Source organism: Phodopus roborovskii, unplaced genomic scaffold (genome assembly GCF_943737965.1).
Source record: "Phodopus roborovskii unplaced genomic scaffold, PHOROB, whole genome shotgun sequence".
Lineage (NCBI taxonomy): Eukaryota > Metazoa > Chordata > Mammalia > Rodentia > Cricetidae > Phodopus > Phodopus roborovskii.
The window spans coordinates 25,244,751-25,388,929 of NW_026126460.1; the positions used below are offsets into that span (position 1 = coordinate 25,244,751).

The following is a 144,179-nucleotide window of genomic DNA, read 5'->3' on the forward strand; positions in this document are numbered from 1 at the left end:
ATTGGGGGAACGAGAAAGTATTAGAGAGAAAAAGGTGCTTTTGTTGAGTTAGAACTCAGACAGCAGCCCCAGCTGGAACCGTCTGCACGCAACTGTGTGGTAATGAGAATGAGAAAAGTTTGTGCAGGAAGTGGGTAGTGTAGCAGATAGTGTGTAGTGTGAGCAACTGAGACAAGAGAGGGATTTGGGGGGGGGGTCTATAAATTCATTAAGGGTTTAGGTTATTCTTCACACTTCTTTTTCCTGTGTGGGTGCACTGAGATCTTGACTAAGAGCACAAGACGCTCCATTCAGCAGCTGTGTGCTGTTATCCGGGACAACAGTGATCAACATGGGCAGTGTGAGATGACATCAGGTGCCATGATGTCTGTGTCTGGCAATATGATTTCTGTGTAGGGAACCACAATATCTACAGTGTGAACTGTAAGCTGAATGGGGGGAGGGGGAGGGTGTTATAAGTACTTACAGTGGTTATGAATGCACACAGTGCTTCGTGAAGCCTATTCTGGGTACACTACTTACCACCTAATGAAAACCATAGGATGTCAGCATAGTTTGTATTATGAGATGTATAATAATGCAGGAAGGCCATGATGCACCTGAACACAAGCATAATATGAGATGAATTGATGATACCACTGTTTCCATAGAGGGAATTATATGTCTCATTCTGATGATAAATGGTCAAATATTAGGCTCTAGACAAGTGTGCTATCAATACTTGAGTGCACTATAGACTCTATGCAGGGCAATGTGAGCCTAATATACTATAATATGACACCTATGCAGAGCATAACCTCTAGAGCAGGCAAAATGAATTATGTACAGCAACGAATGGCTTATACTGTGTCAATTAGGAATTGCGTGTAGGGCATCACATGTATTAGACAAGACAACCTGACATCATACAGAGAAGCATGAAGAATGCATATTGGGAATTATGATTGCTACAAAACGTGCTGCATGAGCACTATGCAAGACATCATGAGCTCAATAAATTTGCACTGTGGTATTCTCTACTCAAGAGCACTATGATCTCCATAAAGGGTATTATGAACTCTACATTGTACTGTAAGCTATAAGCAAGGCAATACAAGCTCTAACCAGGTCACCAAAGCCAATATACATGGCATTATGAGCTCAATAAATGGCTTTATGACCTCTATAAAGGACACTACGAGATGAATAAAAGTGTAGTATGAGACCTCTGTGGCCACAGTGAGCTGTTGTTACAACTGCTCTATGAGATGTACAGAGGCGTCTGTGAGGTCTGTAGTTATCCTATCACACAATGATTATATATTACTGCAGTATGTTAGTTCCCACATGCACTGTGAACTATACATAGCCTGGTGAGCTCCGATGCTTATACTGTGAGTTCTGTGCAGGGCACTTGGGCTCTCTAGAGGCCACTATGAGTTCATAGACATGGTGTCCTCTGATAGTGAACACTGTGAGCCACACGGAGGTGCATAATGACATATATAAATTGCAAATTATTCAGTGCACTATGAGCTCAACACAGAATTCAAATGTGTGTGCAAGGAGCATCATAAGTTGTAGCCATGGCATTCTGAGCTCGACACAGGTATACTATGACCTCCATGCAAGTGAAGTAGGCATTCAAAACAGGGCATTATGGCATCAATGGGGATGCAGTATGAGATCAAAGTAGACCTCTCTGAGCCTAATGCATGACTGTATGTGAGCAACACAGGTTCACTGTGAGGTCTATATAAGGCATCACAAGGTCTTTGCAGGGCTATATGAGGTACACTACATAGGGTGTACTCTGTCTATGAGTGGCTATAAAAGGTGCAGATAACTATGCATACACACAATGGTCTCTGAAGAGATGTGTTGTAAACAAACTATTTAGGAGGACTATTGCCTACACCCAGGGGTTCTGGAGCTCTGAGCATCACAGCACACACACCCTGCACTCCATGCAAGTGTGACATGATCTCAATGCAGGGCATCAGCCCAATGGAGTTCCATTGTGGGTCCTAATATAACATAATGAGCTCTAAATCGGCCACTTTCAACTTGCTGAGTTCATTGTGAATGCCACATAAGTGCAGTTTGAGCTACAGGTGGAATTGGGCTGTTCCTACTAGAATCTTCATAGTGGTCTTTTTGGTCTGGGTTCGTAAACGCTATTTTAATTTTGTTTCTTCTTATTTGTAGTCAATCAACCCTTAGATCATCAATTAGCAATCTCTGGGTTCCATTGAGTATCCTGAGAACTAGAAGTCAAGTATGAAGACCTTAAACCCTTCTATACTTCATTTCAGCTTTAAGTGGCCAGATCCATTCAGCATCTGTGGTGGTTTGAATAAGAATGGCCCTCCAGGCTCATGTATTTCCATGTTTGGTCCCCAGGCAGAGAAAGTCTTTGGGAAGAATTAGGGGGTGTAGCTTTGTGTCACTGGAGGTGGGCTTTGAGTTTCAAAAGCCCATGCCATTCCCTATTCGCTCTCTCTCTGCATTGTGGTTGTTTGGAGATGTAAGCTCTAAGCGACTGTGAGAGCTTACTGCCTGCTACTACCATGCTCACTACTGTGATCATCCTGGACTCACCCTCTGAAACTGTGAGCCCCCAATAAACTCTTCTATAAGTTGCCTTGAGCTTGGTGCCTCTTCACAGTAATAGAAAAGTAACTAAGAGCTATCCCTTACATGTTTTAGGGTCTCACCTTTTGAATGGGAGTCGCTAGGTCAGTTATTAGAAGGCTTGACTATCATTGAGGATATGTTCCTCCTCACTAGTAGCTTGTAAAACTAGCACCTGAAACTGCAGGGCTTCAGTAACCTGTCAAAGGATAGATTTCATCATTGGCCCTAGTAAAGATATGACATTCTAAACTTCCCCAAAGATCACAAGGTTACTGGGAACTTTCTGGTAAAGAATGAAGACATACCATTGTCCCCTCCTTTTAAGAGTTAGTCCAAGTAGACTGATGGGTGAAGTGGATAGGAAAACACTCCTCCCAAGCTGCCTTTTCATGTGTAGATTGACACAACAGTCTCTATCTATTGTCTACTCTTCCCCAGGACAGTGTTTCCCTCTGCTATGGACCCTTTAGCTACTACTGTCTGCTCTGTTGCCATGAGTGCATCCCATTTACTCTGAAATAACTCTCAGTCTTCTACACCACATTCTGTGTCTCATCTGAACACTTTTGATGAAGGTTGCAAGGACAGGGGAAGGACTGGGAATCCAGTAACAATTTTCCTGCTGTGTTTGATAACTTCATAGGCCTGTTTTGGAGACATGGTTCTTATATATCCATGTGTTCATAGATGATAATATTTCATTTGTCGAAATAAGCCATTTGTCAGTCTTTGCTTTGTGATTCGTGCTGGACAGATGGCAGTTGTTTGATTACACAAACAAGAGATACAGTCATCCTCCCTCAACATTTGCACTCAAAATGGAGTTGTCATGAGCATACTGTCAGAACCACTGATGACACATGTGTGTCTTTCCTCAGTGTCAGAATGTATTGAATAACAATGAATTCAGAAGCTACATTAGTTTCATTGGCAGCAATTTGCCAAGTAGTCTTGCTTTCTCTTGATAGCTGGGAAAGGAAAATACAAAATCTTTTATTCCAATGCTGACTGCTAATATTAACTCCTACACACAGTAAATACACACACACACGCACATGCACACACAGGTTAAGGCTGACTAAATGGGACCGCAGCAGAGTACAAGGAGTTTCCAAGGCAAAAGCTGTAGGTGATAGCAAAGTGAAATGAATGTCTGCTGGGGACAGATAACGAACCCTGCCGGGGCCACTGCTGCAGAGTGAAGGTTCGGGGTCAGAGTTTAGTCAGGTTTAGGGTTAATTGGAACTGCAGAATCAAGGTGTGGGATCCTGGAAGCCATGGAGGTGAAGCTCCAGACTAGGTCTAGACAGATAAATGAGAGGAGAGAGGCTTCCAATGGACAACACAACAACACATGGGTGAGTGACAATTCTAGTAGGTCACATCGCCCTTGGAGACTGAGCCCATCTGATGTCCTGGGGGAGTTCTCTGTCTGTCAGTGTCTTGACTCACCCTGGATGGCCAGATTACAGGTTGGTGGCAACTGTTACCACCACAGTTGTTAGGTTCATGGGGTCCAGGGGAGGGTGCTATGTCCTTTCCCCAATCTGGTATGTAAGATATGTTCTTAGCCTGGTTTTCCTGATAGGATTGCACTATGTCCACGTGCTGCTCAAGCTGCCATTTCACTATCATAAGTTATAGTGTAGCACCCTTTCTATTTTTACAAGTTAAGTCATCTATCAGGCTGTGACCCATGGGTAGCGCTAGATAGATGGTATTGTTTATATGTCCACCAGGTGCAGAAACATCAAGGCACAGCCCAAGAAAGCATTGTTTCTTGCTTTCAAGAAGTACGATGAGAGATCTTCGTATCCAGTACAGCTTTCAAGAGGCAGCTGCTCTGTAAATGTGAATCCAGGGGTAAGGCACAATTGAGACACTATTCTGCACACTATGAAGTCACTTAGAGCCACGTCTGACCTCTTCACTGCCCCCACTCACCTCCCACACGGGAAATTCTTGAGCAGCCTTAGGAACCTCACTGAATTTCTTCTGAAGCATGTCATTGTTTTCCTCATTTGACCCTTACATCACACTAAAATTCCTGTCTGGGCCTTTAAGGCCCTTCCTTTTGTAGCAGCAGCCAGTTTGGTCTCCAGCCTGACCTCTTCAGTGTAACTAAGTGGGCCACCCTCTTTGGACCAATGATTGGGATCTTCTACGTTCCACACCACCATTGGGACATCATACTAATGACCATGTTCATGGCTCTCACTTTCATCTGGGCCAAATTTTATCCATGCAGCCCACTGGGCTGGACCCTACTGCACCTCGCTACCAAGTCTTTTGAGCTGTATTCCAAATGGTACACATCACCTACTGTATCCATGTTCTTTCATTCTCCTGTAGAATTGGAAAACCATGTAAATAGTGTTTAGTGAGTCCAGGCAATTCTTTGCTGGCCTTTACCTAAGAGGATTTAGTTACAAAATGCCTAAAAGACTCCTTTATAATGTAAATGCAACCTTTGTCATGGAAATCACATCCTGAGGTCCCTGAGAACCGAATGGAAGTGTCACTGTTTAATTAGTCTTCCATTCTCCCTCTTCTGCTCATGATTTAAGGATTCCTGAGACAGGAAACAAAATTCCTACATTTCTCCACACAGTCAACAGCACCTTTGCAACCTAGGAAGGACAGATGTCCTTGAGAATGGTACAATAAACTGGAACCCGTCAAGACATCTGAATGGATTACATCTAGTCTTCTGAGCAGTCCTATGGAAGGGTCCACTCACAGACATTTGCCCTAATTCATGTTTGATTACTGAATTACAACCATAGTTTGCAAACTTATTTTTAAAAGTACGATTGGGATTGAACCTAAAACATGCTAGGCAAGCACTCTATCAAGTAGCTTACATCTTCAGCCCTCTGTACTCTTTGACACTGGAGTCTTTCTAAATTGCCTAGGCTGGCCTTGAACTTGCCGTTCTCTTCCTTGTCCTGAAGAGCTGGAGTTAAATGCCTGTGACAGAAGACCCACCTTTATTGTTTTTAGTTAGAACAAATTATAATTAAGAAAAGGTTAGGGGGGGATGAAAGCAAATAACAGCCAGTTGTGATGGTACATTCGTTTAATACCAGCCACTGGGAGGCAAAAGCAGATGGATCTCTGTGAATTTGAGACCAGCCTAATCTACATAGTGAGTTCAGTCTACAGAGCAAGTTCTAGGACAGCCAGGGCTATGTAGAGAGACCCTGTTTCAAAAAATAAAAAAGAAGGAAGAAAAGAAGGAAGGAAGGAAGGAAGGAAGGAAGGAAGGAAGGAAGGAAGGAAGGAAGGAAGGAAGGGTCAAGATCTCAGCTGGGAATTACTGTCTTTTAGACAAAACAAGAAGGGCATGACTAGCTATAATACTTAGTACTACTTTTTGCTTGCCTGCTTGTTTGTTTTGTGGTTTTTCTAGACAGTATTTCTCTATGTAGACCTGGCTATCCTGGAACTTGTTCTGTAGACCAGGCTAGCCTTGAACTCACAGAGATCAGCCTGCCTCTGCCTCCTGAACTTAGTAGCTGTTTAGTTACTTTTCTGTTGCTATGATTTAAAAACAAACAAACAAACAAAAAGGTGGCAACTTATAGAAGAGTTTATTTTGATTTACCTCTCCAGAGGGAGATGAGTCCACTGTGATAGGGAAACATGGTGCAAGGCTGTACACATGGCAACAGAGACAGGATGCTGAGAGCTCACATCCCTGATCTTAAACACAGGCACAAAAGATAACCTGGGAGCCACACAAGGCTCTTAACACCAAAGCCAGCTTCCAATGGCATAATGTCCTCCAGCAAGGCTGTACCACCTACACTCCCCAAACAGCACCACCAATGAGAGACTATGAGGGACATTTCTCCATTGAACCACTACAAGTTTCTCTCTATTACCAATGTTTACTGAGTAGCTATTAAATCATAGCATGATTTCTTAAGAAAAGAAAAGAGCTTACTGCTATGAGATTTTTCTGTGCGAGTAGCTCCTGCCAGGTGTGACAGGCACTTAAGATCATTTAATTTTCACCTCAGTCTGGCTTAGCAGACAGAAGCAGAGTTCCAGGGACCCAAAACCTGCTTCCTGAGGAATTACACAGCTGTACATTACTCAAGAAATAACTCCTTTCTTTGACCCTAACTTCTATGTTCTCCAAGAAAGGCATGTTTTAAAGGAGAGAGACAGAAAAAAATGTGAGGTGAACTATCTTCAGTTTACCTAACTCTTTATATGGTTCACTGTTGACATTATATATATTTCCCAACTTTGGCTTGTAAGTAACTTTCAAACTCATTAAAACAATCATTTCATTTTTAAATTTGGCTTATGCATGTATTCACTTCTTAGTTCAATATAATGATATATATAATTCCCCCCCCCATTTCCCCAATATTCTCCAGCTTGGAGCTGTAAGGCAGTGCCTGCTGTATTGTGTTTGCTTGTCGCTGCCTGTTTCTGCACTGTGTAACATTTCTCACCTCCTCGCCTACCCACTCACTTGAACTGGAGTCCCTCTTGACTGGCAGCTCCCATAGTTCACACCCAAGGTGTTGAGGGTACTGAGGCAGGTGCTCTCCGACTTGAGTCATTTTTCCCTGAAGTATTGGTTCTAACCAATGGCGAGTCAACCAGTTGAACCTTCCTTCTCACCAGGTCTGTGTTATAGACATTATCTACAACACCACAGCCTTCGTAAGTCAAAACTTATTGTAGCCAGATGAGAACCAGGAAGGGAGATGCATCCTGAGTACACATTTACCCCACATCCTATTCTGCTATTCTAGCCCAGGTTCAGCTTGGTTGCATCAGCATGCTCCTGAGGTACCTGTGACTTCCTTGGAGACAGCCACTCGGGCCTCTTCCACACATTCTCAGCCTTATCAAGAGTACAGACATCATTTCCCCCTCCCCTAAACTTTGTAGTCTAAAGACAAAAGACACAAAGCAAACAAACAAAGGAAGACAACATTTCAGGGTTCAGGACAAAGCATAAGGAGTAAGACAAGCCCAGAATGGATTTCCCAAACCCAGCCAAAGGAGCCAATTCCATTAGATGTAGCTGTCGGCGGCTGCCAGTTGTGTACTACCTGCGAGCCGGTGTTGCCTAGCTCCTGGGTCTGTTCACGGTCCAGCATAGGAGCAGGGGTCAGGCCGTGGTGGCCACGAGTCAAAAGTTTAGTTTCCATCCTTCTGTGTTCGTGCAGAGCGGCCACTGTGTACCCTGGAAGATGAAGGGAGGCGCCTTGAGCGCAGAGTAGATGGATTGGAGAAAGCTGAAGATGTTCAAAGCCTAAGGGGGTCACACCAAGGTGTTAGGAACACAAGCAAAGAAGTGAGAGGAAGGTCCAAACTGTTGGGCAAAGCTGACATTGTTAAGCCTGGCCTGGAGGTCCTGCCCACCCCAGTCCTATGGTACCCCTGTGCCCACACTCGGCCCAAATAGCGAATCCCAGATTCACTGCAAATGGCTGTTGCCTTCGTTCTGTCTTTTTGGAGACCAAGAGCTGCTCCACTGCCCCATTCCCCGGCCCCCCACATCACCTCTACCATTCTGATCGCTGTGTCCAACACTGCAGTAACCTATTGAGGCTTCTAAGCCCTGACCAGACTGCAGGAGCCACATTAGGTCTGTGTGACCCTTAGAACAGGACCAAGGGTCAAAAAAGCTGATCCAAGGGCTCATCGAAGTCCTGATTTCATAATCTTTCTGACAGCACGAAGCACGCTCTTTGCCATCTCATTGAGCAATGCCTCTTTGAGACTTTCCTGCTCTAGAATAGTGCGCGTGCGCGCGCGCACACACACACACACACACACACACACACACACACACCCACCAAGTCCAGAAGGCTAGGGCTGTACACAGATGCCCTGTCTGTCACACCCTTCCACCTGTTCAGAGAACTATGTGTGGATGGGTCCCATTGCTCTCCCGGTGTTCCGCTGCCCTTCTAGCTAGACACTCTCCCAGATGAGCTAGCTGTTCTGCAATTGGCTGCAGCTCTATCCCCACTACAAAACAAAAACAGACACACTTAGGAAGTCCCTTTTCATTTTTTTTTTTTTTTTTCCGTCCTTTCCTCTCCAACACCGATAACTTGCAAGGTCATTGCGGCTTGCGCGCTAGAACGTACGCTGCAGAGTCTCAAGGATGGGCAGACTGTCCTAGAGTGTGGTCCTGTTGGGTTAGAATGGCCCCTATTTATCTCTAATCTTGACCCTTCCCTAGGGTTTCTGGCCAGCAGATCACACCCAGCCGGGACAAGGGACCGCAAAAGAGGATTCCCCATCTGCGAATTGGAATGATGTATGCTGACTCCAAAATTCTATCTAAGAAAAAGATCTTAGAGGCTGAGGTTTTCAGTTTTTTTTTTTTTTTTTTTTTTTTTTTTTCTCCCATCTCTCTGACCCAAGGAGCGCTGTCTTTCTCATTTCCAAGGTCATCTCCGGAATCCTGGGGGGGGGGGGGGTGGTGGTGAGGGGTGAGCAGCCAGAGCTCTGTGGTTCTAGAATCTCGAGCCAAGTGTGCACCGAACTGAAGACAACTGGCTTTATGAGTTACTTGTTTCTTGAGGCTAAGCTTCAACGCATAAAAGTTCCAGCCGGGCTTAGTGGAGTGGCACCATGTGGAGGGCCACCCGGTTGGTTCTCTCAAAGTGCCCATACATTTTGAACATGCAAGGGAAGGGGGCTGTGCTCTGCTGGGGAGGGGGCGGCCACAGAACCCAAAGGCATGAAAGGAATTAGGAATTGTGACATTTTGAAATTGAAAGGGACTTACCCTCCCACACAGATCTGAAGCCCATGGAAGGCTTCTCCCAGCCCTGGCCGGGAAGTTGTGTCTAACAAAGAATGCTCTACCTTCCAAAAATAGGAGCCCTCCACTCAGAAAGGGCAGCCAGACCACTAGTGATAGGACCTTTAGATCTCCAGAAGCAAATCATATGTCGGGTGACATATCTAATCTTTGCCAAGTTCCAGGGGGAAAATGGCTTCACAAGGGTTCGCCGAGCTTAAGATGCTGTGAACACTTTTAAAACTCCCTTCAACTGAAGACTAAAATCAACACTTTCACTGTGCAACCAGGGAATCAATAGTGTTACTCAAATCCAAGGGTTCCATGCTAAAACAGAACTAAAAAAACAAAAACAAAAACAAAAAAATACTGGACTTAAAATAAATGAACAGAAGGGCCCCCTATGGTATTAAAGCAGCCCTGTGTATAGTAGTGTCAATGTCAAGGTCCTGGTTGGAATATTGTGTTATCTATATACATAGGCAATATGCTAGTACAGAAGGAAACTGGGTAATTGGACCTGTGATTATCTCTTAAATTATGTATATGTGTGTGTGTACATATACACACACTCAACACACTTATCACACACACATATGCAAAATGAAATGGTTATGTTAACAATGTTAAGGATTTAGGGACTAGGATGTAACTCAGTTGGTAGACTGCTCACAGGAAGCCCTGTGTAAACTCAGCATAATGATGGTATATTCCTATAATCCTAGCTCTCAGGAGATGGAGGCAGTAATTATTTAGGCCAGGCTATCCGGGGCTACATGAGACTTGTCAGAAAACCAACAAACAAAAACAATAGCACACATTGTAAGTCATAATTTTTAGACAATCTAATGAAATATATGTGCTTTTAATTTCTACAAGATGGCCCAGCCTGATCCTAGTTTTTTAGGGCCATAGGCAAGTTCTATGCTGAATCAGGGCTATTTGTGTGAACCATCAAAACAGCTACGTATGACTTTGAAGCCAGATCCAAAAAGGCATTCAAATCTTCACAAGGCCTCCTACACATACATTGTTCTGAGTTCTACTTGCTAGTATTTTACTTCAGATATTTGCACGTAAACTATTTGTAATTTGCCTACAGCCTTCTCTTCCTATCTCCCACCTGAGTACTAAGGTTGTATTAGCCTTATAGAAGTAGCTGGCAACTTCCCCTTTTTCTCGGTGAGGTCGTTTGAAATAGATAAACACTCTAAGTTAAATTATCTGATGCAGTTTCTTTTTGAGGGGTGAGAGAAGGCCAATGGGACCCTCTGATTACTGATTTTGTTTCTGTCACGACCGTCCTTTTTCTGAGAATCTTTGTCTTTTTTATGTCTTTGTGGTTTGTGGTTTATTATTTTTAGGAAGATAATTCTTTCAGCAAAGTTTTAGGCGTTCACATGTGGTTTTATAATTCTCCACCAAGCCAAGTGGGTTGGCTCACATCTGTAATCCCAGCACTCCATAAGTTGAGGAAGAGAATTTCTGCTTGTTTGAGGCCAGCCTGAGCTTCAGAGTGAAGCCCTTCTTCAACCCATAAACACATACATATACAGTATTATTTGTGTCTTTTTTATTTTATTCAATTTATTAAAAAACAACCTAAAAAAAGCCTTTTATTTTAATTCCCAGTTTCTATTATATGGAACACAGAGGTCCTTATTCTCACTGACAAGTACTAGGGAAACCAAGAATGTTAAACATGCAGGACTATCTCTTCAGAGAAAGAGATGTGTAACCTGTTTTCCACCCGGAAGGCTAGGAATGGATGTGGTTAATAGTCTGGTGACCTCTGCACCAAGTGTATGACAAAGACACCATACCGTAGCCTCCCTCAGACCTTTAAGATGTCACATGCAGTCAATAGATGACGCCTTTCTTTATGGAAGAGGTCACATGTACTTTGCAAAGAGTTCCACTACAGTCACACATGAGATGGCGTTAATGATTCCTGGGAAACACTTTTCCAAACTGTGCTGTACTTAAATACGTTAAAGTAAATTGCCTGGTATCAGGCTCTAGAAGTTTGTACCAACGCTGGCTACTGAGTCCTGTTGAACTGGACTTCCTTCTTGCCTCATGGGATCGATGCTCTGCTGGCCGTGGTGTTTGCAGAGAACACCCACAGTATTTTATTTTTCTGCTCCTTTTTGCTTCAGTTCCTATGTTTTATGTGCATGGGTGTTTTGCCTGCATGCATGTCTATGCACCATGTGTATGCTTGGTTCCCAGAGGAATACAGAAGAAGGCATTGGATCCTCTGGAACTGGAGTTAGACAGGTGTGAGCAACCGAGTGGGTACTGGGGATTGACACTAGATCCTAGCTAGCCCAAAGGTAACTTTTAGATGCATATGTATTCACACATTACTGTGATAGTGTTAGGAAAAGGGGCCTTTGGAGGTGATGAGATCCTGAAGCTACAACTCCTGTCCTAATAGGAACCATCCATCTTCCCCCATCACCCGAGGCACAGCCAGGAGACTCCATTTATGAGTCAGAAAGAGAACCGCTACCAAACGCAACTCCATTGGTGCCCTGACCAGGGGACTTCCCAGCCTCCAGAACCATGAAAAACAAATGCTGTCATTTGTAAGCCACCCAGGTTATGACATCTGGTTATTCTAAGCTGAATGCACCAAATCACCATGCCAAGATTGAAAAACATTTTCTTATCCTGTAGTCTCTTACTTTTTGCTTTATAGTGAACTATGTCTTAAAGTGTGGGTTACTGATTGATTTACATGACTCTCTCCCTTGTTGTGACCAGCCGATGATCTTTTGTTTTCTTAGATTCTCCTTGTTTGTATCTCCTACAGTCTGCCCAGTTGTAAAACTTTCTGTGTTTTCCCTTTCTGTTACTGACACTTCTGATGACGTTTTCATTTGTGAACTGCTTATCTTTGCTTACTTAACATACCTATTAGACCACACATTAGAATGACTCTAAAACGATGCTGCTTCATTTTAGAGTTAGTTTCAAACTTACTGAAGCAGTAAAAAACTGGGGGAAAATTTTTGCTGCTGTTTTATAGTTTATAAGAGTTGACTTAGATTTTAGCAGTTTTTGGGCTTTCACTCGTTCTGGGCTCTGCTTCTTTTCCTAGTGAGGGACACACTTTAATCACTTCAGTATAGGTCTTTCTTGGACACTGCATTTAATGGTGTTGCATTTCTGGTCCACAAAGTCATTTATTTTGCTTTTGAATTGTCTCTTCACAGTTCTCTCTCTCTCTCTCTCTCTCTCTCTCTCTCTCTCTCTCTCTCTCTCTGTGTGTGTGTGTGTGTGTGTGTGTGTGTGTTAGCCTGTCTTAGCTGGGGCTTTATAATTTAATAGAAAGAACTGGTGGGGTCACTTGGGACCCAAAATCAGAGTTAGTGACTTTTGAGTCTCTGGCCATTGGAGGAGGAAGGACCAAACCACCAGTGTCAAGCAAACTTACTTGAAAGGGGCAAATATTTTTCTAGTTATATGTATACTACAGCTTTAAAGTGTATCTGGGTTCTGTGTTTTTTTTTCCTTGGTTCAGTTCATAGGAATGCTGTGATCACACTGGGTGTGCTGACCCCTGGTGGACTCTTCACATGCTTATTTATGGCAATTTCTGGAGTCAAACTTTAATGCTTCCAGAGGCCAGACAGGTTACGTAAATGGACCAGACAATCCTGTATATGACCATAGGTTGTGGTGTCATCCAGCAAAACTGGATAAAGCTGTTTCTACCAACAACACAGACAATCCGTGTTTTTCAAAAGTTGGCAAAGCACACACAGGTGAAACCCAGAGTAATTAGGTCAGTCGTGCTGGTCCAAATTCCACCCTTCAGTTGCACACAGACAGGTTATGTTTTGATGATGAGGTCACATGCAGAGCTGGGCTGTGGGTTAATGATCAATGTTCTTTCAAGGATATATTCTGTCTTGCAAAATGTACCAAAACTCATCAATAAGTGCTGATGAGACCCAGTGGGGGAAATATCCTTAAAGTGAATTAATGCATTATTTCCGTGTTTTAAGAAAAATTGCATTTCCGTTCTATATTGTTTGGGGTGCTATGCAGCAGAATTATTACTCTAAAAGCCCAGTGCTGTGATAATTACACTTTTTCTACTTTTTGTCGTGTCTGTGGTAGTTTTTCATTTTTGTTGTTGTTATTTTGCAATAGAGTCTCATTATGTAGCCCTAATTGCCTGATATTTTGAAGCCCAGGCCAGCCTCAGACTCATGGCAGTCCTTCTATCTTGATCTCCTAAGTGTTAAAATTTGAAGTGTGAGCCATGATCCTCAAGCTTTTTTCGTGTGTGTGTATGTATGTTTGTGCGTTTATCTAAGTACATATGTGTTTATATGTATACACACACACACACATATATAGGTATATATAATAATTAGGGTGTCAAACCCCAATCCTGATATGAATTTTTTTTCAGTTTTTCGAGGCAGGGCTTCTCTGTGTAGCTTTGGAGCCTGCCCTGGAACTTGCTCTGCAGACCAGGCTGGCCTCAGACTCAGAGATCTGTCTGTCTCTGCCTCCCGAGTGCTGGGGTTAAAGGTGTGCACCACCACCACCTGGCTCTGGTAGGATGTTTTTATATGGATAACAGAATAAGAGTAGACCACATTAAAAACAGAAAACGAAGAGGTATTATGGAAGAAAGATATATATTTTACCGAGGTTTAAAAAAGATACAAGTTACACTTTAAGTATAATTGTCACAGAACACTTAGTCTCCTAGCAGCAGTATTATCTAGATCTCTCTTTAGGACCTGTATGATGTCTAACCACTATTTAGTTTAGTGACTCTTGGTAACTGGCATGCCTGGAAAGAATGAGAATATTCCAGAAACACTTTGCCCCTCACTTGGGCTATCAGACTATTAAAACAAAGAACCCCAAGAAATTGGAATGTCCTAAGAATCTCATGCTAGTAAAAGAAAAAGGCTGAAAACTGGACCAGTGGCCTGGAAAGAGATTTACAACTCATCAGAGCATCTTGTAGAAAATACAGGATTCCAGACAATGATGGGAGATGGACAGTGGGCACATAACCTGACTAAGGCCACTTAGCTATGCATAACTCTGTCCCCCTGCTTAAACATAAATCTCATTCCAGGACCATGCAGGTGACTTAGGGGGTGAGTATTATTTGACTTCTTTGTTCCTTTTCCCAACGTGGCCACACCGAGTAAATCTTTTTGCTATTGTTTGTTTAACTAGCCTAGTGACTACAAGCAAAGGAAGCTGGCTCTCAGAGATCCATGTTGGGACCCAGAATTTCCCTTCCAGCTCCACCTCTATGCATTTTGAGCACAGTATTCTCACCCTACTCTGTGCTCTGAAACTCTTCCAAGTGGTTTGAAATTCTGTTTCACCACAATAATGCTATTTTGGACCTGTTCTGAGTAGGTTCACTCTGAAAACCCACATTGTTCTGTCCTAGTGAGAAGAAAAAGGAGGAGCGGATGAAGAGAGGGGGAGAGAGAAGGGGGAAAGGAGAAGAAAAAGAAGAAGAAGGAGAAGGAGAAGGAGGAGAAGAATAGGAAGAAGAGGAAGAAGAAGAAGAAGAAGAAGAAGAAGAAGAAGAAGAAGAAGAAGAAGAAGAAGAAGAAAGAAGAAGAGGAAGAAGAAGGAGAAGAAGGGGAAGAAGAAGAGGAGGAGGAAGGAGGAGGAGAAGGAGATTTTCTTTGATGTTAGTTTCCCCCTTATCCCTCAAGAGGCTGAGGGGAATTGGGAGTTTGAAGCCAAAATTAATGTAGGCATTCAATATCTTAGACCAACTGTTACAGTAGGTTTTCCCCACCACTGGTAGGTCCCATAGCCGCGCCACCCCAAATAACACACAGAGACTCTGTATTAGATATAATGCTGTTGTCCAGGTACTAGTTTCTTATAGGCTAGCTCTGTCTTAATTATTAACCCACTTCTATTACTCTAAGTATTTCCACGTGGTCTCATCTTACCAGAGAGTGGGGCAGAGACCTCTGTTTTCTTAGGTCTCTACATGCTGACTCCTCCCTACTACTTCCTCTTTCCTCCTTGTCTCCTAGTCCCACCTATCTTGCTTTCCTATTGGCCAACAGTGCTTTATTCATTAACCAGTAAGAGAAACATATTTACAGAATGACATCTCCCATCATCTCCTCTTTTCTGTCTAAAATAAAAAGAAGGGTTTTAACCTTAGCATAGCAAAACATATCACACAACAGTTAAATAAGAATCACAGTTAACAATATTTAGTCCATTAACATTTAGTAAGATTTAAAGAAAATATTTCATCATGTATTCTATCTTTGTGAGTCTAAAGTTCTATATGTAACTTATCTTTAATCCTAACTAAGGAAAACTATAACCATAACTATCTGTCTTCAACTCCTTCAAAGACCATAGGCCATAATGTGTCTGGCAGACTCTTCAGCAAAGCAGGAAACTTTTTTTTTAAATTTATTATTTTACATGTCGATTCCTGTTTCCTCTCCTTCCCTCCCTCCCTTTTACCCTCTCTGCCCCCTCACATGCACCCCAAAGCAGAAAACTTTAAACTGTCTTCTTGTATTGGAAGTCTGTCAACCAACTCTCAATTTTTGTTATTTTTTCTTACTAGTTTGTTTCCTTGACTTTATCCTCAGAATCTTTTGTTGAGTCTTTCTTTTCTATGATGGTATTTTTTATTCTGAAAGTGTGTCTACTCTCTAGTGCTTTGGGGAAGGGGCTATTGTGCTGTGTGTGTGTGTGTGTGTGTGTGTGTGTGTGTGGTGTGTGTGTGTGTGTGTTTAGCATGCCTTCTTGTTCCTTCATTTATATTGTATGTTTTCTTTTTAAGATTTTTAGTAGATTTATTAGCTTGTGTATGTATGTTATGTATGGCATGCATGTGAAGATCAAAGGACAACTTATTTGAGTTATTTGAAAGTTATTTATTTATTACTTTTAGAGAAAGCAGATAAAAGTTTAAATTAGAGCAAATCAACTGTTCTTTGTCTTGGTTTCTTGTGTGAAAATTGTTAGGATCAAAATGGAGTCACTTGTGTCAACTCTAACTAAAAGAAGCAGTAATGTCCGATGACTATAATGGAAGAGACATTACATATAATTCTCTAAGAACAGCAGCTAACACAAAAGACTTTGCTAGATCTACACCCTGGCACCGAAGTCTCCACAACCTTACATAAAAGTAATTCTGGCTGGGTGGTGACTCATGCCTGTGATGTCCGCTCCTTAGGAGGCTGAGGCAGGAGAATTGGGAATTTGAAGCCAGAATGAGCAGCTTAGTAAGAGCCTGCCTCAAAATTTGAAAAAAGCACCCCGTTAGCACCTGCAAGGTACTGCTTTTGATCCCCATCCATTACAAAAACAAGCGACAACAAACCATCTCAGGAATGGAATGCCCCCAAGCATCTGTTTAAAAGTGGATAGATATGACCCTTATAATTGATCCTTGAAGCCAGAAAATACTGTGTGCTTATGCAGTCATTTTTATCCTTAAAACTTCCCTCTTGCTTCACCCTCCTTGAAGATGAACATAGTTCTACAACACATGCATGTGTTCCCATTGCAGTGCTATACTGTTCCCAGATAGTATTCTAAAAATTCTTTTCTTTACATTATTTAAGTTTATGTGCATATTTACCTGTAAACACAGAGACCCAACAGCAGATTGGAAGCCCTGATCATGACCTTCATTTTCAGGGCTCTGGTTGGGCCATGGCCTTTGGGTGCCTCGATGTCAAAATTGTGCTTCCCATATTGAAGGAAACCCATTCCTCTCACCCTTCTAGAGGGTGTTCACTGCCTGCCTGGATTCTGGGAGGGAGATCTGTTGGGGAACATGTTGCAAGCTTCATAGTGTCTCAATTTCTGTTTACACCATTTCCCAGCAAAATGGTCTTTTCTCAACTTGTGCTGGGCTGTTTCCCTCAGACCGTGGTTGAAAGTAACTCTGGAACCCTGGAGGTGGGGAAAACCATTTAAAAGGTCCTGGCATGCTTTTCAAAATGAGTATCAGCCTGTACCCTGACTTGTGGCTTAACCTTTTCTTCCATATTCATAGGTTCCTGATGTAACTTAAGACACCAGAGATGGGAAGGTGCTATAGAGTAAGTCAATTGACACCTGATTTTCTCCACTGCCAGCAGGAGAAAAACACCATAACCTGCCTGGCAGATGCTAACCGTGATCAGAGCTCCCATCTGCTTGCTTTTTTGTCTCGTAGTCTTGTTTCAACAGGGAGCAAACAGCAACTCCTTTATTCCTCACATGTTTAAGGAACCTCGGGAGGGAAGAAATTTTAAAGCATGTGTCTGATCAGTTGAAGTGTAAACAAGGCTCTCAGTTCATTCTCTCAGATGAGCTTGAAGGCTTTGCTGCACTGCATCTCACATTGATTCAACTTCCTCCAAAAGCAAAACCTTTACGTTGGCTGTTTTTATGGGGGTGGTCAACCTGACACAAGCTAGAGCCATCAGAGAGGAAGGTGCCTCAATTAAGGAAACACCTTCATGAGACCCAGCTGTAAGGCATTTCCTCAACTAGTGATCAACAGGGGAGGGCCTAGTCCTTGGTAGATGGTGCCACCCCTGGACTGGTGGTCCTGGATTCTATAAGAAAGCAGACTGAGCAAACCAGAGGATACAAGCCATTAAGCAGCATCCCCCTATGGCTTCTGAATCCTATGGCCTCCAGGATCCTGCCCTGTTGTTTCTGTCCTGTCTCCCTTCAGTGATGAACAGCAATGTGGAAGTGTAAGCCAAATAAACTCTTTCCTCCTCATCTTGCTTTTTGGTCATGGTGTTTTGTCACAGCAATACAAATCCTAGCTAAGATAGTTTATAATTCTTTATCTATTCATTTCTACTTTCATATTTATTATATGATTTTCCTGTCTTTTGATTCATTTTCTGGTTATTTTATTACAGATTATTTTATTGAGTGCTTAATCTGTTTCCTACTTAGAAATAAAAACATTGAATCCAGAACTTTCTTCACTGGATAGATATGGCCAATTCCATAGTTATTAATTGCTAACAAGTCTATTGCTATAGAATTCTAAGGAGCTTGTATCTTCAGTTCTATTTTCTGACCCTTTTGTGTGTGTGTGTGTGTGTGTTTAGAAGAGCAATGACATCTTTCTATGCATAATTAATTCTTGCTACCCTTTTTATTTGTTATTGTGTATCCTAGCTTCACAGCCTGCCCAAAAGTAAACCTGGGACCATTTTACTCAAACATTATTTTATATTACATCACTCTTACATTAAAAATAGTTTATGCTTTCTGTCAACTTCATAACTATCTTAGGAAAATTATTTTTGACTCTACTATAAATTTTGAGTGGCATGAAACAATACTAAAAAACTGTACACTTTTCTATTCTGCCTACCCATATATATATATGAGTCCAAGTTGTTCATCTATCACCAAGAAGAAAAGTCAGGAAATAGGAATTATTAAGATTCCTTTGTAGAAATGAAATACAATGATGACAGTTTTTCAGTTTCTGACATTTAAATGCGATTTTGCAGTAAGACAACAAGCAAATATGTGGGAAAGTTAGTTGAAGACAAAGGTCCTTTTGCATCTGTTTAATGCATCAAATGCTAGGCCTGGTCCAGTAGCTTGCAGGAATTCTTCTAGATCTCATAGAAAAAGCATAGTGCTTGTAAGGAGAGATGAACCAGGAAGGCTTGAGTCCAGACGGGCAGAGGAGATTAAGTAGAACCAGTCTGTAAAAAGCCCGCCTTCCCTTCCTGGTCCTAGGAAGATCAAGACAAGAGACTGGGGCATGAGACTAAGGAGGAGAAGGTCAAAGAGGTATTGCAGTTCCTCTTCTTGGAGCCCCATCTCAGTGAGGGAATCCTGAGAAATGTTGGTGAGGACTCTGTTCCCAGGTGCAGACACGTGGTTAATAAAGGAGGCATTCATGAAGTCAAGACAGGTAGGGTAGTGACATAAGTAGGATAGTGGTCTCAGCCTTCATCAAAGCCAAGAGGACCCTGAACTTCACTGGACTGGCAAGGAGCAGGTAAAGTCAAGACTGTAGTGTGAGAAGTGTGACCTTCAGCCAGCTTCAGTGACAACTGAGAAGCAGGAAGGGAACTAGGACCCCATAGAGTCTATAAAAACAAATTGTGGGGTTTCCTCTTCCGGAAGCCAGAAGCAGATATCGGCCACACATCCAGAGGAACACGGGACTGCCACTGTGTACCAGGTTCCGGTCAGTGGCATCCAAGGTCCAACTTGAGGACAAATGAGTCTCTGAGGATCGTATATTATCTAGACTCCTGCTCTGGATAGCATGGCAGGCAGTGGAGAGCATGGCGGGCGGTGGAGAGCATGGCAGGCGGTGGAGAGCATTGCAGGCAGGCAGTGGAGAGCATTGCAGGCAGGCAGTGGAGAGCATTGCAGGCAGGCAGTGGAGAGTATTGCAGGCAGGCAGTGGAGAGCATTGCAGGCAGGCAGTGGAGAGTATTGCAGGCAATGGAGAGCATGGCAGGCAGTGGAGAGCATGGCCGGCAGAAAAGGGAGGTTGCATGAACCCACTGCCGGCAAACTCATGACCCCGACACCAGGTTAAGCCTAGTTAGTGTGTAAATGATTGTTTCAAACCAAATTGGCTTAAAATCGGTTGAACTAAAATTTACAAGTGTTCCTAGGCTTACTTATTAGAGAGCTTCTTCTCACATATGAATCTGTCAAATTCCACACCCTGACTTAGTCCTCCTGGGTGGGCCGTGACCTTCTTTGCTCTTTGTCATTGAGAGTCCATGCTCAAGTTTTTCAAATTGAAGTTCAGATTCACACTTACTTTAGGCTGGAGGACTTCAAAGGAATTCATTTCAGAACGCTGTATGCTCTTTGGCCTCAGTGAGGACCCTTGGATTTTACGGTATGAAATTCTGAGAACCGCCCCCCTCAGTCCCTAACCCCCATCCCTCCAACCCCGCAGCAAGCAATTCTTTATTTGCTTAGTTTGCAGAACATGTACTTTGTTGGTGGGGGCAAGTGAGTGACTTCTAATTTGTTTCAACTTTTAAAACAACCCTACTGAGCATGTATGAAGTGTTTGGTGCTAGAATTCATTGGTTCTTAAACTTGGGGAATTCTTTTAGTGTCTACTGCTTGCTTCCTAGTGTTTTTTATTTCAGGAACATGGAGGCTTTTCTAAATTCTTCCTCCTCTCTAGTGTCTGCCCTTTCCCTCCCTCCTTGCTTCTCTCTCCCTTTCTGTTGTTTTGGACTCCTGGAGTTCTTTACTAGTCAAACCATTATTTCATTTTAGGGAATACATATTCCTTTCAGTGACTTTAGTAAATTGAGAATATTTTGACATTTTTTTTAAAATTTTCAACGAGTCTTTGCTTTTGTAGTCAAAGCCTTTTCCCTGACAATATTGGTTTACCGTTCAAATATCTTTGAATCAGTGAGTCTGAAACACAGTTTTAAAATAGTGTGCCATTGTTCTCTGGTTTCCATGTTAATTCTATCCTGGAGCCATGTGCTGATATTCAGTTTGCCATCATTTCCACGTGGCCAGTTCTGTGCATAGGATTCCCCATCATCACCTAGGGTGGTAGAACATGGGCTTTGCAATGTCCATGGTGGTCAGCCTACAGCAACCCCAGCTTACATCTTATGCTGGGTCAGGAAATGTGTCTCCCCCTTCTGAGCCCGTAGCGGTCCATTGTAGGCTTAGGAAGGTAGTATGTTTCTTCTTTTCCCATGATGGAGGGAAGTCACCTAATAAGGGGTCTTTCCTCTACAAAATGACCTGTGGGAAATACATCAGCTCTATTTGTCTCAAGTAGATGCTTATGACTGCTGGTTAGAACTGGAACCTAGTTTTCATTTTTCAAGATTGAGAGAGAACTTTCTTTCCACACTGGCTAATATATGTGGCTGAAGGCACAGGAGAGCAGGGGGAGCCCCGATAGCCGATCCATCCTTAGACTGAATCTGTGTGTAATATTATGATAAATATATATTTATATATAGCATTATTCATTTAATACATTCTGATCACCATTTCCCTTCCTCCAACTTCTCCCAGATCCTCCCCACCTCCTCACCCCCCAACTCCACAGTTTTAGTCTTCATGGCTGCTTGAGAATTAATGGGAGTGGGATCCACTTAGTCTTGTTTTGCTATTTCATGCAAACAAACACAGATTAGAGAGAAAGAGGACCTTCTGGGTTTCCTACTTTATCATGAAATGCAGCAAGATGACAAATTCACTATGTACAAAAAATAGTAATAATTTCAAGAGGGAACTACATCTAAATAAGTCACTTGCTGAAAACCTCATGATTAAATTGCAGGCCTGATGCCCCTGCCTTCAAAACTGGTTATAAACTGCTAACAGCAAAGATGACAGAGAATAGACAGATAGATCAATGGAGGAAAGGTAAGGGCCAAGTAAGACATTCAGTCAAATCAATTCAAATGAAGGAGAAAAGGCAATTCAACAGGAAAGGACAGACTTTCCAACAACGGGCACTTTGACATAAACCTCTATGTGGGAAGCAAATGAGCAAGGAAGAAAGCAGGCAGGAAAAAAAGACTCTTGCACCTTTCACAGAAAGGAACTCAAGTGGGTTATATGCCTAAATTTAAACAAAAAAAAAAAAAAAAAAAAAAAAAAAAAACCTATATATAAAGTCTTTAGAGAGTTGTCTGGAAGAGAGAAGAAGCCCTTTGACCTTGGACTTGGCAATGAGCTTTTCTGCTGAATACAAAAATGCACTCCATGAAGGACAGGAAAGTTGGACTTTGCTAACATTTAAAATTCATACAATGCTAAAACAATAAAAAGATAAGCCACATGCATGGGATCATGAACATATCTAAAATAAAGGAAGAAATCTTAAAACAACAAAAAGGAAATAAGTCTAATTTTAAATTTAAATTTACTTCATTGTTAGTGTGTGTGTAAGTCAGAGAATAACTTTCAGGAGCTGGCTGACTCCATTTGCCATGGGCTCCAAGTGTAGGTCCTGGTGACTGAACTCAGATCATCAGGCAGGGTGGTAAGCATCCTTGCCCTTTGAGCCATCTTGCTGGTCCACGGATGGTCTTTCAATAGGTCATAGATAATACTCCAGCATTTGCAACAAAAAACTAATCAATGTGAAAGGAAAGAACAGGATCTATATATCTCTTGATGTCATGCTAATTAACACATATCACATTATTAAGCAGAAGCTGTTAAATCCCTCAGGTTCCCATTTGAAACAAACAAACAAACAAAATAAACATACAAAGAAAGAAATAAATAAGTCAAACGATTTGCCTTATTTTAATGTTGACTTATCACAAAAAGCAAAAGTAATTAATTTACTTGGTATAATATACTACATAATGGCTTCCCTGAGATGCTTATATGCTAATCCCCAGAGCACACAACAGCTCAGGTTAATTTAAATAATCTTGAGCAGGAAGACTATCCAGAATTCCCCAGTTAGGGCTGACGTAACATCTCAGAGCTCTTCAAAGAGGGCACAGGAAGGGTTAGAGCCAGAAAGGTACAGCAGAAGGAGAGCTATGGAGATACGGACGCTACATGATGGCCAGAGGAGTCTAAGGCAGTACAAAAGCCAGTGAAGGAAAAGGCATGACTTCTCCCCCTCGTGCCTCCAAATGGACAATGAAGCAAAGACAATCCCCGGGGTAGTAACTTTCTTGTGCACCACACTGAAAATTAGGAAACACAGTAACAAAAGGGCTTGTGTGGGTCTGCTCCATCCAGGGACTCGGGAGACTACCTAGGAGACTTGTGTTCTGCACAGGGTGGGAACAACTCATACTTAAGTGTAGTAATTAAATAAAGTAATCAAACTAATTATAAATCCATATATGCACATATTTTTATAATCAATGTCATAAAAAAGATTTCTGCTAAAACTAAGACGTGCAAATATTCGTGAGTAGTTACATGTCAGCGTTTTTAGCAGGAAACACTAATTAGTGGATAAACTAAAGTGACAGGAGGCTGCATTTGGGAGCAGCACCCTTTAGACTTCCAAGTTCTTTTCTTTATGATGAGAGTATGCTTTAGTTTATTCCAGTTACCGTGACAAACTGCCATAAACTGGGACATTGATAAACAACAGAAATGCTGAGGTTCTCCAGGGCAGGGAGACCAAGGTCCTGGTTCAGGCAGGTGTGGTATCTAGAGAGAACTTGCAGAGGCTCCATACAGGCCCCTGTCTTGCTGTGTGCTTACAGGTTCTGCCCTCATTACTTAACCCCCATTCAAAGGCCTCAGCAATGCAAACATGGTGGAGAGAAGAATTTCTAGAGAAGACAAACATGGCAAGATAGACACATTCTGTGGGCACACGTTTTCTGAAGAACTACCACCCTTAAGATGCTGCTTCCGCTTAGCTGGACACAAGAACACACATGACTGGAGGTAAAACAGGAAGAATGAGGGGACAAGCGCTGAGATATTCTTTAAGTGTGAGAGGAAATGCTCATAGGAGAGTAAAAGCCAAATGTGTTGGGAGTTGGAGGTTATGAAGGTCTCAAAACACGAGCCACATAGGGTTAAGCTTCCTGTTAAGGCACTGGGGATCACTTCTATATTGACATCACTCTACCTTCTCCTCCTGTCTTATGTGTCTTCTACCCACTACTAATTCAGTTGTCTTCTTTGTCAACTCTTTTATTTGCTATACATTCTAACAAAGATGCTCTTAGCCCAGAGATTTGTTTACCTGTGTCCCCATTTAGGTTCAGCCTATATACCACCTTCCAAAAGGACTTCCTAACCATAGATGCCATTTGAATCTATTCCTGCCACTCTTTCATGTACTTACAATTCCTTCAGAAAACATACTTGTTTATGCACTTCTTTCCATGTTTACTGTGCGTTTCTCATCATAATGGGCATTTTTGTGACAGTGAGCTCTTCCCGGTTCTACTCACTGAACCCTCCAGTTCTTACAACAGTAACACACTAAAGACATACAAAGCAACATCAGTAGACATCCTGATCTTATGCTTTCTTTATTTACAATAGCCGATGATTCTAGTAATTTGAAAACCACACAAACTCCAAAGTTTACAAGACTTAGTTAGTGATACTCCAAACAAAGTTGTCTGTTCCTGCACATAGTGGGAAGTTTATCCCTGGGGACCTGGAAGGCAGCATGGCTTTGGATTGCAAGTTGGTTGACTATCCCAACTTCCTACCAATTAAGCATCTTAGAGGCCTTCCCCTAACCCTTCTCTCTATTCTCAATTCCTTTGTTAGTCTGGGTATACTAGGAGACAGATTGCAAACAGAAAATTATCCACAGCTAGTTTTAACACAGAGAATCACTAAATGATTTAGTATAAGGAGTATGTCAGCTACTATTGGGAGAATAACCATGAAACCAGAATTCTGCTGGGTACTCCAGGGCTTAGGCAGAGTACTTAAGGACAAACTAACAAGCATGTTGGGGTTTAGACCTCTCAATGAAGAGGGTGAGAGAAGCATCTGCTTATTTCTGCTCACAGACAAATAAGAGCAAGCCTCTGGTGAGCCAAGGGCTGTGGGGAAGTATAAAGAGGTATGTGCCACGGTATGATCAATGTCTGAACAGATGCTGTCTGTGCTGGGAAGACCTTGGTGAACGAAGTACCAGGTTTTGGACCAGTGGAGTAGGTGGTGAGCTGACAGAAGGAACTGGGCTGTAGAAGGGGTTGAGGTATCTCTGCAGACATTGCTGGAATCAGATACTAGAGGCAGCATCCTGCTAATTTAATGAGCTTCCACATGTGACCTCAAACAGGTTGCTCTAAAAGTTATAAGGGACAAAAGTCAAGCAGTTATTTTACTGGAGCTGCTTAAAATGCATTTGTGTGTGTGCGTGCATGCATGCATGCATGTGGTATGTCAAGAAAAGGGTGGAACAGCAGCAATTTTTGGCTAGGGTGCAAGCCAACAAAGGCAGTATCTGATAAGCTACTAAAGCAACATTAAGGGCTTAATACCAGAACTGGAGAGATGGCTCAGCAGCTAAGAGCACTGGCTGCTCTACCGAAGGATCTGGGTTCAGCTCCCAGTAACTACAGTGTGAGGCAACCACCTGTAACTCTAGTTCCTGAGGATCTGACTCCTTCTGGCCTCTGGTGGCATTGCACACACATAGTGCGCAGACACAGAAATAAATCTTTCAAAGAAAAAAAGAAACCCATCACCAGAGAAAGCAGTATTTTGCTGGCACCTACTGCTGGAGGAACTGCCTGACTGTAGTGCAGTTTGTGAGCCAGTAGAGCTGCAACATGACCAGAAATTCTTGCTTCCCTGTGGCGACTTGTGTCATCCACTAACAAAGCTGAATGTCCGGTTATCAGGTAAGAGGCCATCCTCAAGAACACAGATGGCCAGTATCCTTGGAGAAAGGCAATGCATCATGGGTATGCATTTGGGCTTTAAATGACACCCACAGCGATGATTCCTTTAACTGCGCTTCCAGCCCATTCCCTTTCCCCAGGCCCCAGGTGTACAGTACATTGTTCATTGGTCTCTGGCCACAGAAACAGCAAGGCTCCACACTGACTTCTCGATTCCCCTCTCTCAAAATGATCAATTTTCCCATGCATTTAAAATGACTCCAAAAGAAAGTCTGTTAAAAATAAACAAGCTGGGGCTGGAGAGATGGCTCAGTGGTTAAGAGCACTGATTGCTCTTCTAGAGAACCTGGGTTCAATTTCCAGTACCCACATGACAGGTTACAACTGTCTGTAACTCCAGTTCCAGGAAACTCAACGCCCTCACACAGGCAGGCATTCATACAAGCAGAACACCAATACATGAAAAATAAAAATACATTATGTTTAAAAATCAATAGTAATTAGGCAAGTGCAAAAAGAAAAATAAAACCACTTTAAAGCTCCTAATGGTAATGGCAAAATTGTTCACAGCCTCTCACACCGAAAGCCTTTAAGTGACATATTTTTCTCCCACATCCCAGGTAATGTTGGGCAGAGTCCACGTTCTTACAATGGCCACTTCTTAACCTGATCCCAGCATTGATTTGCTGGACATTGATTCAGATGGGCAAAATGGCAATAGCCATGCCCTGGCAAACACTGGTCTGTGCCACTGATTATAACCCTTGCAATGGAGTAAAAGCTGCAGTTCCTCCTGTAGACTTTAGAGCCTTGTACTTTGGAGTCTTTCCTTCTTGTGTGCCCATTCCACCCTCTTCTTGTATTCTGCACCTGGGATGCCAACCTCCCTAGTCATCTCCAGATGAGGTATTGATTGGTCTTCTCTCTCTGCCAGAACTTTCATACTGACATGGTTTACTCAAGACCCACCTTGAAGCATCTCCTTTTCATTAAGATTTACTCTTGTCATCTTGTCTAAAGGGACAATTTACCCTTTCCACCATGCAGTTACTCCTCACCCCTGAATACTTCATATGCTGTCACAGCATATCCACAAAATTCTGTCTACAGTTGTTATTCTCAGTATGCATTTCTTCAAGTTTTTTTTTTTTTTTTTTTTTGCCTATTTTGCTCCTTGTTGAGTCTCCAGTACCTAAATTCTAACACCAAAATTCAAAATTTCCAAAATGACAAATAGGGTAAAGTAGATACTATAGAAAAACAAAATGTTAGTGTAATTTATAATTCATTGCACTCACATCCTTTAAAACTAGGCTATGTACAACACACATATCAAATAACAGGTTGGAGATGTTCCTTTTACAACAGCCCAGTTACACCTGGGAATTCATACCACCAACAGAGGTAACTTCCAAAAATAGTTGTGTGCACCATGCATTGAGCAAGAATGAGCTAGAACTTGATGAGAGTCACCTGTGCTCTACGTCCTCTTTTCCTCTTTTGACTTCACTTTTTTTTCGAGCCACTTTTTTGATTGAACTTTATTGAATTAAAGAATTAGAGTTCACAGCTGACCTGAGCTAGTGAGACTCAGGTCTGACAAACGGGGAACCTGCATAAGACCGAACTACACTCCCTTAATACAGGTGACAATGGTGTGACTGGAACAATATAAGAGGCCACTGGCAGTGGGTCCAAGATCTAACTCTAATGCATAAACTGACTTAGTGGAGCCCATTCTATATGGAGAGATACCTTGCTCAGTCTAGACACAGGGGTGTGGGAGCTGGAGAGGTGCCACTAGGTGATTGGACAGATTTAGTAGACTTCCTAGAGAAGCCTTACCCTCTCTAAGGAGCAGATGGAGTGGGGTGGGGGAGCGGAAGGAGAGGAAGGAGGGGAAACTAGAATTGGAATGTAAAAAATAAGTTAATAAAAACATTTAAAACATTTTAATATTTTGAGGATGGTGCACACCTTAAAAAAAGAATTAAGAGTTCAATCTAGAGAAACAACTTTAAATTAGTTACACACAGTTGTCTAAAACCAATACAGAAATTACAACAGGAATATAAATCATATCAACCTCTGGTTGCAATGGAAAAAAATGGGACTTTTTGTCAAAATGGAGACATCTTTTTATATTCATGCATTTATAGTACACTTTTTTTTTTAAAAAAAAAAAAAGCAAAGTATGAAATTTGATACAACTAGCAATGGGAAATTAACACAATTCCTTAGTAAGTAAATTTATTGTAAAGTTCCGGGTATGTGGGTGTGGGTTATGTGTGTGTGTGTGTGTGTGTGTGTATATATATATATTCCTAGTAGAATTTGTTGGTATTTCATAATGATTTCTTATCAAATACCAACTAGGGCTTCATTTTATTATGGTCTGATATTCAACTTACTGTATATATAATAAGACATAGAGCAAAAAAAAAAAAAATCTTTTCCCCATCAGTTATTTACTAATCTTTAAGATCTATTCTCTAACCAGGCAGTGGTGGTGCATGCTTTTAACCACAGCACTTGGGAGGCAGAGACAGATGGATCTCTGTGAATTCGAGACCAGCCTGTCCACAGAGTGAGTGCCAGGACAGTGTCCAAAGCTACACAGAGAAACCCTGTCTCAAAACAAAACAATCAATCAATCAAACAAACAAAAAACCCCAAAACTAATTATTCACTAATCAAGCATATACAAATATACCCAGACCCTTGTGTCCCAACATATAGACATACATGTTCAAAAGAACTGACATGAAACTGGATTTCAGTATAATTGCTTTATAATTATTTTAATACTTTGTATTTTGACCTTGATTGTAAAAAGCAGGGGAAATGGGACTTTAGGTATACTTTTGGAAGTTAAAATTGAAAGCATACCTTAATCTAGTTTATATAGATGATAAGGCTAGTTGATCAGAGTATTATATAGGAAAGCTAAAAGGCAGCTTAGGCTCAGATGCAGGGTTACTTTTATCGAAGTGGAGGCACCCAACCTGTATAATGTTTCATAAATGACTGCTGCTCTCATCAATGGGTAGGAAATGAGCTGTTACTGCAAACTGACAAGCAAGTTCTGTACTAAGAGCTGTTTCCTTAGTAACCAGGGTTCCTTAGTAAAGCAAAGCTTCACTCTTATAGAACCCAGATAGAAAATAACCTTCCATGAGGGCTGCAATGCCACCTGCATCTTGACATCAGTAGAGGCTGGAAGGTGGTGTTAGAGCCAGAGGGAGTTTCTGATTCATTAACCTTAAAAACTGAAGTCGGATTTTAAGAGCTTGTGGGTTTTATATACTTATACGTAATATGTGAGCCAAGCTGACACCTATCTAACTTTTTTACTGGATAATTCTATGAATGCTCATTACTGAATAATAACCCAAAAATTAAAACTGGGGAACTAGGAAATCAAGAATATTACATTCTTCTGGAAGTTACCTTAATATTCAAGCATATAAACTCTCTTCAAACCAATGGCTAAAAATAGAACCCCATCAAACCATCATGATTGACAACTGATAGATCAGTGGCCTATACTTAACGGTTATAATTTGCTAAGTCGGCTATACAAATTTCAATTTCTGCTATCCCAAGTCACTTCATAACCCATGGTTCTAGTGGAACAAATTCCAAACTCAATCAGTGGGCACTTGCTTTTTTACTTGGTTATCTAATACTGCTAACTAAATTTGGACTAGTATAAGTCACTCAATTAGGTTTCTAAGCTCACTTTCTCTTAGTGACAATACTTAATTCAGACACCATAGTTTGCCTTTCTACTGTAGAGATGTCATGACTGACACTACTCTCCCAATGAAGATTAACAATAGCTTCGCTGAGACAAATGTAACCTCTGACTATGAGCCCATTTTGTTAAATAACCTAGGTAATTGTTCCCAAGCATAGCAGTCCTAGAGCCTCACCTTGCTCTACAAAAGCATAAACTTCAGATGGGGCAACTCTCTACTCCAAGCTTTTCTTAAGAGCAATTAGGGTAGGGTCACTCCCCTTCTTGAACTGCCTTTTAGTTTGTAGTACTCTTCTCTAACCTTTGTGACAACAAACCTTCACTCCCTTGAAATAAACTGTTCTTTTAATGGGCTCAAGCCAGCTGAATATAGATGGATGCCTTCTAACAGGAATACATATCTTTGCTTAAAAAAAAAAAAAAAAAAAAAAAAAAAAGCTTTTCTTAGGAATGATGCAAAAATGAATTTCTGAATTCTGAAATTGAATCTTCTTCAGTTTCTCTCCCACCCATTTCATTTAAACATCATAGTCTCGATGTCTTCTTGCTGTTACACACGCTGTATTGTACCTCTTCTAGAGCTGCATTGGAACACACTGAATTTTATCTCACTCCACATTTTGTTCTTTAGCTAAGCTTCTCACTACTGTTTTGTCTATGATTCTACCTTTAAAACATTAGGCTAACAGAGAACTATTAACTCCATAGATGTTGATACCTGATATTTTTGTGCAAACAGTAAAGAATATGTACATAACATATACACCAATATACATGTTACTTTTCTGTACATGCTGTTTCAGTAACAAGGACACTATAAGCCAATACAAACTTTCACCAAAATGACAAGAAAAATCAAGATCCAAATTCAACTTGCAAAGTTATGCCCACTCTGTACACACCATTGGAGATGGTACATGAAGTCATTAAAAACACAGGCAATAGTCTATCAGTGGGACTTTGCATACATTTGTTTTTCCAGGCCTTTTCTTATTTTCCTTGTTTTTTAATCAGTAAAAGAAACTGGGTCCTAGAAGCTGCATTTGTCTTTTAATACATTTAAGTCACTGCTGGCACATTTGATTTGCATGAAATTCTGTACCACATAAATTAATTGTAGTAATTTACACTCCCTGCTTTCCCGGGGGGGGGGGGGGGGTACTACTTTAGGAGATAATTTTCAGTGAAACATAATCAAACTTCATTAGGTAGATTGCGACAAGATTATATGATATGAAAATAACATGTTAACATTTGACTATCAACTTAAAACCATTTGCTATATAAATTTTTGCAATTTTTAAAAAAATACATTCTCTGCTTCATATGGTCCTCAGAATTAAAACATAATGAACAGGAAATAAAAGAATGTGGCTCAGAGCTAGAATGAAGATAAAACATATACTGAATAAAGTGCAGAATCTCAGAGCCAACAAGGTATCTATACTTTCACTTACACTGGTGAAGTGGATTTTGCAATTATCATCAGTTGTATTAAATGCACCCAATAAAGCCCCTAAATTGGTACTCTAAGGCACCACCTCAAGTTTTCCAGGTGAATTATCTACACACTTTTGTTTGATGCCCGAGTTTAGTTTTGTTCCACAAATTTTAACTTAGGAAACTCAATGTTTCTAAGACCTGAAGCATCAGGGCTTAAGAGTGCCTCACACACCACAGTAGATCTTGGTAAAGACTCATTGAGAAATCAACAACAGCAAAAGGATCTGGAGACTCAGGGTTTCAACTTTTCACATTGTAAGATCTGTGCACGTTAAAGTTTCATGCTATATGAGCTGTAAACTTAATTAGAATGTTGAACTTGATTTCATTAACTAGCAACACAGCATACACTCCTCGGAGCTTCTTGTGTACTTGAAAGTCTAACACTTCAAGTCATTTCAGTATGGCACACTCAGGATCAAGTTAGACCCAAACATCAGGGATTAAATTACTTATATCAAGTTTACAAATGTGCCATTTCTAAGAGTTATTAAATGTTTTAAGTTCTCCCAAGAGTTAGCTTCATGACCAATCATTACATTCACTGTCATTCTGTGTCTGTCCTACACCTTCTGTACAAATGATTTGGCATAGGAAACTGGTGATCAACTATTTAATAAAGCCACTGCAGATCAAAATGCAAAGCTAGCCACAGCCACAGTGCCAGACAGTGGTGATACACATCTTTAATCCAAGCATCCATACTAGCCATAGAGGCCAGGTGTTAGTGGTACATACCTTTAATCCAGGACTTGGGAGACAGAGGCAGACGGATCTGTTAGTTCAAGGTCACACTGAGGCTACACAAAATTGATCCAGTCTATAAGAGAAACAGCTCAAAGGTGATCTCAGCACTTGGGATTACACTTTTAATACCAGCATTAAGGAGATGGAGACAGTAGTAGTGATATGGTTGGAGTGGCATAGAAGGAAGAAGCGAAGTCAGTCTTAGGCAGTTATTCTCCAGCCGTGTTGAGGACAGCACAGCCCTTTCAGCCTAAGGTAGAGGTAAGAGCTAGTGACTAGCTTCTCTGCTTCTCTCATCTTCAGTTTGACCCCAGTATCTGTCTCTGGGTCTCTTATTAGTCATGTTACAGAAAACCATCCAATAAGGAAAGGATTTTTAAGTGCAGAATTTAATAACTTACCTTGAGCAACCTACATACTAGGCATTTTAGAGTATATTTTCCTTTAAATGGACATATTCAAAAATAAAAGCCATCATTATCCTTGCTTCCTACCTGAGGTTGGTATCATTAAATATGGGCCAATAAAAACACGCAGAATTCCAGACTAAGATACATTTCCACATTACAACCATTGCTTCATGCAAATGAAGTACAGTGACAGATTTAAATGGAAAATCATATCCATTTGCATGGGTCATAGACAAGCTCTAGAGTCCTAACTTAGAATTAAACCAAGGTCCAACTCTTGGCTTGGCTATTTTTTAGCAGTTATCCTGAATAACACTGATACAATGGTTATGTTAGACGATTTGACAACAAAATGCTCACACAAGTGTCACCTGTGACTTTACTTCTGCTAACTTATAATTTCACTTATACTTCCCCCCCCCCGTTTACATCTTTCATTCTTATCAATAGACTATGAAGTACTTACTAAATGAAGTACTACCATATAGTGTTAACACATTACAAAAGATACCCAGAGAGGCTTTCCTTCTAAGACTGAGGGAACCTTATGGTGTGTAAAAACTTAACATGAATAAAATTAGGCTACTATCAAGGACAGCAGACAGACAAGGGTAAAATCTTGTATTATTTGTTTAAAGTGTATATCCAAAATTAAACCCCCAAAAGCATTGTTTGGACTTAAGCATAAAACATTAAAAAGCAAATAGAGCAATTAGATATTCATAAGCCTAAGGTACTAGTTTCTGGAAATGGACACACTGTAAGAGGCACTGTTTCTTACCTAAGCCTTTCTGTCTGTCCAGCATACTTAGAAAACAAAAGTCAACAGTGCTTCACTGTTCAAGATTCTCACTACAAAGTATTTTCCAGGTCTCAAAATGGTGCCTTCCTGCCTTGTACTTACAATGCCCCATACATGCATCTCTTCAAGTCTCTGGTTAAATGCACTAACATAAAGAATCCTTGTAATCACAACCATGTTTTGTTTTGTTTTGTTTTTTTTATTTTGTGAGGCTGTTTACTAATTGTAATAAACTTTCAACTTTTAAATGACAATTTAAAAATAAATGCTGCCCCCATGAAAAACGACAGCAAAGAATTACAACATTAACAAGTAATGAACAGGTGACATAATTTTTGTAGCTGGAAAAATTATCAATTTTCCCTAAAATTCAAGTCACAAAATTTTTAGTCACATTATTCTTTTCAAAACATTAAAAGGGGATAAAAATGTCAACGAACTATTGCTGAGGAAAAACACCAAAATGCATCACATGGATTTTGTAAGATAGCAGAACTAGCATTCCTCAGCAAATCTACTTTTACCCCGAAGCAAGCATCTAAAAGCACAAATATCAAATCTTTATGTCCTACGTATATGCTAGACCTGATCTGTGCAAGTCACACTGAAGATGACATAAATGGAATGTTAATGGTTTGATCTACTACTTCATTGTTTTTAATGTCTGACTTAGAAGACTTCATAACTGAAGCTTTCATAGCTTTTCTGATTGCCGACAACCAGAACTGTCCTTACTTTCCAAGTGTTAAACAGCAGTTTCCTTAGTGAAAATTGAACTATACCATAAAGCAATTCTTTAGTTCTGCGGTACCTGTGCAAGTACAGCAAAGTGTACTGAGAACACTGTCCATATTGGTCACACCTTCACTGTCTCATGTGAATGTGGAACACATGTAGAAACAAGATCATAAGGTTTAAACTGTACATTACAGATAAAAGGATTTAAATCCAATAAAAGCATATTTGCAGGCCTAAAAGGAAAATTATAATTCAAGACGCATGGGGAAAATATTTATGTGGAGTTTTTAATCCATATCAGAATTCAGTTATTGTAACTTCACCATAAATTTAAACAGAAACCATCTTCTGAAATATACATTCTGGTAAGTGTATCAACAGTATTGATATTCAATGGAGAGTTGGTTACTTGAACTCAGTAACATTTAATTTTTCTGACAGAAATCTATAGTGGTTTCCCCCAATTACATATCTAAAACATTATAAGAGAAAAAAAAAAAAAAGGAATAAAATTAAATAAAAGATAAAAATACTCTGAAGTTAAAGCAAACTATAATCCTTGGCAGATCAACTGGGTAGAAACCAACTTTAGAAATGGTTGGAAGCACAGAGTAACGAACACAATTCTCCAGCACAAAGCACAGCTCAGAAAACATGAAAATGACTCCTCAAAGGACAACGAAGAGCTAAATACCAAGAATCATCACATTTGAAAAATATTGCTTAATCACTTTCCAAAACACAGCTGTAAGAACTGAAGACTTCCTTCAAACTATCAAGGTAATCTATTTATTGCATCTTTAGATTGTATTTTGAAACAGACAATGGTGTACCATAGCTTTACCAAAGTAGTATTTAAAGTATTTAAACTGTGTGTTTGTGTGGGATGGGGGCTAACATATTTATAAACAAAGAGTAGAATGTATGTGCTTTTCAAAGGGACTGAATTAAATATAACCAGCTGCCACCTTTGTGCTCTGACATACTTGAGTTAGTGTGTATGTGAATACTAAATTCATTTTTTGTCTACAATAAATGAAATAAAAACACCACCCTATACAATCCACTATTAGCAGTAAGTACAACAGCAAAAAATTATTGTACAATTTATACATACTAAAATATTTTCTTTCTCTAGAAATAACTCAGAGCAGAACCTAGTCATCTTAGAACTGAATTTGGAAAACCTCAAATTACAATAGGGAAAAACAACCCAGGTTATGTATTCATGTCCAAACAAAGGTTCTTGGTCATAAGGCTGTAAGATCAGTAAGTGCAAATGGTTAGGATAAAGCATGCGCCAATTGTATGCCTGGGTCTTTGTATGTTTATCAAACCTTTAAACAATACCAGCTAAGGAAATGTCACAAGCAGAGCAAGATAACTGAGAATTTTGCATTTCTTTTGCCACGTTTGCTACCCAACTTACACAATGCGCAAAGTGCTAAATAAGCAACACTACAGAAACACATTTACATCAACACTGAAGACCTGGGGAAATGAAATCCAACAATTTTATTTTAATGAGCTGTGTTTTCTAAATTGGTTTTTATTTATTTTTTTTTCTGTTTTCATACAATATTGAAAACAAAACGCGGCACATTCACATTTTCCCGAGGAACTGTAAAGATGGTCTCTACAGGGATAACGTTGGAAAGCCTGAAGCTCAATCAACTGATGTTGAAAACTCTCAGAGGGAGGAGAGGCTTGATCTGAGTGGTCTATAACATGTACTGCAATTTAACAGAAGAGATGGTCGTCTTAATAGTAATGATTTAAAAGAACTTCCCAGTCCATGCGAAGAGTACAGTCCAAGAATAAATCAAATTTCTGAATGCATTTTATGCTACGTATGTGTATACTTTGCGATCCTCAGGTGTTCGTGCCAAATATTCTCTCTCAATAAGTCCTTCAATACGTTTCTTAATAACAACTGGACTTGGTAAGAATCGAGCCTTCAATTGTTGAGTTACCTAAAAAGAGAAGGTACAAGTCTAATTTTAACTAAAACACTTCCACATAAACACACAAAATTCCCTCTTTTTTTAAAAAAACTGGAGTAGACATGCCATTTTAAAGCCAAGAAGACCAAAATTTAGTGACTGTACAACTAAATTAGGTGGCTAAAGTCTATAATCTCAGCACTTGGGAACCTGAGGCTGAAAGAGCACTCTGCCTCAACATAACAGATAAATTAACTAAAACAAAAAGAGTACAGGAAAAACCTTTAAAGCCTTTACTTGTAAATGTTATGGATGGTCAGAACACATTTCCATGTGTCAAAATGTGAACAATAAAAAGGAACAGTTGGATTTCACTAGTCCCATAGCAGCATACAGTTTAATCATACTTCTGGGTTATTTCCCAGTTCACAGAACCTGCGCAGCACAGCATGTTGTGTTTACAAGCACAAGCTCTGACCCAGATTACATAGGTTCAAATTTCTGATTTCTGATCCCAGCTCTGGTATCTCAGAGATAAGTTAACAGATAAAATGACTTATAACAATGTCACCCAATATTGCCATCAATTCTTTGCTCCAGCTTCAGTGATTCTAAGTATGGTGCTTCTAGTAACTAGCAGCCACGATCTATGGCTATCAATCACTGGTTGTGTGTTGTGTGAATGTATATTTACTTGTTTAATGCTTTTAAGTGCAATGTAGGCTGTTTAATTTTATAAAGGAAAATAAGTCGGTATTAACAATTAGTACCAGAACAAGAGAGACTCTAAACCTTGTTGTCCTCAAAGCTCATGAACATTTCAATAATCCACCCCACTTAACCATGTACCCATAAACCAGGTTTTCTTTTACTCTTGTTGATCAAGGTTGTCTTCAGCATTCTACTCTACAACTACAATCTACCATCCTTCCACAATTACCATTCTAGTCTTGCTAGACTTGACAGGTAGTTCCCCTTTTCCAACTTTAGTCTCTCTGCATTCTCACAGTGCACTTAATAAACCTACTATTTAAAAAAAATCTTCTTACCACTCATTTGAAATTGCCAATGTTTAACTCTATTTTCCAGACTGTAATAGCTATTTCAGACATAGTCTCCTTCCTTATAGAGCCTAGACTGCATTCAAGATGACTTCAACTCTCAAAAGCACCTTCAACTCTGGATTTTTTAGCCCTATTTTATAAGAATTATTTGATGAAATTGCTATCAGTATAAACTAGGAGTCATCAGCTGCACTAATAGGCCAAAATATCCCCTAATACTTGCTTTTATAAAATCATTTATATCTAGTCACAGTTGTATGTGCTGCTTACAGTTATCCTCAGGCTAAAACTGGCTTTCTATAAAGGTTTGATAACCCCTGGGAAATCCCAACACAACTTTATAATTAAAATCACCACTCTGCTGTAGACACAATCTCTAATTCTGATGGGCTCCTAGTGTTTTCCAACCAACATGCAGAACCCCTACCCTGTTTTTACACCAGGATAAAAAGCTATCTCATTTCACTTTGATATTCCTACCTTACATAGTATTTACCTATTTTTATCAATTCTTTATCAGCACAGACTGTGTGCCCTAGTGTGTTCTCAGGAAAATGCACATTTTGTTAGTGCCCACTATTTCTACTCCTACCCACCAACATTCAGTCTTCCTTTCCCAGACTTCACTATTTTCTTATCCTGATCACCTAGCATCTCTTTACCACAATATAAGCATCTTCAACAATCTCCCATTTAGAAGAAAAAGCCAAATCCCACCAGTCTTCTAGAGCTCTTCTTTCTGCCCGTTACCAGGACCCACTGCCTCAAGTACAAACTCTTGGTGGTTTCCACATGCACTTATTTCCCAGGGGCTCCATCAACTATTCTTACTAGGCCAGTGAAAATGTATGGCAAAGCTAAATGGCCACTTTTGCTGGTATAGTCACTTACCTCAGCTTTATCGTTTTCACTATTACTGATCACCCACTCCTAATCACTCCTTTGCTGTGTATAACTGTACTTGATTTTTTTTCCCCCCTCATTGGAAGGATATCTAATTTCAACAGGCTTCACAACCACCTATGAAAAACCTGTTAAAGGCCAGACTGTTGACCAGAGATGTCTGAGTCAGTAGGTTCTGGTGCCTGAGAACCTCTATTTATTAGACTACTTCAGAAAGCATCCCTTTAGAACCAGTGCTCACTGGTGGCAGTGGTGCATGCACACCTTTAATCCCAGCCCTCAGGAGGCCGATGCTGGCAGATCTCTGTGAGTTCCAGGCCAGCCTGGTCTATAGAAAGTTCTAAGACAGGCAGGATTGTTACACAGAGAAACCCTGTCTGCGGGAGGGGGGGGGGTGTGTGGGGATGACACGGGGGGGGGGGGGGGCGCCCACGGGGACCGACGACATGACACGAAAAAAACAAAACCAGTGCTCAGAAGCTTCTTCTCAGTGTTACTGGGTATTCTCGTTGCCCTGAATGTGGTACTGTAGGGCTTTTGCTTACAGTGTTACACTTGAGCAATTTAGTATGAACCCAGTTTTGACTATCTTCCTATGTAATGTGAATTTCCAATTTAACATTTGACCTTCAATGCTCCAATGGACTCCCAAGCCCACATTATGCCAGTGTACAATAAAGACAACTGTGCAAACCATTATGATATGGGGCCCAACCTCTGTCCATTCATGCAGAAACCTAGGAGGCTAAACCCTTCCTTGCCATTTCTCAGGTAATAAACTGTCAGCAGTACTTCTCAATTCTTAAATAAGGCTTTTGTTACCCTACTATGTTAATGGCCCCTCATGGGTGTTCTTAATTTGTAAAGAGGCCCTCAAAACACTGGTAACCATTATTCATATTCAGAAACACAGGTGATTTGTTTAAAAAGGTATATGGATGTACAGGTGTTCAATTATGTATATATAGTATCTTGCTCTTGTGAGCAGTATTGTGTAATAATGATGTGGACCAGGCTTCAAGCATCCTTACCTCTGCTACTAAAACATTGTGCTGCATCTTCTTCCTAGACTTCATTATTCGCACTATAGCGGCTTCTATCTCATGTTTTCTGTCATCATCTACTTTCTGTCTTGTTTCTTTCCTTTCTGGGTCAGATTCACCTTGTTTGGCTGCAACTAAAATAAAAGCAAAGGCATTTAGCAGAAATACAATTAAAATTCTGGTTTATAAAAATGTAATATAAATTATATTATTCAGAGAAAACTCCATCTCAACTAGAATACACACAAGTTAACACACAACAAGCAAACATTCATACTCACCTCAATTATAAATTACTGTCTTCTACAAATTATAAGGTAGTTTTAAAGGGAAAAATAAAAGCAAAAAAACACATTTTTTAAAGGGTCTCACTATGTAGCCCTGGTTTGGCTAGAACTCACTATTTAGACTAGGTTGCCCTCAAACTCACAGACATTCACCTGCTTTGGCCTCCTAAATTCTGGTATTAAAACCATATTCCACACATGTCTGACTGAAAGTTAATTATTCATAGATTAGAATAATTACTCTTCTGGAAGAGAAATGGTTGGTAGTGGACATCTCCAGTAGCAAAATTAGCAGTATATAATTTGCAAATTGTCCATGGCTTTCAGACCTCAACTTTTACTTTTCTGTCATGGCTTCATGGTTTATTTCAACAAATTTTTTTCATCAAGTACCTGCTATCTCTAACTGACAACACACTGTAGGAAAGGTAAGAGCAGGTACTGTCAAGAGTCTTATCAGTTAAACAATTAAAAAACAGTACAAAGGTACCAGTAAAAGGAATTCTATAGCAATGAAACGTTTCTGTGTAGGTCTTACCAACTCCTTGGATTCTATTACTTAACAAAATGCTTTTCTAATCTCATCATATCTACTGTGTATCCCAACCTTTAAGAGAATCTTACTCTGTCCTTCCTATAGTGTTCAAAGTAACCAGCAAAGGGGCAAAATAAAGAATTAATGTACAACTATGCTGTAACAAATGAAGCAAAAAACAAAACCATTTATTATTTATTGTATTATTTGCCCTTAAAAGGAGATAAGCACGAAACTTTTGGAATCAAACTAGAAAACTCAAAGAAACAAAGGCTGACTTATGCACAGACATAGACATGATACAACAAATCTATAATTTATATTATTATTCTGGTACACAAACATTTAGCTACTTGTAGAAAAAGTTCCTTGATAAGAATACCACTTTCTGCTGGGGACATGGCTCAGTGTTAGAAAGCATGCAGACTAGCATATGTGAGGCCCTGGATTATAGCCTGGTATTTTACCTAATCTCACCTATCCATCAATCTGGTCTAATCAATTCAAATTAAATCAAATCAAATCAAAACCCTATTTTTCACTCAAACACTCTCAGGGAGACACATGCATTCAGTATCATTTGCTAAGAAAAAAAAAAAAAAGGGTAAAAGCAAATAAAAATAATCTATACAAAGAATTAAGCCTCCTCCATTAGGGGAGATATGGGTTTGGATTAAGAGAGAGAAAAAAAATATAATAAACTGTAATATAGAAATCCTGAAATAATCCTAGATCTAAAAGGGAAGACATAAAGGGAACTTTTGAGGCAACTGAGAATATACAATAGACACTATAATATGAAATTATTTTTCCCGAGTATGATACCATATTTAGAATGATGGAGGAAAATCTCTTACTTCAAGGAGATGTCTGTGCTGTCGTAGGTCTGTCTGTACTAGTATTACCCTTGAAACCAGGTAGCTTTAATTCTAAAAACTTTTGCCATTTACAAAGAAAAAATAAAAACCTTACACAGATAATATATACTGAATGATATTTTCATTATCAACATAGAAGGCAGTAGTAAAAATTGTTCATAACCATGTCATTTATACATTTAAATTAAATACTGGCTTTATAATTTCAAAACTTAGAAAATATCTAAAAATCAATACTTTGTAGGTAACACCCAATTTTGAAAAATCTGTAAAAACAGCTTTGAAAGCTTCCTGACTACCAGTTAGGAACAATTACTCTGTCGGTGCAAAGAAGTCTGTAGAACTATATCTTGTTTGCACGTGGGTTCAGCTGCATTTTGTTATTCCCAGGTATCCGCACACTTGCTTCTCTTCTCAGGATCGAGCACAGGCATACTTTATGCATTACTTTTGTTAACAATGAAACTATTACTTCTTAAAAGGAAGAAATCCAGCAGACAAGGATTTTTTTTTTTTTTAAATAAAATATACATAATTTTTAAGAGGAAAATTTTAATGCAAGGTACCTGTTTGAATCTTGACTCTGTGTAGTTTGGATGTGAACTGATCGTTAACTGTAAATATGTGGCCACTTTCTATCTCCTTTGACTTGGGTTCTTTTGTGAGGACCCGCTGTGTTGGTTTACCACAGGCGAGGGACTGCAGGGCTCTAACAAGTTCTCTTTCAGGGATATCTGTCTCTTGTTGAATTTCCTGAAATTTCATTAGATTTGACATAATTAGATTTCCCCCCAAAGATTAAAAGTACATTAGTTAATCAGCAATAAATAGACCAAGCAGTGGCTAGAGAAAGTTAATTTTATTAAAGAATTAATTTACAATAAGAAAATCTCCTGAATATTAAGATTTGCTACTTAAAAATCTCATTATTTCAATAAACTATAAACTCTTAAATGCAAGGGCATTTCTGCTTCAGGAAGTACAATGTGTTCTCTAAAATGCCATCTGCAGGCATCACCAGGAACTTGACTGTATTCAGCTACAATAGTCAGTCTCAGGAACAATTACTATGCTCCTTCCAAGACTACTCTGTTCAAGATTTCATTACGAAAACAAACATCAGAACCTGGATTTGACCATATTTACTGCCTCTGGGATCAATTTAAGACTTGACTACTGGAAATTAGCATTAAACACAAAAAAAAATCAGTAAGCCACCTAACTATCCTGGGGTCTAGGTGATTATGACATGAATACAATGTTATACCGAGAAAAATAAAAACACCAGGGGAAAGTGTTGTAATTTTTAAGACACTGTTCTCAAGTCAATAGGATAAGTAAGAGATATGTACACTCACATGACTTAGTACACATATATCTATGGAAACATGAATTATGTAAGAGTCAAGATTCTGTGAAATGCTATTTTACACATCTTTTTCAAATAATTACATTTATTTCTATTGTAGACATTACAAATACTATGAATTACTAGAAAGCTAAATAGGTCTTATTAGACTACAGATATTTATTTCCTTAGGTAGTACCTTATTTATACTTTATGTATCAACTTTTAAATTTATGCATTAACCTAGAATCTATTTTTTGTATATGATGTGATAGAATGATACTGAAGTACATCTACTGTCCTCTAACACCTCCAAAAAATTTAGACTGATTTAAAATGACAAATTTACCATATCCCAAGTATCGAAAGCTATAAACCAATTTGCTTCTGGGTATTATTTGTTCAAACAAGTTCTTCATCTATGACTTTTATTATAATACCAGCACTTGGGGGACAAGTGCAGGAGGATCATGAATTTAGGCACTAGCCTGGGCTACATGATAACTCATCTTGAAGGAATACATTTAAAACGAAAATAATTTTATGCTGTTACCACCACATCAAGACCCATTTCCTGTGAGGTTTGAGTTTTAGTTGCGTTTCTTTTACGAATGAGGGTGCTTTTATATTTGGGGCATAGATGTTTATTAAAAACACACACACACACACACACACACAGAAAACCTCAACAGCTTTATTACTATGGATTAAATGTGATACCACAAAATTATCTCTCTTTTAAGACAGTTTTCAAGACAGCTCATAACAATTAAACATCTTAATTACATTTATGCATTTGTTGGGTCTGTGTGTGCACATGTGTGTCAGCTGACTTTTGGAAATTAAGTTAGTTCTTAACTTATACCATGTGGGTCCTGGGATCAAAATCAGGTCAGCTGGCATGGTGGCAAGCATATTTACCTGCAAACACTTTTTTTTGCACTCTGTGACCAATCTAACCAGTCGAGACAGACTTGGGTGACCAAACAAGTAAGGGAGGGAACAATATGTGAGTTCCAAGGTTCTATAAAAACAGTAAAGTTTCTTTTTGGGGCTCTCAGAGTACTCACTCACTCTAGGGCAACTGAGGCACTAAAATGTAAAGACAACCAAAAGATCAACTATAAAGGCCTACATGGAAAGAAAGTACAAACTACAGATTTACCAATACCCCAAACAAATCTGCCTACCATGCAAAACACCTGGGAAGTATATTCCTTAAGCCCATTGAAACCATTGGATTAATTTTCTAAGACCCGACATCTAAATGCAACCTTGCCAAGGACCTTAAACCAAAAGGTCCTCAAGCCACAGCTACCCAAGTGAGTTCCAGCTAAAATACTCAATTCAGAGAAACCAAGAGATAGCAGATTGTTAGTGCATGTTTTAAGTCATGTCGATTTGGGATTTTGTATGTTGTATGTTGCTATACAACCATCTTCCTGAACTCACAGTTATTTATATATAAAATCAGCTTCCTTTAACATTAAATTTCTATGAAAGACATGCTAATAGAATTTAAGCAAGATTATAACACAGTGTAAAACACAAGTTAAGTTGCCATGTATCTTCTCACAACATCTTAGATTTGAAGTATAGGGAACAAAATGGTTTTTGAGGCCCATTATACTTTCTACACAGAAAACCCATTGTGTATGAATTAGCTAAAACTGGCAATGTTAGAGCAATATTCCACTTAACTTCCAACCTCAAACTTGCTAATTTAGCATCAATGGATCCCAAGTTTTTTGGAAAAGGGAAGGTGCCTTCCATCACTACAGTTAATACAACAATTCTATAGTAGTAGCTTTGGAAAATATATTTATACTGTAATTATCCCATCATATTTGAGTCCTTTTATAAATTAGAGCTCTCAAAAAAAAAATCAACCTTAATATGTATTATGTAGATATACTCTTCACAAAATATTCATGGGAACCCTCAATTAAAAGAATGTCTATTGGAGCTAGGTGACAGTGAGGCACACCTTTAATACCAGCACTCAGGAGGCAGAGGCAGAACTGAATTCTAAAATTCTAGGGTAGCCAGAGCCACATAAGAGAGTAATCTTGTCTCAACCTAGTCCCCCGAAACGAACAAAAACCAAAAGAAACACCTATTGGAACTGGTGATATAGTTCAGCTGGCAGAACACTTGCCTAATATGCAGAATACACTAGATTTGATTCCCCAGCACCACATAAAACTCTATGTAGTAACCTATACCTGCAATCCCAGAATATCTAAGAATGACAATTGATTTCCTCCTCTGCAAAAGGCACTATGTGTATGGTTTGACTAAGGTATATTCCATATTTGCCTCATCAATATTATTAGGACTCAATTCCACATAATTTGTGCATGAAAATTAGTATTATTCTTAGGTAAAATGTGTTTGTTAAATATAAAGAAAAACACTTCTTGACTTGGCCACTAAACTAAAACATAAAAGTTTATAAGCTTTCTTGTAATATATCATATAAAAATGGCACTCTCTAAATGTTTGCCAGAAAACAAAAGCATGGCTGTTACCTATAGCTAAAAACTGTCAATAAATATGAAGGTGTTAATTTTAAAGCCTTTAAAAACACTTAATACCATACTTCAAAAATTAAAAAGACATCCATTTCAATACCAAGTAACATTTTACAGGTATAGAAAACTAGTTAAATTTAATGTTACTGGGCTTTGAAATGGCTTAACAGTAAAGGTGCTTGCAGCCAAGCCTAATGACTGGAATTCTGTGAGAGAGACGATCCTAACATGTATATACACACACATATCACACACACCCATACATACACAAAATAAATAAAAATGTGTAATTTTAAAAAGTTAATGCAACCAAATCATCAATTTGGTGAGAAAAGAAAAAACGAAGAATGCGCATTATAATAATAATAAAGGTGCCAAAGGGGGAAAAATGACCACTTTTAATAAATGATGCTTGAATGAACTATATGAAGAGAAACTATTCAAAATTATTTTAATATTTTGTGTTTGCATATACATCTTTGCACAAATGTATGTCTAGTGCTGGCAGAGGCCAAAAGAGGGTGTTAAATCCCTGGAACTGAAGTTACAAACTGTTATGAGCTGCCATGTGGGTGCTAGGAATTTCTGAAGAATTCCTAATGCTTTTAAACAGCTGAGCCATCTCTTCAGCTCCAGATCAATTTTAATTCTCATATCATACCATATAAATATTAACCTGAAAATTACCATATTTAAATATAAAAACTAAAATTAGAAACTACTTAAAAGCGCTAAAATCTCTATAAATCTCATGCTAGGATACCATTTCTTAGAATATTAGTATAATAAACCACAAAGAGCCAGGCAAAGCATTTGTATATATGCAGTGTGTGTGTGTGTGTGTGTGTGTACGCTCATGTGTGTATCCTTAAGACAATATACCTAGGTAGCTTATAAACACATAAAAGATATGCACCACCATTAGTCATTGAAGATTAAATCCATGATACAACTGAATATATATTAAACTGGACAAAACTACTGATTACAGACGATATGGAGCAAAAGGAGCTCTTGCTTTAGGGCATAGTTTGGGCAGTTTATTAAAAAGTTAAACACATGGGTGTGTATATATTTGTGCAGGTGAGAGTATATGTAGAAGACAACCTTATGTGTAGTTTCCTAGGAGGTAGTCACCTTTCTCTCTTGACCTCTCTGGTCTTTCGCAGGCCTGGGGATCAGCTCCCCAATTCTGGGATTATATGTAAGTGTCACCATGACTGGCTTTTTAACATGGTGGTGGTTCAGGTGATCAAACCGAGGCAGTTCAATGCCAACTGAGTTATCTTTCTAGCTTCATGGATGTATTCTTAACAAACCAAATCTGGTACTAACCCAAAAGCTTATCATATCAACAAGTAAACAGATAAAGAAAACGTAGCAATTCTTCATGCAATAAGAGGAAGTACTGATACTATACATCAAAAATCAATCTAAAAAACCACTAAGCCATGAATCCTCAACACAAACAATACACATGATAATTATATAAAATTCTATAAAAGGCAAAACAACCCATAAAAAACATTAATCTTAAGTTACTTGGCACCAAGAGTGGTTGTAGGGAACTGACTATAGATCGATACATAGAAATACAGTCCTATAACAATGAATACATAAGTACCTACTTTTAAAGCTTAGGCAAGCTATGTACTCACACAATATGAAAACTATACCTAAACAACGTCAAGTTAAAACAAACAAAACAAAGCAAAAATAAATAAGACATGCCCCAGTTGTTGTTCTTTGCCTGAATTATATGCAGTTTCTCCTACGGGTATTCAAGGAGTGTCTCTTAAAGTTTGCTCTATTAAGACAGACTTAAGCAAAAAATAAGAGTTAGAAACTGGACACAAGATTTATTATTATAAGCCATACCTCAAATGTGTACTTCCCTCTATTATTAAAGAGCATTAATATGGTCATCTGGAAAGTGGAGACTTGCAATATGTGCTTCCGGGTATTAGAACCTGTTACTTGTGCACCGCCAACACCAACCTCAGATCCGTCTTCCTGATGTATTTAAAAAAAAAAAAAAAAAAGACGTTATCTCCTACCAACTTCAATCATATTTTCAGAAATAAATCCTATAATCTCCTCCCCACCAATAAAAAAGCCTACTTAACACATGCATGCATGCACACCCCTTTACTAAGGAATTGTCCTCATTTCCCTACACAGTGAACACTTCAATTCAGCCAAGAAAGTATTTACAAATTTAGAGATAATAGTGCCAAATATTTTTCAACTAAATACATTATAAAGTTCTTCATCTATGTTAATTACATATGAAAATATCAATGTTTATATACACACATTACTAAAAATGCTCTGGTGTCACACAGCAACTCATCACATTAAGTTGCTAGATTAAGACTTTTTGCTGCATAAATTGATTAATTTTCAACCTTGAGGCAAATAACGTTGGCTTGATTCAAACCAAGTAGAATATTTTCTTAAAAAATTACTTATACATCGTTTTAAAAATGATTCTAAAAGTATCTGCATGTCTTATTAAGTATCAAGTGCCAATCTCCTGGTTTTGATTTCAGAAGAACTAAAAGAATTTTGAAAAGGGGTACTTTGCTTTGTATGCCCTCAAATCAACTTACATTATGCTATATTTGGTAACAGGGTCTCTAGCTTAATCTTTTAAATAAAATCCATAATCTATTAGTTGTAGTGTTTAAAGACATGACCTTCATATTTTCAAATGCAGTTAGCAAATAATAGACATAATAAAAGCAGAGGTTTTTAAGTTTTCCAACTTATGACATGAAAGTCACAGCTATATTCAGGTTGACCTAAATCACACACGGGTTTTGTACATGGATCCTAAGTTACTCTGTATATGTGAAGAATCAATAATTACCTTTTTAACTGGACCATAAAAGGTGGCATTGAGATCTGCAGAACCCATGTGATGCTGGAGTGTGAGCTGTCGACCACTGTGTTTGGCTAAGTAGAACCTATAGCAAAGTAAACCAAGTTTTAAGAAATCATAAAATTTACACTTTTGAAATTAACAATTTTAAGATGACAACAAACCTGAGCAAACATATAGATAAGAGACAGTAAAAGATGAAGGAAGCCCTTTGGTTTTTTGTTTGTTTTTTAGCATATGAGGAAAGTGAGGGTAGTGTATGGAGGTGTTGATGTAAGATAGGTGAACTTAACTAGGTACCAACACACTAAATGATTTCTCTTGCATACTTGGAGCAGCTCTTCAGCAGATTTTCTCCAGAGCCTATCCTAAGTCAGTGACTGACACTAACAATGCAAAACACAACTGTACTAACATGCACCAATGACAAAGGACACTGACATTTAAGTTTTACTTAATCCGTTTTTACATCATGCTAAAAATTACTCATATAAAGTCTTCTGAATATGAGGTCTAAAATGGAATATATTTACCATCTGTAAGGAATTTAATTAATGTGAAAATAAAATTAAAATTTGGTTATTTATATTCAGAAAGTCTTATTGAGATGTTACCTTCTGAATATCTCAAAAGCATGTCTTGGTGCTGGTGGGATGTTGCACTTTGGTGTGGCTGACTGAGTGGGCCAATATCCCGTTGTGAGAACCCGGACTGTGAGATCAACACCACCTAAAGATACCTATACAAATAGAAAGAGATGAACTATAACAGACTAGATTTATTACCGACCCAGACCCATACAGTCTCTATTACAATTGGCAAAGTCATTGTAAAGTGGGTATCTTCATGTCTAGAATCTAATAAAGAAAAGAGTTCTTAATAATTGGATCTGTTTAATGTTTTCCAAGTCATTGTAATTATTGCCTAAAAATTAAAAATAATGAACATAACAAAATTCTTACATGTGAGTAGAATCATTTTAAACAAAACTATCTTCTCTGCTTTTAGCATTTTTACATTAGATAACTAACATTAGCTGTAGGTCCAGTGTTATGTATCTATTTTCTATAAACATTTATCTATATGATGGATGACAACTTCAATAAAATACACACTAGCATTGCTCTCACCATTGGCTTCTGCCCTCTTAAAAAGGAAAAGAGGAAAAAAAAAAAAAAGAGAACAACACTTGTAATTTCTTATAAAACTATAAATAATCACATGTATTACATTTTAAAGCAAAATATTTGTTGTATTGCCCCTGAAAGTAAATACAAGAAAGCAATGTGCTGAGTAGATCCTTAGGAGTTGTGTTCACCTTGAAGATTTTTAATAGAATTCAATAGAATTTAATAGAATTCAAAGAGGAAGGTCACGGTTTTCTCAGTCCATCAACTGTTTCCAACACAGGGAAAAGCTTAGGAGATTTAAAGCTTAAAGTCTATAGCATAAACAGTCACTTTTAAATATTTCTTAAATTGTTAGTTTTAATTGTTTATATGTGCATTTATATGAGTTTGTGCACATGAGTGCAGTTGCCTTCATGATACAGAGAGGATATTAGAGCCCTTACAGGCAGTTGTAAGCCGTCTAACAGGCTGGGAACCAATAAAAGCTCTTTTAACCACCGAGCCAACTGTCGTCCAGCCTCAACTACTACTTTTAACTGCATGTACAGAGTGGACTCAAAAGTATATGGAACAACCAAAGATATTAGTAAAACTGAAGAAATAGACTTCCTAAATATAAAAGCGAAGATCCAACATTTGAGATGAGAAATTAATGAAGTCTCGTACCCCTGTTGCCTGTAGATGTTGCCTGAACTCATCCATAGTTGTGTTTGAGATGCTCATGTCCCTAAACATTCCTTCCAGTTTTGATGTGAATTGACATCCACACTCCGTCTATGGAGAAAGAACACAAATACATATAAATAAATATGAAAAGGTGTACAAACAAAATCATTTTATCGTCATCCCAGATTATCTCCTGTGAAAGTCTTCCCACTGATTGCTGTATATATGTGTATAGGGAAAGTGGGGCCTCAACTCTGACATTTCCTACACCATTTCGTGTGATTCTTGTACAGGTTAGTTTAGAAAGCACACTATACAACAGAACTTGGGAGACCTTTAAACAAGTGGAAGTAAAGCCCCCTGCTCAAAACAACACTACCTTGAGAAAGTCTGGAAGTAAACATTTAAAATCAATTATTGATGTTGCTGGTGTTCAACCACACAATCAACATCAGTTAGGCATAATACATTCATTTTAAAATAAAGCTTACCTTTAACTTAGAAATCATATTTTTTTCAGAATCATCAGAAACACTTTTATTCGTGAGCAGTCTCCTTGCCAGGTGTTGTTTATAATAACGTTCAAATACATCTTTTTCTTGCATAAACCTAAAAAGGACCATTGCCTTATCCAATATCGTTTCTACTTCTTGTTCTGTTAGCTGCAAAAGTAAGCAAAAGACAAGCCTGTTGAAAAACAACCATTAACACTTGGCTAATGGAAAGGATGTTATCTGAGAATGGGTCCCTACCTCATACATTCCTACACTCTCTAATGCATTGAAAAAGTGGAGGACTACTACTCAGAGGAGACATTAATTATTACAGGGCTGGACTAAGAACAGATGAAATTTCATTAGCAAAGGATTGTGCAGATATTTACACAGCTATAACTATTTAAAAGCTCATTAAAAATTGCCTCAAAATTGGCAAACAAATGGGTAAATTTTTGTTAAATCCAAAGGATAAAAAGGCTTCTTTACCTTGTCTTTTAAATAAGGGAAAGAAAACAATGTAATGGGTTATATTATGATTGTGATTTTAGAAATAAGAGATTAAATTGAGTAAGATTCTTTGCAGTCAGTGATTTTGTTTTTTTATTCAGCTAATGCCTCTGTAATCTGCAGCTATTTGTTGTTTTTCTCCTTTGTCTCAACATTTCTAAGAGGCTTTAAAAGACCACTTGTGGTCAAAATAGCTTAATTTGTTTTTCTATGGTTCCAAGTGAGCTCCCAAGGTCCCTGAGATGAAACTTAAAAATTCAACTCTTCTTCCAAGTACACCTTCAAATTCCTCAAAATCCAAGCCCCACATGATGCCCTATACCCAGACCCAGACAAAAGCAAGTTAACATCACCAATCCAAATCTTCTGGTTTTGTTATCCCTCACACAACTAATTCTTAGCTACAAAGGCAATCACATACATACATACATACATACATATATGTGCATGTGTGCGCATAAAAATAAATAAATAAATAAATAAATACCTGCAAGCATGTTTTGTGTCTTTTCTTTTAGGAGGTTATTTTTTAAAATGAAAATTACACAAGAAATGTATACGTGAAATGTCAAACAATTTTTGAGCAGGTCTAAGACTTTTTTTTTAAATAATAATAATAAAAAAAGAACAGTCTAGGAGACCATAGTATATAAGCACAGTAAAGAGCCCTACTTCATTTTTACCTGTAAAACTTCTTAATTTATTTCCAAACTTTAGACAAGTAAAACCTAATATAATTTCCAATATATCACTACTTACCCCTTTGACTCCCTTTTTCAGCTTATCATCAATAAATAATGAGAGGTATTCAGGAGACCTGGAGTTGAGGTTTAGGAAATACTCAAAGTCCCCAGCAATAGTTTGTTTAAAGAGCCGGTCATTATTGAAGGATTCTTGGAGGAAGCGATCAAACCTACTCTTCAGATCCAATAAGCCCTTAGATATAAAAAAGAAATTTAGGAAACATAAAAATGTCACAAGTAAAATACCTTAGTTAACTTTGTAGGTAATTATGTGCTCAAGGTTAATTTTATAGACTATTATTATTTTCCAGTTTGTATACAAGTTCAAATTTTACTGATGGTAAGCATTCTATCATTTACATATGTGTAATATATCAAAAAATTAAGCAGGGCACCAAGGTGGATCAGCAGACAAATGTACTTGTTGGGCCCACAGGATGGAAATGACTCTGCCCTGACTTCTACAAGGCATATGTGTGCATATGCCCTCCATAAATGAAATATAAACATTTAAAACAAAGAAAGAAACCCTGTTACTGCTTCTCATCACTCTCTTGTCTGGACCATACAGGGAAGCCAAAGAGAACATAAAGTTTAAAAAAAACACAAAACACTGATTATCCCTATTAAAAAAAAATTAGAATACAATTAAAAGTATTCTGAGATTTAAGCATTTAAAACAAAAGTTGGTTTTTACTGTATTTAAACACCAACACACGACAAAATACAGCTCATTTTTTTAAATTATTTATTTTGAACAAATCTTGAGTAGGTTAATTAAAAAAAAATATGATCAACAAAAAACAGCAGCTGATTTGGCTCCCTGACACATATAATGAACATATTAAAACATTCTAAAATATTTAGCTCAGGCATATAATATACACTTAAAAGTGATCCATAAAGTACTTGCAAAATGCTTACTATGAATGTAAAACTTTATCTACCTGGATATAGTCAACAGGATTCTTCCCTTCTCCTTCCTCAGAAACAAGGGCTTTTCCTTGTTCCCTCAAATAAGAACTCATACATTCACACATTGTCTTCAAACCATTTGGCACACGACTAAATAATTTGTACATGCAAGCAAGGTCTGGAATTAGAAAACAGACTGGTTACAATAAAGACTAAGGTAAAATGTGACTCTGTTCAAGAGAGGTTATTTATCAATTGTTACCATTTCCTGCCAACATGACTAATAAAACAGGGGTTGGATGGAAGCTACAATTTGTGAGCTATAGTGCTTGACTAGATGTGATGAAAGTACCAATAAAATATCTAAGCATATTCTCACTTATACAAAGAGAAGGACCTCAAACAGCACACTAAACATCACCAAAGTGACAAATATTTGAACGTGTCCTCATTCATCCTGTTACTCAAATGTAGAAACAATAGATACTAAAAGGTTGCAAGGAAGAAATTTAAAACCAATTAATATCTTACAACTGAATTGACAACAATTACAATAAATGGAACATATTAAAACAGGATTTATTACTTCACTGTACCTCATGATAAATTTTTGCATAAAATTTACAACCTAAATACCCATTTTAAAATGTTTACTCTGAGTAATTCTGGGCAATTACTAGTTATTTCCCAGTGGCACTGTCTAGACCTCTATTTTAAATGTTGGTCCACCACACCACACTGTTTCAATTTAGAATCTGGTCTTAACCCATTTTTCATAATTTTATTTTCAACACTACCACAATGTGGACCTGAAGTAACTTTCTTCCATATGCCCAGTATTTCTCCAAAGAGTTGTTTACAGGGAGATGGTAATGTCAGAACTTTATGATAGGAAAATTTTTACTGTAACTTTTGAAAATGGCATTAGAACAACAATTTTTTTAGGTCAAGGTCAGCTAAAGTTTTCTATTCAGCACTAGTCAAGACATATTTTAGGCTGGTAGGTCATAAGAAATCGGACACAAAATCAGTTTTGTCATCATCGTAAGCAACTATTCAAAGAGAAAGCATGATCGACTGTGATTGTTCAATTAAAACTTTATGAATATTGAAAATTTATATAAATCTTCACATACTATTCTCATTCTGTTATTTATTTTTAAAAAAGCTGTTAAGAGGCCAGACTTGAGAAACAAACCATAATTTTCAACCTTGGACCTTATTTATAAGAGCAAATTAGTACCTAAAACTAAAGTTGGTGTGTTTTAAAAATGAGCACAGCTTACATAAAGTCATTAACATTTGATTCACAGACTTAATCTCAAGTTCATTAACACATGTTCTTATCTGCAATACATTCCCAAGGTAACCTATACATGACAAATCATGTTTGTTTAATAAGATAACCAAAATTTTCCATATTAAAGTCATAAATATAAAGTACAATAGCAATTTACAAACAAGTTCTGCGTGCCAAATACCTGTAGCAAACTCTTCCTACATTTTAAACTTTACTAATTTGCACATTTGTGTATTAATCAATATAATCTTACTGTATTGCCTGATTCACTGTAGTTAAATATATGCAATAGTAAAAAAAAAAAAAAAAAAAAATGTGAACAAGTTAACCGAAAAATGTCTGGCATTCAAAAATTATGATTTCTCTATACTTAATTAAAAATTAAGCCAATAAAGCAACACCATTTGAACTTATTAGTTCATTCTGCTGTATGTATCTAATGATTAATGAACATTTTTTTCCACTCACATTAAGCTAACTGTTCTTTCACTTCCTGATTATTAGAATTAACAGTGATGAAATTGTGTCTGACAACAACTACTCATGAGCAAGGTCCCATCACAATTACACATTCTTCGATTAAGTTCCTACTGGGAGGGGAGGGAAGTTAAAGACAATTTAAAAATCTAATTTAGAAAAACAAACAAACAAAAATTCTAATTTAAAAGCTGACTACCTGTTAACAATATTAAGAACTAAATGGAGCAAAACCATGGTAAGTAGCTATTCTGCTATTTAGAGTGCTTGTCATATTGGGTAGTCCTAACATACTCACAAGACAGGTCTCCATGAAGCTGACAGAAATGTCATTCAAACATGTCCAGTGATTTCAAACAGTTCCCAGACCCTAAGCTCAATTTCCATAAAAGTAGTTTATTCAAACAGCCAGGCTCTTTCCTTTGGCATCACTGGTAGTTATTACTTTTTCAAAGTAGCAGGTATCTGTTAATCTATTCCTTTGCAAGATGCTTGTTAGAAGCCTGTGAGATGGCTCAGGGTTAGAAGCACCTGCTGCTAAGCCTGATGACATGAATTCAACTCCCAGGGCTCACAAGATGGCATAATGGAAAGAGAACCAACTTCCATGCATGTCTATTTACTCACAAATAAATGTTAGTAAGGCTGTTTTTGAAAAATGTCAGCATCTGACTTAGACAAGTATCTAAGAGTACTGTACTTTAGAAGACACAGCAAATAACTATAAGTTTTCTCAAAAAAAGATTTACAAGAACAGTTCCTTTTTTAAGAGGAAAAAAAAAAGCACCCTTGTTAAAAAACGGTAACTTTGCATAGTTTTTCTTTTTTTTTTTTAATCTACCACAAATTTAAAACTGTAACTAAAAACATAAGCCAAGGAAGGACTTTGTTTTTCATCAAGGAAGTAGAAAAACAATAATGGCTACTGAAAACAAACCACCCCCACTGTCATGTAAAATGAAAGCTTCAAAGCAATGGACCAGAAATCAAGAATTTCTTTCAGAATACCAATCATTTTCACAACCCTTTCAGGCAAATATGGTAAAGTTAACAATGACTACTATAGTTATTGGATTATCTCAAAAAAAAAAAAAAACAAACAAACAAACTTTTTTTTTTTAAACTTGTCTACAAACAGACACAGGCAGGCAGCCAGACACAAACACAAACACACACACACCCAACACCTTGTAAGCATGGATGTGAGACTACAGAGCACTCAAATTGGTATTTAAGAAAGTATAGAAATGCAAGAGGAAGTCACTGGCCTGTGGTTAAACATTAAACTTCCTAATCTTTTTCACTAGTGAAAATGAAATGAGGAAACAAATATAAAAAGCATGGGAAAATGCCACTGAATTCACTAGAAATACCTAATTTTTCATGCATAATACAATTATTAACCCCACCTTCATGGTCACTCACTGAGGTAAAGTATTGGATTTAAACATAAGCTTTGTGAAAACTGACATTCATAAGTTAGAAATAAAAGTGACTAGCAGGGCAGAATAAAGGTTGATTTTTAACTGGTAACACTTTACCTTCTGTCTTTCCGTTTTTCAACATATGTACTAGCCCAGAATTCTCCATTTCTACAATAGTCTTCATGTGCTTGGAAATGAGTTCCCTCTCAACCACCTTCACAATGGGCTCTTCTGTGGATTTGTCAAGGCAGTGCATCACCCGCTCTATTTCCTCATTAATTCTAGCTTCTACTTTCTTTATATATACTGAAGCACTGTTTTCTGCTAAAAATTTCTGGCTTTCCATCTGCAATTAAGAATTTTAAAAAGCATAATAAAAATGTGTTGTGTCTACTCCAACAGGGTTTCTGTAACATTTACAATGAAACATACCAATAAGTATAACAGCTAAAGACATTTCATACAGTTTCTTACTACAGATTCATTTATTCTAAATTAGCCTTTAAAGCACTTAATTACACAAAACTAAATTAACACATTATCTATAAGCAGTGTTTTAAAGACCTGCTAATGTACTACTTTCAAATTTAAGCATCTGACCAAAGTCAGCAGGGGAACTTTTTTCCTTATTGTATACCACAAGTAGAAAGATTCAGTGTCTGTCATATGCTTTGCTCACACACCACTGTTACTAAAGTTCTCCTGCCACTACACTCCCAAGCTTAAAGAACACATAGATGCATTTTGAAATTAAGAAAAAAAAAAAAAAAGGGGGGGGGGGTTAACTATTAATCTTGCCTATCAAACACTATACTTACTAGTGCCTTCGCAGTAAGATTTTAATGAACCCAATAGTGACATTAACCAATACATTATATAATAAAACACATTGATATATATTATATAAAAAATTAGCATTCTCTACCTAGCAAAAGTAGTTTTAGTCTTTAAAATCAAACTCCTAATAACAGACTTTAATATACTAACAAACTTGGCAAGACCATCTCCACTCATAATAAATAGTATAGGCGTTTCTAAGTAAGCACTAAAACCAGTTGATAATATTATTTAAAAATAAGCATTGCTTCTAAGATTATAAAAACCCATAAAGCATGATCCAGCCTCTTCAATGTGGCCACAAAAATTTTCCTAATGGACAGGTACAAACCAATTTGGAAGAAGGAAGCAACTCCATTTTTATTTGTTTGTAAATAAATTATCAAACTGTTTTTTTTTTTTTTTCTTTTTGGATTTGGTTTTCCAAGACAGGGTTTCTCTGTATTGCTTTGGGGCCTGTCCTGGAACTAGACTGGAATTGAACTCACAGAGATTCACCTGCCTCCCATTTGCTGGGATTAAAGGTGTGTGCTACCAACGCCCTGCCTATCAAACTCTATTTTAATACATGTCTAAGGCATTTATGAATTATTAAACTTTTCTAAGTGAATAGCAATTTTCTTATTTATTTATTTTTAACCAATATTTTCAGAGTGAAACTTGGTACTGTAATAAGACATCTTCTTGGACACCACTACATTTCCTCTGTAAAACAAAGTTACTGTTTAAGGAAGGGTATCTGGTTACTGGTATCTTACAGCTCTTTTTACATTTGTCAGTACTCGGTATTACTACAACACTTCATCATTAATTTGTTCCAATATAGCCTCCCTTTTAGAATTTAATTGGTGTGGGGTGGCATGTGATTTCTAACAATTTTACTTGCTTGAGGTCAGCTTTTACTTTCCTAATCAGTTAGACAAATATGCCATATGGAGTCACATATATTGTTAATATTTATTGTATTAGTAACTGACAGAAAAAAGCCTGTAAAGAGATTTCATTAATGATACAGTATCTATGAATTTATAGTAATTAAGTAAATAAAATAAAATCTTAAGGGTACTTCTAAGTTTAGGGTTTTTTTTTTAACCGTACAATTTTAAAGTAGAAATTTTTCTATTATCAATAAGCAGCTCATTGGTGTGTAAGGAACATGAAGTAGGGATTCTGAAAAGGTTTTTTAATTTTCATCCCCTCTCCAATAGGTTTTAGCCAAAATAGGTAAAAATGTTCAGATTAATTAACTATGTTGAATAATGTATGATTACCATAAAAGAGCATTTATCTCTATAATCATTGATTACCTGAAAAAATTCTGCAGACATTTCCAAAAAAGGAGCCTCAAAATCTTCCTCATAGACTGATCTTCCTTCGAGACCTAAAATCATTAACATCTGGCAAGCATTTCTTATTGCTCCTCTGTCAAAAGAAGTTTAATTAGTTGGTAATCAAATATATTAAAGACATGTAAAATATACAAAAGTTGAGAGAAATAACTTTGTAACATTAAGCTTTTATCAAAGTGCCCAGTTTCCATAGGAAACTCATTTATTAAGTATGGATATAGAATAATTTTAATCAAAAAGCACATCTTGACTATGCAGCTTTTTATCAAGTTACCCTTGTCATACAAAAATTTTAAAGAAAATATGCTTAAAATTTTTATTTACTTAAAAATACAGATGTAGTTCAATGGGATACAACTGGAAAGGAAAAGGTAAACAGGTAATTTAGTAAGTCAGACAGTAGGACAACCTATACCTAAAACCAAGGCAATACAGGATTAAAAAAAAAAAAAAAAAAAAAAAAAAAAAAAAATGGCTTTTGGGCAATCCTGATTAACACCAAGTTCAATCAGTAAGAATGTTGGCAGCATACTGATCCTCTGAAACCAGAGAAGGAAACTTATGTTTCAAGTGGTACTGCCATGTCAAGAAAAGCATAAGGTAAGACGTAGAAGTGGTTCTGGGTATTTTAGGCTACATTCAATAGACTCAAAAGTTAGACAAAAGCTCACCAAAGCACAATGGCATATGCCTATGATTCAGGCTTTTTGGGAGACTGGAGAGGAAATACCTGAGTTCAGAAGTCCAACATTGGTCTGTAAACATATTGAGACCCTGCTACTAAAATATGATGTTGTAGGCTACAGATGCAGCACCAGCGAGACCCTAGATTCAATTCTCAGGAATGCAAAGAAAACAAAATATTAAAAAAAAAAAAACAACAAAAATAAAAGGAGAAAAAACTTAAAAAAGAGTCCTTAAAGTGGGAGAAAAAAAATCTAAGAGACTAAAAGTTCATTACACACCAAAAAGAATCAAATGATAGTTTTGTTTCTCCCAAAATGGAAAACCAACTTATTTTTAAAAATAGAAAAGCTTAAGATGGTGTCCTTAAATTCTGGGTAACTAAAAACAGTGAAAGCCTTTGAAGATTTTAGTGAGTATTAACCATTGAAGTTTTTTAATTATGTTAATGTAATTATGATATATCAGTCAGTTCTTAACAAAAGTAAGTATAAATGGCATACCTGTCTACAACTTCTCCTTTCCGCTCTCTGGCAATCATATCCAATAAAGTTTGCCGAAGATGATCCCTAATACACCCATAACGTACAACTTGATCTCGAAAAATTATTAATCCCAAATTGTAGACATTTTCTACATTATTTTGTTGTACATATACACGGTCCTGCAGTTAAAACAAAATAATGTTAAGCAAAATTGATGTAAATATAAAATAATCACCACAACCTACAATACACATTATCTTAAGCACTTAAGAATTTCTAGAACCTCATAAATTATATAAAATTAAATCTTTACAATTTACCATGGTTACTAAACAAATTAAAAGAAAAATTGTCTACTATACAGCTACAAGTGGGTAAAATGGCAAGTTCTGGTAACTGTAACAAGTCCTGTTTCAACTACATCATAAGCCTATGGAGCATTATAAAATTATTATAAGGAGACATATACCAGAGAGCCAAAAAGTATAAAGAACACCCCAGAAACTTAAATGTAGCTATATAAAAGTAGTAATACTCATCTTTAACAAATGCTTGACATGTATGGCATCAAGTAAGACAAAGGCTGAAATTTGCAGCATGTGTTAAACTAGTTCACAAGATCTTCAAGTAAGAGTGGACAATAAGGTAAGACATACTGAAATATTTGTTGGGTGGGAATGCCAAGTGTTTTGGTTACTGCTTATTAGCACTGAGAAGGAATTCAGCCTGGAGGTAGGACAAGAGCATTTTCACAATTTACTCCAATAGGAACCTCCTTGTTACTATATTGTTGATTTTATATAATACAGTAATAATGTAGTTCTAACCATTTAAAATCCTTGTAAGATTTCTATGTTTTTGCAGATGTTTCCATGTTAATATAAAAAGACCCTTTATTAATCTTAAAAAGGGCCAGGACTTAAAAAGCCATCCCCAAAAGGCAGAATACATTAAGGACTAATTTTTCATGTTGTAATCTCAAAGTGCAGTTATGTTATGGCCAACATTAGTAACTACTGACTGCAAAAGTGCAAACAAACTGCTATCTTGTAACTTGCCTTTCAAATCCAAAATTCAGACATTTTAAATGTGAAATATTCTGAAAAGTATCTGTAAGTTCTATAAGTGAATATCCATTTCATCAGCATAAAGATAAACCATATTTTAAATCTATTTATAGTTCTCTCCTAGGAGTTATCCCTTGGCCAAGCATTTAACAGTAAACATGAACCTCCCCAGGCTTGTGAGGCAGACGGTGGGGTAAGAGTGGGAATCAAAAACATGGCTACCATCTCATGCTATCCTTTCACAGAACTGGGTAGGGAGTCACATCCTACTACTGACTTTGCTCATAGTTCACTTTACAAACCAACTTGCCAACACACCACCTATAATACAGTATCTGAGAAAGAATGGTTTTTCCATTCAGGCTATAAAGACTGGGTACATTAAAAAAAAAAAAAAAAGTACTACTTGTTTAAAAATACCAATTATGATGAAGAGATCTGTAAGAGTTGGGTAAAGAGATGCAGTCTATCTATACCTTTAATCAAGTGTTCTTAAGCCAAATGCCTTCCTCTAATAACTAATTAAGGCCTAGGGCTCCCTATTATTTCCAACAGATAAAAACGTTAAGGAATACTTGGCTCTACCTACAGACATTAAAGCTTCTACCATTTTAGCAAAATGCATCCTTTTCCCCCTCCCTGATGGCTCAATGCACCAAGACACCTGTTTACTAGGATCAAATTCAGAATACAAAATCATGTCTAAAGGCGCCAAAACACACTATGCCAAAGTATAGTTTTTGAAAAAGCTAACCTAAAAAAGAGTCAAGGAATACCTCCAAAAGTGGAACATATGATTTTATTACTCAAGAAATGGTATTAAAGTCATGCTACAGAAAAGCAAGTCAGGGTTAAGTGGCTATAGGCTCATAAAGTAATCAGTGTGCAAAATGAGGGAGAGTTCAGTTCTACTATCCCTATCTATTGTTCATTATAAACAATGTTTGCTTTCAAATTTAAACAGGTGTTGGGGGTGGAGTGAGGTTGACATACACCCATAAATCCAACACTCAGTAGGCTAAAGAAGGAGAATCCCAAGTTGTAGGTCAATTTGTGCTCTACAAAGAGAAACAGGTCATCTTTAAAAAGCAAACAAGCAAGCAAAAGGTGGGTTCCTGGAGATAGCCCACTGGGAAAGGGTACTCAAAACCAAGTCTAATCAATGACCCAAATTCCACTTCCAGGACAATACAGGTAGGAGAGAACCCACCTCTCCAAGTTTTCCTCTGACCTCCATACATATACAAAGTAAATGTAATAAAAAATTAAAAGCCCCAGAGGAAAGAAAAACAAGTAGAGTATTTAGGCACAAATTCTAAGATCAACCTTTGGATTATATACATGTAAGTCTGAAAACTTAGTTCTGTACAAAAGAATACTTGACTTCTTAAAAGATCAATAGTTCCACACTTTTAACAACTTACCAATACATTATTGAACCAGAGTAGTCATGTGTTAACTCACCTACACTTTCCTGGCTGACCTCACTATGGCTCAAGTTATAATGCTCTAAATATCTGTGAAAGTTGGTGGTTTAAGCTGTCAAGAGAGTTAATTAAACTCAATTTCTCACATGAGTATCTATAATGATGTTTTCATTCATTTCTTACAATAGGAATAAAAAACAAAAACATTTAAAAGATCTTTACAAATATTAAACAATTATCCTACTGTAAGCAAGAAATGAACGTTAAAAACTTAAACTCACGCTTTTATTAAAAAGCCCCCAACAACAATATATCCATAAACTAAGCACTCAGTAACTATCAGAACATGTTTGGACAGAACTCAAATAAGCCTAATCACAAGGTAATCGTCTTACCAAAAAGCAAATTTTCAAACAAGGTTCCTTTCAAGCCATGAAACAGACGTTTAAAAAGGCCTAAAACAATGGAGGCAGAAACAACAGTAAAAAGCCAGAGCACAAAAAAAGGTTCCACAGAAGCAGAAAAGAACTCTAATTAGCTTATAGTTTACAAAACGAACCAGGTATTTCATTTTGTACAAAGGGCACCAGGTAAGATATAAAGTAGTAAGCTGTATACTTAACCATGTGAATACACAGCACTACCTCCTGATAAACTTAGTAGGAAAGCATAGGATATATTACTAAAAAAAAGCTGGTGTGGAGACTTGGATACCTTAAACTCAATCATGGTTTCAACCACTGTAAAATGGGCTCCAATCTTTCACAAGGATGTAGAAAATTTTAAATAGCGTTCTAGGTGTTGAGAGGAGGAAAAAACCAAAACAAAATAAAACTTCATTCTAGCTGTTGAGGGGGGAGAAAATATCTTATAAATTGTCAACCAAAATACAAGATGAATGAAAACTGTATTTGTGTAGTTATATAAATTGTATCAAATCATACTAATACATACCATTCTCCACTGTAAAATTTTATAGTAAAAATGATACTAGGAAATAACCTCCATTAGACCCACGTGAGTTCAGAAGCCATGTATTCAAGTAATGTAATTCAGTGGTTAGGAATGCTGGGTCAGTGGCTGGAGAAATATTTGGCTTGGTGGTTAAGAGCACTCACTGGCTGCTCTTCCAGAGGATCCAAGTCAATTCCCAGAACCCACCCCATGGTGGCTCACAAGGGTCTGTAACTCCACTCCTGGGGATGTGATGCCCTCTTCTGCCCTTGGTAGGCACTGCACAAATTTGAGAAAGGGACATCCAAGGCAAAAAAAGAGCACTGATTCAAAGAGCTCAAAGCATTTCTTTTAATCAGTCCTATTTCTGTCACTTAATAAATATGACCTTCATATCTGTTTCCTTATTCATAAATAACATCTCCCTCCAATGGCAACAATTTGCACTATTTGACAATAGAAAGAACTGCCAAAGCTACCACTTACCCTTCAAATTTAAAAATAAAAACCCACTATTAAAATAAAAATTAAAGCTGGGTGTGGTGGTATATACCTTGAATCCCAACACTCATGAGGCAGAGGCAGGCCAGCCTTGGAGTTCTAGGACAGTCAGGGCTACACAAAGAAATTCAGCCTCTAAAAAACCCCAAATAAATAAAAACACAAAAAAAACTCAGAACAAAACAAAAGCAACAAGTAAGTAACAAACAGTAAGTGATGGTCAGGATGCAAAAGAAAACAGCATCAACATCTGTCAAAAAATTAAAACCAGAGGCTATGAATGAGCAGTTGTACTAGGTACACACCCAAAATATAGACTGCCGCGTCCTAGAGGGTATGTGCATTCCAATAGTTACAGCAGAAATTTCCACAAACTCTAAAAGTCACAATTAAAATGACCACTGGTGAGTGAATAGAACGACAAAATGTTTATCTATAAAACAAAGTATTATTCAGACTTTAAAAAACAAAGAAACATATTCCATAGCACAGAGGGGCTGGTGCTAAGTGAAAAAGAACAAATACTAAACTCCTCTACTTACACATGGTACCCACAGCAATCAGATTCACTGATGCAAGCAAAACTGGAGGAGAGGTTAGTAACAGGTAAGTAAACAGTTCCAGTTTTCTAAGAAGAATTCTACAGGATGTTGTTTGCCATAATCTTAAAGATCCAAACCACCACCACATCTCAGTGTTTAAAAACAACATGGCAATTTGGATCAAGAAAAGCAGGTACAATTAGCACTACATACTAGCACTAATACACTTACTGTCACTTAGTACCCCGAGAGATCAGACATAATATCACAGATTAGTATATCGGGGCTGGCTATCAAATACACAAAGGTTCTGAAGAAGAAGAAAAGAAACACACTCAGTCTGTCACAAGATGGCTACTTGAATGAATGTTGTTGACTGAGCACATCCATGTCAAGAACCCCAATCATGGGTCTCATGGGAACTGGCAAAGCTGCCTCTGCTTCAAGCGTGAAAGATGATAGTTTAACTATCAGCCACAGTTTCCTGCTCTGTGTGGGACAACTACAGCCTGAGACTTCTCCCCTACGAAGCAAGCTGAGATTAGCTAAACCACCACCTGCCTCCTCATTCAGCTGTGTACTATATACCCAGCTTCTCCATTCAATTTATACACAATGAAAGTGCTGAGTTTCTAGATGGCTGTTAGTGTGGGTCTCCATTAGCAAGCACAAACCTATTCCATTTCAGCTTTCTACAACTGTGTCGGTGTCCTTTCTGCATTCCCTTTTTGCCCTTAGGTTTCCAAAACTAAGCCATGTAGGATTTGGGCAGTTACTGACAGACAAAACAAAACCAAAATAAAACATCCCAAACACAATAGAACAAAGAGAACACAACACTGAGAGGCTAACTGGCAGACTTGTCAGTCTAAGAGTCAGGCATGGCAATATGCAAAATAGCGTGGCTAATACCTCAGGCTTTCAGCTGCTGAGATCTCAGAGGGGCTAGAGCCACCATGTAGAGAGCTATAGCCTAGAAAGAAGAAAAAGGACAAACTAAAAGTAGGTTATCACCAATAATTCTTCAAGTAGTTTCCACTACAACATGTTCCCCTATTTTGTCAGCCTACTAAAACAAAATTAAATTTTCTTTAGAAGGCATCATCTTGGCCTTCAGTTTTTCATATACAGTAACACCAGCATTCAATCTACAGCTATTAACGTTGCCCTCCCCCAACACAAAACAAGTAAGTCAGACTCCAATGTCTGAATACTACAATGGGGGGGGGGGGGGAGAGAAGAGGAGGCCTGAACACAGGAAGCCAGTGTTCAAAGACCCTTGCCTTACTCAGAAAATGGCTTTTTAAAAAACTTTGGGCTGGAGAGATGGCTCAGTGGTTAAGAGCACTGGCTGCTTTCCCAGAGGTCCTGAGTTCAATTTCCAGCAACCACATGGTGGCTCACAACCTGTAATGAGATCTGGTGCCCTCTTCTGGCATGCAGGCAGAAAATTGTATGTAAAAAAATAACAACAACAACAACAATAATAATACTTTAAGCCTGGCAAGGATGCTCACTGTAACAACAACAATAATAATAATACTTTAAGCCTGGCAAGGATGCTCACTGTAACTGCTATAGTAACCACTAAATTAACAATTGACTATATAAATCTTTAGCCAATGGGTTTAAAACAAAACCTAAAAGAGCAAATATAAAATTTGAAATATATTAATAATTACATTAAATGCAAATGAATATTCAGTATTTAAATGAAAATACTGTCTTATAACTGTGGTGTTAGTGCTGTCAACTGGGAAGTAGGCCGAGCCGGACCTGTTGGGGGGGGGGGGTGTAAGTTCACTGTGGGTCCTGGACTATGTGAACAAAGGAAGGAAACTAAGCAGACATACCCACTACCCACACAGCTCTATCTGCATCCAGACTGTGGATGTTAAGTAAGCAGCTGCTTCAAGCTCCTGCTACCTTGACTTCCTGCCACAGTGTACCTTGAACTGTGAGCTAAAGTAAACCTTCTTTTTTAAAATTAATTATGTATTGTGTATTGGTTTTTGCCTGTATAAGGGTTTCGGGTCCCCTGGAACTGTAGTTACAGGCAGTTATGAGCTGCCATGTATGTCCTGGGAATTAAACCCGGGTCCTCTAGGAGAACAGTCAGTGCTCTTAACTGCTAAGCCGTCTCTCCAGCCCCCAAGTAAACATTCTTGAAGCTGCTTTTGCCAGAGTATTTTATCACATCAATGGGAAAATAAACTAAGAGGGATGGGGTTATAAAGTATGCTACTACATTGGTACAAATGATAGACTTTAAAACAGAAAGATAGAAAGTGTAAGTTTGCCTCACAGAAGCACTAACATAAGAGCTAACAGCAGTATCAGAAAACGCAGGCTTATGATGTGGCAATGGACAGGACAGCCTATCTGCCAGGGTGTTTCAGAACTGAAGTGTTCCCATGATGGTTTTAAGAACTGCTCATAACTGATCTTAGAAAGTGACTTCTTCAGTGAGACTTTTATAATCACTTTCAACATGAAAACAATTTTCAATGTTTCCATAGCTTTAATCATTGTTCCCAAGTTAGGTATGGGAAAGAAGGGTTGACTGTTTAAAAGGATTTCTACATTAAGACATTGCCTAATTAAAGAGCAGGAACTTGAAAACAGGGCCAATCATTACTGAATCACAACACAAGTAAAACACTAGTTCAACTCTGGGTTTACCACCACTTCTATTAGAGACGATTTGTATGACTTACTAACATTCTAAGGTGAGACAGCGAAGTAGTGAAGACCACAGGCACAGAACGAAAAAGACTGGGAAGCAGCTCACTACTCTGGTTGTAGAGAAACTGAATGATCTTGCTAAATCAACCTAACCCCAATTAATTACTATGCCTTAAATTTCTTTATCCATAAAATGGAGAAAACAATATTCAAGTTATGAGCTAGGTATATAAAGTAAAGGCTAGAGAGAACTATATATAAGAGATATTTATTGTCATATACTCAGGGAAGTATTTTATTTTTATTGCTTAACTACTTTTAATGCTATAACTACTTAAAAACAACGACAAAACATATTTCATGAAGACTAAATCATGAAGTGCTTAAAAGAGTGCCTGGCCCACACTATGGACTATGAAAGTATAGTCAGCTATCCTTAACTGAGTAGATGTGTTGTTAGACAAGGTTGTTATCAATTTACTTTTAAGAGTTCCCACAGAAACTGTGATCCACTTAATACCAATCCAGCCACACTCCATTCTTCCTTTTCCCCATTCTGCAGATATAGTATATTGCTATTCACTTTCAGTATTAAATAGTTTAAAGCCTTAGTGCTTAAAGAACCCTGGAAATTTAGTGATCTAACCAACACATTCTTACCAGATTCTACATATGGCTTCATGCCCCTGCCATGAAAATAAAAGCAAGTCTTGTGTGGTACATAAACACACACATGCCTATTTCTAGGAGAGGATCCAGGAATTCCAACCATGCACTAAGAATTCTCTGGCTCCCAGAAAGTACCAGAGCTCTTATAGGATAATCTAGTTCATAGATTTGGAAAAACAGGCTCACCCAGAGGGTTAAATAAGTAATGAATGAATGACAAAACATGAACTAAAGCCAAGACTCTCTTAAATCATTATTAAGCATTTTTCTCACTGCTTCAAACTTCTCACATAAATTGGCAACACTCCACTCCAAAGTGAGCTTTATTCTATATGTGTGCTGTAAGCACAAGCCCTGCACAGTTTCAAACCAGACAAAAATCTCAGTACTGAACTGAGAAGGGCACACAAGTACCACTCTCAGCAAGACTATTTGCAATAACTATCTGCTAGGAAAAGGAAAATGAGTTTTCTTCAATGGAGTGTCACTTAGTTATACCAACCACACTCCAAGGGAAGACCCATGCCCAAGAGTAGATGGCCAACACAAAATATACTCCAGGATTTTATGTGCATTTTGCTTTGTTATTTTTTATCTTATTGGGTTTTTGTTTGTTTTGATTTGGTTTTCTTCTTTTAAGTGAAAAAGAATCTATGGGAGAACATGAAGTCAGGTGAGTAGATCTGGAAGGAATAAAAATATGATCAAAATGTATACAAAATAATAAAAAGGTTATAAATATAATACAAAATCCAGTTCTGAATACTCTAGTGAGATTCAGACAAAGCGGAAAGGGAAGTTACTGTGATCCATATGAGCCAAGCCCCTTCTGTTACTTGGAGGACCACAACAAAGTCACCTGGAAGAGTCTATCAATACTTCTTTCAAAGATCAACACAGAATGCATTTCTTGGGATTACTGGTCATGGTTTCTGAGCACATTTATGTATTTTTGTCTTCCTATTAATTCCTTTATCTACTCCCTAATCCCTTATGGTTTTTTTTTCATCCTCACCTATGCCTGTGTAAGAGGTCATGTTAAAAATGTTATATAGTGCATGATATTCTGCTTATAGGAGGAATGTAAAGATAGATTTCAGAATATTGTGGGTGGGGGGGAAGAAACCTGTGCTCTAGCCAATCATTTAGTTCTTCCCCCACAAAGATAGAAATGGTTTTCTATTCCTTTGACATTAATTCTAGTTGCAACATTTATAAATAAAATTCTCCCTATTTATTTCCATAGCATAAAGAAAAAAAAAAAAAACAGATGTTAATAGTTTACCATTAACACAAATAACTAAAACTATTAATATAACATTACTCTGGGAAACACTTAAATATGGCTAGGAATGTAGCTCAGTGGATAGAGTGACTATGATGCATTAAATCTTAGATTCCCTCCTCACTATCATAGGCATGATGACATACTCTTGCAACTCCGGAACCCAGGAAGTGGAGATAAGAGGATCAGAACTTCCCCATCATCTTCTGTCACACAATGAGTTTCAGGCTAATCTAAACTACATGAGATTTTGAACCAAATAAAAATTTCAAATCTTTTCCCAGTCATTAGTTTTCTGGATAATTCAAACTGAAAATGACCCCTCCATCAGCCCCAAACTACCTTAAATGCTACACATAAGGAAACAATGAATGTGGAGCTGCAGCCAAAGATCAAGCACTTAAGTATACTTACTCACAACACAAGACCTAGGTCCCAGCACCCATATAGTGAAGCACAAGAAACTGTAACTCCAGTTACAGGTGACCTGATAGATACTCTCTTTCGATCTCCAAGGGTAGCAGACAGGCACAAATATAGGCAAACTCACACATAAAAATAAATCTAAAACAAAAAAACCAACAAAACTAAAAAGTGAAAGAAAAACAGTGAATTTAACTAAAGCAGTTATAAACTCTAATACCTTCACCGAGGTAATACAAATAAATCCCACTCCTCCCAGTGAAGGCTGAAGGGTCTATGTGAAAGAGGGAGTGAAAAGATTTTATGAGCTAGATGACTTCAAGGGAACTTGCTTCCAGATACATGAAAGATGCATATCAAATGACAGTATGACAAGACCTGAATAAGCTCTAACCAGAAAAATAATCCCAACTCAGAAGAGAGGATGTAAGCATTAAGTCCCATCCCAAACTGGGGAGCTACTAGTATTTGATGGCTGCTAAGAGAGGAAAACTAAAGTCATCTTTAATGGTATATATGGATACACCAAATCATGGCATAGCCACAACTACTCACACCCAGGAATACTTGGCCAACACAGACTAGACTTTATACACACAGAACATGAAGTTGAGTGGATAAGGGAGGCGAGGGAGGATCTGCAAGAGTTGAGAAAGGGAATGACTATGATCAAAATATACTGTATAAAATTCTCAAAGAATAAAAATATAAAATAATATCTATTAATACTTCAAAAATTATTTCATATCAACCTATACACATTTTTTACTTTTAAAGTGTCATTTCTGATATGTTTTAATTAGAACGAGAACAGTATATATATTTAAAAAGTGTAAAACAGGAAAATGAAGGACATAAAGATAAAAATAGCTATGGAATAAAGATATTCTTTCTGAATCTAAAATAAGACTTTAATACGCATTTTGAAAAGGCAGTCAATTAAAAAAGATAATGTAATATACTGCTTGTATGTGCCTAGTTTGCACAAGGAGCTGCACTAGGTTTTATAATACACAATGGTTGTACAGGCATTCATTGTTCCTGTCCTCAGTTCAGGCTAGTAGATAAACCACACAATACAGTTAGGACAATAGTCCACCTTTTCTGAAGGTTTGCTTTCAGTGGCTCCAAATAATAAATGTAAAATTTTGGAAATAAATAATTCCTAAGTTTAAAACCATACAATGTTTCAAGGACAAGAAACCTCACCTTCTTACTCTGACCAGATTGAATCAATGCTCTGTCTAGAATTTCCATGCTGCACTAGCCAGCACCCTACCCCCAACCTCAAAGTAATTCTTTTATTCAAATAATTGTTATACAACATAATAGCTCCAAATTTCAGTAAGTAGTGGGATAGAGGTATACACCATAGTGATGGCTATAAATGTTGTCAAAGAACAGTTCTGAGTACAAACACAGCATATTTTTAACCAACAGGGCAAAACCCATCAGAGACCACTAATACAAACTGGCCATTTTCCTTCAGACAGGGTCTCATGTAGCCTAGGCTGGACTCTAACTCACTCTGTGACTGAAGATGATCTTCAACTCCTGATCCTCTTGACTTTGCCTTCCATGCAGGGATCATAGGTGGGTCACCACTAATTCCACCCCAGCTTTGACAAGAAATTTAAAAACATTAAGTCGGAACAAGGTCAGACTTTTTCAAAACAGAGGATATAAGAATTCTCAGAGAATTAAAGTGATATTTTTTGTACTCAGGAGGAAACAAACAAACAAACAAAACCTACAAATGAACAAACAAAAAAAATTCAAAGGAACACCTGTGAAAGATATGAAAAACAGAACAGAGTAATTCCTAGTAGATACTTTAAGACTAGTACATACATAAACATTTACTTCTACGATAGTTACATTAATTTCAAGAAAGAAATGCAAGAGGATTGGTTTTGGCTAATAGATAGAAACAGAAGAGGAAATCAGATTCTAGCAATGAAAGATGCAGGACAGAGAAATTAAGGAAATGTCAGGTTTCTGTATGGGCAACCAGAATGACAATTGTGAATTTACTTGGAGATGCCAAGTTTGAGTGCCTTTCAGACAATGAAGGGTGACAGCAACTAAACAGACAAATAAGCCCAACCTCTAAGAATACTGTTTTATATACAATTTTGGAACCATGTACAGAAGCACACAGAGCTGTAAAGAGTGAGTGGTGCAGTATGAGAAGAAAAACCAAAAGTCCAAGATGCCTTCATTTACAGAGGAGTAAAAGGAGGGTGTGGAGGAGGAGCAGCAGCTGAAAAGGAAACAGCAGAAGTAGGTGATACACAGTGCTGTGTCACAGTAACCAGGGCCCAACCTATTAAAAGAAAAGTGCAGCCAGCTGTGACAAATGCTGCTAAAAAGTAACAAAAAGGAGGATTTGTAGGGCTCTCTGTATTCAGAGATGTATAGCTCTTCCCTCCATGGTGATCCCAGTAAAGAAAAAATAGATCAAAAACTGAGGTAGAAACTTTACTGGGATGTATTTAAAGAGTAAATATAAAAGAGAGAGAGCAATTGTCTACATTTGCTAATGAGACACTTAGCTAATTTACCTGAGAGGCACATTAAGAACCCTGGGAGATGGTGGTCCATCAGAAAAACCTAGTTTAATTTTATTCTGAGCATGAGTGGCTTGAACATGCCCAACACTGATGAGATCATTTAAAAACTTAAGGGTACTGGCCAGTTAGTACGGTTTATGGTCCCTAATACAAACAAAACAAAAACAAGAAAAACAAAACAAAACAAAAAAACTGGCCTATAACAGAAGTAAATTCCTTCCAGGTGGGAAAAAAGAAAAGAAGTGCACACTGTACTATCAGGTCCTACCTGATACTTCATTTTCTGAGGGAGACACCAAAGTCTTTTACTAGGAAGGAAGCCAGAGGGTGGACTAGAAGAATGGAGAACAGCCAGGAGAACACTTTCACCATACAAAAGGAGTCTAAAACTTGGACAATGAAGAGGGCTACCAGGAGGCCTGTGACAGTGCACAAATCCTGGCTGACACTGCCCCATCTAGTATGTTTCCTCCAGCAGAGCACAGGTAAGTGTAGGATAAGTCACCAGATCTATCCAGCATTGTGCCACCTACCATATGGCTTGGCAAAAAATTAAAGGATTAGAAGAAATATTTATACTAGCTAATTTTTGCTGAGTTCATTACTATGGCCATGCTTTATATAAATGGTTCATATAAGCCTAATCACTACCCAACTGGTACCTTATTCATTTTAGAAAACACGTGACAGGAATTAATACACTGTTTGACATGGTCATGTAAGAAGCAGAGCCATATACAAACCTTGAGATTTTACTAATTTGAAAACAGAAATGAAGCAACTTTTAAAAATGAGTACACATAATTTAAAGATAGTTCATTAATAGATAATGAATGATAAAATTCCACCTCCAAGTGGCTTTATAACCGTTAGCCACTGGTACTGAATTTAAAGGTTCACTCCTGTTAAAACTGCAAAGAGAAAAGAGTAGCAAGCTTCCCTCACACTTGTGTCAGACATTTTGTTTTTATGTGCTATCTCATTTATCCTAAACACAAGGTGGATCCATAACCTCACAAAGAAAACAACACTAAGAAAGTGGTTACTTTGGTAGATCTCTTATTTCATCCTAGAAAAATACAGTGACTCTCCCTCACCCTTTTGCCACGAAGCCCTCACAAAATTAGAGGTAAAGGCTTGCTTGAAAAAATTCTAGTTGCTTGTTCTCACTGGAAATACTTTCCGAACATTGCTTTCTTCTATTAAATGAAGGAAACTAGGACAAGCCTTTGTTGTCACATTGCAGCTAAAGAACTGAAAATAAAACCCTTGAAGGGACTAAAGAGTTGAACTAAAATCCCTATGTGCAATTTTCTAACAACACTGACAGCAAGGGCTGGAGAGAGAGCTCACTGGTTAAGAGCACTGGCTGCTCTTCAGGACCTAGGCTCAATTCCCAGCACCCACACTGTGATTTTCAACTATATAACTCCTGCTCACAGAATTCAGTGCTCTTTCTCTGGCTTCCACAGGTACTGCACATACATGATATATAAACACACATGAAGGCAAAACACTCATGCATATAAGCAAAGAATAAAAAAAAAAACAGGAATAACAGGTTATCAGAACTTACTAATTCTGCAGTGATTCATCCTATAAACTTGCCAGTATTTTTTAACTGAGAGTAAAATCTGAGGCTAGGTGCATGCCTTTAAATTGAGTACTGAAGCAGACTCTGAGGTCAGCCTGGTCTACAGAATGAGTTCCAAGACAGCCAAGACTACAAAGAGAAGCCCTGCCTCAGAACTAAATATAAACAAGCAAACCAAAAAATGAAGGGGGGGGGGAGCGTGACGGCAAGAGAGTAAAACCCAAGGTTTCTCAAGCCATCTCACTAAACATTATTTTTTTTCTTGACTGACCAAAACTGAAAAACACCAATAAAGTGAATCTGGTTATATTTATGTATCTAATGAAGCTCATATCCTAAAACAAGAACAACTGTAGCAATACACTGCCCATAATTTACAAAAGAGATGGATGGCAGGCTATGAAGACTATAACTAAGAGAAATTGTATTAATAAGGCATCTTTGTTGCTGAAAATATTTATAATTAGGTTTCATACACGTAGAACATTCAGCTTTTAACTCATGCTGAAATTTAACTACCTTTATTTACCTCAAGGAAGAGATATTAAATAAAGCCTTTTAATACCTTTTATTTTGAAGCACAAGTATTAAATATTTTGGTTTATTTTTTCTTTTCTTCCTTTCATATGCATGCTGCCACCTTTGTATGCAGGTGCATGTAGCTGTCCAATTCTTCCTCCTCATTCTTCTGGAGACAGAGTCTCTCAACCAAACCCAGAATTTGCCAATATAGGCAGTATAGCTACTCTAGCTAGCCAGGATTTCTCTGGGGACCCTTAACTCCATCTTTCAAGGCTAGATATACAGATGAGTCACTGTATCTATTCAGCACTAGTATGTGTTCTGGGGATCCAAACCCCAGCCATATTACTTGCTTGGCAAGTGTTTAACCACTAAGCTGCCTCATCTCTCCAGCCGAATAAAACAATTTTTAAAGTCATGCCTTTTCAGTGTTTTACTCTGATATTAAATGAATGTGAATGATTAACACTTCATTTACATAGGCTGAGGGTGGCCTTTACAAAAGAAATATTTTTACTTAAGAAACAAAACCTGGGCCTGGAGAGATAGCTTAGTTATAAAGAGCACTTGTTCTGGCAGATGACCTGAGTTCAGTTCATATTACCCACATGATGACACACAACTACCTGTAACTCTAGTTCCTGAGGTGACAACGTCCTCTGACCTCTAAGGTCACTGCAGCAAGTGCTGCACATACATGCGTGTAGGCAAAATACTCATACATAAAAACAGTCTTTAAAAAAAAAAAAAGAAACAAAAACAAAAATCACCTTCTACAAAGATGTAGCCAGTATCCAATTATAACTGACAGAAAGACACTATTGTGGTATGTCTTTTTTTTTTTTTTTTAGAGAAAGAGAGTAAGAAAAGCTGCACTTACCATATACATTAGTATGTCTCTAATCATCACCATGGCTGTTTGATGATCATTCCAAGCTTGATTTAATGTTTGAAGAAAGTTGTTATTCAATGAATTTAGTACATCTTCTCGCACCTATTAACAGAACAATTCATTAGTTTATGCATACAAGCACTCAAATATATATATATGTATATATGTGTGTATTATTTTTTTCAATAAAGTAATCAAATAGAATCCTTAGCTTCAAATCAAAGTAGTATGTTATAGGCCAATCAGAAGTTAATATAACCTACACATAGCAGACTCACAAATGTGCTCATAAAAATCCAGAGTTCTCTCTTGAATTCTAGAATCAAAAGCAACTCCTACATATTCCAAACTACCCAGTGGCTTAGTATCATAAAATAAAATCCCAAACACTTATAGCGAACAAGATTTTATTCCTGGCCCCAGGCTACCAGGCCCAATATCCTCCTTGTACACTTCCCAGAGTATGAACCTGAAAAGTGCCTGCCAATGCCAGGTCTATGAGGAGCTCTGTGATTTTGAAAAAGTTATTTCGCCTACGGAACTTGATTTCCTGACATAAAAAACAGCATCCTTTTGCAGGATTGAAATGAGAATAATATACTAAGGTACAGAAAACAATGCTGTTAATTCTCTAAGCACAATAAATATAAAACCTCCAGCAGCAACAATGATTGGCCATTGTCCTGCTCACTCAAATCACATGGTCTCACTTCACTTTCTCCTAATGAAATTTCACCCCCAGTCTTCCCCAACCTCTTCCTCCTCCCTTCTCCCTACCTACACTATTTCAAAATCTCTCTTTCTACACACACACACACACACACACACACACACACACTATTTATACATTCTATTTCTAGCTCTCTACTTCTTCACCTTCTGCTTTATTTTCCTTCCTACTACTCACTGCTACCTGACTGTATTACATATTTATTCATTGCTTCTTCCACTAAAATCTGAATGCTTCCGTGGAGGCAGAATGCCTCTCTTTTTAGCTGTTACTCTTTCACAAATAGTACAGTGCCAGATACCCAGAAGATCATATCAACTGTCACTTTCAACAAGTTAAACATTTTCATAAAGTGTCCTTGTATCTGATATGCCTTCTTAATTCAATCCCAATTTTAAAAAAACTCAACCTTAGAAGTCTTTCCTAATCTATAAGCTTGCTACTACCTACTCTTAAATTTCCTGCTGTGTTTTCAGCCCAATGGAAAGATTATTTACCTAGAAAACAGACTTTCTTCTTTGCTTTAAGTTTAAAATGAAGAAGTAATGTGGCTGTGTCCCAAGGTCATATAAGTCTTAGAAACTACAGTTGGACCTCCATATCTATGCGGCTCAAATCCACATATTCAAGCAACAATCAAAAATATTTGGGAGAAATATTTGAAACAGACTAATCAAGTTACACATATCTATAAATATGAGTTGTAAATGCATGTAAATAAAATGTCATTCTCTAAGAAATCAATTATAAAGTGGATAGATTAAAAAATAGAATGCCTTCAACATACAACAGAATAAATAAAAACCAAAAAAATTGCGTCAGAATTTTAAATTCTAAAAAACTAACATTTATTTATTGTGTGTGTGTGGTGCACGCACGTGCATGCATAGATGTGTATCTGTGTATGGGAGTGTTAAGTCCATGTGAAGGTCACAGAATAACCTGTGGGAATTGGTTCTATTAATTAGGTCCTATTTGCTAGCTTGACAAAAAGTACTATTTCACTTTTTCTTATTATATGCTGGAGAAAAGTAGTTTAAATTAGATTTTAATGTAGCATGAAAAACTACTAGCCTATATCATAAACCCAGAATATGATATATTTTAGCTTTTCAGACTGAGCACCTTAATTTTAAGGTATAGCCCCAGGATATAAGCACACTGACTATTTCAAAAGAAATTTAAAAATATATGTTAGTTGATAGTTATGTTAATCAAATACTTTCACATGCATAATTTCACACAGAATACATAGTTTCAATCTATATGTCAGATGTAAATATCAAGATACATAACACCAGAAAGAAAAAAAAAAAAACAAGTTGTTAAAACATGCCCATTTACAAATGTGTTCATCAAGCTCCATATACTTTACTGGACCACTAAGCTCTGAGACCTAATTAAGTGAGAACATGACAATGTAGGCAGGTGTGGTAGTAAACAGCTGGGACCCAACCACTTGTTAGTGACAGAGGTAGAGGATTCTAAGTTCCAAAGACAGCTCTGGGTTACATAGCAAAACTCTGTCAAAAACAAAAACCTTAGACAATCTGCACATGAAAAGTCATGTGTTCCAAATACTAAAACATCTGCCAATTATTATTAAGAACTGAATTTACACAACAATTACAAAATTGTGTTAAATGTAAACTGTGTTAAATCATTCCAGTTTGGGAACACATTCAAATCAGGAAATTATTTCTAAATGTACCTGACACTGCTGAATGAATTAAACAACTGACCAAATAAGTTTGTTCTCTAAAATGTACTGACTTACACACTTTAATATATCAACAAATATTTCATGTAATGTAATGTTTACAATTTATATCAGTGTGATGGTTTGATTGAGATGACCTCCATAATTCTTGGGCACTGTCCCTAGCTGGTGGCTGTAAGATTAGGAGGCATGTCCTTGCTTGGAGGGAGTATGTTGCTGGGGCTGCCTGTGACAAAAGAAGTGTTGTTTCTAGTGAGCTCTTTCAAAGCTTCCAGTTTGGGGTTTGAGATATGAGCTCTCAGTTATCCCAGACTCTATGTTTGCTGTCTCTTGCCATACTGTCTCATCAGTATTTACCCTGAACCTCTGGAGCCGTAAGCCCCAAATAAACTATCCCTTTTATTATGTTGCTTTGGTCATGGTGTTTTATTTATTACAGTAACAGAAAACTATGACAAAATTAAACTATGGGCAAAATTAAAAAGACATCAATCAGCACACACCTCAAATGATGCTATCTGCATCATTTTTCAAAGAACTATGCTATTAGTCAATAGTGAGCTTTTACCAGGTAGAAAAATCTGACTAAAAGTTGTTTTATGATTGTTAAAGACTTATTTATATGACTGGTTGTCTGCATGTATGTATATGCATTATGTACATGCAGTCTTCACAGGAGCAGGAGAGGGTGTTTAAAGCCCTAGAAGCATTGTGAGTCTCCTGTTGTGAGTGCTGAGAAACAAACTCTGCAGGAGCAGCAAGTGCTCTGAACTCCTATTTATTCTATTCAGATTTATTCAAGACTACACCACGAAATAATTCTTTTAACAATTTCCTACAGAAATCTTTCTACCCGTAAGTAATAAAAGTGAAGCTATGTATTCAAACACACGATAAAATGTAAAAACAAGATGAAAATTCAATCTTTAAAAATTAACACTTTTCTTAAAGAGGGTAAGTTGGCACAGAAACTAAAATGTACATAAATTAATAATAACTTTTTAAAAATTAACACGAAAGTCAAGACTGGCAAAACTATGTGTACTTGTGTAGTAACACTATTAATATCACCCATTAACATCAACATTTTTTTTTATCAGCAGGGCAAATGACCAGAACCTGCTGTGGAGGCAGTACCAGAATAAAGGTACTACAGACACCAAGTACTAAAAGAAAACTTACATTAAGTTCATCCAGGTGAAAAGCTGGCATTTGAAAAGCAACACAAGAAGAAACAGGGAAGTAACACTGTCACAAGTGAGAGTAAGATGGAACCAACTGTGATGAGAAGGTTAAGATAAGCAGTGGAAAACTAATGGCTGTGTGTGGTACCTGGGCTTGCAAAAGACCGAGAAAGTCTTAAAAAACAATACAACAGTCTACACAAAACTAAAACCACTTGAAAACTAAAAAAAAAAAAAAAAAAGAAAAAATTACTGTCAGGAGAATGAAAAGACCACCACCAACTAGAACATATTTACAAAGACCTATCCGATAAAAGACTACAATCCAAAGCATACAAGAAAAAAATTTAAACTTAATGAAAAACTAAGTAACCCTATTTTTAAAATAGGCAACAAAAGGTACCTAACTAAAGATATACTGACAACAAATAACTATATGAGAAAATGTTCAACACAATGCCACTAGAGACCTGAAAATTGAGAGAATGTGGTAATACAACATACCTATTAAGGTGACCAAAATAACAGACAAAACCAAATGTTGAAAAGTATGTGTAACAGGGAGCCTCTTATTCATTGCTTACAGGAATGTACACAGTTTTTGTTATTGTTTTGTTTTGATTTTTTTGAGACAGGGTTCTCTGTGTTAATTTGGTAGACCAGACCAGCCTTCAACTCAGCCTGCCTCTGCCTCCAGAGTGCTGGGATTAAATGCATATGCACCACCACCCAACTTGCAAACCAGTTCTTATTAAAAATAAACAAACAGAAACAACAACAAACCTCTTCCCCTTCACTATGAAAATCAACAGACTCTGGCACTAAAAGGAAATATGGGACCAAGGAGACTTTTTAAATGCATCATTCAGGCAAACATTGTCAATGTGAGCAGGCTAGGAAAGGTAAAACTAAGAAATCAGTGACTATTGGGTTGTCGGTTAGTGGAAAGGATGAATAGGCAGAACACAGGAGGACTTTTAGGACAGTCAAAGTACTCAGCAGACGGCAATAGTTACATACATGCCCAAAATTATACCTTTAATGCCACAGAATCAACTCACTAAAGACATATGTAAGCTATGGGTTCTGGGTGGTAATAATGTATCAATTAGTGTAGGTTAACAAACAAACTCTGTAAGGGATATTGGTTGAAGAGAAAGCAATGAGAGCCAGGTCATGGGAAATCATTGTACCACCTTCCATTCCATTTCTGCTAGAAATCTAAAATTTCCCTGGAAAAATCTGAAGACAGAGAACCCAGATAAAAGTAAAATGCCACCTAGGCAATTCTGCTATAAGGCCCTGGTGCAGGCTTAAAGGGCCACACTAGCCTTTCTGGCTTTTACACCACTTCAATACCCCCATTCTTATACTGCTGTAACAATGTTTACATAATTCTGACACCTGATAGTTAAAACACCCTTACTATCTTACATTAACCTTCACTTTAGAAGAAGAGCAATATGTGGTTGTATTTGCAAATATCAAAGAAGGACTTTATTATAATAAAAATGTATCATTTGAGAATTTGAAGTTAAAGTGTCACCCTGACTGGTAATGGCATGGCTTAAAAAAAGGAAATAAATAGATATAAACTGGACTCCATCAGAAAATTCTGAACTTCTGTTCTATAAATGCTAAAATGAGAAAAAGCTAGAGTAGCAGGAAAAAAAAAAACAGAAAACAAAATATAAACAAGAAAAGCATACAACTCAGTAAAGAAAGCAAAGAATTCAATTTTAAAAAAGGGTGTCTTAAACAGACACTTCACAAAAGAAAAGCAAAAGGCGTATTTTCAAGAATGTAGACTAAAACTTAAGAATGTAGACTAAAACCAGGATGAGAAATTAACTATGCTAGAATTGCTAAGGTAAGCTGACAGGATCAAATACTGACAAAGACTTGTAGCAATTGGAAGCAAAGAAGAACAGCCATATAGGAAGTTAGCGTATAATATAGTTATACACATATACAGCTATCATATGCCCCAGTAATCTCACTTCTAAATATTGATCTCAGGGAAATTAAAATTTATCCACATAAAGTTTGTAAACATATATTTATTTATAAGCATTCTATGCAATCTCAAAAAGCTGCATATGAGAATCATATTTCATAAGCAAATGGTTGACACTCTTGAAACAACAGAGTCCGAGTTGATCATCAACAAAAGGAACCAACTACTATTGCTTCCAACCTGAATCAGAACAAGCCAGAATCAAAGAAGCCAGTCACCAAAAAGGTAATAATATGTGACTCCAGTTACAGGACAGTTTTAAAAATACAAAACTATAGTGATGAGTGCTGACAGTAGTTGCTAGAGATGAGAAGACAAGGAGGGCATAACTATGAAGAGGGTATCACAGAGTTTTCAGGAGTAAAGGAACTTTTCCACACTTAAGGTAGTGGTGATTACATCAATATGAATATATGCCAACAATCAAAGAAGTTTGTGTGGAAATAAAGGTCCATTTTTTTATATTCACTAAAAAGTTGGCAATAAATTTCTCAAGTTGGACCATCTATCATAAACTACAATTACACAAGTGTTGTTAAAAGAACTAAAATGCCAAAAAAAAAAAGCTAGAGTTGTTAAATAACTTCAACATATTCAACTAACATTTCAACAAACCAAGTTTGTATACTATTTCTGTAAATCCAGCTTTTTGTTCTTACATTAAAAAAAAAAATCAACTTCAGCTAAAATTAAAGTAGAATTGATACAAAACAAATCTCTATTTTTCAGTAATAAAATCTGTTGATGCATAATTATGTTTATAACTCACTGAAACTATTGACAAAGAAAAGCTGATAAACAGCTGACAAAAGAATAACCAATTCTTTGTCCTTGAATTTACAAAAGTTCCTGCAGATGGACAAGAAGGCTGACACTGGACCACAGTTCCTATGATGGAAGACAATCTGCCAGAATATTCCACCCTCCAACACACACTTTTAACCACTAATAAAAGTCTCACCTTTTAAATTTTAACATCTAAGGCAAAAATCCAAAGAGCTGATTCAAATGTCTAGGTAAGAAAAGAAATCATTACCTAAATCCAAATGGTAAGTTTATAATTCTAAAGTTTCCCAAAACTGTAACAAAGCCATATAATCAGGAAAAAAAAAAAGGAAGTGAAAACTGAGGAATTCCTTAAGACTCAAAATTCAAGACAATATAATAGTCTAAATAAATAAATCTCTTTAATATCTATCTATTCATGAAAGTTACTGTAAGCTTTTCAAAACTCCCCAAGTGAGCTTCCTGAATGCAATAAAACTGATTATTAGCTAGGTTACCATATTATTCTAATTACTATTCATTAATAGTTTAAGAATAAAGGTAGGAATAGAATCAAAGATATGATGATTTTCCCCCCCTGGTTTTTTTCAAGGCAGGATTTCTCTGTATTGCTTTGGAGCCTGTCCAGGAACTCGCTCTATAGACCAAGCTGGCCTCAAACTCACAGAGATGTGGCTGCCTCTGCCTGGGAGTAAAGGCGTACACTACCAACCCTGGTACAAAGATATACCAATATTTTTAAAGCACTTCTTACTACAAAAATTTTCTTCCTGATTAATGCTGTATTTTTCAAGAAGTAATTTTACTAACATATATAGTTAGTAATACAACTTTAAGGCCTCCACAAAGACCACACAAACTTTGAATTTCAAATATATTCCCAATCCCAGTTGTCTAAAAGCTTCCAAAGAAAAGATGTCATTATATCAGATATCAAGTGCCATTCAAAAGATATACCAAAACCCCTCGCTTCCACTGACAAGACTTCTGATGGCTTCCATCAGGCAAAGCCAAGATGCTACTCAATCACTTTTAATTCCAGCCAAGGAATAGGAGGACTCTAATATTAGGACAAAATTGAGATTCAAAGTAGAGATGAAAAAGGTTTTGGATACTGTATTTTCATAATTTCACATATTAAGACAATCTATTACATATGAGGGCAAAGAGAAAACCACGTAAACTTGGTATTTCTTTAGAAGCATTCTTTTTGAGGAGGGAAAAAAAAAAAAACATTTATTGTGTGCACGGCTTGCTCTCCTTCCACCCTATGGGTCTCATTGACTGAATTTGGGCTCTCAGGCTTGGCAGCTGAATGACTTTACCAGAAAAGCCTTCTTGTCCTCCTAAATAGCATTCTTTTTAATTTTTCATTTTCTTCATTGTTTGTGTATATAATACAGTTGTTCTGCCTGCATATGTTTGTGCATCATGTGTGCAGTGCAAACAAAAGCCAGAAGAGAGTCAGTTGCCCTGGGAACTGGAGCTATAGTTGTGAGCCACACATGGGTGCTGGGGATCAAATGTAGGTCCCCTAGAAGACCAGTTAGTGTTCTTAACACTGAACCAATCTCTCTAGCCTCTGTCTTAAGTATTAACCCATTTGTGTTAATCTATGTATTTCCATGTGGTCTTCTTACCCGGAGCCGGCTGCCGCGTACTGCTCTCTCCAGACTCTCCATCTTGGCTCCTCCTTACTACTTCCTATTTCCTCCTTGTCTCTCCTATCTTCCTTTCCTATTGGCCAACAGTGCTTTATTATTACCCAGTATGAGAAACATATAGAATGACATCTCCCATCACATTCTTATTTTCAAATATTCTTTCATCTCTGGGAATACAACTCAGTGGTGGAGCATTTGCCTAGCACATGTAAGAGACACTACAGCTTCAATCCCCAGCACTACAAAATGCTCTTTTAAATCTGTGTTAAACCCACATTATAGGATCATGACTTTGGTGTGCATTACAGTACCATGAAAAAAAAAGGATGCTTTATGGTTGGAGAGGGAGGGGGTGTATGAAAAGAGATACACAAGGCCTGCAAGATAGGTCCATGGGTAAAGGCTCCTAATACCAAGCTGATGTAAGTTCAATCCCAGGGACCCACAGGGAACCACATGATGAAAGAAAAAGAACTGACTGATGTCATTCTGTATGCTGCGAATACAAGTTTCTCTTATCGGTTGATGAAAAAAGCTTTTCCCACCAATGGACAAGCAGGATTTAGCCAGGCGGGAGATAAAAACAGGGATAGAGAAAGGTAGAAGGCACAATCTCTGTAGTAGGTGGAGTCGGAGAGATGCCATGTAGCTGCCAAAAACAAAAACAAAAAAAACCCAAGGGACCCAGGCAGATACACAAATTAATAATTAAGAGATCCAGCCAATAAAAAGGCTGAGCCATCAGCCAAACAGTTTGTAATTAATATAAATCAGTGTTTTTATTTGGGACTAAACAGCTACAGGGCCTGGTGGGACAGAAACTTCTATATACAACTCCCAGAAGTTGATCTCTGACTTCCACATGCATGCCTTCAAACACATGCATGCCATAGACATACCCCTCACACACATAAAAATTTCTTTTCAAAAGGATAAAGTCTTAAAAAAAAAAAAAATCTCCCACAGAGGAATTCCACTAAGAGCTAACATTTGAAAAGCAATCATTTCCAATGGCTAAGATGTCAAGAGAGATGCTAAAAGCTATCATGATCATCACAAGTACTCAATGAAATTATGAGCACTGATAATTGTCAGGTAACAATCTGGCTCCTAGAAGGTACATTCAAATCTCAGAATAAAAATAACCGAAAAGCTGAGGGACACAATGCCTCCAAATCACATGATGCACTTAAATGGTTATTTAATAATAATCTGAGTAGATAAGCACAATCATGTAAGGAATTTGTGGCTATAAAAACAAGGTTGTTTCTACTTTGCCGATTCCTTTCAACAAATCACTGAAGGGAGGGGGTAATCAGAGATGAACAAAGGGTCTTAAAGTATCTATTATTATTCATTCAAAAGGTCACTCACTCACTTATCTACTTTTATTGAAGGACCACCACCACAAACTGTAACAGAAATGAGAGAAAGGTGTTAACTGACTGTGTAGACCACTTAACAAGCTATGCTACAGCTAATGGGTACAACAGAGGAAATGTTAAACACCATTTTAAACCTGGCTCTTCTGACAGCTCTTTTCAGACTACTTCAAAGCAGTAGTTATTCAACTTCCTAGGTGTCTCATATCCAACGTTACTCCACTCTAGTCTATAATAATCCATTTCCTTACCCTAGCTCCAATCATCACCTTTCTGTGCTTAGGTTACTAGCACCATGCAATGTATCAAGAGATTTTACTGCCTAGCTGGCAGCCTTTTCTCTGATTCCTATTACCACCCTAAGCAACTCCAATATCAAACAAAATAGATTCTCCAAAGTCCACCCCACATCGTCATTGCTACATATAACTCTGAAGACCTCTTCTACTCCAGCCCACCTATACACTAAGCAAATGCAGATCTGGCTTCTTTCATATATAATATTTTCCTACTGCGAGTGTTATTTTATCTTTGCTCTCATGATAAATCTTTAATAATCCTTTATTTTTTGTATCTTGCCTTGAATTCCCCAGGCAAAGTAATTTAATTTTTCCTTCTTTTTGGAAGGTATCCTGAGAAAGAAAAAGAGGGGGGGGGGGACCTACTGAAATTGAGGTAATGAACCTACAGATCAGCTACCGGAAAGTTTTCCCTCACTTTCCTACCAACAGTCCTAAGAGTTGCTATCACTGGATTTTAATCATGAATGTAATTTAAATTTCTTTCTACACTGCTTTACATTTGCCTAATACCAGGAGGAAGCCTCAAAGTTTTAACAAGAGTCTTCTCAACTGACCTACAAAACAATTCAAAGCTTAACTTCATTTCCACTAGTGCCCTCACATAACAATACTATAGATTTAATACAATAGTTCTTTTCTCAAAAATGTGAGAAAAATCAAGACATTGAGAAAGTGGTTTACACAGATACAATTTTTTATTACACAGGGTAACAAATTAAAAAAAATGGAAACAAGGTATTTGTTCTACAAGCAAGACTTTGCATTTCCAACGCAATTCCAAATAACTATGGCCTCTTCCCCATTCCAATTTCCATATCTGTAAAGTAAAGCATCAAGGAGGGCAGACCTACAGCCCATGGATTCAATTATATGAGCTAGAACCTTTAATGCACACAAAAGGAAGCGTTGCTTGACAGACTGCAACTGCCTAAACCAGGGCCTGAAATATACGAGATCCCCAATGATGAAAAATGAGCAGAATGAATCTCCTCTTATATTCTCTCTTCTTCCCATTCAATCAAAGTAAAATAGCATTCAAAGAACAAGATGCTTGGATAAAAGGACCCTGAAACCCCACTGGAGTGCTCCATATAGCAGTAAAGAACCTAGATTTTAAAAGTTAACACTTTTTTCTTTAGCTTTAACCAATCCAAAGCTTTCATACGTTCATTCATAAAATACATTACTCAATTAATACTATAGAGTATTAATGAAAGTATTAGTACCAATAATAAACCAAACCTAAGAAAACAGGTTTTGTATTAAAAATAGACAACAATAAAGTCACATCAAAACTAGTTTCTTCTTGGTTCTGACATGAACAGTAAGTGTCACAAATTGTGTTTCCAAGACTTAATAACCTAACTGTGCCTAATGTGGTGGCTCATATCTACTGTGCTAACACAGGAGGCTTAGATCTGAGGCCAACCTGGGTTATATAGGGTGACTCCATGTTGAAACAAAGAAACAACCCAACATGATTAAAGCCCAACAGGAGGAAGAAATTGAGCCAGAGGCAGGTGGATCTCTATGGGTTTAAGGACAATCTGTTCTCCAAAGCGAGTTCCAAGCCAGCGAGGGTTATTTAGTCAAACTCTGTCTCAATAAATAAATACATAAATAAATTAAGAGGGTAAAATTTGTAAGGAAAAGTTGAAACAAACCAAAGAAACAAACAACAAAACCCTAGATTTATCATACAATCGTTATTTAACTGAACAGTTAAGATTAAGATATAAGCTCAGGTTCATTTTTACAAAATGACTAGCAGCAGAAATAGGCTTTTCAGTGCATTTCTCATTTCTACTTAATACTCCCCCCCCGCCCCACAGCTACATCTAAGTTACTTATTAAAGAGGTACTCCAAAGGCAGGATACTTTCCTTACTTCAGGACAACCCTAGAGACTTGTCAGGTACATTCTGACTCTCCAACTTCATCATGCCCTGTTCCCAGCAACTAGCAACTCTTAGACATCTCATTCACAGCAGATTATCAGTATCTATACTCTAGGAGTTGATAAAGAATGTCCTGCTGTCTATTAAAAGGAAGCCTCACTGGAATCCCACCATAAGACCATAAGCAACTGCTACACATGATACCCGATGCTTTGTGCCTTTGGAGAAGAGCTAGGGAGTGTAACAGAGACTGACTCAGAAAAACAAACAAACAAACAAACAAATGGTGTTTTAACAGAAAAACAAGACATTTAGGCATTCTCTTTGCCCGGTGTGCTCATCAACACTCTCTTCTTTTGAGGGCCTGCTTATTCTTTAAGTCCCAGTTTAAACATTACCACGTCTTCAAATAGCCCTAACTTGACTCATTTAGCTACTCTATTATTCCTCCTCTATCATGTTGTATTTTTTTTAACTAGGCATGCTCATTTTATGAGCGGAGATCAGATATGTTCTATTTACCAATATATTCCTTACACTCAATTCAGAACCTGGCAAATAGAAATGCCTGGTATGTTGAATTCTGTCATGACAAACCACAGGATACTTCTGAGGCACTCACAAATTGGCATATAAAATTTCTTAAATACAGAAAGCATCAAGAGTATTTTTTCAGCCATGCTTTCAAAATTATTTGCTTTAGAAGACAGGGGAGAGAACAAGCCTGTGAGAAACTAAAGTGTTTATGCTTACTAAAATAAGACAGTATTTTTCTTATGGGAAGCACAAAGGCCTCGTGCCCTGTGTTCCCAAGCATCTCACTAAATTCTTTGGTCTCAGTTTCCTAACACAAAATATTCTGGTGACAATATACTACCAGCACTAGACAAGAGATAAATAGCACTTGGAGTGTTTGGTCTTTCTTCAAATCTAGAAACTTATTTCTTAAATTAATAATCAACTACTTTCATCCTGTCTTCTCTATAACATCTCTTTATCTACTCTCATCTATAATAAGAGTTTTAACCAAAAAAAAAAGTACTAAAAACTACATCCAAAAAAACAAAAAAGAGAAACAAACAAATCCTGACTCCATGTAAAAATTCAATTTCCTTTTAATTCTTCAATCTGAAAAAATGGGTCTTGATTATTTATACAATAGTATTAAAATAGTATTTATTGACGTTATGCAAATAGTTTGGGTAACTATGTGCAACAAGAAAATGAAATGCAATGAAATAATAGGTAATATTGCTTTCCATGAAGAATATAATTGTGTATTATATCATATTTAGCATTGCTGAAAAACATATTCACTAAACCAGTTGATTCTTCCTACATCCAGAGACAAATATTTTGAGCTATTATACACTGACCTCCCCTATCAACAGTTCTCTCTTGGCAGTGGCCCATTTGTATAGTGACATTATTTGAAGCTATTATTTTCCCTCTAGGAATAAGAGTGAATCTATCTTTAAAACAAAGAAATCGAAGATATTAGCAGAGGTTCAAAACTTAATTCATTTGACATACAGAACAACAAATGTGTGTAGTCATTAGACACCTCATTGGAAACAGCTGGTTAAGGGGGGAGGGGATAACATTTCAAATGCCTGGAGACATAAGATTATGTGTAAGAAGAAAATCCAGAATAGAATGTATATGCTTTCGAGTTTTTAAATTTAACATTTAGAATAATCAACATGAATACATGTCCTTAAGAACATACTGAGGGTAGAGTCTTCATGAACACAATTCTCTCTCTGCCATGGAAGATACAGAAAGGAAGAAGCTATGTGCAAACCAGCCAAACAGCCCTTCCCAGGAAATGCATCTACGGATATCTTAACATTTTGGACTATAAAGCATCTAGAGATGTGAAAAGTAGCTGTTTAAGCCATCTGGGACATGGTATTTGTGACAGCAGTCCAAGCTGAGGCAACAGTTATGGGACTGCATTAAGCCTAAAAATTCCCTTTAACATTTCTCATGGAGGTTTATTCTAATGACTTCATTATGTACTTAATCATATTGCAGAGTACAAAAATTATTCACTTACACAGTGACCTCATACTCTTGGTTCTCTTCTCCTTACTTTTTCCATGAGCCAATTTTCAAAATTCCTGATTGTAGATTTTTTTGAGTCTGTGGCCAAGTTACAAAGCATTGTTTAAAATAATAATAGTAATATTACAAATTGTACCTTTTAACTAAATAACTAAATAAAACCCTTCAGCAATTCCTTAGTATACAAGGACCATATCAAGTATCTTTTCTCATTTTCAAAAGACAGATTATTTAATTATTACATTCAAATAACCTGAAAGCCCCAGCCACTAGGGCTGGGCCTAATATACAAAAAAGTAATGATCATTACTGTCATTACTCCCTGACAAATGTTAACATAACTGTCCTAATTTATTTCTCCATCATTCTTGATTCCACAATCTAAGAACACCAAGTGTTCCAATCCTCCACCCTTCAATACTTTTAAGCAAAACACTCATCTTTCCTCTTTCTCATAATGTCTAAACTTCTTGAATTAATCTTCCTTATACCCAACAACTATCCATCTGTTTCCTCCTCAACATTTATCCCTTGATTCTGGTCACTTCATTCTCTGAAACATAATGCTTATTCCTCAGGACATAATACCAAATAACAAATCTCCACGACTAGTTCTGAGTGTTCAAGTTTATCTACAAACACATACTTGTATTTGAGGGTGTTACAACTCACAAGTAAAATGACTTCTTCTAAGGTATTTTCTAATGATAAAAACTGTCAATAACCTAAAACAAAACTTACCCCATCCTTTACCTGCTATAAATCACTTTTTATTCTGACATCACAGTACTCTTATTGGGTACACTACAATCTGAGATTGCCTTATTTCCAAAGCTCTAACATCATTTCCTCTTTTCCAGTCTATCCTTTTACTCAGATTTTCCAAGATAGTCTTCTGATTCTAATAAACACTCACCCAATTCTACATTTCATATCTCACCCTCAATATTTACAATCTCCAAACATTGTTATACTCTTTAAACCCTGCCACTGTTTAATTTAAATTCCTTAGTAAGGCAGTCAAATTTTCTTAATCTTTTCCTGTGCTCTTTGTTATACAATAATTCAATAATCACAAATTTATGTTCCTCAGTTAACATTCTCCTTTGCCCTAAGAGTAACCAGTTGTTCCTTTTTAAAACTGTATACTATTTGCTTTACTACAGTGCCTCCTACAGTGTTTGGATACGTCTCTTAATCTTTCTTTTAAAGACTGCACTAAATTTCCCTTTCTCATGAAACATTACAATTTAGGTTAACTTTTCTTTCACATAATACTTAAGCTATTATCACCTATGCAACTCATTTGCCATTTAATGTATGGGGGTTTCATACGATTACTAAAAGTACACCATCTCTCAACAACCCTAGACAGAGATCATATACACCGTCTGTGCATCTAAGTGCATTTTTTTAATTGAAAAGAAAGCACAGGTATGTAACAAAATTATGACTACATGATGAACATAATCCTATGAATGTTATGAAATCTCTCCACCCCACCTTCCAGAGAAAGAAATTCTAGAAGATGGACAGGAAGAGAAAGCTATTCTGCAACCCTACAGTGATGACTCATCAAGGAACCATCAATGAACACTGAAACCACCACACAGAAGCTTCTATAAGAATAGGACATTTATACAGTATCAAAATATCACTGAACAGATTACTTAGGAATTACAAAGGGAAAAAATGGTACCTTTACAGTGAAGAAATCTGGCGGACACCAAGTGATCAAAGTTAACATCACCAATAATGGGATAAACTGACAGCAAGTGCCTCCTGATGTGATGCACTGAGGACACAACATCACTTATGTATTATTCCTGCCAAAAATGCACAACCTGAAACTAGTCATGAGGAAACAATCAGACAAACCAAAAACTGAGGGACAATCTATAAATCAACTGACCTACAACCTTCAAAATTGCCAATGTGCAGGCAGACGAAAAGTCTGAGGAACTCAACGTGTGATCCTGGATGGGATCGTAGATCAGAAAAAGATTACTATAGAGGACATCACTGATACATAGGACAACCAGTAAGATCTGAATTCGGATGATAGCATGGTACTACACTAATGTTAAACTGTCAGGTTTTCTTTATGCCTCTTTGGTTATATCAGAGAACTTCTGTAGTCACAGGAGAACTGTTTCCAAACAATTTAGGGTATATGAAATGTAAACCTTATTTACTAAGTGTTCAATAACAATTTAAATAAAAATTAGTAATAGATTGACTTGGAAAAATGTGGCAAAATGTATAGGTTAGAAATATGAGTTCATTTTATCATTCACAAAACATTTTTGCCACCACCACCCCAAAATGTCCTAGAGAAAGACATTGTAGTAAGGCTATTTCATAAATGAATTTAGCTTTTCTGCTGTTTTGTTCAATGAAAACACTTTATTATGTTAACCAAAATTTATCTTTAAAGATTTCATATTTACCACAAAACTTAGCTAAAATGAATAGTCTATTTCAATAGTGAAAGTCAGAATACTTTTAAATAATAGTTTTATTTTCAAATATACAGAAAAGCTAAAAAAGCTAGTTGAAATATTTTTAAAAAGAATTATCTATAATTAACATTTAATTGTAATTCACTGTTTTCTTCATTTTTATATATCCATTAAAGATGACAAACTTCCTCTCTTCTCAAATATCATAAACTGTGATTTAGCCAATAGGTTTTCAGTAAGGTTTTACAATACAGTGACATGTTAAATATAGGCTTCCTGTAGCCTTGAAAAGAATGTTCTAATCAAAATGCAAATAGTGTAAGGATTCTCTATAGTCAAAATTGTATTAGCAACAGTCCTTTATAAATTGGGTACCTTATTTATGAGATGTTCAGTAACAACTTCTCTTAGTCCAGTGTAGAGCTTTTCTCCATGTTTATGCAAAACCATTGTATATGCATTTCTATAGAGCTCCTCAAAACTAAGACCACTGTTATTCTTACGCTGGATTTCTTGAATTGCATTTTTCAGAAGGTCCCAAATGCTGTTTACGTATTTTTCATCCATGGTCATCTGCAATATCCAAGAAAGAGAAGGGAAAAAAAGTTGAGAATATTTATTTGTCCATGTCATAAATATTTTGACTATGACTACAAATCTATATGGTTTATAGAGACATTAACAACTATTTTATTTTAGCAAAATAAGAGATACATTTGAAGTTGCTTGAGCTAATAAACATTCTACATGATTTTTTCACCATATCCTCACTCGACTGCTTCCTGTTGCACTGAAAAATAGAAACTAAGAGGCACTATACAACCTGACCATATCCATCAACGTTTTTGGTTCTATGCCAGCATAATCTGTTAATTCTTACACTACAAGTATAGTACAGGAACCAGAAGTAAACACCACAAATGCAGGATGCCAGGGCCCACCCCAGGCCTACAGAAACAACCTTAATTATAACACAAAGTCTAAGCAAACTGCACATGTCCAGTCAACTACTAAAGGATTTTTTTGACCTTTCTTATCATCACTGATTTTCTGTCTACTAAATCATTCCTATTTACATGTAAAACGATTATTTTCCACCTTAAAGTCAAATCTTCACAATCTTTCATAACTTATTTCCACTTACAATGAAATAATTAAATAGCAAAGGATTGGAATGGTCCTTCATATTCAGCGTCTCCAAATTCCATTTTTCTATTATATCTTTAGTCCACAACAATAAATATAACTTTCATCTCTAACATTTCACTAGAACTGTGAAAAAGTCAGTGACTCTTACGTACATAAATCTAACGGTCAAAGTTGCAGATCTCATTTTACTAGACTTACCCAGCAGTATTTTGAAAGAGCTCACCAATTATACTATTTAAAACAAAAACTTCACTTGTCTTCCAAGCACTATAGCCACTTATTTTTCTTCCCATTTCACTGCTTCTCACTTGTCACTTAGCTTCTGGTTCTTACCGCCATCTCTAACCCTAGACTCACGTTCTAGAGATCTCATTTATTTCTATGACTTACTCTCCAATTCCCTATATCCTAGCCTGACCTGTTTTTTTGAACACTAGTGGTAGGTATGTCAGCTGCCTACTCAATGTTCCTATAAGCATCTCAAACTCAAGTTTGAAAGACAAGTCCTAATCTTTTCCCCACACTCCACTTGTCCTGTAGTCTTTTCCAACTGAACAAATGCCTACTTCTTTCTTCCAGGTACTAAGTGTAAACATCATCTCTGGCTATTTCCTTACTCCAATTCCAACCCTAAATACACACAAATCTTATTCCCTACTTTCAAAATACAAGTAGAGAGCACAACCCTTCACAACAGTTCCATTAATAAATACAGTTGTGGTTATAAAAAAAAAAAAAACCACCATTTCAGCCAGGTGGTGGTGGCACACATCTTTAATCCCGCACTTGGGAGGCAGAGGCAGGTGGATCACTGTTGAGGCTAGCCTGATCTACAAAACGAGCTCCAAAGCTATAGAGAAACCCTACCTCAAAAAACAAAACAACAACAAAAAACGAGGAAAAAAAAAACAAAACAAAAACAAAGAAACAAGAAACCAACCACCATCTCTGAGATACTGAGATAGTTCTAAAACTAACCACCATCTCTCAGATAGTTCTAACAGCTACTTTACAATTCTTGGCCTGCTTCCAAAAACTGATCTCCTGAAAACAAATCAAATCATGTCACTTATCTGTTCACAAGCCTCAAATGACTTTTCATATCCCCTGGGGTTAAAGTCAAAAGCTTGCAAGGTTCTCCAACAAAGCCTTACTTGATCCCATTCTTCTGAACTTCATCCTTTCGCCCATGTTCACTGTGCTCTCTGCACACCTACTGCCCAACTGGAATACATAAATAAACTCAATTTAGTTTTTGTCTTTCTTGCCCTCTCTGGAATGTTTTCCCTCAGACATACATGGAATATCTCAAACCTTCCAAATGACTATGAACTGTTAAGTGGCCATCCTATTTACAATACCAGCCTCCACTCAGTACTGAACCCCAAATCTAGCCATACTATTTTTCTTTTTCATGTTAGCTTCATGAAGGTAAAATGTTTGAAATAGCCCCTAAATAAATAACACTTGGCACATAACAGGTATTTGTAGTTGCTGATACTTGACCAAACCCTTTTGCATTCCACACATCTACTCAGTTAAATAGGGCGATGATTAGAGCCAGAGGACAAACAAGTTACTTCTAGTGATTACTACAGCAAAAATATTAACAATCAAGCAAGTAAAAATAAACACAAAATTATACAGCTTACCCCAAGTCACCAAACAGTACAGGATTCAAACTACTGGACTCATCTCACATTTCACATGTCAAGTAAATCAGACACCAAGTCACTGATTATCTATGCTACACTAGTGAAGAACATAGGTTTTGAAGTCCGGGGGTGGGTGTCCTTAATTAGTATTATGGTTTTCTCACTGTCAAGCCACAGACCTTAAACAAATAATTTAACTCCTTTATAACTTGATTTTCTCATTTCAAAAATAGATCTAAGAACATTATTTATCTTGATCTGATTCTTACATGATTTCAAACCCAGTTTAGGTACCATGCTCTCCCAAATTTTATTCCTGGCCACACCAAAACTGGGCATTCTTTATATCATTCCTTCAGATCATTGTAGTGATCTATCTACTATTACAATCCCATATACCATATTTCTTTGTAACTATTATTTCATTCCACTTCTTCCACTGGACCGTAAGAATACTGAGGGGCCTATCTTTTGCTTCAATGTACTTTAGTGGTAGTAAACCAATGACTGACAAATAAAGGCTACTTTAACCACTATTACACGAATGAATTCTGAGAAAGCGAACCAGTAGTAGACACTAGGATAATGGAAGAACATTAAACATGCTTATCTGCAGCAATCTAATTTTTAAAATATTCAAATGTCATTTTAAAACACAAATAAGGAATAGTGTGGGGCAAACAACAGGCTCTAAAATTTCCTATCAGGCACTATTTTCATATTTACTTGTTTATCTTACCAATTATCAGACTCCAGAAATCTACTTAACCAGTGCTTTCATTATTAAGTGTTAGCTGGGAAGAATTAGTGGACTGAATAAGCCATTCAGGAAAGGATCATAAGAACAATACAACAAATGAAACAGACAGTCGCTATAGATTCCTCCATTTTTTTGGTCCTGGCATTAAACACATCAACCCTGGTAAAATAAATTTACCAGTAAGTTTTAGCTTTCACTCAATACTTATTTCATCAACCTTAACCAGGAACATTAGGCTACACTTTACACAGGATGTGAAAAAAAAAAAAAATCTTAAGGTTCTAATCTATGTACATTAAAAAAAAAAAAAAAAAAAAAAAAAAAAAACCCTTTAAAGTTAACAACCTAAACTATCTGAGAATTTGAGGAATCCCATTCATAACATTTGTATGCTTAAATTTCCCACAACTACAAATAAACTCAGGAATTTTTCACAACCAAGGCTTTAGGGGGACAATACACATGCACGTGTGCACACACTATTCCACTTAATGTCTGTTATATAATTACAAATACATCTAGTGTCCCACCCCAAGAAGTTCAAGCTACAGAAATAAAATTCCTTCAACAAGAAAGAAAAGCTTATTTTTAAAGGAAAGATATAATTAGGTATATAATTATTCTTAAATAGTTTATATTTCCCTCATTAGGCAATAGCAATAAAAATTACTCTTTTTTTTTTTTTTTTTTTTTTAACTGTAATGCTAGCTGGGCCTGGGTGGCATATGCCTTAAATCCAAGGACATGGGAGGCAGAGGCAGGCAGATCTCTGTGAGTTTGAGTTCAGCCTGGTCTACAGAGCTAGTTCCACAACAGCTAGGGCTACAGCAGAGAAACCATGTCTCAAAAAACAAAAACTGCAATGGTCATCTATATTATTTCAAATGGCATGACCTCCAAAGGCCTGGTTTGAAAAGATGTCTATTACATATTTATACATCTTGAAGGTGCTGCAATTATTAAAAGCTTGAATAGAACTTCATTATGAAACAAGTTAAAACTAAGATGAAGAGAACTGTATTCTTTGCATCCTCTGTGCATAAAGTACAAAAAGTTTTCAGTCTCTTGTGAATAATATTCTACCAGAAATTTGCAACAGGGCACGTGCATGTGTGTACCTGAAATTCAAGCCATTCAGAATAGCCAGTATGTTATGTATGTATGTACGTACGTACATACGTACATGGGGAAATGTTTGAGCTTAGTTCTAAGCTTTAGCCTCAATGAGGCTTCCTTAGTATACTTAGAAATCACAGTAATCTTACCATTTACAATGGAAATATTAATTACTAAGGCACCTCCCACTTAGGCTACAAACACTTCTGACTAGTAAGGTGGTCTCTCCTTTGTTATTGTATGCCCAATAATATATATTCACATGGCATGATGACTAGGTGACATTAGCTAATATTGATAAAGGCTCCTACTTGATGGCAGGATTTAATGATATATAATATCAGCAATAACCTCATTTCTCTAGCATTAATCCCTTAAATAATGTCAATCATAAAAACATAGCCAAAGATCCAAGCTTTGAGACAAACAGCATAGTGGAAAGACACTGATTAAACAAGTTATTAAAATTTCCAAACTTGGCTTTCCTCATCTGTTTGTGGTGAAGAGATGGTGTACTGAATGCCAATTAAGAACATTTATGAAAGCACAAAGAACACAGCATTTGCCTAATAAATATAAATTTGTTTCTTCCTTTACTGAACAAGAGAGCATTGCTGAGTATAAAATCACTGATGTTTGCTTAAATGATTTTTAAAATAAAGACCATTTGGGAATAAGCGTGCTGCCAAGAAAAAAATTAAAATAAAACAAGAAAAATCACCTCAATAACTTATACCATGAAGAAAAAAAATAATCAAAGTACAGCAGCCTGGGACAATTCCACGAAAGTACAAAATAAGCCTATCTACAGCTAACTGGCCTCTAATATTAACTTATAGAACAGCTATACTTACAGTTTAAAAAAAAAAAAAGTTGAATCAATAGGAGGTTCAATTATGCCTAGGATTTCAATCTTTAGCACATGAGTAGGACGCTCAGGTATCATGTTGAATATCTGGAAAATTTGGAACTTACTTTTCAAAAACAGAAAATTATGCTTCTAGATTAGTCTATCAAAGTCCATTTGTTTATAGATCTTACCATTATTAATTCTACTTCAATTATATTCTTTGGATGATTTTATATATAAGAAGCATTTAATAATCCAAAGTGACCACAGCAGGAAGCAATCATGTAGACTTTCGTCCCTAGCATCTATGGAAGACTGATTCCAGAATCCTTGGGGATACCAAAATTTAAGAATGTTCATACTTTTAAGTCATTTCTAGATTACTTTAATATTAATGCAATATAAATGTTATACGAATAAGTCGCTGCACTGTTTATGGACTACAAGTACAGTCAGTAATTAAAGATGCCTTGAGTGAATAGACTGTCTTCCCACTGAAGCACAAAGCTGGCCAGTATCTCACCAACAGTCTTTTTCATAGTTGATAAAGAAAAAAATAGGACCTCAAAGTAGCTGTCATTAAAAAAAAAAAAAAAAAAAAATACATGAATGCATGGCTTAAATTCATACTTCTATAATAAAAATAAAGTCATAACAATGACATTATCATTTTTCCCTTTAGATGAAATCACTAGTTTTTAAAATAAATAAAACAGCCTTTCCAAATAAAACCTTTATGAACTATAAGACAACACCAAATTGTAGCTATACTGGAAAACCAATTATACATAAGTCAAAGGGAGAAACAAATGAAAGTGTAATTTGCCACTACTATTAGCTTGGTCTTTGAATGGACCTAACTCTAATCAGTTATGACAGCAAAAGACCCACCACATACATTTATTACAAAGATATGCTGTGGAATCTACTTAACCTTACCTAAAATGGTCAGTTCACAAAAAGAAGTTGCAAGAACTTGGCTAATTTCCCCACTGCTTTATACAAAAATTTAGCCACCATCCATGTAATACAGCATTTCCACTTTGGAGAAAAATTGAATTCTGAAAGGTTAAATAATGTCTGCAATGTGAGACAAATGTCTTACACAAATTCCAAGAGCACATGAGCATTATTTCCTAGATTCAAACAGAAAAAGAGCTAGAATTTGTCTAAGGTAAAACCTCTTCATTTCACAAAGAAAGAAACAGACTAAGTGGCTTATCAAAGACCACAAAACTAGTTAGAACAATGAAGGAGCCCAAATGTCCCTCCACTGTATCATGTCAACTCAAATTATCAAGCCTCTCTGTACTAGAAATTCATAATTAAGGCCAGAATTTACAATGAATGACTATGTTAATTTCAGTTTGGTCCACAGAAACAAGCTTTTAACAACACCAACAATAAAAAAAAAAAAAAAAAAAAAAAAAAAAAAAATCAGATGTTATTAGTTGTTTTTCCATAATTCAAATAAGGTGCAAATTCCTAGGTGAGAACACCTTGTCTAGTCTTCAATTTCCTCATCTGTTAAATTAATAACCAATTTTCTCTAAAGTTCATGTTATGGTTTGAGTTTGTGTGTCTGCTCCAAACCTCTTAATTTGTTGAATATATCAATACTAAGAATTGAGGCCTCATGGGTAAAATTAGGTAACCTTATGCTTGATGAAGGGAAATAAGCCCCTTGGCCTTTTGTTTATGGCAAAAAGAGGAAATAGCATTCTTCTCCTCTGGAGTATGTGGCATCAAAGTATCATCTTGGGAACAATGAACAGACTGCCAAGATAAGTGAACTTGGGAATATCATGAGCATGGACTTTCCAGCCTGCAGAAATAGAGAAAATGAGTATTTGTTCTTTATAAGTTGACCAGCCTATGATCTGCTGTTACAGTTACTTGGGCAGTTCTACATAGCTTTTTAAAATTAGGAGCTAGGAAGATGACTCAGTATATAAAACGTGAGGACTAAGTCTGGATCCCCAGCACCCATGTAAAAGGCTGTGCATGGCAATGCATACCTGTAACCCCAATACTAGGAAGGTAGAGACACAAGTACCTCTGGAGCTCTCTCGACAATCAATACAGCTTAGTCAATGAGCTCCAGGTACAGTGAGAGTGCCTGTGTACGGGCTATTTTTATGTCATCCTGACATAAGATAGAGTCATCAGAGTAGAGAGCCTCAGCTGAGAAAACATCTCTGTAAATTTGCACGGTAGGCAAGCCTGTAGGATTTTATTAATTAGTGATTGATGGGGGAGGGCCCAGACCACTCTGGGCACTATCCTGGGATGGTGGTCTTGGGTTCTTTAAAATAGGCTGAGTAAATCATGAGGAGCACCCCTCCATGGCTTCTCCATCAGCTCCTGTTTCCAGATTCATGCTCTGCTTTGAGTTCCTGTCCTGACTTCCTTTGATGATGAACATGGTATAATGTGTAAGTGAAACAAAGCCTTTCCTCCCCTAATTGCTTTGGCCATGGTGTGTCATCACAGCAACAGTAACCCTAACCAAGACAGTCTGTCTCAAAAAATAAAGTGGAAAAGAAACTGAAGACATAGAACTTGGACCTTTGCATTTCACAAGAATGCATACGTACATACATGCATGTGTACACACACACCTACCTCACTTAGGAGAAAATAGTTAAATGTGGCTAATTTACTTCATTTAAAAACTACACTTCATGTTTCAGTTACATACTACTAGAGAACTCTTTAATCCTTGTGCTTAAAACTCATTTCACTGTTTACTACTTTAGTATACTGTGATTTTTTTTTTAAAGAAATAATTAATGTTAACCTCAAGGAACAGTCTTTCTAAGTACATACTTAACATACACTACATTGTGCAGCATACACTCTGTAGTAAGCCCCATGGCCCTTAGATCTGTCACCAGTCAATAGTTTTGTTTTGGTTTGGTTTTGGGGACAGGGTTTTTCTGTGTAGACCTGGCTGACCTGGAGCTCAAAGAGATTTGCATGCCTCTGCCTCCTGAGCACTGGGAATAAAGATGTGTTCCACCGCCACCCAGCTATCAGCCAATAGTTTAAACCCTTTCCAATATTAAGAAAGCGTATTATTTCAGAATCTAGAAAACACTTAACAATGTACATATGTAGTATAGCATGCAAGATCAATCTGTGTCCCATGAGCTACATGCATGCATGTTGGGACAGCTATGAATAGGACCCAATACTTCTACAGATGACAACGCCATGTAGCAATATTTAAAGGTTGGACGGCCCTGGTAGTCTAATGGAAAACATTATCTTTTTGAGTCAGACACTTGAATATGAATCCTACCTCTACCCTTTCCTAGGTGTCTATGTAATATTATATACTTTTTAGTGGACGTCTCAGAACTCCCAATTACATTTAAAACATGAGGGAAAAATTCTCAACTAAAACTTGCTTTTAGGATTTGAGATCAGTCAAAATATTTAAAACAAAATCCAGAATAAAGTAGGTGTTCAATATTTAGCAGTTTACTAATCTTATGAAGGACTTTTCTTTGTTGGACATGGAAAGTAACTGGATATAAAGAAGAAAGCAATGTTTAATACTCGGAGAGGATATATCAGTATTAGAGGCTAACGGTTCATCAAGAGCTATTTTAAAGAATAACTTGAAGCAGTGTTAAAGAATCCCTCTTGGTGATGCTGCCTTGATGGTTTAGAAGAATATCTACAAGAAAGCTTGTATTTTCCAAAGAACGTAAAGATTGCCCTTTGAAGTTTTTGTTCACTTGCTCAGCAGTAACATTTCTCATTTAAAAAGCAAAATAGGTCCTCTCCTTTTTCTCTAGATTCTAAGTTTTAAATGCATACAAGTCAAATCAACAAGTTTTACTTAATTACTTAGAATTTTACTTGGCTTTAAAAATTAAAAGGCACACTTTCCAGTAGCAAAACCATGGGCTAGTTAAGACAACTACAGGGCTAGTTCTTAATTTCCTATTACCTAGTTGGGCAAGTAGGGCCCTGTTAATTAGGCTGGTGATTCATGATGTTAAGGTAATGGCTAACCATTTTAAGTTAATCCCCTACTAATGGCAATAGAGAAGCTCTAAATGACCATGAAGGACAACTCTGATGATACCCTTCTACTACAAGCCCTCCAGTCCTCTACAATCTATGTCTGTGACTACAGTAAACACTAAACATTTTTAAATGAAAATTCTGGTCTTACAATTAGCAACTCTTTCTTTAAAATCTATCTCCCAGTTACACCACTAATTCCTATACTATCTCATTTACTCCTTATAATTAGAATCTGTGAAAAACTGTCCTTCAGTGTGCCATTTTATGTGAAATGGACTAAAGAATATTGATTGTATTATTTCATTTACTGAATATTGTCTATCCTATGTTGTATACTATTATAACTACACTAATGAAAATCAATTCATAAAGACTTGATGCTTCCTCTAAAAGAAAATTAAACTCCTAAATAAAGAAATATAGATCATTCTATCAGAAATTTTGGTAATGAAATTGGTAATGAAGAAGAAAAAGAGTTTCTTGTTTCTCAGAACAGAATCTAAGAGCTGAATAATGATAATTGAATAAAAAGATTGCTGAAGAACTTCCATCTCCTGACACTGATTTACCGTTATGTGTGTGTATGGGGGGGGGGGAGTGGACAATTGTTAGATTTCTTTAAGAGAGGTAAGAGAATTCCTTTTGGTGGCTGGGGGGCAGTGAGGGTTTCTCTGTTTAACAGTCTTGGCTGTCCTGAAACTCACTCTGTAGACCAGGCTGGCTTGAACTCACAGAAAGCTACCTTCGTTTGCCTCCTATGTGCTGGGGTTAAAGATATGTGCCACCACACCCAGCTGAGAAGTCTTACTGAACAGTTTTAAGGACAGTGATTAAAATTCTTAAGCTGGAGCGATGGTTCAACAGCTAAGAATATTGACTGCTTTTCCAGAGGACCTGAGTTCAATTCCCAGCACCTACAATGGTAGCTCACCACTGTCTGTAACTCCAGTTCCAGGGGATTCCACACCCTCACACATGCAGGCCAAAACATCAATGCATGTAAAATAAAAATAAAACAGTTGAGCAGGAAAGATTAGAAATGCACTAGTTAGGATACATACAAAATGGTTCAAGTCACTGAGTGTCTAAATTAGTGACCACTGTGTTTCAATTTTCTTCAGTACATCACAACCTAGAAATATGAGCAATGAAGGGTTAAAAAAAAAAAAAAAAAAGGCTGTCCAGGGTGAGCACTGGGCAAACCCACAATCTACCTGAGAACTAATACCAAAAAAGGAAGACAGGAAATAGTAACTAAAACAAACAAGAAAAACACTAAGTAGTTTTAGATCTGTAGTTCCAACTTTCCTAATGCTGTGATCCTTTAATATAGATCCTCACATTTTAGTTAACCCCAAGCAGAAAATTATTTTTGTTGCTACTTCGTAACTGTAATTTTGCTACTGCTATGAATCATAGTAAATATCTGATATGCAGATGGTCTTAGGTGAAGCCCTCAAAGATGCCAAGACCCACAGGTTGAGAACTGCTGCTTTAGAAAACATTTATTTAAAAGTGTTAGGTTATATACACATAGCAAACTAGTGTTTATAAAATTGTGTGGAATGACTACTGGAAACTTTCTCTTGAAGGCATACCCCAAGAGCCAGTAGCATTCCTGCACACAACCCCAGAGGTACCAACCCTATTCTAACTGCATTCTTGGGTGCTTCACAAATTTGTTCTGCAGACTTTCAGAAATGCTAAGCTAGAGCTTGTATAAAACAGGGAGGGAGAGCACAGCACTAAATAAGTATGCAGAATTTTAATCTACCTACCAAAAAAAAAAAATCACAATTTTGATATTCAATTTTTGGCAAAAGTATGACTCACTACTGACATAATTATACTTAACTGTGTACTAACTAAATTCTAAGCTTTACTTTATCACATAAGATGAGTTATAAGGCAGGTCCTTCTAGTATCCTCATTTTATAGAGAAAACGGAGGCTAATTTAGGAGGCAGTACAAGCAGTTCAAACCACAGCAGTACAGAGCGCACACTCTAACTGCCATTCTCCCAGCCGCTTTGCTTTTTAGCCACACAACACGCATGTGGAATGCTGCAAAAGTAAGAGCCCCCCAGGGTCTACCCATAGTTTTATCCTTACTACTAATAAAGAAAACAGAAACAATAAAATATCCAAGAACTACTTTTTAACCTATTAATAAATAAGAAAGGTGCATTTGGCCAAGATTCAAAGAACTTGAACTTTGAAGTCTACACTTCCTGTCACATTCACACAGAACCAGCTCTCAAGCAAATTGAACTCTCAAGCCTTCACTTGTAAAACAGACAACACTAAGATAGCAATGAACAGCGGTTCTCAACCTTCTTAATGCTTTAAGTTCCTCATGCTGTGGTGATTCTCAACTATAAAACTATTTTCATTATTACTTTGTAACTAATGTTGCTACTGATTTTCCCCCCTTTTGGCTTTTTGAGACAGGGTTTCTCTGTGTAGCTCTGAAGCCTGTCCTGGAACTCCCTCTGTAGACCAGACTGGCCTTAAACTCCCATAGATCCACCTGCCTCTGCCTCCCAAGTGCTGGGATTAAAGGTGTGAGCCACCATTGCCTGGCCTGCTATGAATTTAAATGTAAATATCTGATATGCAGAAGGTCTTAAACAAAGCCCTGTAAAAGGATTATTCAACTCCTACGGGGGTCGCAACCACCACAGGTTGAGAACCACTAATATAGAGAGAGCTTCAAGAAAGAAGTTTAGACTGCTCAGCACATGGAAAGCATTGAACAAGTTTTAGCTGTACTTCTACCTCTCTGGATATTCATTACATAATATACTTCAACTCTATTAATCTCTGTAATTCTAGAATGGATTATGCAGTCTAAGCTGCATTCTGTACAGAGAAAAACGGAACTTCCTAAAGTCAGTCAAAATTCCTGACAGTAGGTGAATGATTAAACAAATGTAGAAATTATAAGGTACCAGTGACTAAAAATGCTTTCAAAAATCTAACCATATGCACTGTAAGAAACCATTATTAAAAATGAATACAGGGAGCTGGAGACTTAGTGGTTAAGGCCTCTTGTTGTCAAAGACCTGGGTTCAATTCCCACATCATCAGGTACCAAGCTCAAATGTGGTACACAGACACACATGCAGGCAAAACATTAATACACGTAATAAAACTAAAACTTTAAAAAAAAACTTTAAAAAGAAATATAGGAATGGGAATATAATAGTTCGGTGTTGAGTACTTGTTTAGCATATCTATCAAACTCAAACATCAGAAAAAGAAACCAAACCACAAAAAGACAACATAAAAAATAAAACTCAACTGGACTATATGAAACAGTGATATGAAACAATAAAGAATTAATATTCTGTATTTCAGAGTGGTAGGATTATTGGAATTGTTTTTTCTTTTCTTCTGTCCTGGCTGGCCTCACAGAGATCTACATGCTTCTGCCTCCCGAATGATGGAATTAAAGGCATGAGCCACCATAAAATACTGCTATGAATGTAAAGGCATACACCACTGCCCAGCTTATTGGAATTATAAGCATGGACATTTATCAAATTTTCTATTACTAGCCTATTATCACTTTCATGATTAGAAGTCTAATAATTGTCAAACCACAATAAATCTATTAATTACATATCATATTTTACCTCAATGATTCTTACTATTAATACTTTTGGGTTCATTTTACAACAGGCAAAAAAACACCTCTAATCCCAGCACTTGGGATGCAGAGGCAGGCTGGCAGTTCAGGCCAGCCTGAACTACAGGGTGAGTTCCAGGACAGGTTCCAAAAGCTACAGAGAAACTCTTGAAAAACCATAAATTAATTAATTATTCAATACCACACAACATTACAAGTCTATCTACTACCCTTCTGCGAATCCTGAATGAAAGTAATAAAAAAATCTGTTGTAAGCTCTCCATTTTTATAATACAAAGAAAAGTGATATTTCTAGCCATAATTCTATATTCTTCCTGCACTGGAAGTTATTACTACTACTACCACTAAGCTACATTTAGTGAATGATCTTCAAACAAATGACTATTTTATGTGAATGAATCAATTCCCAAATCAATGCACTATAAGCAAAAAGGCCAAAATTTTATATTATGGACTATACTACTGTGCAAATAGGCTTTAAACTTTGTGGGGTTGGAGATGAGTTAGCTCAGCGGGCAAGAATGCTTGCTCCATAAAGATATGAATTCAGATCCCAGTACCAACGTCAATATCTGAGCATAGTTGTGTGAATGAGTTTCTGTAACCCCAGCCATATGGAAAGATGGAAACAGGAGGATCCCTGGGACTTACTGGCTGCCAGTCCATCTTCAGGTTCAGTGAGAGAACATATCACAAAGGAATAAGGTAATGGTAGACAAAGACATCCAAAGTACTCTGGCCTTAAATATACCCACAGACACATGGCCTACACCACATACACACTTAAATACCAGACACCATTTCCTCTCTCTCTCATATACAAATAAACAAACAATAAAATTCAGCTTGAGTACTAATTTTCCCAAGACTCTTCCGATCTGCTGTTATATACAAACTGGAGCAAGAGAGCTAACTCAGCTGTTACAGGGTATGCACTGCTTTTACAGAAGTTCCCAGCTTGGTTCCTCAACTTCCCATAACTCTAATTCCAAGGGATCCAACACCCTCTTCTGGCCTCCGTGAAAACATGCATTCATGGGCACAAGCACACACATATAATTAAAAAATTAAAAGTAAGGAGCCTGGAAAGATGGGTTCAATGGTTAAGATCACTAGCTACAAGAGGATTCAGGGTTCCAGAATCCATATGGTGGCTAGCAACTGTTTGCAACTCCAGTTCCAGTGGATCTGACCTCTGAGTGCAACAGGCACACAGGCACAAACATGGTACAGACATACAAGTAGATAAAACACTCATATAGTAAAATGTTTTTTTAAGAAGACAGTAAAAACTAACAGTTGCTTTCTTATTTTATCATTTCTAAAGCAAAGATGTACTAACTCCTAACTATAAAACACTGTTCCAAAAATACTAAGTAGAAAGAGTAAGTCTAATTGTAAGCAGCATTTTGATATAAATTCCTCTGTAAGAAAATAACACAGAGGGGTTGAAGAGATGGCTCAGTGGTTGAAAGTACTGACAGCTCTTCCAGAGGACTGGGGTTCAATACTCAGCGCCCACAAAGCAGCTCACAACTGTTTGTAACTCCAGGTCTAGGAGACCCTCACACAGGGATATGTACAGGCATGCACATAAAATAAAAATAATTATTTTTAAAAAGTAAAAAGAAACACAGAATGAAAGCAGTTAATTCCTGGTTTTGTGTGATCAAGACTGTTATCAGCTTTCCTATACATACCGTCCAGAATTCTCAGTAACAAGTACCTTCTCTAGGAAACCAACCTATTGTGAAGATCAAAGGTGTCCCTTAAACCTGGCAAATATTACTGTAACTAGAAACTGAAGGAAAAGACATTAATTATCCTCAAATCCTTGTCTTATCTCTTCATGTTTTATTGTTTGCCATGAATGATCTCAGCATTTGCCACTTTGTGGGAAACATCCACTGACCATTTTGCAGAGGTAAAATTCATCTACATCAGGGAGCAGATTACATCCAGAGTTGTTCCTGTTATGATTTAGCATGCTTCATTCATAAACTACTAACTGAAGTTACTTCCAGGACCCATGGCAGCTTTGAGGGACAGGTCACATCATAGAGAGTGATTTTCACAGTGTCTCCTAATCTTCTAAGTGAAGCCAAGAATGATAAATGACAGAGGACAGTATTTTCATTCAAGAATCACACCTCTAAGTCCAAACACACCTGTTAAAGCTAAAGCCCATTTGAACAAAATTCTGAGGAATGGTTTTTCGGAGAAATATTAACCCAAGCAAGTATATAAGGGTAGACAAGTGAAGACACTTGGTAACAGCAAGGAAAAAAAAAAGCTCTCTTCCAGTGGAATTATTGGCCCAAATCCCTATGTAATGTCCCCTCTTAGTAATAATCAAGTTCTGTAGCCCAGCTGATACTTTGTGTAACACTTTTTCTTTTTTTAAACAAACTATTATCAACAGGGGCTAGATCAGAGGCTCAGTGGTTAAAAGTGCCCAATGATTTTGCAGAAGACCTGCACTCTGATTCCCAGCACTGGAAGGGTAGTTCAGACAGCTCCAAGGAATCTGACTCCTCTGCCCCCTGCAGGCACCTACACTCATAAGCACAGACCCACATGCACATCATTAAAAAAAAAAAAAAAAAAAAATGAAAAAAATAGCAACAAAAAGATGTAAAATAAGCTACACTCTATATAATAAAGTATAAAAATTAAGAGTCAACATTTTTTTCTGTCAAAAGCTAAAAGTACAGAAATTTTTTTATCATAAATTTTATAGATTTACTTAAAAAATGTAAACTGGGGGAGCAGAAAAAAATGTAACTGTGCATTAAGCTAATGTAGTGTAGCTTTCACTCTGCTGAATAATGTGAAAGCAAACTTAAAATACACACTAAAAACATAAGAAAACCTGATTGGTAAAATTGTATCTGAAATACCCATGAATATATGAGATATTCTGTAAGGTAACTTACCACTATTGTACAGTGAAAATGAAACAAGTCCAAACTTATTCTTTTTACATTTCAATTATTTCAGGGAAAAAAAAAAAACCCTGAAATGAGCAACTGAAACTTTTGATTAACACACAGTCTGCCATAAGTTACAGCTAACTATATATCCACATGATGTAACATACACCAGCTATAGGAATACACACATATATAAGCCTAAGTGGTATTTTTGTGTATATGAAGTACTATTTACAACTTCTGACTAGCAGTTCACGTGGGCTGTAGTTACATACAAGACCACTAATCTGGATGAAAGGAAGTCTGACATTCTAAGGACTTGATTCCCAGAAGTCAATGAAAAATCACTGGAGCCTTATCTATTCTCAATAATGGCTGGTTATTTTCAATGGGAACTACTTGTGACTGTTATTTACTTATGAACTAGGAAAAAAACAAACAAACAAAAAAAAACTCAGTTCCAGTACTATGTATTACCTAACCTATCACACATTATTATCATCTCAGCTAATGGAATAAAATTCTCTCCTGCTTTCAATCCCTAATACTAGCTCCAGAAAACAAAGATCTTTGCCTTTACACATCTACTGATAAATCCTAAAGCTCCAAGAATGAACAGTACCTGCATACAGTACTCAATTTATCTTGGACCAATGAAGGAATGGGGAGAGGAAAACAGGTTCTAGTAGGGAAATGCAGAGGTCAAAGAGGTACAAACACAGATAAAGACAGAACTGGTTACTCTGAAAACTATTAACTTGTCAGATATGAGGTCTTCCACATTTCACTAAACAACAAAGACTTCAAGAAAGAACAGCACCAAGAGCAAACATGTCCTATAAAACCAGTGTCACGATTGATTTAAAAACAAAACCACACAACACCCCCCCCCCCCCGGAATGGAATCAGATTTGACAATCACTTGGATGGTTGATTCAGGAGGAAAATTACTCAAATTCATAAACCCAGTCCACTGCCCAATTACAAAGGAAAACATACTAGTGAACGTTATTAGTGTTGTCTTCCCAGCATTTCTCACTTTCTGAGGTAACCCTTTAAAAAAACAAATCACTCATAATGAAATTAATACCAAAATAATTCATTCTCCTGATTATACCCTGTTTACATAGGCCCCATTTACTTATATAAAGGTGCAAGTTCTACAGACTGACAATATGTTCCTTGCAAATTCACAATTCTGCATCAGTTGTGTACTCTTCTTCTTGACATTAAGAATTCAGAGGCCCTCACGTTCTCCAGGACAAAGTTACTCAACTCGGACAACACTGTGGTCTGCCTTCCCTTTCCTCACTGCAAAGGGTACTTCAGGAATAGCCTGTTTAAAGCCTATTAAAAAAAAAAATGATCAAAGCCCCCCTCCCCTCCCACGCTACAGAATGGATATGAGCCTTAGGAGAGAAAAAAACAACAACTTTCCTTGGTTTTTCTTTTAAAACTCTGCTGACTGCCGGCTTGCCCATTGGCCGTCTACCTGTTACTGCAGAGACAAGAGCAAGTACGTCCAGTTTCGCTGTTACAACAGGGCATTGTAATTGCCTGCCACTGTCGGTCTGATGTCTGATGGAGGCATGACATCCGAAGTTAGCCTCCATCTACTCAACGCCGCAAAGCCTATGACTCAACGCAACGGCAAGAGAAAAAGTTTCTGAGGAGAAAACGTTTGCTGTCGCTAAAAAAACAAAACAAAACAAAACGTATAAGGTAAACCTGGCCTGCGTGGCGGCTACTCTTGGGGACTTCCTTGGCTAAGAATCGGAAAAGGCAAGGGGGTGCCACCGGAGTCGGCTCTGCGCCTGGCCCTCCGAGGAGCGGCGGGGCGATGCTCCGCACGGGTGGGCAAAGTGCTCGGGAGGCTTTGCGGGGTCAGAGATGCTGTCGACGCCACGCTCGGCGCTGTTTTGCCGTGGGGCGTCCCGTGGCAATTCTGTCAGTGAGTGGGGCAGGCGGATACTCAGCGAGACCGCTCCTGACTGAGGAGGGGGCAGAGGCGGTCGGTCCTGCCCACCGCCGTCCAAGCCGAGCCGGCTCCTTCTGGAAAGCACCGGCGAAAAGTTACACACGCACGGCCCACGCGAGGGCCGGGGCGGCAGCGCGCATCCCCTCCGGGCCGGGGCACCGCGGCCGGCGCGAAGGAGGCCCCGGGGCCACCGGGGCGCCAGGAACGGCCCGGGAGGCGACCGCGCCGGCCCGCGCCGCCCCGTTGCCCGGAAGGCTCGCGCCCCGCCACCGGCGGCCGTGGGGGAGGGGAGGCGGGCTGCGGCCTGTTGGCGGAGTTCAGCCCCGGCCTCGCGTGCGGCTCCCGGCCGCGGCTCCGGGTCCCGGGCGCCGAGGACCGACTCACCGGAAAGGCCCGGATCCGCATCTTGGTGTCCTTCCGGCTGCCCGTGCCTTTGCTCAGATTCGACATGGTGCTCGGCCCCTCCCCGGTGGCGGCGGCGGCGGCTGCGGCGGCGGCGGCTCGCACTCCGAGGCGCCGGTGTCACATTGAAGGCGGGAGGGCGGCCGCGGGGCTCGGCGGGGGGCGGCGGCGCGGCCCCCGGGCTGGGCTGGGCGGCGGGCCGGCCCCTGGGCGGCCGCGGCGGCGGCGGGGGCGGCGGCTCGGGCTCGGGCGGCTCGGGCTCGGGCTGCGCTGGCGCGGCGGCTCCGCGGGCTTCCCCTCGCGCCGGGCTCGGCTCCCTTTATCGCGCTCCTCCGCGATGGCGGCGGCGGCGGCGACGGACAAACATCTCACTGCGCAGGCCGAACGTCCTCCTCCTCCTCCTTCTCCTCCTCCGCCTCAGCGAGACGAGATCCGGCCCAGAGGGTGGAGGGGGGAGGAGGGAGGGAGGAGAGCCGAGAGTGGAGAGATGGGGGAGGGGGCGGGAGGACGGGAGGGGAGGCGGGAGGCCGCGGCGGGCACGTCAGATCTCGCGAGATCGGGGCGGGCGCGCGGCCCGGGGCGGGGCGAAGCCCGGGAAGGGAGGACGCCCGGAGAAGGGGGGTGGGCGTGGTCGGCGCCCTGGGGGCGGGAAAGGGGCGGGGCCTGGGGCAGGAGGCGTAGGCTGCGTTTTCAAAAGCGGAGCGGCGGAGACCCCCGGTAGGCGGGGGTGGTCGCTGATTGGTGGAGGGCGGAGATGATGCGTCACGTGGGCAGTGGGCGGGGGAAGTTCCGGGAGCAAAGCTGGGAGTGTTGGGCTGTGGGCTGGTCCGGCTGAGCTTGGCTGGGGAGCCGGGCAGGTAGTCTCAGTGAAGAAGGGCGTGGGGGAGTGGGGCGGCTCAACGTCCTCGAGCTGTTCCTCTGTTTTTCTAGGGCACGTGGCTTAGGGATGGGTACTTGAGCCCCAGCCAGAAACTTGGAAGCAGAGTTTGTGCCGAATAAGAAACTAGTGTCCTGCATTTAGCTAGGTGTTGCAACGCCTCACAACTGAGGCAACCAGGCTTCCTTACACTGCGCAAGCTCCTGGGTTTGTCGGTAAACTGATATTTTCTGGAGGATCCAGAGCCTACTAATGAGCAAAGCCGGTTTTTGTTTATATTGAAATAAAACGCGTGCCTAATGTAGTACATTATCATAATAATTTGTGTTAAACGTAATCATGATAGACGCCTGCCAAACGAAACTTTTGTACCATTACCAAGGGCAGTGTAGATCATTAAAACAAAAAACACCGTGGAATTCAGTTTGCTGTAGATTTAGAAACATCTTTTTTAATTTGTTTGCTCTGGGACTCTTTTTATCATTCCATAGTGGAACTGTCTAGTTTGACTGCCGTTTGCTTTTAATTTAATATGAATCCAACTTCCTAATTTACTTATTGCTCTTTCCGACTCCTAAGGGAAATCTTGAGTATCTCCCAAGGTTCTTAATCTTGTGAATAAACTGTTGTTGGGGTGTGCATCTACGCTTGAAAGCTGAGGTTTAAGTACTTTTTAAAATAGAAAACGTAGTAAAGCTTGCTTATTTATGGTTGAATTAGCCCTAAATTATTTGTAATGTCTAAATTTGCAGTGCCAATGTTCTAGACTCTCCTTGATTGAAATGCCCCCAAAGAAAAATAAACTTTAAAAAATAGGTTTACAACCAAGTGTGGTGGCACATGCCTTTAATCCCAGCACTAGGGAGACAGAGGCATGACGATCTCTGTAAATTGAAAGACAGGTTGGTCTACAAAGTGAGCTCCAGGACAGCCAGGACTGTTACACAGAGAAACCGGTCTCAAAAAAAAAAAAAAAAGTGTGTGTGTGTGTGTGTGTGTGTGTGTGTGTGTGTGTGTGTGTGTGTGTATTTACTAATCAAAACAGAAGCTTAAGGAGATGTTGCTTACACTAAGCTAAAAATAAGACATCAAAAATGGGTTAAGTAAAACTAGGAAGGGCTTTGACAAATATACTAAGTGTGGCACAGGAGTATATAATTTACATATTAATTGATCTTCATTTCCATAGTTATCAGAATATAACACTTTTCTGTTGACAATTCTGTCACAAAACTCTATTTCTTAGTAAAGTTAAATATATGTTCTCTAGACATTGTTTTTAATATAAGCTCTGCCCCCTCCCCTTTTGTTACACAGGGTTTCTCTGTGTAACAGCTCTGGCTGTCCTGGAATTCTCTGTGTAGACCAGGCTGGCCTTGAACTCACAGAGATCCACATGCCTCTGCCTCCACAGTGTTGGGATTAAAGGCATGTGCCACCACCGCCCAACTAAGCTCTGCCACTTTATTAACTGTATAATAAATGTCTTTGTGGACAAGGATTTGGCTATTTTGTCTGGAGGGCATCATCTGTGAAATGAACACTTCTTCCTGAGTTGCTATCAAATTTGAATGAGTGAATACATTTTAAATGCCATCTAAAGGTTGACCAGATGGCTCAGCAGTTAGAAGCAGACATGTTTGCCCTGCACAGGTCTGATGAAACTGAGGTTTATCCCTGGCATCTATCTAAAGGTTAAAAAAGAAAAAGAACCAATTCCCAAGAGTTTTGTTTTTATATTTTTCTGACTACACACCCAGAAGACATGGCATGTCAACATCCACATATTTACACATGCAACAGTAATAAAAATACGAAAGCCATCACAGCAGCCCTGCAGTACCTTTTGGCTATTTATTATTCAATAAAGCCTAAGTTATACTGCTTCCTAAATAATAAGTAAACACTAATATGAGTTTATAAAATGGGTCAAATCTGAAAGCTAGGCTGCAGCTCAGATACCACATACCAGGAAAACACTTTTCAGGAAGCTGGAGAGCCCTTATAAGGTTATCAATTTTAATTTGTCAACTAAAGAAGAGCAAGCAGATGAGCAAGATGGCTAGACTGAGTTTGATCCCTAGCGCCTTTAGGTGGAAGGAAAGAAATGATTTGGAAGTTGTCCTCTGACTTACACACACATCTAATTAATTCAAGTTTTATGTTTTCACCACTCAGCTTGAAAAGTGAAGTTAAGTCAGGCAGTGGGGTGCTCGCCTTTAATACCGGCATTTGGGAGGCAGAGGCAGGAAGGTCTTTGTGAGCCTTGTCAACAGAATGAGATCCAGGACAGCCAGCTCTGCACAGAGAAACCCTCAAACAAAACAACAACAACAAAGAAAAGTAAAGTTAATTTTGCAGGAAATTAGATGTAGGATCTTTTTTAAGTGGGATCACACAATCTCCAAAAGAAATTGCATCTTCCCTCTCATAAGGGGACTCCAGAGAATGATATATGTAACATGTAGGCAAATGTACTTGTGGGTATGAAGAATGAGAATAAGAAAGGCTGAATATAAAGGGATCAGGAAGTACTGAATATAGGTGATGGATACAAGTTAGGAGGGAGGATAGAAAGATTGGTATTATTATTATCATTGCTTTTGGTGGTGAATAAGTGCATAAAATATATTCAGTAGTAAAAGTGTAAAATTTAATAAGAAGCTCCACAGCTTCCAATCTGAGTGTCAATTCTAATTATAGAAGTTCAGGTGTGTGGATGTGGTGTTTTTATTATTTGCAAATTTTTTAAATAACAAAACTTACTTAAATTAAAAAATTTACAAGAACAACCATCTCCATAATTTTAATAAACAGGAGATATTTTTTGGCTTGGGAATTGGGAAGATTTAAGTTTTGAATAAAGAACACTTCTCTACATTGATTGATTGAGCCTTATGAAAAAAAACAGAACATCGACAGTTTTCCATGAACTTGGGAAAATACCAAAAGCCAAGCTAGAAGTATTAAATAATTTAAGACCTATCTCTATTCAATTGTAAAGTGTTATAATCACTTTCATTTGTTTCACAAACACAGATTCTCATGTTTGTGTTACTTAAGCAAAATTTAAGTGCATTTAAAAGAATCACTATCAGCTGTTTCTTAGATTCCCCATCCAATCCTATCCTCAGACAGGATTTCTCTGTGTAGCTCTGGCTGTCCTGGAACTTGCTCTGCAGACTAGACTGGCCTCAAACTCATAGACATCTCCCTGCTTCTGCCTCCTGAGTGCTGGGATTAAAGGCATGTGCCAACACCACCCAGCCTGTTTCTTAGATTTTAACCACCAAGAATACAAAAATGCTTTGAAATGAATCACATTAAGAAATTTAACGACTGGAGAGATAGTTCAGCAGTTAAGAGCACTAGCCGTTCTTCCAGAGGACATGGGTTCAATTCCCAATAACCATGTGACAGCCTACAACTGCCTGTAACACTACCTCCAGGGGATTCCCCACACCTTCACAGAGACATACATGTAGGCAAAACACCAATGTACATAAAAATTAAAAATCAGTTTTAAAGAAAATTTGCTGATTTACTTGTTCATTTATTTATTCAAGCATTTATTGAATGACTACTATATATGTGAAGTTCTAGAGTGAATAAATGAGTTGAGACCCATCATCACAGAACATAAAAGTTCCTTTTTACATCTCAAAATTAGAAACCACAAACCCAAATTGAATTGAGCAATAACTTCCTGTATATTTCAGTCCAGAAATGAAGAGGGTTTTTGTTTTGTTTTCTTACCGGGGAAGCAGTATCCTCAAGATGTGTATGAAAAACCTTCTAAGCCTTACTAGACTATTCTAATGCTTCATGGTAGTCCCTGACATGCAAATAAAAGATGACCTTTCAGGATCTTATCTTTTGTGCAAGCAGCCACCTTCCCAACAGAGCAAGCACACTGCCATAGGAACACACTAGATCTTGCACGCCTGACAGTTATTATTCCTACTCCTGCTGACAGTGTCCTGACACAGGGAAACAGTGGCCCAGTTTCCATTATCCACACAGAGGACGTGCAGTCCTACAGGTCAGGCCAGGCAGCTGGGTGGGCCAGCCCCTCTTCTAAGTTCCAGTCTGCAAAAAGCACCATAAGGTGTGAAGAGCCTGTGAAAGGGAATAATAGCCTCTTCTTGGCTATGAGTTTCTAGGTATCCAGGAAACCAAACCACTGTAATCACCACTGCAGATACACATGTTTGATTGTAAAGATATTGGTTATTAAATGAGCTCACAACCTGTCAATTCAATTAGAAGCTAATGGTTTTCAATAGACCAAGACCATGGTAAGGGAAATGGTATGCTTTTCAGATTAGAAGACAGATGAAGAGAGAGTCCCAGCTCCTTGTATGAAAGGGCTAGATTTTCTTTCTTCTCTGTTTCCTAATACATATTACAGGTCATTAGATGTGATGTCGCTCAGATGCCTGGTAACAGCATATATACCTACTTTGTATGATGTCATGATATTAAAGGGAAATGAGAGTAGAGGAACCATTGACAAACTAACCACTTAAACTTGAACGTGCAAGAACTATACATCTTTACTGTGTACTTTTTATGTCCTGAGACAAGAAGTGTATGAAACCTACAAATATATGAGATAAAGTGACAGCTTGAACTAAAGAAAATTTCTACTGATTACTTCACAAAAACACATCTCCACATCTCCATACATCACACTGTCATGCTAAATAAATATCATCTTGTGAATAATTCTAGAAAGTTTGTCACTGACTTAGACAGTATCCTGTTTATGCCACTTTTACCAAGGAAGTGAATATTCTTGAAAATAAAAGATTATATTGTCTTGGCAGAATATACATTTGCATTTAAAATCACAGGCATCACAGCCATATGGTTTTTGTTTGTTTGTTAATTTGTTTGTTTTATTGGTTTTGGTTTTTTCAAGACCTGGTTTCTCTGTGTAGCTTTGGAAAATGTCCTGGAACTCACTTTGTAGACCAGGCTGGGCTCAAATTCACAGAGAATCCCTAGTGCTGGGATTGAAGGCATGTGCCACCACTGCCAGGCACATCCATACCATTTTTTAAAAAAACTTACTTATTAGCTTGGGGGGGGGGAGGATACATGTGCCATAGTATATGCATGGAGAGCAAAGGATAACTTAGTGAGCCAGTTCTCTCCTTTACCTTTATGTGGATTCTGGGGTTTGAACTCAGGCCACCAGGCTTGTGTGGCAGGTGCTCTTTTACCTGTTGAACCATCATGCTAGCTTGTACATGACTTTATTTCAAAGGAAAATAATTTTCTCTTACCAATTGCATTTTAACAATAACCATCCCAAGGAGCCCCCAGGGGACAATTATGTGTTGCTTTCATTCGTGACAGCTAAAGTATATGTTGAAATTTATAATTCATCAGCTCATTCTTTGTAAGATAATTTTTGGAGTTGAGACATAGCGTGGTGCCAGAGAGCCATGAAAGCAAATAGTATACATTTTATTCTACATGTAGTAATTGTATAAACTAGCCCACTGATAAGTGTAATCAATAGCATTATCTTTAAACTTCTTCAATAAGCTCTTATCTGTATTGTTCAGAGTGAAACTGTAGGCTTAATTCTTCTATCTAGACTTGGTAGAATTTGTAATGTGAGTGAATTAAAGCAGCCCTGATAAGACAGAATTAATAGCAACTGACGAAAATACATAAAAACCAACAGGACCACATCTATCTCCAGTTAGTATAATGAAACAATTCCTAGAGACAAGTTGATTCTATGCCACCACCTTTTGGATCCTCTCATTATTTCATGGCTGGTCTGTTCTGAAATGGTGGTAACATGGACATCTTTTTAAGATGAATCAGACTTTACATTTAACTGAGTTGAAAAAAAAAACACCTAAAGAATTTTTATGTATGAGTCTGTTAGGAGTGGTACTTCTCTGTGGATGAAATTCTCATTGAGAAGTATGTATCCCTACATGAACCTCCAGGTGTCTTAGAACAACTACCTGTACCTGAGATGCTTGGATTGTTAAGGTGGCTACATGTTTGGTAAATTATGACAATGGTGATGGTGGGAATTTCTGACTTGGGGTGGTCTTAGTGGGTAGCAGTGGCCACTTCCTACCATGTTAGCCAAAATGGCTTAACTGGTCCTTGTGTATAAGAATGTGCACAGATGATACAGGCAATCAGATCCATACCTAAAAACACAAGTAGTTAAGTAAAGGACAAAGGTAGTCCAACATTCGGGGGCAGTGGCAATTATTATATGGTTATATGACAGCTATAGAGTAGATGAGTATCCATAGAAAATACATCAAAATAGATGATTTTAACTACTGATATTGTCCCTGAAAATCATAGTGTATCTGAATCAATGAAACTTCTTTCCTCAGAAAAACAGAAAACCCATCTCTGATTCGTGTAAGAACAAGCAGATCATTGTCTCTTGTAGCAAGAAGTCCAGAGTTAGTTTGCAACCCTAGTTTATAGGCTGTTTGTGGTAGTTCTGGGGGCCCTAGCCTCCTCCATTAGTTAGTAGTAGGCAGCTATAGTCACAATATGTATCATTTATAGGCTAGAGCACAATATGTTTCATCTGAGGCTAGAGCAATGGTTCTAAACCTTGGGTCGTGACCCCTTTGGGGGTCACATATCACATACCTACAGGCCAGATATTTACATTACTATTCACAACAGTAGCAAAGTTATGAAGTAGCAATGGAATAATTTTATGACTGGAGGTTTCCATAACATGAGGAACTGTACTAAAGAGTCATAGCATTAGGAAGGTTGAGGACCACTGGGCTAAAATAACAAGAAAAACTCTTATAGGTGCTGTGAGCAGGGAATGGTTCGCAGAGGCAGACATTGGAGACACTGCCATGACTCACTGGCCAAGAATAGGTTACACTCCTAATCTATCTTTTTACGTGGCAGGAGGAATAAACATGGCTAATTCTAGGCATTGGGGAAGAACAGATTTACAAGTAGACCCCTATCACCTATTAGTACAGCACACATTCATATTTATATCTTTTTGAAGAGATTTCACATAGCAACCAACACATTGAAGGGTCATGGAGAAGAAGTGTATATGTCTATCAATTGAGTGATTAACTAATGAAAATGCATGATCTTATATAGTGATATATTATTTATAATGTATTAAATCCACTGGATATTAAAATATCAAAACAGCCACACTAGTTAGCTGTAGAAGGTAGGTGGTGGTGCTACACACTTTTAATCCCAGAACTCAGGATAAAGAAGTAGACAGTTCCTTGCTAGATCAAGGTCACACTGACAACATGACATTGATCAGTGCTAAGAGAGACTGCTCACATAAAGATGATATCAGCACCTGGGATCACATGCCTTTTAATCCTAGCACCAGGGAGGTGGAGACAGGAGTCATATGACTGGGTGGAGAAAGGAATTAAAGGAGGAGGAGGAGGAGACAGGAGCTGAGATTCTTTTGCCTCTGAGGATTTGTGGAGACAGCATTGCCATTTCAGCTGGGTAAGACCTACTGACTTGGCTGCTTTGCTTCTCTGATGTTCAGCTTGAAGCCTGAACCCCAGTATCTGTCTCTGGGTCTTTTATTTTTGTGCTACAATCTGAGGCCCAACTACACTAAAAGGAAAGCTGTCATATATAAATGATAAGACCAAAGAGAAACACCTAACAGCCACAGACCCACAGAAAGGCAAAACCTACTGCATAGAGGTGATGTAGGTATCCATGCTTTTAACAGACACCTTCAGTTTATGGGCTTCTCTTTCAAAGGCACTTAGTAAAACCTTATTCTGTGTTTCCTTTTGTCATGTGGCCTGTAGACTAGAGTAGCCAGAGGCAAAAGGAAACTAAGTGATTACCTACACACTGGATTTGGAAGCTAAAGAAGAGTTCTCTGTGCCACCTTCTCCTCCTCCTTTCCCTCCTCCTCCTCTTCTGCTTTTTGGTTTTTCAAGACAGGGTTTCTTTATGTAGCTTTGGAGTCTGTCCTGGAACTCGCTCTGTAGACCGGCTGGCTTCACACTCAGAGATCTGCCTGCCTCTGCCTCCCGAGTACTGGGATTAAAGGCATGTGCCACCACTGCCCGGCTGTTGCACTTTTGCATGATGGGTTCAAGGTGGCATAACAGACATAGCTCAGCAAAGTAAAGGAGTGTGCCCAAGCTCATACAAAGGGCAGATGCTTTGGGACCCCATCAGGAAGTGTTCAAGGCCTTCACCAAGCTCTTGGTTTCTCTAAAAGGTCATCCTCTTGCTCTGAAAAACTACTCTGTGATGCAGAGTGAACTGTGCATTCAAATGCATGATATAGCTGAATCTTAAATGGCCGGGACCTCAGAAACAGGATAAGTTTATCTGGTGAGATAAATGTCACGATTGCGACAGATAAACTCAACAAGATGACAAAGCAGACCAAACCAACATGTTATCAGTAAAAGGAAACATTCTTGTGGCCCTGATTTGGGGTTGGGATGTGTTTTGTGCAGCCAGTCCATTTTCATGTTATTTGCACCCTTGGGAATTTCCGTTCATACTGTTAGGATCTTCATCCACAAAGACCATCTCTGTGTTCTGAAAGGGACAAATTAAGCAGGAAGATGCAGTTTTGTTGAAAATATTCTCTGCTTATTAGAGAGAAGAAGCAAGATTTCAAGTTTTAGAGCAAGATAAATATAATTTGCCAGAAAAAAAGTATATACATCTGAGTAGACTATATATGTTTAATTGAGGGTTTTCTCACTAACTACAGTGGCACTTCTTTTTATTGAAGAGTGTGCATTTTACGGGTTTGGATAAATTGCATGTGTCATGATAGGAAAATTACAAAGAGAATCTTGATGTGGTTTAGCTAGCCTGTGTGAGTACCCTTCAGCATCAGAATTTTAATATTCTCTCCCCTTCCTCTCTCTCTCTCTCTCTCTCTCTCTCTCTCTCTCTCTCTCTCTCTCTCTGTGTGTGTGTGTGTGTGTGTGTGTGTGTGTGTAATGTGTGTGTACACATGTTTGTGTGTGTACAGGCACATGCATGCCACAGCATGTGTATTAAGGTCAGACGACAACATTAGGGGTTCCCCTTCCATGTCCTATATTCCAGCAGGGATCCTTGGGGTTATAGATGCACACTACCCTGTCTGGGTCTGTATGGGTTTTTGGGTCTAAACTCAGGTTCTCATGATTGTGTAGCAAGCACAATACCCACTGAACCATCTCTACAGTGCAACACTGAAATTTTAAAGGAATTCTGATATATGGTGTAGCCAATATATTTTTGAATAATTAAATAACTAACCCTGGAATACTATATATATATGTATATATATATATATATATATATACACACACACACACACACACACATATATATATATATATATGATTTTTGTATGTTAAATTTATCTTCAAAGGAAGAAAAAAGAACCACAGATAAATTATAAAATCTCTTTAACAAATCCAAACCAAGACCAAAACCTTAATATCCACTGCTGTAAAGCACAGTGTTCCTGAAGGGGGACCTTTCTCCACATATTATTACAAATGAAACATAATCCATTATCCCTAAGATCCCAGAGTGTCTAGAAAGTCTCTGACCGGGACTTTCCTCACTCACTGGGGTCATTTATTTAAGTGCTGTTTTGTTGTTGTTTCTCCCCAAATGGATTCACTTTAGAATTTCTTAACATGACACATTTACAATGCACTTTCACTATAATTTGACGCAGTAGAACTTGGTCTATATCCTTTCTCTGGTACCAACCACACCATACACAGAGCCACCCCGATGCTATTCACAGTGTGTCTGAAAATATAGCAGGGCTCAAGCTTTCAAGTGTGCTCAAATCATGCATATTTCTCTACTGGAAAATGTATGAAATTCTGAAATAAATATAGATTACCCCCACGAGAGTGAAAATGCCATAACACCGATAACTCTCAGAGGCGTATTTGAATCTGAGCTCAAAGACTGCCGCTTTTCCTTTGTTTTCAGCTTCAAGGGTGACTGCTTTACATCATGCAAACCACCCTAAAAAGACAGGAAAGGGGAAATTGGACATTAAAAGTTGAATGACACATTTCCGAGGGATTCCCCTGAATTATAAAGGCCTAACCATTATTGCAGTTGGTAGCAGGTTTATTGTGAGCATTAAAGAAAATAAAGGTTTGTTTTTGAAGTTACCAAAGAACAATAAACATTCTTAAAATTTTTCACTTTGTTTTGCCATTTCCGCCATGCACAGTCTATGGCTCTACTCTGTGATAACCCTGAACATGTCTCTTGATTTCAGTGGTGAAGGACAATTTTCCATGAGTCTGGATATTGCCCTGTGCTTCTTTCTATCTCTCCTTCCCTCCCTCCATCTTCCCTCACTCCTTGCTTTACTTCTCTCTTCCCTCCCTTCTTCCTTTTTTGTGACAGTGTCTCATGTACCCCAGGCTAGCCTCACACGATAGTGTGACCAAAGATGACCTTGGACTTCTGTTTGTTTGTTATATTTTTGGAGACGGAGTTTCTCCTGGAAATCACTTTGTAGACCAGGCTGGCTTTGAACTCACAGTCACAGAGATCTGTCTGCCTCTGCTTTCAGTGTGCTTGGATTAAAGGCACGTGTCACCACGTCTAGCAACCTTGAATTTCTGACCCTCCTGCTTTACTCTCCTGGTGATAGCAGTCCTGTATAACCACTCCCAGTTGTAAATGGTGCTTGAGATCGATCCTAGGGCTTTGTGTTTGCTAGGTCAACAAGGTCAACACTCTACCAACTGAGTTACGTCATCAGCTCATGCACAGCTTTCAAGTGGAGTTATTGATGGCTGTTAATTTTTTTTATTTGTTTGTTTGTTTTTTGGTTTGTCAAGACTGGATTTCTCTGTGTATTTCTGGCTGTCCCGAAACTCACTCTGTAGATCAGGCGGGCCTTGAACTCACAGAGATCCACTAGTCTCTGATTGCTTTTATTACAGGCTGTCTTTGTAAGGATTTTTGAATAACAGCCTTGAAAAATAGTGTCTCTCTTTAGAGCAAAGAAGAAATATACCTGTTGTCCGTATATGGCGGTTGGAATGAGAATGGCTGTCATGGGCACATGTGTTTGAATGAAGTGATGGGGATGTCCTTCTGTATGCTGTCACTAGGAGTGGGCTTTGATGTTTCAAAAGTCCACACCAAGCCCAGTCTCTCTCTCTCTCTCCCTCTCCCTCTCCCTCTCCTTCTCCCTCTCCCTCTCCCTCTCTCTGACTGTAACTTGAAGATCAGTTAAGAACCCTCAGCTACTTCTCAGTACCATGCTTGCCAGTCAGTCTCCTGCCATACTCCCTGCCATGATGGTCATGTATTAACCCTCTGAAACTGTAAGCAATGTCCTAATTAAATGCTTTCTCTTATAGGTTGCCTTCACCAGAGAGGCATTCTCTCTCTCTCTCTCTCTCTCTCTCTCTCTCTCTCTCTCTCTGTGTCTTTAAGAACGAGGGCAATAGATGGAAGTGAATGAATGAAGAATTGCGAAGAAACTGGGAGGTGGTCATTGGTTGAGGCCTCCTAAGGGTGGATAAATTTTGATTCTAGTCCTGAACTCTGACCAGTCTTTCATAGCACAGAGGTGGTTACAACATGCCTGAGCAGTTAGCAGTGAAAGCTGAGTATTTATCACATGGATAAAGCATAGGGGAATATAGTAGGCACACTTCTAGGCTTGGTTACATATCTCCTCTTGTGGTATATCCTTAAGATATTATTCAAGGCTGTCTAATGTTCCTGTTTCCCCATCTGGAGAATGGAAATAATATAGTACCATTACATAAGGTTGGTAAAAGAATTAAATACTGAAATAATGGAAAGCACTTAAAACAGGCCCCTGAATTTAATAAGAACTTAATGAACGCTGGCCATTACTACAGAAGAGCACAGTGTTTATTTATCCCCTGCTTGATATTTTCTGTGTACTATTCTCTGACAAGAGAGTTTGGCTTTTAATTCTGTAACATTATAATGTGCTTTTCCACCAAATGTCTGTGATGGACTCTTGGAGGCTCAAGGTGTATTTATGTTTGACATGTGTCAAGGGGCAACTTTGGCGGCCACCTGGGAAGCACTAGGAATGATGTATTTAAAGCTTATTCCTATTTAAATTCCCTTAGAGAATTTATGGGGCTAAGCACTCACGAACTCTCTAATTTAAAGATTTACTGCTATGTCAGAGAAACTAATTAAAACTTATTTGAACACTGTGGCATCGGTCTCCATTTTTCTAAGATGTGAATGAGAATATAAAAGAGAAGCAGGTTTATTTATTTATTTATTAAAACTGTATGTTTATGGGTGTTTTGCCTGTATGTATGTCTGTGCACCAAATGTTCACAGTTCCACAGAGGCCAGAAGGGAGTGTCTGATCCTCTGGGACTAGAGTCATAGATGGTTGGGAGTCACTCTGTGGGTGCTGGGAATTGAACCCAGATCCTCTGACAGAGCATGAAGTGCTCTTAACCCTGAGCCATCTCTCCAGCTCCCGTAAAGTGTATTTTTTAATGCAGTTTTCTAGCATTACATATTAACTGTGCCAGGTTCCTGTGACTCCACATGAGACTAACTACGGAATTCGCCAAAAATGCTCAGGACTTTAAGGGAGGCTACCTAAAACTTTAAGTTAGGATAAATTTGTACTATTAGCCAGACAGCACTGGCAGGAAATAGCCAAGCTTTTGTAAACAATGCATAAATTAAATCCCAATTCTTACCACATTTAAACATTTCAAATGTCCTTTTCGTGTATATGTGTGATTATTAAAATAGTGTAATAGCAACAACAGATGTTTTAAATAGTCTTTTTAGTGAATAGAAGTGATTATTAAAAATAATGTTAACAGTAATGACAGATGTGAATTCTGTGTCTTAGTCCTTTGTCAGTTCCTCTCTGGAGAGACTAGCCTGAACAACCTCAGAGTCTCCAGGTGACTTTGAAGACTGCTGCCTCAAATCAGGCTAGGAAACTGCTACAGCTAAGGACAGTGGCATTGTCACAGCTCAGGGTCCATCATCATAAAAGAGCAGGCATATCCCTTCCCTCCTACATACCCAGGCTCTGAGCCCACACTTTAGTTACCCCATGTTCCATGAAATCTCATCTCTTCTGACATACTCCGAAACAAAACAAATCCTATCTTTCAACATAAATCACTCTTCTTTCATTCCATTCCCCAAAGGCCCATTGTTTCTTCTGGGAGAAACATAACATTAAAAAAAATCTATTCCTGTCTAGTGATTAATGGTAATAATGTATCCAGCACAGTGTCTGGTGCATAAAGGATTTGAAGAATATAGAACATCTGGTGATCTTTGCAGGTTATAGGTATTCGGCCAGGGACAACTTGGAGATATTTCTTAAACCACAGAGAGTGATACTAGACTTTAAATGCTCCATCCTAGGATAGAATTGTGTTTGGGACTGTTTATAACTGTTTTTTTTAAATCAATGACTTCTAAAAGTAGTTTGTGTGTGTGTGTGTGTGTGTGTGTGTGTACTCTGCCTTCATGTATGTCTATGTACCATGTATGTTGGGTGTCAGAAGAGAACACTGAATCCCCTAGAACTGCAGTTATAGTCAGCTAAAAGCTGCTGTGTGAATGCTGGGAATCAAACCCAGTTCTTCCAGAAGAGCAGCCAAAACTCTTAACCACTGCCATCTCTCTAGCCTGCTTCTTTGTACCTTTTTATGTTCAATGCATGTGGTTTACTGAGCCCAAGTCCATCATGGACATTCAGCAAAATAAAATGCCATGATGTTAAGGAATTAAAAGTCATCCTCTCTTGTCAGAGAATAGTACACAGAAAACATCAGGTCTTGTGGGGCAAACCTGATGTTCTATGATTTTCCTGGAGTTCAAGCCATTGGTAATTCAAGACTTGTCAAAGATGTTGACTGTTTCTGGGCATTGGTACAAGCCCTAGAAAGAAAGATCAGTTACATGTTTTCTTTAGTAAGACATGAGTTAAATAATGTATCCTCAGATTAAATGTGTCACCTATTCAACAGAGTTCTTCCTTTGATGCTTTTCATATGAAGTATAAAAACTGGGGAATGTTAACAGCTGCCAAACATTACGTTTACACTTTTGCATGCTGAGCAAGCATGTCACTCCGTTTGTCTGACCTAACCGTATTTGCTTCTTGAGGGCCTGTTTCCATTGTTCCTAGTAAGTGGGCAGCAAACCATATGACGATACACTGCTGATTACAGCGAACTGGTGGAGACATGATAGACAAATACAGAAGAAGGAAGGCTAAATAAAACCAGGCGAGGAGGTAGGGGGTGGTGGAGATTGAGAGAGCTCAGTCTGTTTGCTATATAAGCATGAGGACCCAGTGTCTATCTCAGGGATCCTTGTGAAAAGCCAGGCACAATGGTACCTTCTTGTAATCTCAGCACTGGAAAGGCAAAGACCGAAGACCAGCAGATCCCTGGGCCAGCAATCTGATCAACAAGTCCCAGGCCGGAAGACCCTGATTCAGAAAACAAGGTAGACAAGGAAGAGAGATACCTGAAGTTGTCTGCTGCCCTCCTCATAACGCCCCCGTACGGATAGGAGCACCTAGGACATGCCCATATACAGACACACCTACTCACGAACACACCCACTACTCACAAACACACCCACAACGGGAACGCTCCCCCCCCTTCCCGGCGCACTCACAAAACTAGGTATCAAGATGGTGATCACGTAAGTGGCTCCAATGAGTGGAGAAGGAATAACATACATCTTGTTTTGTTTGAGACACATTTGTGTAGAACAGGTTGCCCTGGACCTTGCCATCAACATGCAGAGTGTTCAGATTACAGATATATACCATCACACCCAGCTATACAGCTTGACTCTAGAGAGCTTTACAATTCCTTCTAGTTTGAGAGTGCCCCAAAGGTGCTTCCTGCTTGTGCAACAGGTAAGTAGTTAATCTGCCTAAAACTGAAGGCTGATTCCCATGGGAGCATGATCCAAAAGAGATAACATGTGAGCCACTTAAGTAATTTTTAATTTTTTTTTTTTTTTGTCTTTTCGAGACAGGGTTTGTTTGTGTAGCCCTGGCCATCCTAGAACTAGCTCTGTAGACCAGGCTGGCCTCGAACTCACAGCGATCCATCCACCTGCCTCTGCCTCCTGACCAGCTTTTTTTTTTTTTTTTTTTTTTGATAAGGTCTAGTTAGGCTGTTCTGGAACTCATAAATCAACATGCCTCTGCCTCCTGAGTGTTGGGATTAAAGCCGTGTGCCACCATGCCTGGCTTACATGTATAAAATTTTCTAGAAGCTGTATTACAAAAAGGAAAAGACACAGATTAAATAGATTTAAATAATATGATTTATTTCAATATATCAACAATGTTATTTCAATATGCAATTTAAAATTGTTGAGATATTTGCATTCTCATTTCTGTGATAAATCCTCATGTCTCATGTGCATTTTACAACGACAGCATGTCTCAGCTAAAAAACAAACAAACGAAAAACCCCACTGTAAGGAGTATGGTTTTTCCTCCCACCACTGGTCTTGTCTCGACCATACAGAGACTCTGAATTTGATATAATGCTGTTGGCCAGTTACTTGTTTCTTATTGGCTAGCTCTGTCTTAGGTATTAACCCATTTCTGTTAATCTAAGTATTTCCATGTGGTTTCATCTTACCGGGGAGCTGGCTAACATCATGCTCTCTCCAGACTCTCCATCTTGACTCCTCTTACTACTTCCTCTTTCCTCCTTGTCTCCTAATCCCACCTATCTTGCTTTCCTATTGGCCAAGAGTGCTTTATTCATTAACCAGTATGAGAAACATATTTACAGACTGACATCTCCCATCACCCCATATTCCACATGCTCAGTTGCTAACTGTGGTTGCTAAACCACCTTGCTTGCTGCAAGGATGGTTGATGAAAACTAGGTGTGCTAGTAGGACACTCATTTCCAGCTTGTCATGTACCTAGGATGGCCACGAGTGTTTATCAAATTTTCACCGATCTGACAAACGCTTGCGAAAATTTACAAAAAGGAAAGAGTTATCTCCATTCCCTGTTTCAGCCTGTGGTTTGCCCACTCATTGCTTTATGCATGAGGTGACACAGAATCATGATGATGCAATCACATGACAAAGAAGTGTTCCTCAGTTAATGGTAGCTAGGTAATGCAGAGAGAGGGAGAGAAAAGGGCCCAGGACTATATATACCCCAGGGGCCTGCCCACTGCGGTCTCTACACTCCAAATAGGCCTCAGCTATGAAAGTTCCATAACTTCCCAATAATACCATCAAACTATGAACCCATCAGTGAGTTAGTCTGTTGGTTCAGTCAGAGAACCTTCATGATCCAATCAGCTCTCAGTGAATGGAATCCACCAGCTGGGGGCCAGGGCTTTTAGGTGGACATTTCATAGTCAGACCCTAACACCAGGTGACTGGTGTTATGCCAAACACTCGAGAGTCCAAGCTATTTGCGTCACTTCCAAAATAGGCTGGTTAAGAATCAGCTTGGCTTCTTTACCCTCTTTGTCCCTTTCTGTCAGCTTGACAGGAAGGACACACCAGCCTTCAAAGCCATGTGTGACAGATGGCACACAAAAAAGGAAGGAGAACATATCCTCTGAATCATCACTTGGAGAATAGCCTACTGTTCACTTTGTATATTAAGCAAGACATAATTCTCCTTTCTTTAAAAATGGTATGTTTTTTATTTCTTTGTTCACCTGTAAGCATATCACAATTAATATACCTACCTTTTCCTATATTGCTATTAAAATCTGTTTCTATTTCTAGCAATGGCACCCTGGACATTGTTCACAAGTTGCTACACACACAAGGATGCACACACAACTTATAGGTATTCTCAATGCTATCTGCCTTTTTTGTGTTTCATAACCAAATAATGTATCCGTGTATCTTAGCCCAGGCATGTTTAGGCTACAGATTTGTTTTTTACCTGGTAAAATAGGACTCTTTAAAACAAATCAGTTTAAAAATATGAACAAACTATTATACAAAACACTTCTAAGGGGGTTGGAGGTACAACTCAGTGGTTGAGTATTTACCTAGCATGTACAAGGTTCTAGGTTCAGTCCCCAGCAATGACTGAACAATTAAACAAAACAAAGTAACAGTGAAAACATCTTAAAAACTGAAGTCAGGGCTGGTGAGACATATTAGTGGGTAAAGGTATTTGCCACCAAGCCTCGTCACCAGCACTCGATCTCCAGAACCTGGGAAAAGGGGGAGAACCAACTCTCACTATGTGCCCTCTGCCTACTTCATGCATGCACATGTGCGCCCCTCCCTCACATAAATAAATGAATTATAAGAAACTCTTTAAAAGACAAAGGCAAAGATTCATAACATTGACTTGCTTGGAAATTAATTCTTGTATGTGATATCAAATACCACATAATGGAGGAAAAAATAGACAAATTGAACTTATAATACTTTTTTTTTGCTCATCAGAAGACACTTTCCGCAGAGCAAAAGGCAACCCACAGAATGCAAAAAAATAGCTGGTAAAAATAGAAGTGTCCAGAATGTATCAAGGACTCCTAAACCTCAAAAACAACTAAGCAAGCAACCTGACTCACAAACGGGAAGAGTACTTAAATAGACATTTCTCTACAGAAGAGACACGCATGGCCGATAAGCACATGCAAAGATGCTCATGCCATTAATCTGTGGGGTGATTCAAATCGGCCATATACAGAAGCCATACTACACTCATTAGGATGGCTGTTAAACATAAACAAGCAGCACAGAAAACAGCCACTGTTGGAAAGGACATGAAGAAACTGGAACCCTTCTGCACTGTTGGTTGGAATATAAAACTCTGTAGCTGCTATCACAAGAAGTTTGGCAGTTCCTCATCAGTGTGAAGTAGAATTACCATGTACCCAACAGTTTCATCTTCACCTTAAACAAGTGAAAGCAACATCTTAGAAGAGATGTGTGTACACCTTAGCATGTTCATAGAGCCAGTAGTGTCAAAAGATAAGGCATGGGAGGAACCCAGTGTCCATTGCAGATGAATGGTTGAGGGAAATGTGGCAAATATAATGTGACCCAGCTATTAAAAAAAAAAAAAAAAAAAAAAAAAAGGAAATACGGAGATACTGTGCAGTATGAATAAGCCTCAAGGACATTTTTTCTAAATGAAATAAGCCAGCTGCAAAAGTACCAATCCTGTGGCTCCACTTATCTGAGGTACTTGGTGGCATCGTGAAATTCATAGAGATAGAATGCAAAATTGTTTTTGTACCAAGGGCCTGGGGAGAAGAAATGGGTAGTTATTGTTTAAGGAGTCCAGACATTCAAATTTATAATTTGAAAAGATTTCTGGAGATGAATGGGGGCAATGGCAACTCAGCAATATGGATGCATTTAATACCACCAAACCACACTTCTAGAAATTATTAAGAAGGTAAAGTTTATTCTGTGTGTGTTCTAATCAGAGCCTTCAGAATCCTAAAGCATTTGATTGGTAAACATGCAATCCATAATTGCAAAGAAATTTGCAACTCAGTATAGCTAAAATGAGGGAAAAATTAGTTCTACAGTGGCATAATGATTGAATGTGATTTATTTTTTATGTGTTAATATAACTATGGCAGATTAGTAAGGCCCTAGGGTACTATATTAACTCCTGTGAGATCCCTGTAGGAGATTTATTTATTTTCATGGAAGGAAATTTCGAAGCATAAAGTTAAATAACTTTGCCCAGCACTCTGTAATAGAATTTTTATGCCTTCTACACAGACACAGAGACTGATACTGCTGCTATACAGTAAAGGATAGTTCCCAGCATCCTCTGGTCTCTATCCATTAGCACCTTTCCCCATCAAGCTATTAAACAGAAATCCCTCCAGGTTGAGAACCCTGCCCTAATATAAGCAGATTACTAATCCAAGCCTTTTTATGTGGGGGTAGTGATTGGAAGGCAGCGAGGGTAGGAGATCAGGCAGGTCACTAACACACAGAGCATAGCAAGGCAACAATCCACCCAGCTGGGATAGATTTGAAAACTTACCATGAACAACATGCCAACTGAGTGGGTGTGTTGGCTGGTCTTATGTCAACTTGACACACAAACTAGAGTTATCTGAAAGGAGGGAAGCTTAATTTTGAAAATATCTTCATACGATCCGGCTATAAGGCATTTTCTTAACTAGCGATTGATGGGGGAACACCAAGCCCATATTGGGTGCTTCCACCCCTGGATTGCTGATCCTGGATTCTATAAGAAAGCAGGCTGAGCAAGCCATGAGCAGCACCCCTTCATGACCTCTGCATCAGCTCCTGCCTCCAGGTTCCTGCCCTATTTGAGTTCCTGTTCTGACTTCCTTAGATGATGAACACTGATATGGAAGTGTAACCCAAATAAACCCTTTCCTCCCCAACCTGCTTTTTGGTCCTGGTGTTGCAGCAATAGAAACACAAACTAAGACAGTGGGATAACTTTTTTAAAAGGCAAAGTCGAATGGTTATAAGAGACAGAAACCCTCCCCAATTCATTCTAGTTGAAAAGGAATGTATTTTTAGGATGCAGCACTCTTTTGTAAATGAGGCACAGTTGAGAAAGAAGATGCAAAGTGGAGAAGCTGCAGACAACGGTTGCTTTTCAGTGGCTGCTGGACTCTTCTATGCAAGGTTTTGCATAGAAACTAAGCCTCTCTGCTACCTCTTGGCATCCGATCCCCCATACACGTGTTTTATACTTGACTTGAGCTTGCTGTGGCATTTACTTCAGAGTACACCTACATAAGCCATTTACATAGCGTCCTACACTGAATGGACTGCGACTTCAGGATTCTCAGAGAAGAATCAGATTGGTCAACTGCACACTCCAAATGACTCATCTCATGAGACCAAGAGTGAGCACACATGATAAAATGCTTTCTTTTCGCAGCCCTGACAGTGTGGGGTGAGTGATGGCACTTCTCAGAGAAGAGAATTTAGGAGGATGTATCTCCCCAAACACAGTTAAGACGCTGTCTTTGGATAGGGGCATGGCATGGGAGAAATTAACTATTAGAAAAATAAATGGAACAAATAAGTATATTTTATATTCATTGAGTAAATTCCTCAAATTGATTAGACCCCAAAGTTCAAGCATCATTAAATAAACTTGATTTATAGATCAAGTTCCATAAAGATAAGTAGGAAATGAGACTAAAAGTATAAACTGGTAGTTAACTGTCAAGGGCATTAAATGCAAGTTGAAACATTTAGATTTTCACCACCAGAATAAGAGCTTGATTAATAAGACACTAAAGAAAGCAGACCTCCTGTTATCTTAATTCTCAAAAATGAAGTTAGTGGATCATTTTTAATTAAACATTTTAAAACTTCAATTATAATTACATTACTTTCATCTTCCCTGTCTTCCCTCTAAACCCTCCCCTCATTCTCCATCAAATTGATTATTGCTACACACACATACATATACAAATAAATATTTGTAAATACAACTTCCCAGCTTCCCAAATCTGTTCACTGTGATTTATATGGATATGACTTCAGGGCTGACAACTTTGTATTGCATAACTAATTCAGAGGCTCATCCTTTGGAGGGGATAATTTCTTCTTCTCTCAGTAGATCACTTTTTAAAAACTAATTAAAATGTCAAGCTAAGACACCTGTAGTCATTTCACCATAACTACAACCAACAACATATATTGGGATTTTTCTGTGGGCCAACAACCATTTAATGCAATAACTGTTTGCAAGAATGTATAGAGTAAGGGAACCAGTGTTTTGTTCATTAAAAATGCTCTAGTCATTGAGGCTGAGATAGCTCAGAAGTTAAGAGCACTGACTACTCTTCCAGAGGTCCTGAGTTCAATTCCCAGCAACCACATGGTGGTTCACAACCATCTGTAATGAGATCTAGTGCCGTCTTCTGGCATACAAGCATACGTGCAGACAGAACACTGTATGCAAAATAAATAAATACAATTTTTAAAAACTGCTTTGGCTGTGAAGGAAAAAAAATGAAAGTTTCAGGAAATTGGATGGATCCGAAAAATATAGCATTAAGCAAGTTAAACCAAGCTCGGGTAAACAAAACCTGGAACCCAGTTCTCCCTTATCTACTGATCTTAACCTGTAATGTATGTGTGTGAGAGACTGAAGTCTCAACAGGAAGGACCAAGGGAGAATATTAGGTGATGAGGAGGGATGAGGGGTGGAGAGGACATAAGGACATGAAAAAGGAAAAGAGCGTGGGTGGGGGGTGGGAGAGGGGCTGGCTACTAGGCAGGGCCAGGGGCAGCAGAGGATGAGGATAGGGACAGGAGGATCACAAAGATACACTATGGTAGAATATGTCACAGAAGCACCCAACACAGTAGATGCTTACTTAAAAAAAAAAAAAGTAATGACAATTTTTTAAAAAGAGAAAGCTCTATCCTCCAAAATTCCCCTTGAGACCCTTTTAACAGATTCAAGAGCTTCCTAGCTACTGGCCAGATACCTTCATCCAACAGAACCCAATGCTTCCCACCCTCAGAGTTGGCCACAGAGATGGTTGGGATGGTGTAGTTTTTGACCCTAGAGTCCACCTGGGAATATCAATGTGTTTTGTAAAAAGACAAATCTCTGTGGAGAATAAAAACCTGGTCTAGGACTTAATAAGCCTGTTTTGTGCTTCAAATGCATTGCTAATGATAAACCAAGTAGATTCCTAGCAACAGATAATTGGTGATAATGGTGATTACTGACCTTACGCAGTCTTTCACCCAAACAGATGGCAGAGAGCTTAAAAAAAAATATGAACATTTTAAGGCATGATTCCTCCATCTTCTTAAGGAAAAGTTCCTCTAGGGTCAGCAATAGCTTGTATTTAATGCACTATATTATGTTATACACAACTAAATAAAAATTCTGGGCAATTCTGTTAGCCTGTTAATTTGCTAAGCAATTAGTGTTGAATGGATTTCCACCCTGAATATATTATAAGTGTATGGGTGCATGCCATCTCCATTTTCCTCCCACAGCTATCTTAAACCTCTTCCAACATGCTGGTGGAGGCAGGTTTGAGATCTTCCAGAGCCCTAAGACTGTAGGACCTATTTTCTGGAGTCTTTCCTCCACTTTATATAAAGTTATAAAAACATTAAAAAGGTATCAACATTTTTCTGTTTTGAGACAGGGTTTCTCTGTGTAGCCCTGGCTGTCCTGGAACTTGTTTTGTAGACCAGCTGGCCTGGAACTCACAGAGATCCTCTTGCCTCTGCCTCCTGAGTGCTGGGATTAAAAAGGTACTAACATTTATGATAATTTCTCAAACATTTACTTTGTGAAAAGGAACATTGAAAGGCCTCACTCTCTTCTTCAACCTTCTTTTCCTTGTTCCCAAAGGTGACTTGGCCTTATGTTATGTCATTCTTTATACTGGGTTCTGGGGAAAAGTAAAGACAATGTTTCAGTCTTGGTGAGTTCTCATTATCAACCTGACACAACATAGAGTCACTAGGGGAGAGAGAACCTCCACTGAAGACTTGTCTTCATCAGACTGGCCTGTGGCCATGTCTGTGAGACGTTGCTTTTACTGATGACTGATGTGGGAAGGCCCATCCCACAGTGGGTAATGCCTCTTCTGTGTGAGTGTTTACAACCCTTGGCTATAAAAGAAAGTGATCTGAGGTAAGTAGTATCTAATACCTTTAATCCCAGAACCCGGTAGGCAGAGGCAGGTGGTTCTCTGTGAGTTCAATGCCAGCCTGGTCTACAGAATGAGTTCCAGGACAACCAGGCTGTTGCATAGAGAAACCCTGTCTTGAAAACCAAACCACAAACCAACCAACCAACCAAACAAAGTGATCTGAGTGTGAGGCAATGAGCTAGCAAGTACTCAGTATGTATGGACGCGGCATCAGTTCTTGATTCCTGCCCTCATGTTCCTCAATGACAGACTGTGATCTGGAAGTGTAAGCTGAAATAAACCACTTCCTCCCACTGTTTTTGATCATGGCATTTATCACAGCAACAGAGTGAAACTAGGACAGCTTCGAGACCTAATGCAAATTGGTCATTATTGGGAAGAATTTGCATTTCTAAGCAAGACTCTCAGTGTTTCAGGAGGAAATGAATCTTGTGTTTTGGATATGTTGGCTTACACAGAGGTGGTGTTCAGGGGAGTACACGAGGAAGTGGGTGTAGCCTGAAAGAAAGACTTCCTCCTCCCCACTCCTTTATAGCCTCAGAGTACAGCTCTATGCTTTCAGGGTGGAGGACAGTGGTGGCAAGGCCAGAAGGAGAAAGAGGGAGAGCTGTGGCCAAGAGTCTGAGACAAGAGGTCTGCACTGGAATCCCAGAACCCTATGGCCTCAGGCAGGCCATGTATCTGGAGCTTCAGTGTCTTCTCATATAAAGTAGTGTGAATTCCGTTGCACATCATAAAAGAGATGGAAGAATTCAGCAGCGGCATGTGGTTTAAGCCCTAATGTTATTGTCACTGGCACTCAGTGTTTAGAACTGTAGGACTTACTTTTGCTTCTGTAGGAGAAACTGCTGGCCAGCCCACCCAAGCTTCAATCACCCTGCCCAGGTGCCCAGGCCAGCCTGCATGATCACGTGTGACAGACACTTCCTCCCTGAGCCAAACCTGCCTCTGTGCCCCCTATGCAGATGAAGACACGTGACCAGAGACGCCACAACAGGAAAGGACAACACAGCAGAGTCAGCAGCCTGAGCCAATGGGATCTTGGGAGGGGGTATAAAGGCAGGGCTAACTTCTCCTTCTCCAACTTCTTCTCCTTCTCCTTCTTCTGCAATCTGTTAGGCACTTTTTAAAAAAAATATGGAACGCTTCACAAATTTGTGTGTCATCCTTGCGCAGGAGCCATGCTAACCTTCTCTGTATCGTTCCAATTTTAGTATATGTGCTGCCTAAGCGAGCACCAAGCCTAACTTTTTAATAAACGAGCCTGCAGCATGCTCTACTACTCACTGACTCCCAGTGCTCGAGTTATTGGTTCTGTGTCTAAGAAGCAACAAGCTTCTTTTTCTTTTTAAAAGATGTGGCTCTATTGATTTATTTATACATGTGCAAACAGGTGTGTGTGTGTTTGCATGTGGAAGCTAGAAATTGACCTTGGATGTCTTTCATTGAAGTCAGAGTTCATCAGTTAGAAGGGCTGGTCAGGGAGCCAGAAGGATTTTCTGGTTCCGCCACTCCAACCAGAGTTAGGGTTACAGAGGTGAGTAACCACTCCTTGCTTTTTATATGGGATCCAAACTCAGGTCCTCATGCTTTATTTATGCAGTGGGCAATTACAACTGAGCCATTCCCTAGCCCCTGGATGTTTCATTTGGGAGAAGTAAGGAGAGAAGGGCCAGGGAATAGGATATTGAAGGGGAGGTTCCAAAAAGACTGAAAGGGAGAAGATAAAGTATGAGAGGCCCAGCCAGGACACTCCTGAAAGTCTCAGGTGCTTCCATAGGAGACGAATCACCTCTTAACCACAGAGAAGCTGACAAGGATGGAGCCTTCCCATACAAGTATAGTGGCTGGTTCCAGCCCTGTCTGCCTGTACTTCCTAGCCAATGCAATTTTGGAATAAACCCAGAACCCCAGTAGGATACACCTGTTCAAAATTCAGATGCCTGTAGGGGCCACAGAAATAGCTCAAATATCAGATGCAGCCAGGTATAGGGACATAAAGACCTGTATATTAAAGACAATTAAAGTTTCCCTCCATCCTGTTGATTCTAGCAGCCCGTGTCATATTTGCAAGCTTTGGCTTAACTCTCCAAGAAGTTCTGTGTAAGCCACTTCACCCAGAGCCTTACAGGCAATGCCCAAAAGAGGAAAGAGATGGCTTGTGAGTCAGTTCTCTGCCTAACCACTTCTTACATGGGACCATCACCAAGGATTCTGGAGGTCCAGAAGAGGCACCCTTCTGACCAGGAGTATATAACTCAGCCAGACTCAGAGAGCAAATCCATGTAACCCATGAGAAATCATTCATATTGGGTAAAGCATATAACTCTGACTGTCTTAAAACTGTGCATCAGAAAACGAACACAATATGAAAAGGACTCAAGGACAAAAGGTGGCAGAGGCAGCCTGGTTTAGAGTCTTAGATTCTAAAATTACTGAAGCCTCCAAGTGTCTCACATCTCTTGTTTGTAGATCAAGATCATCCTTATCCTACCCCGTCAAAGGAGGCCGTAGATAGGAAAGGATTGCTTCGACTTAAAACATGTTTATTTGTCCATGTGCCCATTCTTGAGTATACTAACTTTAGAATTTACCATTGTTTCTTTTCTGAAATATCAAATTCAGTATTTATCCCCCCCCCCAAAAGCTTGCTTAAACAGAGTGTGGTATTTCATGCCTGTAACCTTGGCACGTATGAAGCTGAGGCAGGGGGATGGTGAGTTTAAGGCTATGCAGTGAAACTGCCTAAATTTTAGACTCGCAGAAGAAAACCTGATAACTTACCAGGCATTTTCTAAAGTCTTTGGCTTCCTCAGGAGTCATAAGACTATTCTTATATCCTATGTTTCTCCACTTTGATGCCAAGTATACATCTATACACTCTGAGGTTTACTAAAAGCCATTCTTTGTCAATTACAATTGAATTGAGCAGAAACTATTCCCAGGCTTAATGCCCCTGCTCCAGTGACTGATGGACTGGTATATAAACATACATCTCAAATGCAGTAATGAATCTATCATTCATCATAGTTGTGGATACTTGCCATAGCTGAGCGGGGGCACTATGCATCATTAGTCAATCTTGTCACGTAGTGGTCTAGTATATCCTTTTATTCATAAGCAAACCTTAATATACAACTAGTATGTGCCAGAGTAAGTACTTGCTGCTTTTTCTACAACAAACTGAAAGTTCTCTTAAAGAACATGTAAAGCCAATGAGAAAGCAGAAGCTAGCCAAGGTTGCTTTAGCAGTGTTTAAGAGTGAAGGTGCATGTCTTAAAAGTTTACCCAGCTCCAATATGATTTTCAGGAAAGGCCAGTATGAAAACCTGGAGGACAGCAGGATGTGGGACTCTAAAGTTTTCTGAGATCATATTCTCATGCATCCAAAATATACTAAGGTTCTTACCCACCGGGCATATGCATGGTACACACACACACACACACACACACACACCTAAACAGAGAGAAGATATTGGCTCACGTGGTTATAGAGGCTGAAAAGTTCTGGGGTCTTCAGGGAGAATTGACAAGGAGGAGATCCAGAAGAGCCGGTGTGGGTTTTATCCAGAGGACAGTAGACTGGAGACCCAAAGACAGTCAATGTTTTGATTGAATATAAATGCAGGAAAAATTTGATGTTCCAGTTCAAAGGCAATCCAGGTAGGAATAATTCTTTCTTAACCCAAGGAGGGTCAGCCTTTTGCTGGCTAAGAATTGGTTGCAGTGATTATATTAGTATACCAGACAGACCAAACTTTTGTGTTTTCTAAGAAAATAGATCTTACTGACATAAGTAACTGTGTAAACAAAAATATCCAGCCTTCCTAAGGGGGGGAGGGAACCTTAGTCATCTGCTGTTTGCTTGCAATGTCCTAATTACAAATTATTTTTAAAAACTCATTATAAAATGAAAAAAAAGGGAGCATTTCTCTAAAAGCATTATGCTATTTAGGCTGAGTCCCTTATGATCACCAAAAAGATGAAAAAGGAAAAAATCTAGTTTACAGTAGAAATGACTGAACATATCTCTGCTTTATTTATTTATTTATTTATTTATTTATTTATTTATTTATTAATGTTTTGAGACAGGGTTTCTCGGTATTGTTTTGGAACCTGTTCTGGCACTAGCTCTTTAGACCAGGCTGGCCTCAAACTCACAGAGATCCACCTGCCTCTGCCTCTGCCTCCCCAGTGCTGGGACTAAAGGTGTGCACCACCAACACCCAGCTTATTTCTGGTTTTTAAAGGATGTGATTGAACTGTTTTTACTTGTTCACTGTGTTTATATCAAGCTCTATCAACTCATAGGGATACTGGGCTTGTTCAGTGGGAGAACACTATTCTGTAAAAGTGGTAGAACACACCTTTAATCCCAGCACTTGGGAGGCAGAGGCAGGCAGAAGCAGGTGGATCTCTGTGAGTTTGAGGCCAGCCTGGTCTGCAGATTGAGTTCAAGGAGAGCCTCTAAAGCTACAGAAAAAACCTGTTGAAACTGCTCCCCACCAGAACAGTGAATTAGAATGTTGACAAAGTTTTTATTTGCAAGCAACTTCTTTTCTTTCAAGGTAAAAAGATCCCATCTTTGATTTCTCTTTAAAGTAAGAAAATCACAAAACACATTACCTTTTGTTTGAAAATACTTTGTGGATTTAAAAAATGTCAATAATGTGTTCCCACTTGAGATGATTTAGTCTGAGTGTGTATTTAAACATTGTATCAACAATTTATAATGATTTATTTTTACTTGTTTGTGTGTGAGTGTGTGTGCACTCATAACTTCAGAGACAAGAAAGGGTCTCCAGCCTGGAGCTGGAGAAATAGGCAGTTGTGAAGAGCCTGATTCCCTGATGTCGATGTTGGAAATAGAGCTTGATCCTCAGGAAGAGCAGGAAGTGCTTTTAACCACTGAGTCATCTTTCCAGCCCTGTAACAGTATTATTTTGATCACCCTCTGCCACTTACTTTTTAAAATGTAGTAACTCTGAAATAATAAAAAACAAGAAAAATTATTAGAACAGGTAACAGTAAAAGCCTAGGGACCTTTAATAACAGAGAAACAAAATCCCCATCTAAAATGTGTCTGTCTCTACTTTTCCCCCTTGATACACAATCACATACAGACATATGCAGACACACATAGGCACACACACGAACAATAACATGGACATATTTTTCTTCCAGATGAAACTGGATCAAAATACACCCTAGGTACAAGCCTGAGTGGTAAGTGTGGTGACAACACAAGCAGGTGTCTGAGGTTCTACTAAAAGAAATGCTACCTGTCCGAGATGTTCGGCTTAAAAATGGAATTTTTGGAATGGATTTTCATTTATTGATACAAATTTAAGGTCAATTTTGTGATATGTATATTTCTCCTCTTGTTTAGGTATTGTGTTTATATAGCTCATTTAAAAATTAATGTATACTTTAGCACAGGTTATAGATAGTTACCTATGATAGTCAAAACTTAGTTAAGTTAGTTAGGTTTTCTAGCTGTACAGAGATATATTTGAGATGGATAAATATTCTTCAAACAATTCAAAGACCTACAGAATATGGCATTTAAGATGGTTTAGGGTTTTTCTTAACAGTGAGGCACAACTGCTCCCTGGCAACACCACCTGTGTCAGAAAGAAAGATGGACATCAAAGAAACTCGTTATGGAGTTTACTTAATATGACAAGACTAGCCATTTGAACAAGATACTTCTCTTGTGTGGACTATTTGACTTTATGTTGTATAAAGTAGACATGCAGAATCCATAGGAAAGTGACTGCTGATACAAGATGGACATTGCTATAGGGTTCCTGCTTCATGGAAGAGTCTGCCAGATAGTCTACAGGACACAGAGAAAAATGACTGACAAACTGCCAGCACAGGTTGGACAGTTTAAAGTTTCTTGCTTTGCTGAGGAGTTTGCCAGATACACTATGGCCTATTGGCTGAAGATGGAACATTCCAGAACTTCAGGTAACTGACCAGGTAGCAAGATGTCTCTGTCATTTCTAGAGTTTATATATTATCTTTCTGTGGTCTTTGATGGAGTTGAAGACAGATAGTTATGGTTATAGTTTTCTTTAGTTAGGATTAAAGATAAGTTACATATAGGACTTTAGACTCACAAAGATAAGATAGATGACAAAATATTTTCTTTAAATCTTGCTAAATGTTAATGGACTAAACATTGCTAACTATAGTTCTCATTTGATAACTGTTTTGTTATATATTTTACTATGTTATAGTTAAAACCCTTCTTTTTATTTAGACAGAAAGGAGGAGACTATGGGAGATAACATTCTGTAAATATGTTTCTCTTACTGGTTAATGAATTAAGCCCTGTTGTCCAATAAGAAAGCAAGATAGGCAGGACTAGAAGATAAGGAGGATTATGGTAGATGTAGTAAGAAGAGTCAAAATGTAGGACCAAGAGGAGTAAGAGGTCCAGACCCTTTCTCTGGTAAGCCAAGACCACCTGGAAATACTTAGATTGATAGAAATGGATTGATACTTAAGACAGAGCTAGCCAATAAGAAACACTAGTAACAGTCCAACAGATTTATATCTAATACAGGTTCTCTGTGTGTTATTCGGGGCTGACACAGCTGTTGGACCAGGCTGGAGGGAAAACTGCTCATAACAGAATTCTTGTTGCATATGGCCATGTACATGAATTTTAAAGTGTGGTGACATTTTGTTTATTCTCTAACAACTAAAGCTTGCTTGGAGATCAGAGTGCAGAGCTAGCCACTAGTTAACCATAGAGGTCAGACTGTAGTGGCATACTTTGCTCCCAGCACTTAGGATCTCATGCCTTTAATCCCAGGACTAGGGAGGTGAAGACAGGAGTGAGTGATATAGTTGGGCAAAGAGAGGAATATAAGGATGGAGGAGACAGGATCTCATTGCATTCAGTCTGAGGGTTCCTAGAGATAGGATCACCCATTTAGTCTGAGGATTTAGCAGAGATAAGAAGTCTTTCTAGTGGCTGTCTCCTTTACTTCTCTGATCTTTCAATATATACCCCAATATATGACTCCAGGTTTTATTATTAAAGCCCATTAGAACTCATGCAACAATAAACTATTATATTTCCAACCTGGAAACAAATGACTCAGAAATAGTGAAATGTTTATGTTATATTTGTATTTATACTTAAAAAATTACTTTATGATTCAAATGCTTATGAATTCTTTTTTTGTTTCAAGACAGGGTTTCTCTTTGTAACGTTGGCTGTCCTGGAACTCACTGTGTAGATCAGGCTGGCCTCAAACTCACAGAGATCCATCTGCCTCTGCCTCTCAAGTGCTGAGACTAAAGGCATGCGCCACTGCCTATTTGAATTTGTTTTTTTTTTTTTTTTAAGGTTTATAATTCAATGTTTTAGTCACTATTATATCTCATTTTAGAACCTTTTCACCATCCTTGTACCCATTAGCAGTAATTTCATGCTCTCCTTCCCAGGTGCTGACAACTACCAATTTACTTTCTTTTCTCCACAAATTAACTGACTCTGGCATTTTACATAAATGGAATTACACAAACATGGCTTTTGTGCTCTGCCTTGTCTCTTTTAGCATAATGTTTTCAAGCTTCATCGATGTGGTAACAAATCAGTTCTTCATTCCTTTTTTTTAAGGTTGGATAATATTCTGTTGTATTACATTTTGCTCATACATTCATCAGTTGATGGACATTTGATGTTATAAATATTGCAGCTACAACAGTATGCAAGCTTTTTTTGTTGTTTGTTTGTTTGCACAAAGTGTCTTAGTATTTGTGACAGATTTTTGAAACCTCTCATCTCCTTGGCCCTCATAAAGGCTTTGTGCAACAAGACCATCTATCTCTATTTTATAGGCAGGGAAAGTGGTTCATAGGAAGAATTGTTTGATTTGTGCTACAATCAGCACTCTAACCCAGTTCCATTTCAACAGAGGCTTAAAGAATGTCAAAGGAGGGGCCAGGAAGATAGCTGAGGAGGCAATGTTCTTGTTGTGCCACCAACCATGAGGATCTGAGTTCAGATCCCTTGTATGGATGTAAAAGCCCAGAATGGCTGAAAAAGTCTGTAACTAAATGCTGGGGTGTAGAGACAGGATGACTCCAGGGACTTGTTGTCTAGAAAGTCTAACAAAAGTGTTAGGAGTAGGTTCTCCCTGCTGGCTTGGACCCACGGCGGTGCCAGCCCCAATTAACACACACAGACTCTCTATTTGATATAAAGCTGTTGGCCAGTTACTTGTTTCTTATTGGCTAGCTCTGTCCTAATTATTAACCCATTTCTATTAATCTAAGTACTTCCACGTGGTCTTATCTTACCGAAGAGAGGGGGCCGGCGGTTCTGCTCTCTCCAATCTCTCCATCTTGACTCCTCCTTTCTACTTCCTCAAATCTTCCTTGTCTCCTAGTCCCGCCTATCTTGCTTTCCTATTGGCCAACAGGGCTTTATTCATTAACAAGTATGAGAAACATATTTACAGAATGACATCTCCCAACACCAAAGCAGTGAGCTCCAGGTCCAATGAGAGATACTCTCTCAAAAATAAGTTGGGGAACAATAGAAGAGTGCCTGACATTGACCTCTGTCTGGCATCCACATGAGAATACTTGGGCAGGTGCACTCAAGCACAAACACACACATACAAGCAGGAAAACATGCATGCCTGTGCACACACTGAAGAATGTCAAATGAAGCATAGTGTTCTCAAGGACAGGTAACATTTATTTAATATTTTTAGTTTTTAGATGTCAATGCTTTTAGTCTTGCTTGTTGGAAAAACAATGCTGAAACCAATTTATAGCTTCTAAATGAAAACGTTGCCATAACAAGTGGCAGATAATTCTGCTGGACTGTTGCATAGGAACAGAGATTTTTTTGCCTTTGTTGTTTGGTGATTTTACTTTCAAGGAAAATGCAAGGACAGATTGTAGCTGTTCACAGTTTTAACGCTTCACAGAGAGAAATGGCTGCAGACTATTTTGTCTCTTAATTAGCATGCATCTTGGAGACATGTCTAAGACTAGATTTAAGTCTTAACATAGTCTATTAATATTTCAGTTTTGGCATCAGACACATGAAATAGTATTATACATGCAGTCTTTGCCAAAAGCATTTTGAGTCAAAACTAGACTAAATACAGCCCCATTTTTTTTTTTTTTTGATCACTTGAATCATCATATTTCAGCATTTGGTAGAAGATTTTAGAAATGATTTAATCCAAATCCTCCTACAACACATGAATCCTGGGTCATGAATTGAATATTCCCTTGTCACTTGTCTTCTGAAGCCAAAAGTAGTGGTGTTTATAACAAAGGACAGAGGATTAGTTGCGTTCAGCTTTTCCTTGCTGGAAATGTCTTTCCCATACATCCTCTGACTTTCCCCATCCCTTATTGTCTTTCAGAGCCATTCACTCTCATCTAGTGTCACAGTCATCTTTTTGTCACACTGTATTGGAACATCTACTTTTATATATGATAATAGTTGAGATTTATGTATTTTATTTATCTTTTGCACTCAGTAGAATTTGAGTAGAGCTGATTTTAATTGGTGTGTCTGTGGTACTGTAGTATGTGTGCATATGTGTATGTGCAGGTCACTGCTTAATGTAGAATATCTATTTCTACCACTTCCCCACCTTACTTTTGGAGAGAGGGTCTCTCACTGAACCCGGTGCTCACTAACTTGCTCCTGAACCTGTTCAGTGGGACTAGCTGCCTAGTGAGCTACATGGATCCTCCTGTCTCTTTCTGCCCAGGGCTAGAGTCACAGGCATGTGTTATTACACTTGACTTTTTATGTGGATGCTAGATATTTGAACTCAGGTCCTCCCACTTTTGCAGCAAACATTTTACTGACTGAGTTACCTCTAACTCCTGGATTGATTTTTTAATAAGAACTCTGAATTCTGATTTAGCTGACTATGAAATCAAGATTTCCATCACTATAAACAAATATGTATTGATCCCTTCACAGCTAAAAGAACTATAAGATTTGTCAAACATCTTATATACAGCTCCAACACTTAGGTAGTTAATGAATTCTATGAAACATAGAAGCCAAGACAGACAAATATAGACTCAATATTAATATTCAGCAAGACTATCAATACCTATTCATGTAATTAATGTGGTGTTTGAGATATGTAAAATGATTGGTAGTAAGATTGGGTCATGCTATTAGCTAACTCAAGAGTCTCTCCTTCAATATAAAATTATTGAGCAATTGTTTTGACTCTTCTTGCCTGATTGGATATGGGTGTAGCAGATAAAGAGTTGAGGATGCCTCCTCTGCTTTGAGTCACTTGAAGGGTGGAGTTGCTGTCACCTAAGGTGGGGGGGATCTGTGATGGGGCAGGTTTGCGAGAAATAATCATGGGGCAGTCTGTTCTAGATAGATAGTTGGGGCATTGTAGTGAATAAAATCAGGAAAAGCCCATGGCAGTGGCAATATGTTCCCACAGAAGCTGTGGATGAAAATACATAACAAAAGTATATGGACATTAGGCATAATGTATGGAGAAAGCACAGAGTAGCCTTGGGAGGGCTGGTGTTGGTCAGAGAGTGTTGTTTCCAGAAGAAGAAACAGTTTAGATGCCTTAAACACATTGGATTATGTCTGCAAGTCCCTTATGGGAGTCTTGGGAATAGAATGGCTGGAATAGAATCGAAGGAAAATGAGAGAAAAAAGCTCTGTGGACCAAGGGTCATATCACAAATGACCCATGGGCCATTATGAAGATTTGATTTGTCTTGCTCTGTTCAGTTAGGTAGTCTTTGGAGGGTTTCCTGCAGAATGGTGACATGATTTAACTTATGTAGTCTGTATTCCTCTCTGTGTTCTATTAAAAATAAACTCAGAAAAAGTAGAAAAGACTCAAGTGGAAGCAGGGAAAAATTTTTTTAAAGATGATAGTATAGAAAGCCAGGCAGGAGAGTTAGTGGTGGGACGTGAGCAGACCTCTGGAATCTGGATATATTTTAAAAGTAGAGCCAACAGTATTTCCTTATGGATCAAATATGGAGTATGAGAGAAAAGGGAATCAAGGATGACGCCAGGGTTTTGATCTACATAACTAGGAAGATGGAGTTGTCTTCAACAAAACAGGAGTGTCAGTGGTGAGACTGTTTAGATGGGGAGATCAACCTATTGGACCATTTAGCTTTCTCACAAAGCATTCAAATGATATAAGATTGTGGAAGACAAAAGACTATTGGCCTGGAGCAAGAAAAAGAAAAAGAAGCAGGACCTTTAGAGACAATGTGAGAATTTGGGAACCTACAGAGGATGGACCATGGACTCCAGAGAACAACATTAAAAGCGTTCCAGGTGTGAGGAGAAGAAGATGAAGCTGAACAAGGACAACAGAGCCTTGTGGGCATGAGGGGAAGAAAGATTCTGAGACATCTGAGAATGTGCTCTTATGGTGACCGACATGTATGAAGTCACAGAACATAAGGAGCTTTACTTTAGGAATTCAAGGCTGGGTGGTGAGTCGAGGGAGGGAGCCAAGGAAAGAGCAACACCTGCAGGCTCACCTCCAATCCTGCTGGGAGTGAAGAAGTGAGAGGAAGAGGATTTTTTTTATTTTGACCCTGTTCAATGTGTTTAAGAACTTCTGAAGAAGATAGATGCTGCTGAAGGAAGATGCATTCTAGTGACTCCTCTTTGTGTACAATGGGAGGCCTGTGGTATTGGGTTTCTATTATATGTAAAGTAAGCAACATGGGGACAAAGGGACATGATATGGGCATTGTCGTGAAACTGTGTGTGGCTGTCATATTAAAATCAAAGTCATAGTTTCATCACAGGCTAAAATAATGACAACCTAACTGGGCCAGTAGTAGGGAATGTGCTCCTTTGTTATTGGTTAAAAAAATTCCTCAGGGCTCACATTGTCAATGATGGTCAAGGTGAACAGTAATTTTATAAGGAAGTTGTCTTTAAAAGAATTAAAAGTAGCTTCCAGCAAACTTGAGTTAAAATTTTACCTTTGAGTTGGCTAAGTATGGCTTCTTATGCTTTTCATGTCCTTTAATACTGGCACAATGAAGACTACTTCACAGAAAAATGAAAAATAAAATTCCATACTGAATCCAAAGAAGTAATATAAGCAGAAAAGTGTCATGGAAGTAATAGATGTTATTGTTGTAGTGAGAAGTGTTGGAATATTTTCTGTGATTTCAACCTGTATCTACTATGGAACCCTTGGAAGCCATCTTTCAAGTACTCAGTGTATCACACAACCCATCAGTAGCTGTTGGAAAGTTCTCTTTGGGTTTAGAATCTAATAAAGAAGAATGTGTTTAAAAGACTAAAACTATGGTTACTCTCATTTGCTTTATTTGCTAACATAGACTGCAAAGACTATGTAAATTTAAAAACTCAGAACTTACACTAAAAGTTGATGTGGGGATATTTTTCAAAGAAAAATATTTTCAAAAGATATTATGGGGCTTTATTTTTAAATTAACCCACTTACATATGTTTGAAATAGAAAAGAATCTTACCCGTTGTTTCATTTTATACATTGGATCTACTCTCTTAATGTTCAAGGTCTTAGAATAAATGCTGTCATTGTTCCAAAGTGGATGCTGGATGTGGTAGTGGGAATCC

General features: G+C 38.2%; 1 protein-coding gene and 1 non-coding gene across 4 annotated transcripts; both read right to left on the minus strand.

Moving 5' to 3' along the window:
- Positions 1-33,963: 33,963 nt before the first annotated feature.
- Cul3 (cullin 3) lies at positions 33,964-108,178 on the minus strand. Of its 3 annotated transcripts, XM_051190552.1 has the most exons (17): positions 107,993-108,178; positions 89,851-90,048; positions 88,713-88,808; positions 73,253-73,366; positions 58,149-58,309; positions 56,920-57,034; positions 54,893-55,121; positions 51,607-51,752; positions 50,676-50,852; positions 49,404-49,574; positions 48,913-49,020; positions 47,731-47,855; positions 47,105-47,201; positions 46,111-46,245; positions 40,917-41,103; positions 38,639-38,784; positions 33,964-35,670 (listed from the first exon to the last, which is right to left on the minus strand). In XM_051190552.1, exons 1-17 carry the CDS (start codon positions 108,056-108,058, stop codon positions 35,539-35,541), a joined length of 2,403 nt encoding a protein of 800 aa, XP_051046509.1. In that variant the 5' UTR covers positions 108,059-108,178; the 3' UTR covers positions 33,964-35,538. The 3 variants fall into 3 exon arrangements, with proteins under 3 accessions (XP_051046509.1, XP_051046510.1, XP_051046511.1); XM_051190553.1 differs by lacking the exon at positions 88,713-88,808 and having other exon boundaries at positions 107,993-108,177; XM_051190554.1 differs by lacking the exon at positions 88,713-88,808 and having other exon boundaries at positions 89,979-90,048; positions 107,993-108,138.
- Positions 108,179-132,691: 24,513 nt separating this feature from the next.
- On the minus strand, positions 132,692-132,798 carry LOC127226560 (U6 spliceosomal RNA). The gene has a single exon (XR_007834891.1). It is a non-coding gene; the product is annotated as a U6 spliceosomal RNA (small nuclear RNA).
- Positions 132,799-144,179: the final 11,381 nt, after the last annotated feature.

What these genes read in the sequence shown, in the direction of transcription:
- Cul3 (XM_051190552.1), bottom strand. Translation starts at nt 108,058, where the DNA reads ATGTCGAATCTGAGCAAAGGCACGGGCAGCCGGAAGGACACCAAGATG. An exon ending in TGCGGATCCGGGCCTTTCCG is followed by an intron (nt 90,049 to 107,992) that starts GTGAGTCGGTCC and finishes TGGATATTGCAG; the next exon opens with ATGACCATGGATGAAAAATA. An exon ending in CAGATTTCTTCACTGTAAAG is followed by an intron (nt 73,367 to 88,712) that starts GTACCATTTTTT and finishes TTCTGTTAATAG; the next exon opens with GTGCGAGAAGATGTACTAAA.